The following is a 144,179-nucleotide window of genomic DNA, read 5'->3' as shown; positions in this document are numbered from 1 at the left end:
CAACAAGACAGATCTCACAGTTGTATGGCTGGATCTAGCAAATGCGTATGGCACGGTACCCCACCAGGTAATAGAGTTTGCTCTGAAACACCACCATGTACCAGAACATATTCAGAGCATTGTCAGAAGCTACTACAAAAACATCAACATGCGCTTCACAACAAAGAACTTTACAACATCCTGGATACAGCTTCAGAAGGGGATTGTAACCGGCTGCACAGTGCCAGTAGTACTGTTCATCGCCGCTATGAATCTCATCATCAAAGCCGGAGACAGGGAGTCAAGGGGACCGAAGACCCAGACAGATATCAGACTTCCACCACAGAGGGGATTTATGGATGATCTGACTATCACAACAGAGTCCCACATACAAGCTCGATGGATCCTATCAGCCCTTGAAGATGTTGTGTCATGGGCTAGAATGGCCTTCAAACCAAGGAAGTCAAGATTTCTTATCTTGAGAAGAGGTAAAGTCTGGCAGAAGACAACACTCAGGGTACAAGGCGAGGATATCCCATCACTTATTGACAACCCCGTCAAGTGCTTGGGTAAATGGTTTGACACCACACTGGGTGTTAGCAGAAATAACACAGAGCGCATCAGGCAGCAACTGAGGAATGGGCTTGCAAAGATAGAGGGAACAGGCCTACCAGGGAAGTTCAAGGCATGGCTTTTTCAGCATGGCCTCCTGCCCCGTCTTCTTTGGCCACTAATGTTGTATGAGATCCCAACATCGACAGTTGATAGCTTGGAAAGCATGATAAACAAGAGCCTGAGACGATGGTTCGGACTTCCATCATGTATGACAAGTATTGGACTCTACAAGAGAACCGATATGTTGCAGCTCCCTCTTTCATTAATTGTAGAGGAGTACAAAGTTAGTAAGGCAAGGCTCGTGTTGACCCTACGAGACTCTAGTGACATGAGCATTAGAAATGCAGGGATAGAGGTCAGAACTGGAAGAAGATGGTCAGCATCAAATGCAGTTGAGCAGGCAGAGAGTCGACTGAGACATCAAGACATAGTGGGAACAAGTTGTCAAGGTAGACAGGGACTCGGCTTGAACACTAGACAACCGTGGAGTTCAGCCACAACAGTCCAAAGAAGAGAACTTGTTCAGAGCGAAATCCGAAAGGAAGAAGAAGAGATAAGAAAGGTGAAAGCAGTCCAGATGGGGAGCCAGGGAAGCTGGACAAAGTGGCAGACAACAGGGAGGAAACTGTCATGGACAGATATCTGGAAGTACCAGTTTTTTCAACTGCAGTTCCTGATCCGGGCAGTTTATGATGTCTTGCCAACACCGGCGAATCTCCAGAGATGGGGGCTGATAGAGACAGCAGAATGCACCCTATGTGGAGGAAGAGCTACCCTGGACCACATCTTGTCCTCGTGTAAGGAAGCACTTGCCCAGGGGAGATACATCTGGAGACATGACCAGGTACTCCGAGAGGTAGCGGATACACTTGAGAGACACAAGAAGAAGGCACGAGTACATGCAGGGGCAAAGCACATCAACTTTGTACCAGCAGGGACAGTAATGAAGGGTACAAAGGGAGGACATCCGAGTATCCTAGACGGCACAAATGACTGGGAACTACGGGCAGATCTTAGGAAACAGCTGCAGTTTCCAGACATTGTCCACACTACCCTACGTCCAGACATTGTGATGGTCTCCGGAAAGACAAAGAAGATCATCCTGGTAGAGCTGACTGTCCCGTGGGAAGAAAGATGTTCTCAGGCACATGAGAGAAAGAAGGCCAAGTACGAAGATCTCGTCCAGGAATGTAGAGAGGCCGGGTGGAGAGCATGGAACTACCCGATTGAAGTGGGATGCAGAGGGTTTCCTGCACCATCGCTGGGAAAGATGTTCCAGGATATGGGAATAGTGGGACAGGCGAGAAAGCTGGCCATTAAGAAGGTATCACAGGCAACAGAAAGAAGCTCCAGCTGGCTGTGGCTAAGGAGGAACGCCAGTAGCTGGAAGCCATCCACTAATGGGTAGTGTCTGATCAACACTGCCGCCCGCCACTTAGAGCTTGTCCTAGGTTTAAAAGGGCGAAACAAGCAATGAGAAGTGGTACCTAGCTGATGACATTAGTGGAAAGCAGTTTATCTGTATTTTACAACACAATCGAGCTAAAAACGACTAAAACAAGCTTTAACTTCTTTTCTTTAAGTATATAAAAATACTCAAGACACTGCTTTATCAAATAATTGCAATAATTGTTTAATTTAACATGTGCAAGCAGATAAGAACCTAACTACGAATATGTGCCATGCTATCTGACTTATGCAAAACGTTTATCATTAGGTTTATGAATTAAATGATACTCCTTAATGTATTATTGCATTGTTCCACGTGAATGCTTGTTAATATACATTTTATTCGCACGAATGTCTCGTCTTTAACAACGTCCTTGAGGATATAACTCCAGATCTATCAGATTCACATCTTTTTTCTTGTGATACAAGTTGCAGACGACTTAACAGGCGTTGCTATGACATTATGCCTATCGGGAGCTTTAACGTGTTGTTGTTCTTGTGATCCAAAGATCATTGAATCACGCAGCAGTCTGTGATAATCGTTATAACACCTTCAATTGACCGACAGTTGACAGATTTCATGTTTGGAATGCCTACAATCAATGACTAAACGTTACTTTTAAGTATTTAGATTTGAAATGCAAATCAAACTCTACGATAGATAACAATATCTATAGTTGAACTTTTCGAACGTATCAAGCATTTCATAACAGGAAATATAATAAAGAAGTCAAGTCATCTCGTTCGGTAGACTCCCAGTTGAAGTGGCTTAATTAGACTTGAGATACATGATAATAATACATGATAATAACTCGTGCTATGATCTGGGCTTGGTTATCAGACCCGCATAATCAATGAATGTGCTTCAATAAAAGTCGCACCTTCTTGGCCCATGTTCATTCAGGAAAGCGTTAATAGTGAATCTGGTTTGGTAACAAAGAGATACACTGCTTGATTAGTTGTTAAGGTAGCACTATTTACCAATCAATGGACGCGATTGATCAAATTGAGTTACATGAGTGTCTGCGTTTTATCATGATGTCTGACATAATGAAAGCACGTAGGTGCTGAAATTAATGAAAGATAAGTTTTAAACTGACACGAACTATAATCTGCGGTTTGTTTTGTATTGTGTAAATATAGTAAGAATGAAACTGTGTAAACGTTACTGTTAAAGCGGGTATATACGATTTTGTCAAATATTTATGAATTTATATAAACTGTGTAAAAAACTTATTATATATATATTTCAATATAAATTAAAATAAAAGTTAAGAAGAACATGTGTCGTAAAATGCGAAATAAGCCAGATATTTAATTCTGAAATTGAAAACGGCTGTACAGCCGAATTCGCCAGCATGTATACCATACATGTACGATGTGCATCTAAACTTACGAGGGGTGTTCCAGAAGTTCGTGGATTTTCGCTATAACTTTCATTTGGTAACATAAATGGACAAACAAATAGCATGTTAAGAATATTTCGTCCTTTCCAAATCTTCTCTCCAAATATCATGGAAAAACATAAAACAATAAATATATATCAGAGATTTAAACATGTGCACAATGCGTACACCGACGCACGTGTAACGTTTCTGTTCAACGTCAATGACGTTATGAAGTTAACAACTGTCAAATCTTTTCCACATAATCACCTCCAACTGCGAATGCACTTTATGTGTTGGGAAATCCACTTGTCAAAAGGGTCTCTATACCAGTCAGCGTCAAAAGACGACACGAATCGCTTTGCTGCAACTGTAAGTTCCTGTTTACTTGCAAAGCGAATACCGCGCAACTGTGACTTAACTTCCGGGAAGACGCGGAAGTCCATAGGGGCCAAATCCGGGCTGTAAGGAGGACTTAGGCGCTGTTACGTGAAATTTGCCGTATATTCTGTTTATCAACGACATTTAAACCAAATTTAAATTCGCGTAACGCTCATACTTATAATAAAATACACGCGTGCGCCGCATGTCGTTACTGAGGTCTCTATGGCAACGCGTTTCAAACGCGCTTTATGGAATTCATGCATTTTTAGCTTATATAGAAAGTCCGTGATAATTGGTTTGTATAATATGTAAATTTCATTGACTTTTACCAGCAAACTAATAAGTTATAGCGAAAATCCACGAACTTCTGGAACACCCCTCGTAGTTTAACGGTTTATAATACAAAGACGAATGCTTCGGTTATTGTAGGAAAATATGTACGTCACTATCGGCTAGGGGCGCTAATTTGTCTTTGATGCATTTTATGAAATTCGGCTTTAATGTATAATTTTTCTTGTCTATTTTGTGTTATTGTAACATATTTTATCAATATATTACAATTAAACACATATAAAAAATCGTATATACCCGCTTTAACAAAGACTAATTAAATTATTTAAACGTGATAACCGCAATGAATGGTTAGTAGATACCTGTTAAAGATAATTCGAACATAAAAAAGTGCCTATAGATTATCATTTACCGGAGAAATTTCACAATTAACAACACATAGATTGCACTAAATATACGTATGATATATACATGTTAAACTGTGGCAGTCATCGCATTGGAACAAACAACGATCAATAAAAATACATTTGGGATAAGAGGGATCAAACCGGTTTGATAATTAGAATGACCCCACTCTTAACCCAGAATATATCATTCCACATAAACGTGTAGTCACTTATTATAAGCCGTAACTAATTGGCAATAATGTAACTATTCATTTATTGTTCGCGGCGTGTATTTTTTTCAAATTATGCGATTAAGCGTGACAGTTAATACAATCTCATTAACGTTCTGTAGGCAGAAGAAGAAAACGTGTACTGTGAATCAAGTACTTAATTTACTATTTAAGTATTTATGTGCAAAAGATTTCGACTCAACATTTGTGGAGAGGTTAAAGAAACGATACTTTACAAACCCATTCTTTTACATTTTTATGTGACGTAATAGCATAAACCTACTTAACATTTAAGATGGTCATTTATTTACAAAACTAACTATTTCATGGTGTGGCCGGTCTTATTACAAGTTACGTATTAATGTACCCAACCATCTTCCCCATGTTGTCAATAGACCGTTCCATAATCGATAAATTGACCGCCGCCATATTGTCAGTCACGTGACTGTCCGCCATTACACTGCTGCTAACTTGTGCGAGTCTGCGATTCCAAAAGCCAAAGACATAGAGAATACCCGCGTCACCGTTGTCGGATAAATGAATTACTTAATGAATTAATGTGAGGCGATTATCACATTTTTGTTGTTTAAATGATTGTTTGAAGTTGAGATTGATTGTTACAAATAAAATGTTTAAAATGCTTTCGTGTATTTGTTTTTTTTATCTGTGATCAAGTGGTAATCATCGGCGAAAATTTGCCGGTTCAGTCGCTCATACTATGTCTTTGATTAGACTTGTTACTTTTAACGTTTCACAAACAATTCACGCATGTATTGTTGTGTTGATTTTAATAGCCGCAACATCAAGCAGATTATATTTTAATTAATACTTATAAAAGATTCTCGCGCAATTAATTACCGCTAATTGTTTGTAATTGATCTCATTTGGTAAAAATCTACATTCCAAAATCATTACATATTATATTAAGTATGATATTTTTGATACGCCTTCCATTATTTTTCTTGTTCTAACTGATATCAGAGATAAAAAATTGTGGTTTGGATTTATATTTTTTTTTTTAGATGGAACTTTGTCACGTTAAAAAACGAGCTTTTTATCATGAGAGAGTGATATTGATCTTGACGTCCTTTTATGTGATTATTCGGAAGATGAAGAGAATGCGATCTATGTGATATATCTATATTTTCATCTTTGAATCATTTAACAGCTATAAAGCTAAAAATACTAAACATTGTATTTTATAGGTCTTTGAAGTAACGCAAAACATATGGATAACGACACCAAATGTTTAGTCAATTAATCCACACACAAAAACTCCGATAAAAAATCACCTAATTAATATTTCAAAAAATATATTATTAAGCGCCAAACGAATTCATTAATACATTTATTTGCAACTTTAAAAACGCGGCATAAGCATCAAATTAAAAATTATCTGAAGACTGAAAGGCCGACAATTTGACACAATAAAGAGCTCTATGCATAAGCCGCAATATTTTTTTGCAGAAAAGCTTCAATAAATTACAATAGTAATACATCTAATTATAAAAATATAATTATCAATGGCATGAGGACGCTAGTGTGATAAATAAATGAGTGTTAGAAAGTGTAAGGAGTGCTTTGAAAATAAACATACTACAAAGCCATATTAAAAGCAAAGGACATGACAGTATTTACATGTAATTTTAATTTGATGGGTTTTGAACAAAGAATTACGCTATTGAGGAATATTAACATACAACTGAAAAAACACAACTTCATATGATGCAAATTGAACTGTGTACTCATGTTTATTGAAAACTCGTTACTAGTGAGTACGAGTGACACATATCTAACATTTTAACACACATATATTTATATACATATATATTTTTTTTAAATATTTTTTACCTCTGTTTGGTGTCAAATGTAATTTATTGTTTTATGATATCGTTCGTGCATTGCCGTAACATCAAATCTTCATACGGAATGACGTAGTTTTAATTAAACGATACCCGCTAAATACGTTAAATGTTTTATTTTTATATATTTTTTAAATACTTTATTTTTTCATAAATTGAACGGTCTAGTATCTTTACGGTGTACAATTTCTGATATTCTATATTGGACATAACTTTTAATTTGTAAAATATGTAACATATCTTATTTACGCAACTGTTAAGTATGTCGGAGGTAAATTATCTTACCAAATGACTGCTTAAGACTACCAGGAAGATGAGACATGGTGGCATCATCAATTGTGTTTAATGACCAGATTGTCATCTGCCACCCAGTGTGGTTTATGACACCATGTGGTTAGTTAAGTCTGGACAATATCTGATCAAAACGAGATAATCGGATTATGCAGAACAAAGGGGCAATTAAACACTGGAATGCAAAGGCATACACGATTTAAAGATTGATGCAAATAATCAAATGAAAAATATTGCATTTAATTTAATTAAATGCTTTTTTTAATGTGTCAATGTGTAGTTTTCCAAGACAACCAAGACCATGTAATGACGGCCTTAGAATTTAGAAAGAAATTCATCCGTTGAATAATCGGTGCTCTCTTGTTACCGATTGTTAAGCAGCAGTGTAATGGCGGACGCGGAGAGAATTCAGGGGAGATAATTATGTAATGACTAAATTATGGAACGGTCTATTGCTAAGGCCAAAATGTCATGTATGAATCAAACTCTTTCCTTAATAGGCTGGACTTTTCCTAATATAACATACTAGCGTCTAGTGTTAAATGGGTATATAAACTGTTACTTTTTGCATTAATAAAGCAGTACACACTATACAAGCAGGGATGTAGTTTCATAATTTATAATTATGACGTGCGAAGCCCGTTAACGGTTTCGCTAGTATCTTGTTGACTCTAATATTACTGGACTTTGAAAAGTTTTTGTGTTACGATTCAAGCAGCAAAATAAATATCAATGAAAACTTTGTCTACGTGTTAGCTTTATTGTTCAGATCGAATAGCGCTACATTTATAAGTGTTCGCGGTATTTTTACAGACAAAGCACAAAACGCTAAGCATACAAAAGGTATTTAACAATGTTCTAAAATCACAAACAAAACACTTATGATCACAAAATGTTAATACTGAAACACGTCACCTTTGAAGATATGATCAGCATAAATTTAACTTAACTTCCATATTATTTTTTGCTGATAAACATGTTTCTGAAAAATGAACCCATCGCCTCAAATCGTTTAAAATCTATTTGATGGCAAAATTATTTTTCGTGTTGTTATTGCGGTACCAGGATGAATAAATTATACCTCGATCTCGTCATATCATAGTGCCTTTTGCAATTATAAAATGGTTTCTTTATTTGAAACAATTGGTTACACTTTAGAAAATGTGCAAAATACGAGATCGCTACTGGCCTGCAAATAAAACACTTTTTACTACTCGAACGGAGGAAAAAGGACAATCGGCAGAATTATCCTACTTTGCGGTCATATTGGTTAATACACTCAAACAAAGGAAGTAATCATATTACTTTGTGGTATCATGGGTAATAAACTCCGGTGATATGACGTTATCTTCAGTTTTGTAAGGTTACTTATGTTTTGTTTTTCCTGGCATATGTTATTTTAGCATCATATTATTATGCTAAAACGCAAACAATCTAGTAAATATATCATTAGCATGTATGTGTTTTTAACGTTACAACTATTTAAACACGGAAACAAAATAAACAAGAATAACAAATGATGTTTCCGTAACCTTTTAGCATCAGTGTAATATTAACATAATATATAAGGCATGTTTGGTCCATAAGCAACGCAATCACACACCATTTAGAAAATAAGAGGGTTTGAAGTGTTGTCAGGTTTGACGAAAAATTAGTTGAATATTTTTGTCGTTAGCAGTGATGGCACAAATAACTCATTAGTTGTGTCATGTATTTAGTTATTATACACATATTGGTGTCGAAGTAATACACCTAAAGGCAACAACAATACCAAATACTTGTCAGTCGACATATACAAGACAGCAGCATTAAACAGAAGTATTTACCAATCGACAAATAGTTCAGTGATGACACAAATAACCCATTATTTGTTTCTTGTATTGAGTTATTAAGCACATATTATTGTCGAAGTAAAATTACCTAAATGCAATAACAATACCAAATACAAATCGTCGACACATATATAAAAACTACTAACAATGTATTAACTAAATTCCCTAAATGATTTTGATGTTAAGGCAGTGGTTGAAAATAATTCTTTATGTTTCTGTTCCAGCTTCGATGAAATCAAGTATGTATTCTTTTTTTGTCTATTCTTGTGATGTATTACAATTATAACTAGTGAATATACTGTTCTGATACGTTTTGCTACTTATTTTCACTTCGAGGTCACTTTTTTAAAGCAATTAACGAATTGCTATTAATACAAAGAGGAAGCATACATGATAAATGTAAAAAGCCCTATACAATAATTGTTTCGCATGCGTTTACAAAAATAAAATATTTATTGGCTTTTTAAAGTCGTTAAAGTATAGAAGTTGTCCGGCTAACAAATAGTTGGGCGAACACACACGTATTTTAGATACAGCGCTTGAAAAGTAAAATTGATTTTTTAACCTATTTATTTTAGCTCGATTGCATCAAAAGCCTTAGACTGATTTTAAACGCTTTCGAGTCCGTTTCCTGGACTGGTTTCTATTGGAGAGATCTAAAGAATGTTGAAACAGTGGGTATCAAACAAATGACCTTCCGGTCGCTAGGCGGACGCCATATCAATTTCGCCACGGCGACATACGAAAAGATGTTATAATGGCATTATGTACTACACGATCGAACAATGCACTTTGTACTGTCGTTATCTGTTTAAGCGTCATGGTTTTCAAGAAATAATTAAAATATATCTTTTGAAGCTAGTATAAAAGATGTGTCACCATTCTATTTCCGCATTTATAAACTCATATATGGCAACAACGATGTATGTTTAATGATATAAAATACCAACCATTTACTGGAACCCTTAACCATTTCTTGATCGATCCAATTAAATGCTCTAGGAAAAGGTAACGCTAATATGACACTTTTCATGGGATTAATGGCATATACGCAACTGATCGACAAACTTGGCCATTTACAACCGTTTGATCGGATGTGGACTAGTTACCTTGTGAGTCAATATGCTTTTTATGCGAATCGAATGGCATTCAGTTACTCGGTTTAAAATGACAGAATTTCCGGTCTGTTGATTTGGTTATGGCTATACGACTGTCTCACTATCCATCAATCGGTTATCAATCTGGTGTTATAATCAATGCATAGCTTGATAAAAAAAAATGCATGATAGACGAGTTTAAAAAGCTGTTCGAGAACGTTTGATAACAAAAGTTTCATTCATTCGGTTAAAAATGATAAAGATGATTAGACACATTTGTAGCTGACCTGACTACATTCAGCTGTCAGGATACACGTGTTACTCACTTGAGCACAAAGTGCTGAAGGTGAACTATTAGTTTCAACCTATTTATTTTAGTTCCATTGCATAGGAAAGCTCAGGCTTTTTTGAAACGCTCTCAAATCCGTTTTACGGGACTAGAATCAGTACATGCTGTATATGGGGGAGATCTACAGAACCCCACACAGTGATGATCGAACTTTTGCACTCCCGATCACTTGACGGACAACATATCAAGTATACCACTGCGACCTCTAAGGTGAATAATTTGGATCATTAGGTTGTCCGGCGCCCGTTGTCTTTTGTTTTGCGTGATCAGCTTTATCTTTTCCATTTTTGTTGATAGATAGAGTTGTTTTTATACATTAGGCTTAAAACCCATGAGTGCACACATTACGACACAATATATACACAGATGGTCAATGATGTACAAACTTATTTACAGAGCCATGATCAAAATCTTACTACAACAAATGTGTACACACTTAATCGTATTTTGTATGTTATATTAAGTAGATAAATGAATAAAAGTATTTTGAGAGTAACTATTGATACTGTAAATTATTTATGAATTAAAAAAACTTTACAAACATATACGGATATATTTCGTACATTTGTTCATTGTCAATCTGTAAGAGGTCATTAAACTTGATTATGTCTGTGTTCATCCCAATAATAATCATAAACTACATACGTAAATAAATAAGCATTGATATAGTGTAATAATTTTTAATCTTGACAATGTCGAAGACAAGTTTGAGACTTATTTATGACTTTTATTTTTTTACTACGTAACTTCGGTAGTATGTGGCGTATACCAATACTTAGCCCAATTCAGATTCTGGGTCCCGTGCGACGAAATACCTAGGACATCTGGGTGCATAACAATTTGGAAACCACTGTATAACCAGATCTTGATGAAACTAAGTAAACATGTTTGTTTTTAATTATTAAGGCTAAATGGACATTGCAATGCTTAAAAGCTAATAAATGTTGTTGTTGTAAATTATTCATCATAGAACGACGATGAAATTGCAGATAAAGTATCAGAATATAACAATTTTTAAACATCCTTAGGCACGTTATTAAATTAAATTACCTTATTGTATTACACAGCCGCCAAGGGATTGGTCTTAACTGTCGGCCTCTGACCGGTCTGAACGATTACGTTCACATTTATACTTTTTGTAACCAAGAAATATTAAATTATGATGTGCACAAAAGATGCGCAATGTATTAATGTTAGCTGCAAAATATTTTACCAATAGTAAAGAGCTTGTAGGCCTATGCGCCTGTACGTTTTTTTATATAATTGTTTGTATATCGTCAATCTTTTGTTTTGATGCAAGAGTTAGTATTTCGGAAGTATTTTATTCTGATGCAACACTTCTTTAATAACGTTTGATGCATTGCGCTATTCCGTTTAAAATGCAATATTTTTTATTCAGAGCTTTGTTGCTTTCCAATGACCAATGAATCAAACAACAGTGTGTTGTTATCTTAACGTCGCGTGTTATTACCACCTGCATGGTAGATATAGAGAATACTAGGTTAGCGTTGAATACAGAGAAGTTTATGTTGCGAGGCTTAGAACGCCGGAAGCGCGAGCCTTGGCGAGCGCTTTCGGTGTTCGAGCCGAGCAACATAAACTTCTCTGTCTTCAACGCTAATCCTAGTATTCTATTTATCCCATTTGATTTTTTCAACGTGACATTTAACATAAATAGATCTAATAACCTTAACAATAATTTTAATTCAGTCATAAAAACGCTTAAAATCTAACAAATTTAACCATGCGTAGTGATATACATGTATTTGTTCTGGTACGCAAAATAGTCTTTAAAAAATTCACACAAACTGTAAAACAAGTAAAAAATATCACCATATGCCTACATTCAATTTTACGCAGTATGCGAATTTTAACACATTACGACCGCGAAAAGATTTTACTTTACTATAATTCATTTTATTTTGGAAAGAAAATGATCAAATCCAATATGGCGGCGATTGCTCCTGACAAAATGCTGTCGATGTCAACATACATGTACACCATCGACGACCTAGTTCTGGCTACCATAACTTTTAATGTAGCTTTTTATGATTTTTGACTGGCGCGACTTTGTACAGGTCTTTCAATACTTAATAAACTGTACGCTGAAGTTTCTTTAGCTATCGAAGACCTTGACAATTTTGACGAGTAAACAGACAATTGCAGCGACTTACACTTTATTTGACAAAATATACAGGGCAATACGTTTTCCGACTTCGGACGACGAATTTAAGGGCGCGCAGAACGTGTTTTTTATATAATGTTATGGGTATGCCGTGTGTGATCCGATGCATCAATGGCGCCCATGTTAAAATCATTTCCCCGAGAACAGGGAACGACAAAAGTACAAACAAAAATCAAAACACGTAAGAACTAGTATCTTACCTATAATTATCCTTTAAAATCCATCTAATAATCCATTTAACTCAATAATTGACGATTTTGCATCTAGGGTCTTTAATAATTATTTTAGCATAGTTAAATAAAGACCCTTATGCCATTCTATCACTTTATTCAAATGAGTTTATGAACGCGATAAACTTTCTTCTTCGTCACACGCTACGTCATGTACTCTACATTACTGCTGTTCAAATGAACCGGAGCAGTTCATCTAATAATAGCCGTTAGTAAACTCGGTTGCATTTGCAGATTTCTGCATACAAACATAATTATGTTTAAACTTGCACAATTTTTTATTTATCTGTGGTAAATGCCCTTATTGTACGAGAAAATAATTTAATATATAAATACACAAAGAATGGAAAACATTCCAGTACACAACAGATAAATAAGTAGAAAATACCCGTGTACATAATGGGACGTTCCCAATTCCAGTGTGGTGCTATTTTTACCATCTTATACTTTACACAGCTCTATGCCTAACGTGAATTAAATAGGAAAGCAAACATAGCAGATTATTCATGAACTGTGCGATATGTGTATGGCTTGTTGTACATTCTTAATATTTAAGTTAAATGTCAAAAGTATATGCTTTGGTTATAAACAATGCACAAAATGTGATCAATTGACAATTCAGATATGTCGACATACAGTACATGTAGAAAAAATGTGAAATAAGTCGCGTTTATAATAAATCGTCAAAAAAATGGGGAAAATGACGCAATAAGTATGTCATTTTATGACGCCATCAATCAGCTGATTCATTATACGGATGGCGAAAAATTATGTCATATGACTAGTTTTAAAGGTTGAAGGTCGTATAATTTTGAAGCTTAAGTTTTGTCGACTTTGTTATAAATAAAAAAATAACAAAACAAAAATCGTGTAATTTCATATTTTATTTCAACATTTCTTTTGGTGAATATGTCAGATATATGTTTTTCTGCAAAATATGCACATTTTCTTCTAATGGGTGACCTTAAAATTCGATCAATGAACCAAACAATATCGACCTAATTTTAGCGCATATCGCATGACGTCATTTAAAAAGTAGTCCGTGCACGCGACAGGTATATTCCACAGTGTTGAATACAAGCAAGTATATCCCACAACGTGTTATACCGTCAATGTCGCGGTGAAAATGGGATAAATCGGACGTTATCAATCATTCTTTCAATAAACACTTTACGGTGATTGAACGCATATCTTTGTAATTGTCCTCAAATCGATAGTATCGGTTGTAAGTGTTTTTGAATAATGGTCGTCACTTTATCGGCAATATAAAAGAAGAAGACTCTATGGAAATAAGAAACAGGTTTGATAAGTATAATTTGTATAATTGAAGGAATCATGAAAAGCTTCTCCAAGACCTGATCTGTTCATACGTTCAGTGTTGTGAATGACACTAATTTAGAATGTGTTTTTTTATGAATTATATGAAGACGAGATAAACACAGTAATTATCTTTAATTCTTCCCTTATTGTAACAACATTTCATAGACCTTACCTAAATTAGAGTTTATAAAAATACAATTGATGTATCGTCCTGCATTACGCAAGGAAGTAGTTATTAGTTGATTTTAAATCTCCTTGGTGTATATATTTAGTGGAAACCTAAATTGTCATTGATGATATCCTGTAAACGAAATATTTTGTTTCAAATCCCTTCTTTCGCAAACCTCTCAAGGATAATTATAACAGAAATTACATAAGACAATTGTCCTATTAAGTATTGCGTCAATTAACTCAAATCAATTATGACATTGCTCATTACTTTATGTTATTTGTTTAAGGTTTAACTCGTTAAGCTCATAATATCTGATTGACGTAAGGCTAAGGTTTACAATTTAATTGATAAAGTGCCATTATAATAAACCGTTATCGCTAGGTTCTACATGTTGTAACATACATGGTCGGATTCCAACATAATAAATAGTGTAACAATTATATTCTCAATGGCATTTACGATGTTGGTTCAAAGCTGAATATTTAAATAAGATTTCTTCACATATACATACATTCAAAAGTAAAGACCATATATTTACAGTCAAAACAGCATTGTATAACCGGCAAACGTTTACAATTTTGCAAAAATGTCGGGCGACGTGCATCTCAATGTTATATAATTCAATACACCTTACCATATTATTTAGCATCATACGTTCAAAGTGTGCGTAAATTTATAATTTAGAGGCAAATGCTAATTTGTGATTGTGTGGCGCATAAAAAGTCTGAACATGTTTAATAAGAGAGTACGGAATACCACAGTAGGCTGAGTAGAAACAATCGTTGAATCCTGATAGAAACTGTTTCAAAAAAATTTGCATAACACAACGTTACAACCACACACGTACTATTTGGGCGAAGTATTTATTGTAGTTAGAATGGCATTCTCTTTCATGTAGTTTGAACAAACTATATTTTAATATGAAAAGTCATTGGTAGTTGTGTTTTATTTAGGTACTTACTTGCACGATTTTGTGATTTAAAGTTGAAATAAATGTTTTAATATATTATTTGAATTATAATTAATCATTATTAACCAAAAAATTATTCGAGCAAAACCATGACAAAATAAGCAATACAAGCACATTGTGTTAAAGCCACACACATTGCCTCTGACTTTGAAACGAAATACATGTTAATCAATACATATAGATGCAATTTGAAAGTGTGCAAAATTGTCATTTAATCTTTAACCTAGTAGGCAAGTAATTTATTATTTTTCAAACGGTACCGCTTTTAAACCGAAAGTAGGATTTCTAGACGTATACGTCCATTCATTTCGACAAACGCGGTTATTTTAAGTTTTAAAGCGCAAACAAGACGGATTTCTACCTTGTTACCACCAGATATATTCTAACTGGCATAGATAGAATTAAATATATAGCCTAGTTAGCAAGTTTTTTTTTCTTTAAACGATAACGCTTTGAAAAAACCGATTTCTAGACGTATAAGTGCATTTCAAAAAACGCAATTATTTTTAAGTTTTAAGCGCAAAAAAGACGGATTTATACCTGGTAACCACCAGATGTATTCTTATTGGCATATATAAAATATGTTTTTTATTTATACTTTAATTTACTATGCCAAATAAGGTGTGTGGCTTTGAGTCGGTAATTATTTCACAAGAAAGAATTCGATAGTTCCTTACAACGAATATTTGCTCAGATCATAGTGTGAGAATTATATTGATTTTTTATGGACACCATTCAATTTTGATCAAGAAGGGTATGTATTTAACGTAAAAAAAACAATCCCTTACGACTGGCACTTCCTCTTCAGTCTCAAGTTACGAGCATTAGATTGTGTTACTTCGGAAATTAACAGTAATATCAGTACAATATCGTCAAAAAACTGTGACAATGCGCAAAATATAAGGTTAACAAAACAGTTTCGTATTTATCAGACTGCACCTAAAAGAACGCCTGTGTTAGAGTTACGTGTGTTGGTAAAGAATATGGTTATATATCATTATATCAATAAAATGAGTTAAGTTTGTAAACATGGGCGCGTTTTTTTTAAACATTATACACCTTACTTAAATATTTGGCAAATATAAATTATATGATTTTGTTTTTGGGCCATGTGTTAAGGTCAATACACACCATATTTGACAAGTCCTCTATCGTTCAAAATACTTCCGATAGACGACGCTAACATGCCACAGTTTTATTATTAAATCACATGTGTGCTCATATTCCGGTTACATTCATGTATACTGTAACTAACGGTGTTCATGGTAAATAATGCTTCCGTCAGAGGCATGATGTGCGCGGTTATCATTGAATTTGGCCATCCGTCGTGCGTGCATGTAATACCCCGTTATTTTGTGTCACTGCACTGCGCCGATAGCATACCTCTTTGACAAAGGACATATGAAACGGATCGACCAGCACGACGCACATGTTAACTCATAGCCACTAGGCACTTTGTATTGTTCACGCTGTTCTGTAACTTTCTGACCTTCTATCAAGCGGAAATGATATCATAAAAACAGGATTGCTGATGTAATTGCTTATTGTGCGAGCGTTATTCTAATGATAGGTCCTTATAAGATACGATTTTATCAGACGGACATTCAACTCGTTGATATATCTATAATACCTGCACGGTAGTTTCGTGAACATGGGATTGTTGTTTCATTAATTAAATATACTGTAGACAACTAACCCAATGATAACGATTTGCTGTCAAGCATTGTACGAAGCGTTTATAGTAAATATATTCAGAACTAATTGTGCTCCGTATATGTTGTATTTGGTATTTTTAATATGGAAAGAAAAATGTGTTCAAAATAAATACTTTACTGATATAACAAATCTCATACACAAGTATATAAATTAATAATAGAATAACAAATAAAATTAAGCATATTGTTTATGTTAATTTTCTGAGCTTAGGTAGATACTATATAAATCAAAATTCATCGATACACAGTTATTGTCTACAAAAAACAGTGCGTTCAAAGGCGAAAAATGAAACAAAACACACAATAGAAAGAAAAAAAAATATTTGTAAATTAAAAAACCCTTATGACCCCAAAGGATCGAATCTCAGAGTATTTACCTTATATCGTATATGCGTACTCGTATATCAGCAGCCTTGACCACTTCATTCGTTGTAACACAAGTTTATTCCAAAGCTGTTCTAATTGACGTAAAGAAAAACACGTACACGTCTTTGTATTTAGTAAGTTTTGTATAGTAGCAACGTGCAAATTGACGAAAAATCTTCTTTTCTGGAAAAAAAATCATATATATAAATATATATATATATATATAGCAAGGTATTCAACTCAAAATCACCCGAAAACGGAATGCATCGCTTTGAAAAACCATAACGTCATCACTTGTGCAGCGATTTTCCCGAACTCGGTCTTTTTCAACGCAGAAATGAATTTCCTTTCTGAACGCGATTTGTTTATTGTGTTATTTCATAAAATTTGACCCAGCATTTGTAAATATCTTGCAATATGTACATTTCCAGAGTTGAATACCTTCATGTATATTTATTTTATAGTGAATTTTGTTTTTCAGAAAAGTTGATTTTTCGTTATAATTGGCTTAATTTAATTATCATTCAAAATGAGGTTTACACTATCAAATATCATAGTTACATGCTAACCACCTATGTTTAATCCCAGACTTGAACGATAGCAGTCTTATAGACCTAGTATACAGCAGTTCAATAAAAGTTTAGATCGATATGAATCACAGAAACTTATACATTAATAAAGCAGTAAAATAACTCCAAGAACATTATCAATCATATGAACCTATGTCGATAAAATAAACAAAAAAACTCTTACATAAACGATAGAACGACTGCTAACAATCAAAGTTTGTATATAAGTGTCATGTGGCTCGAATTGCATATATTTCTTTCCCATGGGTGGTGTTGTATGTGAAACATAACCGCAGTAGCTTACACAAAGGCATGCAAGTAATCCGAGTCATACATAGTGACAGCTGGATAGTGTGAAATCACTTTAGATTTCACGTGGTCATGTAAATGTCTTAGGGATGATTTTATCATGTATATGTTTTAAAGATTAATGCATAATTAATTGAATGTCGACCAAGTTACGTTATTTAAAGTTTTTGCGATACATTGCGTGACTTCAATGTGGCTAAAGAGTATATTTCACAAATGTTGGTATATACTGTCGAGTGTTAGACTAATAACGTACACAATGTATGACGTTAATTAAAGTTAAGACAACAAAGCGTAGGAGATAAATACAATATTTTAATAGACATTTGTTTTCTCGTCAAACCAACGCTTAATCTGCTACGATATTCATAAAATATTGTTAACATACTTATATCATAAAATCTTACATTATGAGATTTCTGATAAGCAACACAGGGGTTTACCAAACACACTGCATACTTTAAAGGTAAATATGGTAAAACGTTTCAAGGATCGGTTTGTTTTACTTAAAAACACACATGAACCAGATTTGTATGAGTTATATTTCGAACCACTACAAACATTATGTGTGAAAAAAGCTAATAAAATCGTTATTTTAATTTTTAAAGTGTATTAGAAAGTATAATATCTATCTTATGGACAATTATTGTAAAACCATGCTGTAGGCGTAGGGATATTGAATATCATGCTATTGGCGTAGGTATATTGTATATCGTGCTATTGGCATAGGGATATTGTACAATCAAATCAATCGTCCTTTGTAATTTGCAATGAAAATGAATGGACTTAAACGTCCAATAAGAGTTTGCAATGCTATGATCGCCGGTGTTTCATTTAGGTAGGAATCTTTCACAAATATTATATTAATATCCAACCGTGAAATTTCATGGATCAATATCTTAACTTAACATATTTGTGGATACTATACTTTGATAATTTCTAACTTAGGATAATTTGCAATTTATTTAAGACCAGAAACGACGTTTATATCTTACAGCTTTTTAAATAGTGTACAGGTGTTGTTTTTTTAAATATGTGTTTGATTATCTTTGTTTATGTTAACTATCTTTTAACAGGAAGTATAGCCATCGATTGTATTAGGCAATCAAATTATTGTGATAATTATCCACAATTCACGTCGCTGAGTTGTTGACGAAAGACACGGGGGACTCAACTAGCACACTTAGCAGGCAACGATGCTTCTTGTCGTGGAAACAGGCACACTTATTGACGAAGTATCGCCTATGAAAGTCATGTATTGGTTCCAACCCTATCAGAAGCCTTTCATCTAGTTTTCTTACTTTTGTGTTTCTTGTTTCAAGCATGGTCAGTCTCAAACTAAATGACATGTTCTCCGAGACTGCCTGTTCTACGTTGATTGACCCTTCCGTTATTCTCAAAATTTGCTTCGTTCCTTTCGAGAGTTGAAAAAAAAGCATTTTCCCTAGTGACACATATGTGATTTGTGTCAATGATGCTGGAATAATAAAATGTTATCTTTCGGCAAGTATATTTATTACCTTCTACTGCATTATTCACAAGGCGACATGCGGTATGCATATATCACTTAGTACTTATTTTTTTATAGTTGTTGAAATTCATGATGACGCGAACGTTGTACACGGGTTTAATGAGACCGAATGAAAGTTTTCTCTTGAAAATGGATCTGACACTAGTTTTCGTTTATATGCTTTATTTCTATTATATATTGTTAAAAAGTTGTATAATTTATGTGTTAAAATATGGAAAAAATGATGATGGCTTAAACATCAAAATTTAACTTAGATATTATTTACGTATCATCGACACATGTTTAATTCTAATAAACCAAGCATGTAAAAACAAATGTTATCATTATTTAAGCATTGACTGCAAACACATGTTCATATAATGTGTATATGATATAGAAGAAGAAATACATACTATCAATATAAATGGGCCTTGCTCTGTACAAAGGGAGATTATTGCATGTGCGAAAAGTGTCGTCCAAGATTAGCCTCTTCAGTCCGCACTTAACTACACATAGCTCACATGCATTAAACCCCCTTTTCTAAAGCACAGCTCATATTAAATGCTACATAATGTTTACTCCATGTAGAGATACAAGTGTAACAGTAGCATAGTCATGCGCGTAAGTGAGTTGATTTTCATACGCAGTGGGTCCATCGGGAATTTAAACACCGGATAAGCGGATAATCCAACTAGTTTACATAAATTCAAATTTAAAATGATGGCAGTGGTTAGTACACTCACTGCTCATCTAGGCGCCATGTGCGTTTGGTTGGTCGTCGCCATACCTGACAGGTGGGTTTCCTCCGGGTACTCCGGCTTCTCCCCACCACTAAAGACCACACACATTGAAAAAGCTTTCAGGAACAAATATTTAGCTGGAAATTGCAGTTGTATTTCAAAATTCGTCACAACTTTCGCGGGACTTGGAGGTGGTTAGGAAGGAGTGCTGGGGCACTCTCCGGGGGAATTCATATTGTAGCTTCTGGCTCGAAACGCAATTGTGTCTGGACGTTGTGTTACGAGTTTTATATACCTTCTAATAGAAATGTACTAGTGTTGTTGTCATAAAAGGTTCTTCTTTGTGTTTTCTGCACACATTTTATATGAGAATTTTACTTCGAGGTCATACATTACAGTGGGTAATTAGCTAATACATAATATTCATTGCGAAGTGAAAAATTCCCCGAATAAATGAATATATTTTTTTTTCTGTAAAAAACAGGTCCATACGCTGCTATAAAATAGTCTTAACTTGTCATTTTGGATACAATTCAACTCTATTTCTATGTCAAACTGAGAAGGATAATTAAGTTATGTCCCATGTAAATGGAACATGTACATATTGTCGTAGATAATGTTCACTTTACTTTCATTACGAAGACATTATCTTTTTGTTTGAAATTTAATTGCATTTTCCAGTCTAAGAAAATGTCTCTTTAATGATATTCTACCGTTATAAAAAATCACATGCCATACAAAGTCCACCTCTATATAAAGAAAAATTGAAAGCGAGTATATATCATAACCAAGAAATAATATTCGATTTATCTTTGCTTATCTGTTATTAAAAACGATTTGGAGCGCAGATGCGTAGGAATCATGCCATACGGCCATTTATTAGAGTTATTATAAAGCCACATTCATGATCTAACATGTATGAAGTATTGTTTATCGCAAGATAAAGGTTGTCCGCAGCTGTTTATGGCTAATCTTAAGTCTGGATTAAAAGGGAAATTGAAGGATTCTTCGTCCATTAGAATATCAATTCTAATTAATTATTTTTATTTATGGATACCGGATAAATTACTTGATGTTCCTTTAACATAATTATTTTAAGCCGGTTTAAAAAAACAGGATTAAGCGTATCTTTAATTCAATGAAATTTAGATCAGTTTTTTTTATTTAATTTATTTTACCGGGAACGTGTCTGAAACATTTTTACTAACACAGATTGGAAATATTAAAATAAATATATGTGAGAGTGATATAGTTGTATGAGAGTGCTTCAATATGACTAAGGGCTACTCAGACCTGAACTGGTTCTGTACTGCCAGAAACAGAAAATGCGCTTAAATCCAACCTTGAACCGTGTGTTCATGACACCATAGATGATAGGATTACAGCAACTATTTGCATATCCTAAAATTATTGTAAACATATGGAATTCTCTTGGCACATGTCCCGAGTGAAATATTGAAAGTAGCATAATTATGCAATAGGGTAGCCAACATATTACAAATACCACAAAAACAATAATTAGCGAAAAAGCGAGTCGTATCTCTTCTCGTCGTTTTAAGGGCGGCGTCTCTTGCACCTTTGGCTTGCTCATTTGCTTATCATAAACCGGTCCCTGAGCGTTGAATTCTGTTTTTGAGTTGGAAGGTAGGACAAACGATACGTCCGATGATGGGTCTAGTGAAATTGCTGTTACAGGTGAACCTTTTCCTGGCGGTGTGTTTTCTGACGCAGGTTTCCAGTCTGGATGAAGGAATCGGCTACGTTGTTGACGCGTTAACGACGATTTCGTTGACTGAGAAGATGGTGTGTGTAAGGTGGTTGTGGATTGACCAACTTTCGTGGGAACGATTTTTGATGTCATTCGAACCTTTGTTGAGCTGACTGTTGATGGAGTTTTTAAAGGCTCTGTGCTTAAAGTAGAAGAGGGCAATGATTCTTCATCTATGACAGATATTGTGTTGGCGGAAATACTAAAGTCATTTTTTAGTTCACTTTTTGAATGTGTACTTTTATTATTGGAAACTTTGTTTATGTCAGTTACAAGTGGTTTGATTTTGATCTTCCTCTCTATTTTATACATATGTGAAGATACTGATTTAAACGTCACACGGGTGTGTTCAGTAGGTAACCGTTCACTTTTTATTCCAATCATTAATCGATTGATGGAAGTCTTAATTGATGCAGGTGATTGTTGAGGCTCTGACGAGGTTTTAACTCGAAGTCTGCTGGCCCTAACGGTTCTCAAAATGAACACATTGCAAACTGACATGACTGTGAAAGGAATCCCGAAGCAACACCCTATCATGAAGAACGCGTAGGACATGTGGTTCTGCCAATCAGCGAAACAGAACGAATGCGAGGGCGTGTATACATATTCAGACCAACCAATCAGAGGCGGCACGGAGAGTAGAATCGAAAATATAACAACACCTGAAAAAAAGAATCCCAAATTATATCGACTAGTTCGACTGTAAAGTTTAAAATGATTATATATGCTGTTTTCTTCTGAATTACATAACCGTTAAAATATTATATGTCATGTACGTCGAATAGATGTTCAATCTTTTCGAAAACGGATGTAATTATGCGGATACAGTTACAGACATATCCTTGATGACTTTCATCATTTCAACTTTCAGTGATATCATGCTTTACCCAGCGCTAACTGGTCGTTATGTCTATGTCCTCGTATTCCAATGTAATTTTCAACATTAACAATTTCATAAATAAAATATTATGTAAGTATAGTCTTTTACTTAAAGCATATTAAATCCATAACAATATTCTTATTTAGCACGTTTTCACGTTCGAATGCCATACATCACCCTTTGTGATTTAAACGAAAGCGCACAAGTGCGGAAAGAAAAAAAAGACACGAATGAATATACATGTATATGCTACAATACCCACCTATAACCATGGAAACAGCGTTTTTGACCGTGTAAATATTCTTGAACATCTGTGGATAACACACCATGACATATCTATTTATAGAAATGTTGCAAAGCGACAGGACGCTGGTAACCAAGGTGATCATGTTCAGGAAGCCAAAGACTACACATGCGCTGTGCGAAAACTCCCAGCGACCCATTATAATTGTGTAGACCGTGATGGGCATGTTGACCACGCCCACGAGGATATCTGAAATGTGCGACGGAATAATAGCTTTTAAGATTTAGCCATATTGTATGTTTACTTTTGTGTTGATAATATTGTTTGGTATTGGATAAGCAATTAGCCGCGTGTCTTAAATATCGAAAAAAAATATGAAGGTTAATATGAAGGTCCTCCTTAAATTTGTATGCAGTTTCATTGTACTTTTCATAATAAATGCGCTAACCTTTTGTTTACATCTTTATAGTATTTTCGTTCTGAATCTGAATTCATTGACATAAAATATTGTAATAAACACATATTGTGCCTTTCCAAGGGGTGTAATGTCGTAAATGTATGGATGATAAAGGGATACATAATACTTAAGCCAGGTAAATAATGCCTGTACTTTTATGGTATTTTGCACATAATGTACTATTATATAGTATGCATTATTCTCTTAAGTGCTTTGTTCTTTTATGAGGCATCCATTACACAGTTTGGGCACTCAATGTATACCCACAGTTAGTCATTCATTTAAAACCTTCGTTAATTAATAATTCATAAGCATTAATTAGTAAATGGGCATCTCACAAAGCAATTGGAAATAATTGTAGGGTTATAAGTGAAATCAGATAAAGTTGAGAATGTCTATTAACTATTTATAATTCTAATTTATATTCAATTACTAATCATAGAACCCAGTGAACTATGCTTCTGCAAAGTCGCACGTTCTATTGGCAATTCGAAATTGTTAAATATACAGCAAGACTTATAAATTAAAATAAAGTAAAATGTTTACAAGGTAATGAAACTTCGTCAATGAACGCACGGTGATGGACAACAACACATTACGTTATGTCTTAAAACGACAACACGCCAGAACTTAAAACACCCAATGTTTCGTTACTGCGAGCATAATGATCTTTCTGGTGGGGCAGTGTTTTGGTGGCATCTAAACAATTTAAGCCAAAGTTTATTGTTTTCATTGGCCAAACTCCAAATCATTGTATTTGTTACTTTCTGTTGACATATTACAATAAAACACAGCTAATATTATTACAAAGCCGCACGCAACACGCACTGAAATATTGCTTAGTCACTGAAGAGCACAAGCCTCAAAATATCTCTTTTCTTCAGTCTTGGCGTGCCTATGTCTTATTTGGCGTGTTCATGCCTCATTTGAGTAGTTACTACTTTCTGGTGGATTTAAAAGATGCACGAATGGCACACACAATAAAGCGAGTGTTTGCAGTTGGTGCTGTGATATGAAGTAACTTTGTCTTCTTGGATCAATTTCTAAAATCATATGTTAACGTTGAGGCAACGCGTTCATTTGTCGTATTGTTTTTAGAGCATATATGCCAGAAATCAGGCACTTAAAGGAAAACAGAAACAATCGTTCCGTTGTGAAAATGAAATCGATATGTGTATTTTAAATGTTTAAATTAACAAACGTTAAAACACAAAATCCTTTTAGATATTCATATGTGTGTGCATCGACAGGCATATATATCGGATGCATTTGATTATATGTGAATAAGTTAACTTTTCAATTGCGCTTTATACATATGGATTTTCCAAGCAATGTGAAACACCGTCATACGGATGCAGTATGAAGTTGATTGCACTTCTCCTGGTAATTGGAACAGCTTCAAATATAAATTATCAATGTCAAGTAACGGGCATTACATAATTGTAAGCGTTTCCATTTGCATTATATTGGAACGCTAGATACGAATAACGGCCCGCTCGCGACGTCATTTAGCTATTATTTAATAGAATGTATAGTAATGATATGTAATACATGATTATAAATAAAACTAGTTGAAAGGCACGCAAAAAACTTAACAAGGCCAAACTTGACAAACATAACACGTTCGTGTATGTATATACTTAATAAACGTCACGTTCAACGTTATGTTTTATCGTCTTGACGACAGCGGTACGTTGCTTCTTCAATGTGACATTTATAATATATATTGACCCAGCGTCAACGCAAAACAGCCATCGATAAAGTTAAACAGTCTAAAACGTCAATGAAGACGCATTTATTTCCTACTTCTTCCGTTTATCTAAATGTAATATGGGAGTTTGTATGTAGTTTTACTAAAGACTTTAGCTTACGTAATATGGACCAGAATGCATATTTCTCCTTACCTGCAGTGGATAATCCAAGGATGAACATGCTTGTCAAAGACCTCAGGGCCCTTGACCTCAGCACGACCACCCAGAGACACACGTTGCCAACAGTCGTTATGATCATGATCACGACCATCACAATGGTTTCTATCGCTTTCGATGCCGTCGTGACGTCATTGTACTCTGACGTCAGCGCGGGAACTGAGAGCGTTGTTGTTTCATTGAATGGCAATGTAGACATTTGCCCAATTTTTTTTCGTTCAGCCAAACTGATGAAATAAAAACCTAGTTATAATTATATTTAATGTTTAAGAGACGTATTCTAAATTAAGTATAACATATACATTAGTAAATTGTACAATCGTGATTACACTAGTATTCTATGATATTGATTTTTTAACTTTTGTTGTATTTGTCAATTTAATCAGCGTGATAAAGGTTCTAAAATACGATCGTTGCATTTGTAATCGTCATTTTAAATGCAATTACTTGAAACGAACTGATATAATACTTAATACAATATTAAATTGCATTATTCTTATAAAAAAATTCAAACGACCACCGGTAAAACATTACGAAACCGAAATTTCGCTACCTCTAGTACACTTTTTCTTGGAGTTATTCTTTGTGATAAAGCATGTGATCAAATTTCTTTTTTTTATTAATAATTAATTACTTGAGCTTACAAAATGCTTTTTTTACTATAAACTATATTTTGTACCATATAATTTATTAGAAAATGTGGTCTTCTCGTGAGCTTTTTGCTTTTTCCAATTTTCTTTTTCCCACGGGATTCTTTGTTTTTCCAAGGGATTTTTTCAGCTTTACGGAAAATAATAATTTGTTTGTTTGCATACTAAGTATCGATTTTAAGCATTGCACATGGATTTGTTCTCAGTTTCATTTAATTTTCTTTGATATAAAAAGATCTCATTTTTTGGGAGGATCTTATTTTAAGAGTTTCATTATAAAAAAAACTTCCAGAAAAACTACCGTTCATCAAATGATGAACCATTTACGCGAGTTTAATGCGTTTAATTGTGTTATTATTGTTTTTGTTTTTAATCCAAGACAATGGAAACATAACACTTAAGATTTTTTTATTTGAATTACAGTATTAGTGTATGCTTTTGGTTGTAACTGCGCTTAATATTTGCTTACACTGAATTAGCAAAATCTCACAAGTTTGATTCCCTTACCATTTCCAGTGAACCTGACATCCCGTTTCAGCATGGCACACGAATGTTAAACGTTTAGGCTAACGTTACTTATATGAAAACCTTACATTGAAGGCAGTATATAGACTTACATAGGAACATTCAGAACACACATTTATATGTTTAATAAAAAACTAGTTCATATATGTTCAACATTTTTAGAGAAACCGTTAGTTTACTTACACTTAAGATTTTCTCCCGCAAAGTATCACATTAAAACAGCAATAAAGATATTACCGAGCAAAACATCTTTTATTAAGGTCAGTGACCATTTGCCTCTTCGATCAAGTATCATACATACATACACCAGCGCACAACAGAATAAAACTTATTTAAAATAAATACTTTGCTATTCAACACAGTCCGACTAATGACTTGTTTGCGAATTAGCATCTACAAAAGCATCCATATTAAGAAATATTAAGACCTGAAAGATATAAAAAAGTACAAAGCAATGTCTCAAATTTTCGATAATTAAGGCTGTAAATGGAATATGTTACTTAATTCTTTCATCTCGAACAAAATAGAGAGAGTTTTTAGTATTAAAATTGCGATCCTTAAACATTTTCAATATTAACGAGTTATGTCCAAATCTAATAAAGATATCGACTGCAAAATTCCATATCGCAAGCAAACGTTATGTTTCTGTACATCAAAGTGTATTAAGCCCGTTAGGAGTGGTGCAATCATCATGAAGAATTGTCACCAAACACTAGTATATCAAACGTACCGCTAATAAATCCAATAATGTATTTCCACACTTTGTAAATAAGTAAAGAAATATACTTACACAGTTTTCAATGTTTATTCCTATTTCATAAATTGGCAATGGTCGTCATCCATTACCCGTCACCGGAACAAAACAACTCACTAAACTAAAACACACTTTTAATAATTAACATTGTATATCTGATAGACACAAACGTTTGTGAACTAAGCACAATTCATTATGTCCGTTGTTTTGTCATCACTAAGCATCTTACTAATGCATACGATCTACAGTGAATCAGGGTTTTTTGTATATTGTTTGTCTTTTAAATTCTCAATAAATGTAGTTATTATTGCAAAATATAGTAAACACTTATAAGCGCAGTTGTATTACTTTATCCAGAATAGTTTGACATGATTCCTTCATAAGTCGTCTTGTCAATAAGTAAACAATAACAAAATTAAACTGTAAGGTAAAGTCCAATATTAAGTATCTCCGTGTTTCATTGAGAAATTCAGCATCACCATGTAAACGAATCGAAGACCCTGCTGTGAACACGCCGAATACCTGTCGTTGAATAGATCACTTATATAAAGCGTTGATACAGTAGATGTAGGATAGCCACCGCGTGTGGCACTATGTTATATCTCGAAAGTTCCATGGTTACAACTCACAAAGCGGCATAAAAACAATCGCGCGTAAAATCATGCAAAGTTGTGATTGGAAGCTCTTATACAAAGATTAGTAACATATTAATCACCCAAACAAAAAAAAACTGAGAATAAATATGGTTAACTAATAGTCAATAAATAAGCTATTTATTGCATAGTTATTGTCAATGCAAATCACATGCAAATGAGCTAATAAATATTCAATAAATTTGCAAAAAATTGGATCAATAAATCGGCAATAAATTGTGAATAATTTATTCATACATGATAAATGAATGGTCAATAAATAGGGTATCTAATAAATATGCAATAAATTGGCAAAAAATTGGATCAATAAATCGGCAATAAATTGTAAATAATTTATTCATACATGATAAATGAATTGTCAATAAACTGGCAATAAAGTGGACTTAACGACAAAGCCTATACACAATAAATTGACAATAAATCGGGTTAACAAGTCTGCAATAAATAGTGTTGATAAATTCTGAAAACTGAAAAAAAATCTGATGGAAATTTAAATGTAACAAAGTATTAATTTGTTCCTGTATTTTTCTTTTTAAATGTATTGGTTTGTTACAGAGATTTTTTATGCATGGGCTGTATAATAAGAAAGCATCGTTTATGCTAATAAAAGTTCATGAACACATATTTTGAGGCCATTTATATTCAGGAAAAAAAGGCAATATGCCCATCATTCCACATATATGTACATTGTACATTACAAAGAAATATATAGCCAGTTAATGGTGGGGTTTTATACAATATATTAGATATCTGGTAAGCTATAGATACAACAACATGTAGTATTGATGATGAAATCATATGGAAGTAATTGAAGGAAAAGAATATAGTCTTTAATTGTCTGAGACCATACAGAATGGAGGGTATTTTTCGAAGAAATCAACATTCAAGCTTAATGATATGAAATTGTATATAAAATTAAATTTAAATATATATTTCAAATATGTTTCAAAAATGTTATAGTTATACTCTTCAAAGTAGGGGATCGAAATAAACGCAAAATGGTAGTGACCACGAAAATGTATGTAAAATTTATGAAACTATGTTTTTATCTTTAGAATATGAATTGTAACTCTATAATTCTTATAAAGTAATGAAAACTTGCGCAGAGTTTTGTTTTGCGTAAATGTACATATCAGGTGCCTTTATCAATATTAGTTATTTACAATTTACATATAGTAGCCTGGTCTCTTATGAATTCCACAAAGGCAGTGAATGGAGGGAAACTAACGATATGTTTCTTCTTGTAATCGTTGGCTTTGGCTGCCCAATGTTCTTGAACATTTGCTGAAAGCTTGGCTAGTATAGGGGCTAAGCCAATCGAGGTATTGTAGAACGATAGAGCCGTTGAGAACTCATTGTCTTCTTTCAAGGCACGTATTTCATTCAGCAAGTCACTAAGCTCATACCATTTTTTGAGTCTTTATAGGTCAGCTGAGGGAAAGATTACGCCTTGTAATAGATTGGTGGACAATCTCCGCTTTTCCAGAACGTTCATCCAGTTTCTCGCATGCTAAGACTGGATCTCTGCGGTACGATGATCTCAAGCTAACTCACTGTGTGCTGGCGAGAACTTGGCCACTTCACAGCCAAATCCATTTCCTCAGAAGCACTTGTATCCATCTCAAACATCACGTTCTTGAAATTCGTTTTCCGCCTTGTCACTAAATATAGTCAGTTGCGAAAGAGCCAAGTCTTTTTTAAGGAGGAATTTGCACAGATTTTCTCTAATATTAGTGTCAGATACTGTTGGATTTTTTTTGGATTTCTTGATGTAATTTTGAACTAGATTTTCAGGTTTTACAACAGGCAAAGTTTGCAATTTTAATTGAATGTCTGGTGCAACATGACTTTCCGACCCATCAGAGCCTCATGCTCATCATGCTCTTGTAGTACCTTTATTTCTGCAGCCCCGGCTTCAAAAGCTTTTTGCTGAGAAAGAACTTGAAAATTCGCTTCTGATTCTGCCTTTTGTTTCAAAAGAGCTGCTTCCTGTTGAGTATATTTCTGTTTTATCTTTGCAGATTCGGCTTCTGCTTGTTTCAATGCGATGAGTTCACTGAACTTCACTCCAACGGCTAGTATCTCGAACTGTGTGTCTTAATTCACACCACCATAAACAGAGTTTGGCTTCATGCTTAACATGACTTTTTCTTAATATTTATTGTTTAATTTGGTCAATCTTTTCCAGCGCGTGGAACTTTGCTTTTTCCTGTAGTTACAGGTCTGTATAGTGAGAGCCAATAGTTCTTTAAGACTTGCTTCACTTTACACATTTTTTAAGTACACTTCATATGCGTCTTTTACTTTTACGTAACTTTCATAGGTTTCTTGTAATTGCTGTTCAATCAGGTTAATATCACCAACATAACTCTCATATGTTAAACTTCTTACTTAATTTGTCCAAACTTTCAGCCACTTTGCGCCATGAAGCAGAACAGCGCTTCCTAAAGTCATCAATTCTCTCTTCATAAAGAGCCATTCCTTATACAGATAACAGACGTTCACGCTGTGTTGACATACAATAAACTTTCTTAAGCGGGTTTAAATACAGATGAGACTTGAGTGTGACCATTTTGAACGTGTATTTAGTTCGATGTCCAGTACCTGTCATCTCCATCTGCTACTAGCAAAGTGTAGGCCAATTTACTATTCTGTTCTGGAAACAGAAAGTGAACCGATCGTGTCGAAAAAGAATACTGTATGTGGTGGTATTCAGTTTTTATTCTTAGATTCAACTCGATGTATGTGGTAAATTGCTGCAAAACAAAATATAAGACGTTAAGTTTTGCAGTAAATTTAGTATCAATGATACGAAGAAAATGGTGTATTGTAATAAAAAGATTCTTAAAATGACTGAAAAAAGGTAAAACATATAGCCTTTACCTAATTAATAAACAATAACATAGTTACGAAAGAAAAGCTTTGGAAGTTACCCTAACATTTAGGACATATAGCCTCAACTGGGTCGAAATGGTAGGTACGACGTAATTTGGGTACGAATAGCATTTACTGAAAAACCCTGAATGAATCAATGAATGAATATACCTCAAAAATAATTACTGCCTTAACGAAATACATGTTATATAGCATTGATAACATGTGGAAACTTACACCATTCGGGGCTATAAACCGGTATAAACGTCTTAAGAAAATGCCGAAATAGCAATGGTGGCAAACGCTTCAAACATTCGTAGGTGAACAAACACTGATATATCCAAGGGAAGTAAGCAGCGAAATATTATACGGTTACATATGATCGATATAGCCAGCGCACAGGTTTTGTTAAAAATGTATACAAATTGCTAGAATAATGTGTTTGTTTCTCATTGACTGTGTTTTGTTGTTTGACAAAACATTTTTAAAAGGATAAAAAACAAACAAAGAAATGTTCATTTACATAGAAAAACAAATTTTGCTTTCGTGTTCGCTGGGTTGACGTCTGCACTGAGCAAGGTATAGCGTCCATGACCTTAATTTATGGAAGACATAACTTTGATCTTCATCAGTTTTTTTGCCAAAAATTATATATTTAAATTAGTATTGAATTCAGTATTTATGAAGATGGCTGGTCTTCTGATAAACAAGAATTGTAATCAGGCTTATTGTATAAATTAATCATGTTAAAATTGACACCATCTTTTTAGCGCTTTGTAATTTTAAATAAAATCTACCAATTTATCGCTACTTACCAATAATGTTTGACATGAGCAGGAAACGATTGTCATTGCGCAAATATAATGATCATGAATTAAATATGTACAAGACATATATATTTAAGTATAAAGAATAGGCAATAAATATTGCTCATTTTTTTCTATTTATAATGAATAGGCAATAAATAGTGCTTGATTTATTTCTATTTATAATGAATTGGCAATAAATAATGCTCTATTTCTTATTATCTATAATGAATTGGCAATAAATAGTGCTCGTCTTATTTCTATCTATAGTGAATTGGCAATAAATTAATACTAAACATTTTTCTGTTACAATGGATTGGCAATAAAGAGTACTCTATGTATTTTCTTTCTCAAATAAATTGTACAGAAATCGGGCCTTAATAATGAGTTGACAACAAATAGGGTTAGGGCTTTCACTGAAGAAACCAATTTATTGCTTATTCGTTAAATGAATTGTCAATAAAAGGGGCTAATAAATTGTATTTCTCAGATTTATTACCAATTTATTGACAATTTTGGTACAATTTGCTAAAGATTTTTTTTGTTTGGGCAGCTTTTGATATTAACGTTAAAGAACAATCGAATATTATATGTGGTTCTTCAAGACAGATAATCGTTCGGGTTCACTATAATGTTATTTATGTTAATATTACAGAATGTACACTATTGCGATAAATTTTGAAAATTTCAATAGGCAGTAGTATAGCTATATTAAGATTTTTATGGAAACAAACGCTTTTTCAAATCAATACATTGCAACGCAATCAAACAGTCAAACGTCACTTATTCTAACAAGACAGACACACTCACTTGAATACGACTTAGTAGTCGTAAATAGATGATTCCCAAAGAGCTCCAATAAAGACGCCGGTGTTGGTGTTGACTTCTGATAAATGTCGGTTACATGATATACAGTGGTTTTATAGTGCGAGAACAGATGACAAACGACCAATCAAGATATGAAATCGACTTTCTTACATATTCGATTCTAGTAACGATAGAATTGTCGGTTATCTCGTTTTTAGTAACAATGGATATGTCTGTCATTAATATTTGTGGTGACGACGGCAGTGTCAGTTATCAATAGTTCAATTACCATGACAGTGTCAGTGGTTCAGATTTTGATGGAAACGGACTTGTATGTGATTATGATGTCGGTGACTACTTGCATTTTATTTAGGTTCTGAATGACAACTTATCATTGAGTAAGATTATGATGATTATGCCTTTTTTATCAAATTTACAACTAATTTGAATTTTTCTGTAACAAACAATCTGATTACTCTGATAAAAAAAATAGGGACAACGTCATTTGCTGTTATTAAGATTCCATTAGCTATTTCTTTGTGGAGTAACTGTAACTCAATAGTGGTTTTCCGATATCAATCAAACCTTTCTAAAACATTCAATAATTTGAATTGACCGTTCAAATCATCCTACTCGCGAACACTTATTATCGATGTACGTTCGCTATTTCTGCGTCAAAATGATTCGCAATTTGAAATTTCCAATGAAAGAAGGACACAGAAATGCATTATCTCTCTGTAGACTGAAAGTATTTTTTATCTCTTATTGTAATGGTGAGTAACCGAATTTATGTCGATAGTACATTCTAACGAGTTCTTAAAGCTACATAATTTCTCAACTGGAATATACAAAAATATTCGTTTGAACAAAGCAGTAAATACTAATTAGCTAGTCATACGATTTGAAAACCCTGTTCTGATTTGAAGTATAAAATATTGAAGTTGCATCAAGTTAGGATTTTGATCCAATATGATCATCGTATTCGGAATGATTTTGTTTTGTGTAGGCCTTTAATTATCCTGTAAAATATAAACGCACGCATATTTATCTGCTTTAGAAAATCGGCTTAAAAAACTAGAAGATATGGAATGCATCCCGTAAAAATGAAAACCAACATTTATGAACGTATTTAAAGTAGGTATGCAAGAGGTAAACCGGTTAACTGGTTAATCTACCGATACGACCGATACGACCAGTTAACCGGTTACATTTTCGAGAACAGGTTAACCTTAAAAAAAATCATGGAAGGATTAGTACAAGATTGCGTTTTTCGTGCGACATGCTGCCAACTTTCCCTGTTGACAAAAATTATTAAAGAAATAAATCAGTACCTTAGGGGTTACAAACAGAAGGCACGTTTTGAGGCAAGTTTTATTTAAGAAAACAATGTTATTTTAGAAAATAAACAAGAAATATTTTAAGAAAAGATATACGGCGTTGATTGTGGTTTGGAGTTGGTGTAAGGTAAAGAGTTTAATGAATGAGATCAAAGGTATCAAAGGTGGCGAATGTCTTTTTCCATGCAGTTCTTAGCTGCATCACACGGAGAACGGGATGTTACGCGGAGATTTTGCGGCTTATTTTACATTATTACATATTGCTTTTCATATATCTATAGATAGAAAACAGAAGCACAAAAGAAGAATGGAAGTGAAATTAAAACATAGAAGTCAACCGGCCACACTCGAAGTATCCGTACATATTTTAAATATTTATACGCGCGTTTTTCGAACAAACCTGTTAGTGGTGTGTCAGGCATTGCTATTTGATTCGATTATTAACAGTATCGGGAATCATCGCGCTCATGCTTGACAAATTGGTCAAAATGGTGGAATAATGCTTGTTAAATTAATCAAAAAAATATTTATCATGGTACTGTTGTAAACACATTCAAAATCTATGATTGACCTACCATAGTTATATCGCCGAATATCTTCATTTAAAATATTTCTGGTCTAAATACAAAATTCCAGTTCACCTAGTTAAATATTAAAGACAATTAAAAAAAATGTTATTTGAAAAGAAAACACACCAGTTACCGGTGTGTTTACATCCATTGGAAACCTCACAAAGTCACGTGATCCTGCACCTTGAACATTCATTATTATAGTTTGTTCATACCAGCAAAATTGCTCTCCTGACAATTTAAAAGCAAATACCGTTTCTTTAATAAAAACTCACAAATTGGTGTGAACAAATTTATTAGACGTTTGTCACACTGTTCATCGATACTTTGGTTATACGTGTTTCATTAAAAGCGTTTAATTTCTTAAGCCTTATTATCACAGTAAAGGCAGTTTAGGTACTACTGCTTATATCGGTGAAGGCAAAACAAATAAAACTAGAAATGGCGCGGCAGAGGCCGACGCGTATCCCCACGCCGAATGTTTGACCTAGGTGTGCCCCAGGGTTGGTAATGGGGCCATGCATAGCTGAGATTGACCGTATTGTCATAAGAGAAGTTCATCATCAATTAGAAGTGAATTGGTGTAGAAATGAAGAAGTTATAGTAAAAGGCAATTTTGGGTGGAGTGACATGTGTGGGCAGGGCGCCCCAGGGTTGGTAATTGTGCCATGCATAGTTGAGATTGACCGTATTGTCATAAGAGAAGTTCAGTATCAATTTGAAGTGAATCGGTGTAGAAATGAAGAAATTATAGTAAAAGGCAATTTTGGGCGGGTGTGGTCTATGTGGGCGGGGCCCCAGGGTTGTTAATGGGGCCATGCATAGTTGAGATTGACTGTATTGTCATTAGAGAAGTTCAATATCAATTTGAAGTGAATCGGTGTAGAAATGAAGAAATTATAGTAAAGGCAATTTTGGGTGGGTGTGGTCTATGTGGGCGGGGCCCCAGGGTTGGTTATGGGGCCATGCATAGTTGAGATTGACCCTAATGTCATAAGAGAAGTTCAGTATCAATTTGAAGTGAATCCGTGTAGAAATGAAAAAATTATAGTAAATGGAATTTTTTGGTGGGTGTGGCCTATGTGGGCGGGCGCCCCAGGGTTGGGATTAGGGCCATGCATAGTTGAGATTGACCATAATGACATAACAAAAGTTCAGTATCAATTTGAAGTGAATCCGTGTAGAAATGAAAAAATAATAGTAAATGGAAATTTTTGGTGGGTGTGGCCTATGTGGGCGGGGCGCCCCAGGGTTGGGAATGGGGCCATGCATGGTTGAGATTGACCGTATTGTCATAAGAGAGGTCCAGTATCAATTTGAAGTGAATCGGTGTAGAAATAAAGAAGTAAATGTAAAATAACCTAAAAAAATGAGTGATAATTTCTGACGCGGCCCCACCCCAACCGCTATAACTTTTGACCCAGGGGTCAGATCAAAATTCCAAATAGTGCAGGGTCGCACATATGCTCATAGCTACCATGTGTGTAAGTTTCAAGGTTCTAGTGCTTTTAGTGTAGGAGGAGATAGTGGCCAGGACGGACGGACAGACAGACAGACAGACGGACGGACGGCGGAGATAACCACAATATCCCCACCTTTTTTTCAAAAAGCGTGGGGATAATTAGAACCTTTCAAGTGAAATTAGTCTAAAATAGTTCACACAGTATATTGTTAGAAAATTTGTGTCAATATATTATTAAAATTACGAAAATATGCCAATACGTTACTTTAAATTACATACATTTGGAAAAAAATATTTTGTTTAACAGTTTAGCATTTTATTTAACGAAAACTGGTAAGGAGACTTAATGTTTTCATTTGATAAAGTAATTTAACGTTAATATGGATGACTAGGTATAAAATATGCATTTAAATAATATATGCATCAAGTTAACACTACAGATAGTAAGGTTACTTAGAGAAAGTATCCGTTTGCTACTCATTCCCATTAATTTGTACAAAAATTATAACGTACTCTCAACATGGTGTTCATTTATCAATATGAGTTAATGTTTTTGATATGTTGCTTCGATGCTTTGTGATAAAATCACATATTTCCTTTCATACAGACGTTGATGTTATGAATAGGATATTTCTGAGGAGAAAGTATACATTATTTTGAACTTAATTTCCGTAACAGCTGTGTTAATAGGTTAAGGCTTCTTTTCCTGTACCCCGGTGTTATACTGCTAATTTCCGACAACGAGATTACTGTTAAAGATAAATATTCCAATAATAAATACATATCATAAGCAGATGAAGGATGCCCCATATGTTGCTTCCAGAGGTAATTGATGTTTACCTTTGAAACGAAAGTTAGGTATTGTAAAAAGTGTTATCATGTGAAGAACCAATTTCTTGGAAATGTGATTTTGTATACGAACGTTATTATGTCCTTTCATGCCTATTTAATGCAATGGATTGACATATTGGAATTGATAAACATCGGACACCTGTTGTTATGAAAACAAACAGCGCCTTCATTATTCCGATACCGTTGACTGATTTAAAATAATGTGACACTGTTAGAGCTTTCACCATCTCCCCACAATATTTATTATTAAATTGTTCGAGAAGTGTATCGAAGTTTGATTTTTTTTTATATGTCTGTCACTCAAACATTTAAGTAATAAGCAGCCTTGTTAATGTTTTTTTGTTTATATTTAGTTTTATTTTTCGTGCTATTGTTTTATATGTATTTTAAATGTTTGTTGTGAATATGTCTGGTAATCATTTTGATGGACTGTTTCAAACCGATGAAAGACACCTCTAAGAATACTCACCTTTATTGTTTAAGCAAAATATAAAATGGGTCAAATGTCTTAAGAAAATTATTGCAATTTTTTTAAGGGATCTCTGTTGTATATATTAATTGCTCACAAAGGTTGACCGTTCGTGCATTGAGCGTTTTCGGTTAACTGGTTATTTACCGGTTACGGCAAAAGTTTAACCGGTTAATGTTTTGGTAACCTCTTGCATCCCTAATTTAAAGCAATTAGACCTAATAATTGTGGAAGACTATAATTGACCCACACATAAAAGTGTTTTGCACATTGCAAGGCAACGTTTAATCACAAAACCTAAAATTTTAGTCAGCAATATTAAGAAGATTCCGTCGTGTCAAAACAAAAAACCCATAAATATTGTATGTGTGGATCAATAATTTAAAAAATACTTTCAAGTTTTTCAATTAAATACGAGGGAATATTCACCGGTCAATTCGTGGTCTTGAATTATAATTCGATATTGCTCAAAACATGTATGTGATAACAAATCTAATGCAAATTGTATATTGCTTAATGACATATCAACGTTTACATTACACCACAGCCACTTTTTTCTTGTGTCCATTTTAGGGATGGGATGCGGCGCTATATTATAGGCCTGGTAAATGTGCAGAGGGTTGAATAAGGGGGTGGGTTTTTTAAAAAGACCCTCCACCCCCCCCCCCCGATAATTTTGCCGGGCGTTTTATTTTTCTGACAATGAGGCATTCGATCGGTACATGGATGAATATAAAATTTACATTACAATGTTTTGCATAAATAGCAGATGAATGCGTAAGTGAGGCTAAGAACGTTAGTTCGCAAACATGTCGTTGTATCAGATAATTCTAACCGTTGAAAACAGGCTATCAAAACGGAGCATTAATCCGCATATAAGCGGCTATGGCCGTTACGGCGTGTCGAAGGAAGACCTGGCAAGCCAAGAGTTCGTCTACGACCCTTGTGTAATCTCCGACACTATTGAGTGCGTTGTCGATGCGTGTTTTGCCATGTGCACATTTCCTTTTGGAACATGAATAAAGAAGATGTGAGACTTAGGCATCGACAGCTGTGTCCCGTTTGCCCCTTTGTGTTCGATTGGAACATGAACAAAGAAGAAGAAGTGAGACTCAGTCAGCGACGGTTTCGCCGTGCTTGTCCTTTTGACAGTGAGTAATTCGGTAGGTACTTGCAAAACGAGTTCTAAAAGCAATATAGAGTTGTTCAAAGATTAAACTATGGAATTGTGCAAACAGAAACCGATAAAGATGTTTATTCAAGCGATTATAACCAATCAGGTTAAAAAAAAATCGGTTGATAGCCTTCAAACCAAAGATGACAAAAATGATGTCGAATACGATGATTATAGTGATCTCGATAATCTGCTAACGGTAAAAAATTGAAAAGAATTGAACTCGTACGCGCCCCAATTCTTATCGAAAACAAACTGAAAAGCAGCGTAAAAAGGCTGAACAAAGGCGTTCGCAAAGGCAACTTTTAAAACGAAAAACTAAAATACGCAATGCAAAACGAGATAAAAAAAAATTGCCAGGACAGAAACGACGATGATAATGACACAACTCCAAAAGGTTCCAATCAAGATGTAAAAAAACATGATCGAAAAATGTGTTGGATTTGCAGATGCAGTGATATCGATGATATGATAGAAGATCAGTTTTTGGAATCGTACGAACGCTTTTTGGAGGAAAAATATAAATAAGAAACCGACAATTGTTTTGCGGACGAAATCAGTGGCGTCGATGATGAAGAACAAAACAAATTGAACGTCTACCATATGCTCTGTCGTCTTATGAACATTTGATTGACGAAAAGCGGGATGGAGAGGCCGACCATATTTATTTTTGTGACTATGAGGCATACGATCAATACATGGATGGTTATGAAAATCAAGACATGCTCATCAACGAACCCGAAATCAGTGGCGTCGATGATAAAAAACAAAATCAGATTGAACGTCTACCCTATGCTCAGTCGTCACATGAACATTTGATTGATGAAAACGGGATGAAGAGGCCGACCATATTAATTATTTTGACTATAAGGCATTCGATGAGGCATACGATCGGTACATGGATGAATATGTATATCAACACATGCTAATGAACGCTCGCCATACGCACATTTGGCACATGGGCAAAGAAGATGTGAGACTCAATTATTAACATTTAATGCATGTTTGTTCATTTGTGTTCGATTGTATATGTTTATAAAAAACTTTAAACAATTTTGCGTTTTGTTTGTTATTTGAGAAGTTTCTGAACAAAACACGAAAACACAAGCTATGATACAATACATTTTTGTTAGCAATCACGATGTGATACAATATTCGTCATAGTGATTTTATTGGTATATCTAGTCATCGCATGTGCGCTAAACATTTCAAAAACGTGCTCTGTTTCAAGAATAGTTTTGGCAATATTTTGACTTTTCAACACCATGAAAATCAATTGCACCACATATCCAGTTTTCGGCGTGAATAAAACTATACAATAATCGAATCTACACAGGCTCGTTTTAGTAGCAAGAACGTTCAAAGTTTCTTTTGTCACATCTTTGATCAGAAACGACCAAACTGAAAAGGTTTTTCTTGATAATGTTTGTTTTGCTGCAAACAAATCCAACAATTTCATCAAATAGACGCATTGTCAACTTCGTTGGTTGTAGAGAAGCTTTGAGTCTGGCGTACGTTTCGAATTGATGTGCAAAATGTTCTCTTGTATTTATTTTTAAATGCTGGAAACCGGTTCACAGACACATAGGAATGCTATTTGTGGTGTAATCCATGTGAATGACTGGAAGACAAATAACTTCAAATTGTTGTTTGAAAATACTTATATAGGAACTTTCTCATATGACAATTCATCAAATACTCGTCATGTATGTGTTCGTGCATACAATAGCCCTGTTTGTTTCCTAAGTTTTACAAACAAATGCGTAAGGACGTCTTAAACCAAATTTCTATGAACCGTCTTGTTTCAAGCCTGTACAGGACATACCGATTGACGTTACGAATGGTTTATTTTATGTGTTGATAAACGTAACCTATGAGTATTTGTCATTATACGACGATGTCAAAGAAAATTTACAATTTGTCAACAAATGGATGAAAAACCCAGAGTTTTGTTTAGAAGCACATGAGCAACAATTCAAATCAATAGGTTTATCTAGATGTCCCAACAGGGGACAAGCGTTTTCGAAACCGGTATACAGTGTAGTTGTTTTGTAGCGGGATCAATGTTTATTACTTACGACTTACCCAGTCTATTAGTTAGATTGCAAATTGAGCCGAAAACGTACTCTATCAGTGAGTTTGTGGAATATGTGTATACTGAGAATTACACACACGCTTGGATACCTTTGTTTCCGTACAATTTTTTATTGACCTATGATGGAAGTGAAATTTGTGCAAATGGAATACACGGTCATGCCTTCATAAGATTTAATACTAAACTGTGTACAACGTTCGGAACATGGTGCGATGTGAATTTAGAAGGTGCTAGTCCCGAGAGACTGGATCATGCGTTAACACGAATTAAAGATGCGTAATTGAAGAGAAAACTGAATTATTTGGCAGTCGGCAAGTATATCAAAGAAAATGATCTAGGTTTGGAAATAATCCCTTCTTAGTCCAAAGAATTGCGAGACACAATTACACAAATAGAGCAAGAAATGAGTGAGATCCGCTTAAAAATCGATGATACGTTCGACTTTGACGATGATCAATCTGACGAGGATCACTCTTACCAGGATAACTTTGATGAGGATTACTCTGACGATAATTCGGATAAAAAGCAAAGCGCTGAAAATGTTTCAATTATCGAATTTTCTGACTTTTTTTCAAAAACACTAAAGTTCTGTCAGTAACAAACGAACCTATCGTTGAACCTATCGTTGAACCTATCGTAAGCCAAACAGTTCACGATATTCAAAATGCCGATACTATTGTTAGCCAAAAATTTCACGTTATTAAAACTTCTACCAACAAGCCAAAAAACAAGATAAGTCTGCCAGTTACAAAAAAATACTGTTGTTAACCAAACATTTCAGAAAATTCAAAATGCTCTTAACAAGCCAAAACTCAACGAAAGTCTGCCAGTTAAAAACGATAACATCGTTAACCAACAATTTCAAAATATGCAAGATACTATCAACAAGCATAAAATGGGGATTAAGCACAACAAGCAGACCGTTGCAGAAGTATCTACGTATGGATTGCAAAATTGTTACTGCCTAACATGTAATCGTTCTACTACAATCGGCAAAGTACAAAACAATCGTTGCTATTTCATCAACTTGGATTCATCTTTCGAGATTTCCTCTAATACGCATTTTTCTCCGTTTCGTGAATACACACTCTTGGTTATCAACGAAGGTCATCATGCTTTACGTGCAATACTTAGTCAAACTGTGAAACAAGTGAGTAACGAAGTTATTCTCGCGAAAAATATCAACTTACTTTCTTCAGCACCAAAGATGGCACAACTGTTGATAGCACATGTATGTCGTTATTCAGAAATACATATCAAATTGAGAATTGCACCTAGAGCACGAATGCTGTGCTTATAGCGAGAGAGGGTCATTTTATTCGCGTACCACTAATACAATTGGCTAATTTTACATACTGCGATATTGGTGCTGTGAAAGCGAAAAATGGCAAATGTTTTCGGATTGATGCGAAGTGTTCGCACTCAAGTATTGCGAGTGTTTACGATTTGGATACTACGGTTCTTTCATATTTGGTTAGCATTACTCAGAACACGGCACACACTATGAGTCAGGCAAAGTTTCAAAAAAAAAATAATATAGATGACACTTCTTTAACAAGCGATCACTTCATTGTGTACGCTAAAAAAGAGCAAACAGTGAACATGAATATGTACGTTTGTCGACATACGATCAAAGACAATTTCATTCGAAAAATGCGAAAAAAGACTCACAATTCGCGAGGTATTGTTTGGTAAAAGTGCATCGAATGACGAACCGGGGCTTAAAAAACTCACGTTGTGGGAAACTGTTGCTGTTAGTATTGGTGGATTCATTGTGCTTGTGATAACTGCTATTTGCTTCATTATTGTACTACACAGCATAGCTCGGCATAACGATACCATTGTAAAGAGTTAACATATATTAAAGCGTTTGTATCCATTATTGTCATAATTCACAATGACTTCGTATGACGACATGTATACCATAGAGAGCGAGAGCATTGGTAACACTCACGAATTTTTCATCCAAGTTCATAGATGAATCAGCGTTTTTATCAATGAACAAGAACGGCTCGAAAGCACTTTTGAAACCATACTAGACGATATTGGAGACGAAAACGTGTTCATATTCGACTTGACCATTGAGTTTTGTTTCACACAATTTAGCAAAACTCTACATATCAGTCAGCTAAATTCGCAAAACTGTTCGTGTTTTGACATTACTTGTGCTGTGCAAGAAAAAGGAATCAATTTCACCGTGCCAGCTGATCTTCATGTTTTTGTAACAAAAAACGAATAAACATATTTTCAGTCATAATTTCACTATTTCGAGTTGTTGATGGACTACAAAGTTAAACCATGTAACGGTGAGTGCTGCACTCTATGTTCTCAAATAAAGAGTGGAAATAGTGTTCAGTTCAAATGTGGTTTTGTATACATGGTGGAAGACGCTGAAAACCTATCTTGTAAGTCAAAAGACGTAATATATGTTTTAAGTGCAACACTTGCGGCGGTGAGTATATTGGCGAGACCGTTAATCTGAAAAAACGCATTCACACACACAACTCTCATATTCGAACAGAACAGCATTATTGTCGAGGTACTGATCATTTGTTAGAATGATCAACACTTGTGCGATGTAAAAGAACGTTACACTGTAACATGTGCGTAAAGCAAAAGAGGCGTACTACATTCGATCATTCCAACCAATGATGAACAAGTAAGACTTTCACGTGTATATATAGCTGCAGTTAACAAAATAAGAACACTCGCAATCATTTTCTACGATGGCACAAGCAATGTTTACCTCGAGCTATGCTATGAAAATGAACAACCGAGAACGAATACAGCAGTTTGCGAACACAGTACTGAATCACGGCGTGAAAAGGATTTTGGTTTCTGAAGTCGAGTCAGGTGTCTTCTTGTCGCCTAACGATTATTCGAAGATAGAAAAACTTTCACAGAAACTTGAACAAAATGATGCCAAACTAGCGCAGTACAAAAGCCTCAAATTAAGAACGCAGAATCTGATGAAGGGTATCAAGAAAACAAAAAACCTGCAGGACGATGTTGTGAAGACTGTGAGCTCTAACGTTTTAGATCGAGTTCCAATTGATGTGATTAACAAAATACTCGGTTCTGGGGAAGACGAAAACATGTTTGCGCTAATAGAGCGAATAAAATCTTCCAATGTTGAGGAAAAACGCCAATATGCCGATATCGACATCTCCGATACAGAAATGTCAGATACGATGAACGATAATGAAAAGGAAACTATGAACGCTCTGGCTGTTAAGAGAATGCGCAAATCTGGTGAAAAAAGCTGTAAAAAACTAAATAGGAAAAGACTATACTCAGTGATCTACAATTGAGCAATGATGACGAATGACTACGTTGTTGCAATATTGTATGATTATGTTGACTTGCGTATGTTTTATTTTTTGTATATGTTGTAAATAAATTGTATCAATGAACTGTAAACATTTGTTGCCTTATCAATGGATATCGATGAGGTTTTGATTGTTGACGAAGACGATATCAGTTCTACACACAGCGCATTTGTTCCTGTACATATGCATGTACCAGCAACAGTTTACGCAGAAAAGGTGCATGCATGGTGTTACGGCACAGGTTTTCTCGTCATTACAGCAAATAATACACGTATGCGAGTCTTTCACTGCTTTCTCTTTCTCCACCTAAAGTTTCGCAATAAGTTTGGTGCAGACTTTGCGACCACAGCAACAATCTGTTCGAAAGTCCTCACGAAGTTTTTTTATTACCTGTATGCATTCTTTTCGTATTTTTCTAACAGAAAACCACCATCGCAAGTCTTGAATACAGATCATCGCAAGCATTGTAACACCAATCATGGCTTCTTGTTGTTGTCAAGTTCAGTCTTTTTGCGATCCCAAAAATCGGGGTTTCGTTCTTCGATGATGAATCGAATAAGCAAAATGCCAAGAAATATAGTCGCAAACATCAACAAATGAAATGAAGCTTACTTTTTGTGCAGAGCTTTTATTTGAAAATTGTGTAACGATCTATATCACAAACCATTTCACTTTGTCTGCTAACGTTGCCACATTGGTCACATTTCAGAACATGGAGAACTTTCAAAGCATATGCAAAGTGTCATACTCGTTTATGTCATGAGTTTTGTCCTGTTTTATGTTATATATGATCATATATCGACTACTTGTTATTTGACGAGTAAAACTTTCACCTTAGAATTTGATTACCGGCATTGTAAACCATCACAGAAAGCAAGGAAAAATTGCACAAAAACAAAAACTATAACCAAAGCAACAGCCACAAATGTTAGTGGAATAAATAAGACCCAAAAGCTGTTTATTTTGGAATCATCGTCACTCGGTGAATCCAGTCCCATTCCATGAATTCGAATCTGACACAGAGTTCGTTTTGTTGTACAATTTTCATACGAAATAGATTTTTCATTCACGTCGATATACAAGCACGTATTGTTCCCATCAAATGACCCTCGCGAATAAACTATTACGTAATCTTTTAATTCGAGCGTTTCGTTCAGACTGTCAATTTAAAACATCAAATTTTGATATATCGCATTCACCGTCTGGTCGCATCGCAAGTCTTGAATACAAATCAACGCAAGGATTGTAACAACAATCATGGCTTTTTCTTGTTGTTGTAAAGTTTAGTCTTTTTGCGATCCCAAAAATCGGAGTTTTGTTCTTCGATGATGAATTGAATAAGCAAAATGCCAAGAAATAGAGTCGCAAACATCGACAAATGAAGTTAACTCTTTGCGTAGCGCTTATATATGCACATTTTGTGACGATATGTATCACAAACCATTTCACTTTGTCTGTTAACGTTGCCACATTGGTCACATTTCAGAACATGGTGAACTTTCAAAGCATATGCTTCAATGCTCGTTCGAAAACACCAGAGGAGAAACGTATACAGAAAAGAAAATGAAAAATCAAATCTCAATCTGCTGCGAATAAGTTGTGGGAGATTATATCAAAGCATATGAGCATAATATCCACAGAGGAGCCTAGGGTGAAATTGTTTCGCATGTCAAAATCTGAAACATTTGAACCATATGCATTGTTTTTTCCGGATTATGAACCTACTCCCTAATTCGATTATCAGATCAAAATCAAATGCTTTGGACTAACAGTTCATTTGACTGTGTATGTAAGATTGGGTGAAGATGACGACGAGGACGACTTGATGCTTGTTATGGACAGACCAAACTATACAAAACTATATTTCAACATTTTTACCGCGATGGCGTGGTTGAGAAGAAACACAGTTTTCTAAAAAACAATGGTTCTGCTATGTGCAAAGAAATCATCGATATGATTGGTCTCAAAGACATTCTTGATGAGTTTGAATTATTCGAAATTTGGCCTCAAACATATCGTTATCAACAGAATGTGAAGTTGAATGTGAATGCGATCCTGAATAAAACAACCAAACAAAAATGTGTCTGTTTTCGACTTTTTGTTCAACAAACTCGCTTACAATACTGTATAAAGGATGTCAATTTACCAGGTTGATTTGCAAGCCAGTCAGTAAGTCTATATTTACGGAACACGTTCTGTAGTTTATTCGATATTTCACGTACGACGGCCACAAACAAAACAAATACAGTCACAAACACATCCCAGCTCAAACCACTTTTCAGCTTTTGTTCGAGCAATTCGGCGAAATAGTTTTCATCAAAACAGGCTATGGTCAATTCATCCTTTGTAAGAACATGCATTGTAACAGTGCTATTTACAAGCAAAATCACACATTCGACAATGTCACAAAGAGTGTCATTTGAGTCCTCAAACTGCTTGCATTCCAAGTAATTTGCTACCATCGCAGCCACAAACTCACAGCTCAACATTTTTTACGTTATGACAACTACTGACTTTGCGTGAATGGTTTTATACGAGAATTATGCGCTTGTTACTGTGAACTGTAGTAGTAGTTTGTACACGTCTAGATCGAAATTCTTTCAACACATACGCAATAACTATAACTATAACCAAAGCAACAACCACAAATGTTAGTGCAATATATAAGACCCAAAAGCTGTTGTTTTTTTTTTAATCATCGTCACTCGGTGAATCAAGTCCCATGCCAGGAATTCGAATCTGACTCAGGGTTCGTTTTGTTGTACAATTTTCATACGAAATAGATTTTTCCTTCACGTCGATATACAAGCACGTATTGTTTCCAAGTTTTAGGTGATGTGATCGACGCTGCTGCGTTTTCGTCAAATGAAAATGTCTTGTACGCACGCGGATTGAAAGGTGGCACAGTCACAAACTCTTCTCGATCCGCTTTTAACAGCGCTACGTTAGCCGTTTCGCATGAAATACCCAAATATTTTCGTTTGAATAAATGAACGCATTGAGCAGGCCTATCTTTGTTGTAGAACAGCGCTATCTTGATAGAACGCTCGATAATGTTCAAAATAAATTCGTTGCTTACATGAGTGAAAACCTTTTTTAGATGAATGTTTTTATGTCCAAAAATGACCGCATCGTATGCATTATAATCGGTGCTGTTTACAGTTTTACTAAACGACTGCATGCTTGGCTTAAACCATCAAAAATGACAAGATCAGTTTGTATAAAGGTTTTTATTTATTTTAGTTCCTTTGTTTTTTTATTACGTTTCACACAAATCCTATTAGTCCAAGAACGATTGAAAACACGGCTAGAATGCAAAACACAACTTCGATTATAACAACGACAAATCCTTGTTCGTTATTTTCGTTAAGCTTTGTGGTTGTTGAGCCATTGTTTGTGATATTACCACTCGTTATGTTATGGATTTCACTGTACTTTTGTTGTGTGCTTGTTTCGTTTGCAACTCTCGATGTAGTTGTTGAACCATTGTTAAGGATATTGACAACTGATTCATTATGTTTTTTACTTAATGTTGTAGTGGTATTTTCGTGTGCAACTCTCAGTGTTGCTTGAGTGCTTTTTTTGTTAACCTTCGTGGTTGTTGAACCATTGTTGGGGATATAAGCAAGCGTTGTGTTTTGCATTTCGCTGTTTGTATGTGTGTCAATTTCGTTTGAAACTGTCGGTGTGACGAGATCATTATCGGTACTGCGTTTTTCAATGTCTGCAAAATGATTAGATGTATTATCTGGTAACAAGAATCGAAATAGAGAATCAGTAGCTAGCCTCCAACATATACTCTCGGTTAAAATCAAAAAGAGTTTGCCTTTGATTTGGAAACAAAACCTGTCCCTGTGATTATCAATGGTCAAATAATTGTCATTCACGGCCAAATTTTGATGTATGACTTTTCGTATGGCCTCGAGAATATCATTTTGCGTTGTGTACATTCTCTCAGGAATATATACAATTTTGCGTAACTTTTCTAGCGCATCATCATAGGAAACGATCGAGAATTCACCATTGTATATACCCAGATCGCGCTCTGGCGATTTCTTGCAGCAGTTATCGTTACAGCTACATAGAGACGCAAACAAGACGAATAGTATGAAGCGCAACATTACTGGTTTTTATTTCATTCATCTAACAAAACACATGTAATAACTATATAACAAAAAAATGATATGCGCACAACAGACTACAACACAACATCTGCAGGAATGTACAACACGAGGCCGTTTGATAGCAATTCCTTCGACATACAAAATGCGATAAAGTTCGATGGGATGTGAATGTTGGGAATGCATGTTCTAACCGCTTGAGAGAGCATGTCTTCTTGTTCATCGTTTTGAAACTGATTGATGAAGTAAACGTTACACGGGTCTTTTTCGGGCAACATGTCGCTTACGGGCATCGGGTACTCTTTTACCTCTTGTTCTGGGGTAAACGTTTCCACGATTTCTTCTTTCCAATTGACAAATCGACCGGCATACTGATTATCTCATTTTGCTCCGAACATGCCTTATCATCAGAACAACGCATTTTAATTGTTTTGCAAATTTTGAAAAGCATCTTTTAGGGAGACTCGACTGATCCTTTGGATCTTCAACAAATTTGCGATTTCGATTAGGAATAGCATTGACTAGTTTACCTTTTCCCCCATCGATCAGATCCGTTTCAATATGAAGACTGTTGATGTGCATGCGGTACAAAGGATGCATTACAAACAAAACCTCTAACGCCTGACATAAATTTGAATTTAGATATTCATATTTTGGTTGCAGTGCGTATCCGTTAGCATTTATCTCTCTCATTTCGATGCCAGTTTTAAACGCTTCGTATATTTCACCACAGCTTCTCGCAATTTTTAAACATATTGTGAGCTCTTGCTGTGTACTGATGAGCTGAAAGTTTTAACTTGGTAGAACTCCTTTTTTTACCAATATTTCCACGATATCATTTTCCGAACAATCGAGTAATGTCATGAATGCTCGAAAGTAGGTGTTCAGCTTCAATCGTATCTGAGTCCTTTCCAAAGATAGACAAGTCGATTTCACCGAATACACTTTGCTGAACTCCTCGATTCCAAAACTAGTATGATGCATATCGGCAGTCTGTAGTTTAAGGTTGGATTTGACTGCATGTATCTACCCTTCTTTATGCGCTCGTTAAGAGTTGCGAAATGTTCTGGTACCAATGTTTTCAATATTTTGAAGTAGCACACATCAATCTTTTCATCTGCAACAGAAAACATCAAGTCAACATATCGTTCAAACGCAACTAGTGGCGGTTTATCGAGAAACACATGGCCCAGCGTTGGCTTGTAGTTTAAGTAGTCGTGCGGACTGTTATATATCGACGTAAAACGCAGTCCCTCTATATCTTTGAAAGGACATGTGACGCTGAACATGTACTTCTTCTGGTGCCCATTAGCATTGAAATTTCATGTCTCACGAATAAATTTTTCGCACAATGTTTGGACGAACATGTTGTCGCTTCGGTTGATTGTAAATATGACGCATTCAGTTAGTCGTTTCGCTATTTATACCAACAGCCATATTACAAAGTTAGTGTAATTAACTTGAAGTGGTAGGTTTTGAAAACAGAGATGGCTCGTTGCAGCGAAAGGAAAGGCGAAAGCAAATTGCATGCACTCATCAAATCAAACCAACACGAGTTGTTAGCAGCACACATTAATCAAAACTTTGATTTCGATTCATCGTGTTACATTGTTATCAAAGAAAAGCATGTCTTGCCTGTTTATTTCACACAAACAGATCTAGAACAAGTTGTCATTCGAATATATCTTAACCTGAATTCATACAGATTGTCAAGCTCAGGTTATTAAGAAAGGCCTATGAAAATTCTAGTTAATGACCTTGTTATGATTTTAATATCAAAGGGTGGGGATTTTTTTTCGCTTTTTTCATTTTTTCTGTCATTCAACATGATTTTATATATTTATTTGAATATACTATCCAGGGTACGTTACTTCCACCTGTGACTGTACTGTAGTTATTTTTAATAGGCTTATCTCCCTTAGTTTAAATTACGACATAGCTATTAGATAGACTAGCTATTGGTAAGTCTATGTCATTTAGAGCAAATAATGCCTTTATTATACGGGCCGTTCATACATATGGAAATTTAGACATACAATTACATAAGAATACCACATATGGATGCGTCTCAAAAAAAATTTTCACGCGACATATATTTTCGCTATGCTATTTATGACCTTGAACAAATAATAAACACTTTGACGTATGCTAAATCACATGTTAATGCATACCTCAAGAAAAATTATATCAATGACATCATAATTGTGTAGTGAATCGCACTAAATATTCTCGCATTATTTGTTTTTCTTCGCAACCGTTCCAGAATTAAGACATTACCCTCTCCCCTGAATACTCGTCTTCAGTGGGTAAAATAAGCCAAAGACTGGTTCACTACAAATAGTGATAGTCTTTATCAAACACAATTAACGAGGTCATAACCCGTCTGAAATATATTGCCGAATCTCAGATTTCTGTCAAATTTAGTAGCTTTGATCTTTTCGATATCTTATTGTTTTTATTATCCTGACAAATCACAAATGCTTCTTAAAAAAATATTTGTTTTAAACATTTTGTTGGCATCTCTATTCTTCCGGTATTATCGTGTTATTTCAATAACAACACCCTTCTGTTTATTTGTCAGAATTCGTAACGCATTTTCCATTCGCTCTCAGAAAGAAGTTGTAGGTGTGATCATGAGCAATATTCTGGTAAGTTGTGGTTGTTATCCATTAGAAACACATTTATTCACAAAATTTAAAGATATTCCGATCTAACTTTTTAGTCGTTTAGCTTTAATTTTTAACGTATTTACACCTTGTCTGCTCGCACTTTACCGATATCCGGAAAGGTTACATATCACTATAAGTTTAGGCCTAAAACCACAAAATCCGATACCTTTGGATCTTCTTACCACAATTTTATGTAAAAGAAGTCAACAAAAAACAAGACATTTATAAATCGACTGCATTATTGGTCAGATTTTAAGATATTTGTTGGTTTTCCGTCTTTAGAAGCTGTTCTGCCAAGGCAAGAGCTGGGCATCACACAAGCCATTCTATCCAGCAAAACTGATAGTTTTGGTTTACAGAAATCAACAAAGGAGGGATTCCTGAACTATCAAAGTTTCCAAGCTATACACACAGTTATTATCTGTGGTGATCTTTATTGGTTCTGTTGGTTTACTTGGATGGAACATATGTGTGAACTTTTATAGAACTTTGAAAAGTCTATATCTGTTGATCTATAACAAAAATCAGCTATGGTATAATAAGATCAGATGTGCAAAAAATGTCAAAGGGTTGTTAAATTAACAATTTAAAGGCAATTATGCTAAATAAATGAGAAAGTTCACATGCAAATTTAGTCTGTATATCAACAAGTGGCTGCCAATAAATGTCAAACTAGTAATACAAAACTTACCACAAGTATGTAAAAGCACTAAGTACCTGTTGTGATCATTTTTAGTAAGAAAGTGTAATTTTAAACAGTAGCAAATAGCTTGTTTAGTAAATGGATAATGCAATTAATATGATTTCCTTTATATTGTGTAATTAATAAATTGTTTGTTACTTGTTAATCAATGATAAATGTTTTTAACCAGGTTTTCCGAAGGAAAAAACTGGTTATAAGATTGGCGAATGCGGGTAGGCTGGCTGGCGGGCGGGCTGGCGGGCGGGCGGAACAAGCTTGTCCGGGCCATAACTTTGTCGTTCATTGTGAGATTTTAAAATCATTTGGCACATTTGTTAACCATCATTAGACGGTGTGTCGCGCGAAAAAATTACGTCAATATCTCCAAGGTCAAGGTCACACTTTGAGTTCAAAGGTAAAAAATAGCCATAAATGAGCTTGTCTGGGCTATAACTATGTCATTCATTATGAGATTTTAAAATCATTTGGCACATTTGTTCACCATCATGGGACGGTGTGTCGCACAAAAGAATCACGTCAATATCTCCAATGTCAAGGTCGCCACGACTAAAAATAGATTTATTTTAAAACAAACTTACAAAGGGGGTTAATTTTGTTTGTTCATTTCAAAAGTTCAGTTTGAGTTGTCTCCCTTTTTCAGAGTTTTTTTCACAATGAAAACCTGGTTTTGTGACAATTTTGTCCCTTGTTTAGCTAGTACAAAACCAGCAATGTTAATTTTGTAAAAGGTAATAAAATAACACCACTTTGTAATTTCATATACGTAAATATTCGTGTACTGTAGGTTGATGACAGTGTTTTAGTATTACTTATTTTGTAACTTTTATTTTATGTGCAAATAAATGATGTGAAGTGTTTTATATCTCCACACAATACCACATACCTTTTTATATATGTACTGTGTTATGTGTTATTTGAATGTTTAAATAAAAAAATATGGATGATCTAACATGATGCATTCTAATATTTGCATTCAAATTGTATCTATAGAGCTAAGTGTATGCAGTTTAGACTGTGATTTAAGAATTGCTACAAAATGGCTAGTTTTTTAGTGGCGACAAAATTTAAACTATTCAACAATAGTTTGCGAAAGAAAATTAGAATCCTGCCAGATACCTGTCCATGTCCATATATTTATTAAAAATACATGGTTATCAAAAAAACTTGCAACATGGATAGATGGCAATATGGACATTATGCACGTCATTTCATTTTGTTCCTATGTCAAAAATTGTGGTTGCTATGGCACCCCCCCCCAAAAAAAAAATTCTGAAAATGGTGGAATTTCTGACAATGGTGGAGCCATTAGGGGACCATATTGCTTGACAATGGCCTTGTTAAATAATATTTTACATTATTTTGTTCAAAATAGTATTATTATTTCAGAAATAAAGTAATGCATCCAAAAAATTCAATCTTCAAACGAGTAACATGTTCCTAGCTGTAAGATCTAGCATCTTATAATTGTTTGTGTTTTCTAGCCGCAGGAATTTAAAGCTGGTTCGGTGGCTGCGGTATAGTGGATATTGTGTCTGCTTAGTAACTGGGAGGTCTCTGTATTGATCCCTTAAGTGGGAGCGTTCTTAAGATCACCCTTTAGACACTAAGTACTGCTCATTGTTGGTTCGGGTACTATTTAAATGTACCTGGGGTACTCTTAAGTATACTTAAATGTACACCTGGTACGGAAAATTTACTGAAATGTACCCGGGAATTCTTACGCTAAAGAAGTCATTGTCGTTCTTCGGTAAGCCGCTAGCAGAAGCATGTAAATGACGTTAGTATATCATATTCAGTACATATATAAAAAGGTGTGCGGTATTGTGTGGAAATACAAAACGCTTCACATCATTTATTTGCACATAAAATCATAGGTACACAATCAGTAATACTAAAACACTGTCATCAACTTACAAGAATATTTATGTATATGAAATTTCAAAGTGTTGTTATCTTTTGCAAAACTGTGGAATCAATGAAGTAACATTTAATGACCTTTTACAAAATTAACAAGAAATGGCGCTGCAGAGGCCAACGCGTATCCCCACGCAGGGATTTTTTTTTGCTCAAAATTACTGCCGATTTTCGGCTTCTTCCCAATCGCAAAATTCCCCTTTTTTTCCCAAATATCTGACCAAAATTTCCCCAAAAAGCCCAATTCCCCCCACACACACTTTTTTTTTTTTTAAGAAAGAAGTCTCTTATGACTTAATTATGATTTCTTAACTCTAGATCTCAACTTTATTTTTTAAACATCCTACAAAATAAATATCTTTAATCTAGTCCTTTTTGACTATAAATAATTCCCAAATTTGCCACTTTTATTCATTGAAAAAATTCAAATGGCACAGGCTGTAACAAATAAAAGCAAAAAAAAATCACTGCCATGCTGCATGTTTGACCCAGGGATGCCCCAGGGTTGGTAATGGGGCCATGCATAATTGAGATTGACCAGATTGTCATAAGAGATTTAGTTTAGTATTAATTTGAAGTGAATCAGTGTAGAAATAGAGAAATTATAGTAAAAAGGCAATTTTGGGTGGGTGTGGTCTATGTGGGCGGGGCGCCCCAGGGTAACGGTAATGTGGCCATGCATAGTTGAGATTGACCGTATTGTCATCAGAGAGGTTCAGTATCAATTTGAAGTGAATCGGTGTAGAAATGAAGACATTATAGTAAAAGCCAATTTTGGGTGGGTGTGGTCTATGTGGGCAGTGCGCCCCAGGGTTGATATTGGGGCCATGCATAGTTGAGAATGACCGTATTGTCATAAGAGAAGTTCAGTATCAATTAGAAGTGAATCGGTGTAGAAATGAAGAAATTATAGTAAAAGGCAATTTTGGGTGGGCGTGGTCTATGTGGGCAGGGCGCCCCAGGGTTGGTAATGGGGCCATGCATAGTTGAGATTGACTGTATTGTCATAAGAGATGTTCAATATCAATTTGAAGTAAATCGGTGTAGAAATGAAGAAGTTAATGTAAAATAACATAAAAAATGAGTGAAAATCTCTGACCCGGCCCCACCCAAACCCCCATAACTTTGACCCAGGGGTCAGATCAAAATTCCAAATAGTGCAGGGTCGCAAATATGCCCATAGCTACCATGTGTGTTACAAGTTTCAAGGTTCTAGTGCTTATAGTGTAGGAGGAGATAGTGGCCAAGACAGATGGACGGAAGACAGAGACAACCACAATATCCCCACTTTTTCTCCGAAAAGCGTGGGGATAACCATGCTGATTTTGTACTAGTGCATAAAACATTTTTCATGGAACAACAAGTAACAACAAATTTATTAATTACACAATAGAAAGGAAATCATATTATTGGCATTATGCACTATCTAAACAAGCTATTTGCTACTGTATAAAATTACACTATCTTACTAAAAATGATCACAACAGGTACCCGGTACTTGGTTCTTTTACATACTTGTGGTAAGTTTTGTATTACTAGTTTGACATTTACTGGCAGACACTTGTCGATATACAGACTGAATTTGCAAGGGAACCTTCATATTTTTTCAGCATCATTGCCTTCAAATTGTTAATTTAACAACCTTTTGACAATGTTTGCACATCTGATCTTATAATGCCATTGCTGATTTTTGTTTATAGATATACAGATATTGACTTTTCAAAGTTCTATAAAAGTTTACACATGTTCCATCCAAGTAAACTAATAGAACCAATAAATAATAAGATCACCACAGCAAACAACTGTGTGTATAGCTTGGAAACATCGATAGTTCAGGAATCCCTGCTTTGTTTATTTCTGGAAACCAAAACTGTCAGTTTTGCTCAATAGAATGGCTGGAGTTGTGTGATGCGGCAGTTCAGCTCTTGCCTTGGCAAACAACTTCTAAAAACGGAAAACCAACTTAAATCTTAAAATTTGATAAATAATGCAGATAATTTCTAAATGTCCTGTTGTTGCTTTTTTCATTTTGAATCTGGAAGATTCCAACAGTATTAGATTTTGTGGTTTTAGGCCTAAACTTTATATAGTGACATGTAACCTTTCGGGATATCGGCCAAGTGCGAGCAGACGAGGGGTAAATACGTTGAAAATAAGCTAAAAGACTAAAAAGTTTAAATCGGAATAGGGAATGGAAAATGCGTCACGAATTCTGACAAGTTAACAGTAGGGTGTCGTTATTGAAATACCCCGAGAATACTGCGAGAATATAGATGCCAACTATAATGTGTAATACAAAATAAAAATTTTGTGATTTGTCAGGATAATAATAACAAAATAAAGATATCGAAAAGATCAAGCAAAGCAAATAAATTCGAAAGAAATCGAAGATTCAGACAAAATATTTTAGACGGATTATATTTACTGAAATTGTGTTTGGTAAAGACTGTCACTATATGTAGTGAACCAGTCTATGAGACAGAACAGGAAGAAAATGAGTATTCAGGGGAGATAATTGTGTAATATTAATTCTGAAACGGTCTAATATAGCAAAGAAAAACATATAATGGGAGAATATTAAGTGCGATTCGCTACACAATTATGATGTAATTTATATACTTTTTCCTGAGGTTTTCCATATGTATGAAAGGTCAACGCCCGCTACACGGGCTTTTGCCTGTATTAGCATGTCTATCCGTTGTATCGGCCCTCTTAATGAAAACATTGGATGTTTGGAAGTGAACGAATACAAAAACACGCATGCAGGCTGTCAAGGGGTCATACTTTTTCCTACTTTTTCCTACTATTTCCTACTTTTTCATTAGGATCCTACTTTTTCCTATTTTTTTACCAAATCTTCCTTCTATTCCTACTTTTTCATTTTCAATGGAGAATTTTTTTTTTTAAAGAGTTTATTTAGTAAACTTGCAGGATGAATGAATCTATGGCATGACTGTATCCCTGTTAATGTGCATTCATCTAGATGAGACCTGACAACCCATGCTGACTGTCTGCTAGCACCTCTTCAGGAGCATAAATATTTATTTCTTATGTAACTTTTAAAATTATTGACAAGTTTTTTTTTGAAGTAACAATAGTGCCTTGTTTACTTCCTTAGCATTTGTACACTGCAGACTTCACTACCTTACACAGTTCCCAGTGATGCAAGAGCTGAGGGAACCCTTTGTTTATTCCAGTTTTATTTTGTTTCCTTTGACAACAATTTGACCAAACCTTATGCATGTTTACATGATATTGCTGTTTGGAATGTAGAGATATAGAGATACATGTATTGTATGAGTGGTTATGTAATATGGAATTTATTACACAAGTTATTGGAAAAAAGATAAAACTGATGCTTTGCCGAGTTTTCATCATTTACAAATATAATGTAATAAATTCTGTATTACATGACAACGGATATGATGTTCTATTGATATCATAGGTACATCATGTTTAGTAATTAAAGATAAATGCACAGAGCCTAAATGCCCTGATACATTTTTATGCTCCCGGTAGGGTGGCATATTGCAGTTGTACTGTCAGTCCGTTTGTCTGTCTGTCTGTGTGTGTGTGTCCGTCCGAAAACTTTAATATGGGCCATAACTTTTGCAATATTGAAGATAGCAACTTGATATTTGGCATGCATGTGTATCTCATTAAGCTGCACATTTTGAGTGGTGAAAGGTGAAGGTCATCCTTTAAGGTCAAAAGTTAAAAAATACAATCCAAGGGAAGTAATAAGCTTTAAAAGGGAGATAATTTCTAAACCTGCCAAATGATATATTGAAATTTTATTTCAAAGCTGCGCAATAGTGGGCATTGTGTTTCGGACAAACACAATTCTTGTCTAATGATGCCATACCTAGTGAGGTAACTTCAAGGTGTTAAAGCGAAGTATTAAAATTATTAAAAGGCATTATTACACTCCCGCAAAGTCATCAATAATGTAAAAGCCATTATTTGAAACTGGAATAAACAATGTAGTGCAACTGTTTCATTGCCCAATAAATGCTGTCATAAAAGATGTCAGGTGATAAGGTCCTTTCTCGAGTTGCATAATCTGCTCTGCAATGACCAGTCATTTTTAATGTAACTTAAGTCATTATAACTGCACCCTATTGTCAATTTAAAGGTTTCACAATGTAGCTGTAGCAGAGCATTTACACTGCTTTATATACTAGTATTAATCTTGTACAACAAGTTGGTGTATCACTAAATAAATTTGGTCTTCTGCTGAAGGATATAACATGCACAATATATTACCATTTTTATATCCATACACAGAAGACCTCTAACCACTTATTTGATGATACACCAAAATGAACAGCATCTAATTACATGTATACTTCTTTATCAGGGTAGCTTTGCTTGAAACTTAATTATCATAGATACACTATAAGTGCTAAAATTCCTAGTGGGAAAACAAAGTTTAACCCTTCATAAATGGAGAAGTTGGACAACAGTGGAAAAACACTGGGATCATGGAGCAAGAGAGATACCGGCAATGAGTTTGCAAGATATTGTACTGTCTGAATGAAGTCCATCTTGTAGTAATTCTGGTGCTAATCAACTTATAAGTCATGCAGATGGATAAAAACACAAGGAAAACATGAAATACATGCATGCTAATTCACAAAAGCGTTTGTTTGGAAGTGCCCAAAAGCCAAGCAGCTCTCAGGGTTGTGGGGATAAATCTATCTGTATGCAAGTACATCCATCACACAAGGAACAGGTACAAAAGGCTGAAATCTTCTGGGCCCTTAAGATAGCTTCAAGTGGGTATCCATACAGAACATGTGATGGCACTCCTGCTCTGTTTCAAGCTATGTTTCCTGGATCTGTGTCTAAAAAATAAGTATTATGTATTCCTACTTTTGAGGGAAAAGTTCCTACTTTTTATGTCCCCCACTATAGTAGTGGGGGACATATTGTTTTTGCCCTGTCTGTCTGTTGGTCTGTTGGTCTGTCTGTTTGCGCCAACTTTAACATTTTGCAATAACTTTTGCTATATTGAAGATAGCAACTTCATATTTGGCATGCATGTGTATCTCATGAAGCTGCACATTTTGAGTGGTGAAAGGTCAAGGTCATCCTTCAAGGTCAGAGGTCAAATATATGTGGCCAAAATCGCTCATTTTATGAATACTTTTGCACTATTGAAGATAGCAACTTGATATTTGGCATGCATGTGTATCTCATGGAGATGCACATTTTGAGTGGTGAAAGGTCAAGGTCATCCTTCAAGGTCAGAGGTCAATTATATGTGACCAAAATCGCTCATTTTATGAATACTTTTGCAATATTGAAGATAGCAACTTGATATTTGGCATGCATGTGCATCTCATGGAGCTGCTCATTTTGAGTGGTGAAAGGTCAAGGTCAAGGTCATCCTTCAAGGTCAGAGGTCAAATATATGTGGCTCAAATCGCTTATTTTATGAATACTTTTGCAATATTGAAGATAGCAACTTGATATTTGGCATGCATGTGTATCTCATGGAGCTGCACATTTTGAGTGGTGAAAGGTCAAGGTCAAGGTCATCCTTCACAAGGTCAAGGTCATCCTACAATGTCAAACATCATATAGAGGGACATTGTGTTTCACAAACACATCTTGTTGCTACTTTTTTCCTACTTTTCTTGCAAAAGTTGTTCCTATTTTTTCCTACTTTTTGAAAAAAGGTCACTTGACAGCCTGCGCATGTGTTATATATCATTATAAATGTGTTTTCTTGGACATAACAACAAATACTGCATTTCAATCGGTAAAGTTTTTGACAAAATTCTTGCTACCAGTGTTTTTTTTCACCTATAGGGGAATGGTTGCCGTGCCCGTCCAAAGGGGAAAAACGCGTCGTTTTTAGGAAAAGGGAAAAATTAAGAAGTCATTCTTTTATATGAAATGATATTTATTATATGAATACACATGTAAGTATGAATGTAATATTCACAGCTAAATGTCTCTGTTTTTTGTCTTAAATATATATCAATGATTTGTTCAACATAAGTTTCAGTCAGTTCAGCCGTCATGCACAGTATCAGTTTTCCAAACCAATTAGTCTCAGTCTAGTTGGGATTTGTTTAATCAATAAAATGGCAAATTTGAGCATTTATCAATAAAATGGGCCAAATTGGAATGTTTTTATCAACAAATATTGACACAATATAGATACATGAGGCCTTTTCTTGGTCATTTTGGAAAAAAAATTAATTCGTGAAGTCCACTGATTTGGGAAAACCTAATTTAATATAACTCTTTATAATAATAACAAATCATATTTATTTTAGTTATATACCTTGTAAAATGTTTATAAAATGAATTTGAGATATATCTATCATGAGGCAGTTGTTTCTACTTTTGGAGGGGATTTTTTCAAAAAAATTGGGGGAAAATATATACTATTTTTGGAGGGGAATGGGGCCGAATATCGGCCCCGAAATTGCCATAAAAAAAACACTGGCTACACTTAGCTCCCTTTAGTATAAATCTGTTTCATGTACTGACCCTCTCATAGTATCGGCCCTTCTGATAAGTTGTTAAATTCAAGATGACAGTTTAACACTATCAACATACTTGATTATTTATTATTCCAGAGGATAAATATTTATTAAAAAAGCAACAAAATTAAAGACCAAAATTTAATAATGGTCATAATAATTCATTGACATACATTGATAAAATATTTTTGATGTAACATCTTAACCCACGACTCAACAATCATATAGCATACCACTTTTTGTGTGACTTTTGTGTAATACAATTTGAAATTGAATATCAATTTTATTATTATCAGAATTTGTATGCCTCCAAATCAAAAGATCAGGGGTATATTGTTTTTGGCCTGTCTGTCTGTCTGTCATTCATTGTGTGTGTCTCAAAACTTTAACCTTGGTTAAAGTTTTGCAATAACTTTTGCATTATTGAAGATAGCAACTTGATATTTTGCATGCATGTGTATCTCATAGATCTGCACATTTTGAGTGGTAAAGGTCAAAGGTAAAATATATGGCTTCAAAGCGGCGCAATAGAGGGCATTGTGTTTCTGACAAACACATCTTTTTTTTTTATTGTTATGCGGTCATGCATGAATAAATAAGTATAATCAAATATGTTTTGTATTTCAGGGTATTTGTCTTTTGAACGTTGATGGTATGAGGGTCCATATACAACGACAGATGATCACTGTTTTCCAAATTTTATCTGCTAGTAAATCAAGCGCCGGATGCTTCGGGACCACATATACACTTGCCCTATCTGTCAAGCCAAGTGTACAAATAGCAGTACAGAAAACAAATAGGTTCTCCACTTTGCTGTCCACTTTCAAGTCCAAAACAGGTGAACTTTATATTTGTATATATGATCAATCAACACATGTAGAGAAATTTATGTATGTTGTTAAAACTAATGTCTTACCAAATAATTTGATATATACCACGGATTTAAGTTAAGTTGAACACTAACAAATACAGGGCTAGTAGTGTGATAAACATAACATGATGTATATGATATAAAAAAACATCTGAAACGTGAGCCTTATTATAAATGTGTAGTATTCAAATGCACTTTATAATTTGATAACGACATCTTGGCCCTGTACATTGAGTCACTTACATGTACTTGTTAAATATGACATACATTTTACCATTGGCTTTCAACGGTAAGTCCTTTTGCAAAAGATCAAGGTGTAATTGACACTGGGATGAATTCAAAATGTACCAGTAAATCACTTTTGGACAAGTTCAAATGCATTTTATTTTCAGTTATGCAGTCTGATAAAAATCGTCATTGCGCCATGTTTCATGATCAGTGTCTTTTACACATTAGTAGGCAAGTGTGCATATTAACATAGATCTTAGTTATTACACAGTTATAGTTAAAATGTAAACTAGCTGGAATGTTTCCTGTGTACTTTCAAAAGGACATGGTCACAGCTTGTTAAATTAATATGTATATATAAACAATCAAAATAACACTAAATCACTAAAATATGTCAGAAATATAATTAAGAATATCTTATCTCAAGCTTTTTGGCGTAAATTTCTTCCCATTTTCCAGTTTTGTCAATATTGTTTCCCCAATATGTAATTAGGCCAGGCCCTTTAACAAACGCAAGAAAAAGATGCCTTGGTCACTTGAGGTGAAAAACAATGTGAGAAGATCTTATTAAAGAACAAGAGATTTGTTCTTCAGAAACACAATGCCCCCTATTGCGCCTCTTTAAAATAATAAAAAAAAATTTCGACCTTTGACCTTCAAGGATGACCTTGACCTTGAACTTCCACCACACAAAATGTGCATCTTCATGAGGCCTAAATTAAAATTGAGTTTGTTTGCCCTTTATCGACCGACCCACTTTTTACCCCCCGACCCAAAAAATTTTATTGCGATTTCTGAAAACTTATTTTTTTTATTTTCGTTTTTTTCGACGATGACAAAAGAGCCGAAAGCAATATTTATTCATGCGCGTATTTATATCCCTGTCTATTATTATCGCCCATGACCGATCTAGGTCGCTCCGATGGTTGGAATTTCATTCGCCCCAGAATAGACAGTAATGCAAGCGTCTATAACCAGCATCGCGATCGGCGGTGTTCCGTGAAAATGGCCGAACGACATCATACTTAACCATTGGTTCGCGAAAGGAGTCGGACATATACGAGTTTACGTTCGTTGTACACATGTTGTTAACGTGATCCAAGATGGCCGACAATTAAAAGAAATAACGATGCTCAGCGAGAACAAATAACTATCGAATTTACGACGGACATCATATAATTAGTATCGATTAATGAAAAGAGCGTGTCATTCTACGATTGAGCATAGGTTTTAGATACAAATAAAACTCTCTTTTTTTTGCAAATGTATGAACTGAATGTCACAGAACAAGTGATGAAGTGTTTGAAAATTGGAATGCAGTCTACTCGCAAAGAAAAATACATCTAACAGTTACAGGATTTTTTTTGTCGAAAATGCAAAATAAAAGACAAACATGATTTGATTTATATGCAAGTGGATCTGTGTTTAATCAGATTCATGTGCATATTCTGCTTTATTATGTTTGCCACACTGAACAGTTTACTGTAATGGCATGTTAGTGAAATGGATATGTAAAGGTAAGCTTATTTAATTTATTAATGTCTCTTAGCTAAATACATCGACAACACTCAAGTATATATGTTTAAAGCGTTAGTATATCCACAAACTGAAACTAACACCCACTGTCCTACAGTGGGACTAACCACCCTCTCCCCCGTTGCGCCTACACCGAAAGGTCCTGCAACGTACCTATCCAGATCCAGAATTTATTTCCCCAAATCAAGTTTTCATGCTTATGTTAGTTGCAATAATACAACTCCCAGCTATTGACCCTCTGAGCTGTACGTATGTACTCATAAAAGCTCAGAGCATTCAAGAAGAAATAATGCTTTATAATAATGTTCAGTTTGCACTTTTATGAATTTACTTTTCCATGCTGAGACTATGCACTAACCGGTCAAACACTTAAAGTTAAGGCCTGTAAAAACTTCAACAGGCCTGTGAATTGTTTCTCCTGGTAGGCAAGTCTGGCCTGTAAAATGTGATGGTCTTTCGCCACGTCTGAATTTTTCCATTAAAGGCTTTGGGCTGTCTTTCTACACTCCTTCAATGCTTGTTGCATGCTAATTAAGCCCAATTTAAGGGAAAGGTTTAAGTTAAAAATAAAAGCTGTCTGGCTGTTAAATAATTACAAATGCATTTGAGCAATTAAAATCATATAATGAACAAATATTTGATGTAATAAATAACACACAAGCATGCATTTGATATTAATATATGCAAGAAACAGCAAACAAGATCATGTTAAGCTACATAGGGCTTCGTACACTGCAACAGTGCTTTAATAAGTGTTTTAAATATTCATAGACTATTAGTGTATTAAAAATATAATTTCTCAAATAAAATAAAATAATTTTCCTACCTACCTACCCACCTGTAAAATTTAGGGTCGGTAAAGGGCAAACCAACAATATTTTAATTGTGGCCTGAGAACGCCGCTTTGAAAAAAAAATTTTTTTTTTTTTTGACCTTTGACTTTGAAGGATGACCTTGAACTTCCACCACTCAATATGTGAAGCTTCATGAGATACACATGCATGCCAAATATCCAGTTTCTATCTTCAATATTGAAAAAGTTATGGCCAATGTTAAAATTTTCGGACGGACAGACGCCATATATTTGACATTTGACCTTGAAGGATGACCTTCATCTTTCACCACTCAAAATGTTCAGCTCCATGAGATACACATGCCTGCCAAATATCAAGTTGCTATTTTCAATAGTGAAAAAGTTATGGCCAATGTTAAATTTTTTGGACGGACGGACAGACGCCATATATTAGACATTTGACCTTGAAGGATGACCTTGAACTTCCACCACTCAAAATGTGCAGCTTCATGAGATACACATGTATGCCAAATATAAAGTTTCTATCATCAATAATGCAAAAGTTATGTCCAACGTTATTTTATTTTTTTCGGAAGGACAGACATTTTGAGTGGTGGTAGTTCAAGGTCAAGGTCATAGTTTAAGGTCAAAGGTAAAAAATAAATAAACAAAAAATTCAAAGCGGCTTTCTCATGAAGCTGCACATTTTGAGTGGTGGAAGTTCAAGGTCAAGGTCATCCTTCAAGGTCAAAGGTCGCAATTTTTTTTATTAATATTTCAAAGCGGCGCAATAGGGGGCATTGTGTTTCTGATGAACACATCTCTTGTTTTTTAATGTTATCATGCATTTGCACAACTGTTTGAAAAACATGGTGCAAAGGGGTGAAGCAGTTTTCCTTAAATGGTTATGGTGAACACTTGAAAGCATTCTGGAAGTCACATTTGTATTCCAATCCTCATGAAATTTGGTCAGATAATGTGTTCTTATTTATATCAGCTAAGTCCAAAATAGTCCAACTTAAACAAATTGCTACCATGTCGCTTGACATTTCTATGCCCCCAGTAGGGTGGCATATAGCAGTCGAACTTTCCGTCAGTCCGTCTGTCAGTCTGTGCGTCCGTCCGAAAACTTAAACATTGGCCATAACATTTGCAATATTGAAGATAGCAACTTTATATTTGGCATACATGTGTATCTCATGAAGCTGCACATTTTTAGTGGTGAAAGGTCAAGGTCATCCTTCAAGGTCAAAAGTCATAAATACAATCCAAGGGAAGTAATAAGCTTTAAAAGGGAGATAATTTCTAAACCTGCCAAATGATATATTGAAATTTTATTTCAAAGTGGCGCAAAAGGGGGCATTGTGTTTCTGACAAACACATCTCTTGTTTTTAAATAAATCAAAGCGGATCAGTAGGGGGCATTGTGTTTCTGAAAAACACATTGTGGTAAAAGGTGAAGGTCATTCTTCAAGGTCTAAGGTCTTGAAAATACAAATCCAAGGGAAGTAATAAGCTTTAAAGGGAGATAATTATTATGTATAATAATATGAAACCATACAACTGAAGCATAATCAAAATGACATTTTATGGTTAAGCCAAGCACACAATGATACTTTTGGGCATACAAGTATCTTAGGTACTTTAAGGTTACCTTTGAATCTACAATCAAGTAAGGTTACCTTTAAATCTACAGTCAGGGTAGTGGCTTATAATTATTTGCTACTAAAAAATAGAGATTTGTTTGAGACAATTATTTTCAAGGGAAGTAATTTATATAAATATAAATCTGAGATTATATATTTCCTTACTAAGAATTTAAGTTTTTTTCACAGTTACTGTAAGATTTTGTATTTTCTTTATTGTGAATGGTAGGTTTCATTACTAGCCTGTGGACTTATGTGAACCCCCGTCCGATTACTTTAACATTGGCCATAACTTTTGCAATATTGAAGATAGCAACTTGATATTTGGCATGCATGTGTATTTTGAGTGGTGAAAGGTCAAGGTCATCCTTCAATTGCAAAGGTAAAAAAACAAAATCCAAGGGAAGTAATAATCTTTAAAGAGAGATGATTTCTATAACTGCCAAATGATAAATAGAAATTTTATTTCAAAGCGGCGCAGTACAGGGCATTGTGCTTCTGACGAACACATCTCTTGTTCCTACTACCAGTAAGGCACTGGTGAAATCTTGTAGACAGTCTAAAAGTTATATTTCTAGTCCAATTATCATGAAACTGGCTAGAAAGATGTTTCTATAAATGATATCTAGGCCCATAAAATGCTTCTGGTCTGTTAAAACGCTTTGCCAGCACCAGGCTAGGTTTTATGCCCCGAAGGAGGGCATATAGTGATCGGACCGTCCATCTGTCTTTCCGTCACACTTTGCGTTTCTAAGGTTTCTGCGTTTAGGTTTCCAAAAACGCTCATAACTTTAATGTCCCTTCAGATAGCAACTTGATATTTGGCATGCATGTGTATCTCATGGAGCTGCACATTTTGAGTGGTGAAAGTTCAAGGTCATCCTTCAAGGTCAAAGGTAAAAAAACAAATCCAAGGGAAGTTATAAGCTTCAAAAGGAGATAATTATCTGTACCTGCCAAATGATAAAAAAAACAATTAATATATCAACGTGGCGCAGTAGGGGGCATTGTGTTTCTGACCAACACATCTCTTGTTATGCCTTATATGGGTGTATTAAAACATGGTTTAAAAGTTAGAAATCACTTTTTCCTCATCACACAATTACAGCTCCTGCTTAGAGAATTTGTAGAGATTAAAGTTGAGATATAGAGGGAATTTTAATACCAAATAAATGCCAAACACTTACTTACTAATAATTGGCTGGAAAATGAGGAGCATTTAAAAATTAACCAAGATTAATAATGGCTATAAAACGGCCAAAAATACCTGTCTAGGAAAGGATGTCACAATCACATGATAACCCACTCTGTATGTACATATACATAATTTAGTTTTGGAAATATTTTCAAATATGAAAAGTTTTTAATGATAATGTGCCTGGAAATGCAATATTTTTGTGTCATAAAGTTGTATGAATATTTTTATGTCCCCCACCACTATAGTGGGGGGCATATTGTTTTTGCCCTTTTTGTTGGTTTGTTGCTTTGTTTGTTTGCGCCAACTTTAACATTTGCCATAATTTTTGTACATTTTGTGTGGTGAAAGGTCAAGGTCATCCTTCAAGGTCAAAGGTCAAATATGGGGACGTTCACTAAAAAATTGTTTGTTTGCAGTAACGCTACTTACCCATCAAAATTGTCCCTACTCAGATGTTTTTTTCAGCATGATTTCTTATATGACTAGCTCTTGTGCGGTAAAAAAACAAGATCTATACATCAACTTGAAATTCCTTGATTTTAAGCCCAATTATCTTGAAACATGCAAAATATGTTTTGTTTTATTGATATCCATTTCAAGGTTGACTAATGTTCCAGTCAGTTTAAATCATTACTGACAGGGGGAGGGGCAGATATATGTGTTTAAACATTGTGAACAAAAAAGATATCACATTTATACTCAATCATCAATGCAAGTTGTGGTTTTACATCTAGTATAGGTCAGTTTTACTATATGTGTCTATGTCTCATGTACCAATGCTTATGTCCCTTGTCTTGTATGGGTCCAGTTGCATCTCTTGTGAAATTCAGTCCCTTGTCCTGCGGCGTGCAGCCATGTGCTGTGATGTCAGACTTGTTTTGCTCAGTTAAGAAGGAGAAATATTTAATATACTGTAATACAAAGATTTTATTTGTCAGTACAAAACATCCAGTAAAATTTATTGCAAATTGCTGACCATGCTTTCCTTTGCTCCCTGAAGCTTTCAAAAGACAAACTTCATTCAACTTTTTATCTTTTTTCTTCTTGAGTTTTAGATAAATTGTACCTGTATTTGAATTTATTAAATTGTCTGAATTGCAAATGAATTTTAATTATTAGTGTGTTACAGACCATTTTTTGCAAATCAGTATGCCTTAGCTACGGTATGGAAAGACAACCACTGCCTGTTGCAGCAGACAACAAATGCTATATAGAGCGTCTGCTAGGAAAGATAACCACCACATTTGCCTGTTTATAGTTCACCACTGGTACACTGCAGAGGGTTTATATGACTAATAGTGTTTAACAGCTTGTAAGACGAGATTGGCCAGTCTAGTGTTTATCATTGAAATCTGTACATATTGGCTGCTTTCAGGGAAAATGGAGCTTAATGCATGTCAAATAAGATTAGCCTGTGCATACTGATTAGCCTGTGCAATGCGCACAAGCTAATCAAGGACGACATTTTACAACAGCGAACACCTACAGTGCCTTCATTGTTTTGATTTTGAAATATTGTATTTGTGTTTGTAAGGTTGTTGCGTGTTGTTATTCTGTTATTTTGTGTTTAGGTTGCAGAGTTCTATTATATATATTTATAATATATATGTAAATAACCCGATAGACTTTACATGGTATAAAAACATTGAACCTTGGGTGGCTGTGAGTTATTTCCAACCCCTACCCAACTATATTATATTTTATAAGTCTTTAAATTTATTACACAAACATCAACAAAAGCAGAGCAAATCAATAAATTTTCTTTAAGTCACTGGTTAGCGCATCAGGGCATTTGGCCATCTTGTTCATAAAAAAGAATACTATAAAGTAAACATGAAAGGTTCTATAATTTATCTTCATAAGACAATTTTTAATGTTTGATAAAAATAAACAAAAGACTTATTGCCCAGAATATTCTTGTGGTATTATGCATACAAACAACATTATGCTGCAGGGCAATTACATGTACAGGCACGGCATATACTGCGTTAAGATAAGGACTACTTGTGCATCATTTGTTTTTACGACACCTTTAATCATCCCTCTAATTACCAAACATCACTTCTCTGGTTGTAAATTGCTAGGCTGTAATAACTTGGTTGGCTAGTTCAATAACTATTCAGTGGTATATATAAATGGTTAGAGGTGATAAATAACTGAGAAAATGGGGACTTCTTTGACTAAGAATTGCAGAAATGGTGAGTGAATGTAATGTTTGTTGCTGACTTGTGTGAAAATATATTGTATTTTTTGCATTGAATCAGAAAATAATGGATTTTACCCAGTTCATATATCTAAATTGTGTCAGATATGTCTTATACACATACCTGCTTTGGACACTTATTTCTTTAAAAAATCAGGTCCGTTGGAATCAGGTCTGTGTGCTTTGGAATCAGGTCCATTTTATGACCTTTTTAATACAGCAGAAAAAAACCTGGGTATAGTTTTGTTTTTTTCAGACAGTTTGTGTTTCATAAATTTTCTAGATCTCAAAAACTATATAAGATTTCTAAACAAAACTTCATGGGTAGTTAGATATCAATCTGTAGATTCAGTGTCATGCACAAAAACCATAACCTTACACTGTCTTAAATAAGAGTTAATGGTATTGCCCATTTTTGTTTTGGTATCATAATTATGTAACTGAACGACAATATTTTATAATTCATTTGTCACAATGTTTTTAATGTTAATTAATTCATGAAACAGATGCTGCTTCCTTCATTTTCTATGTTAATTGATTCATAAAAAGATATTATATGCATTTTATTGTCTGCTGCAAATGCATCATGGCTAAATGTAGGTACAAGTATTAAAACTGAAAAATAGTACAACAGGGGTTGAAGAGTTTTTCCAGAGCCACTCGCCCTGCAGGGCGAGTAGGCCTGACAATTAATCCACTCGCCCTTCACTTTAATCTACTCGCCCTGCATTAAAAAAATAGATATCTATATTTATAGTTATGATCAACCAGAACCTTCTAAACCTACTTAACATAGTGACACTAAACTGCAAACAAATTATCTATATTATCTGATTGATTATATTTGCTTTCCTCACGTTTTCTGCACCTCTTTCCTTTTCTCAATTCTTTCCGCATCTCGTTTTGACGACCTTTCTAATTCTTTCTGTTCCCTGTTGCCACCACCTTGCAGATATTTTAAAATAGAACCCTTTTCCATTTTTATAGTTCAGACGAACTTTTACTGAAAGACACGCTTGATTGACAAACGGTTACAATATGGTAAATTTTGCCTAAGGCTTCTGATCACTAAATTCGGAATTATTCTGTTTATTAATAATAATTGTTTTCTGTTTATTTTTAATTAAATATAAGAAGTATTATAATCAACCAGTGATGTATTATTGTTGTATTGATATTTACATTAAAAATCACGGAATTACCAATATATTTAACAGTTTTGTTCACTTTTAATCGATTAGCTAAGAGCACTGACAACGACGAAAAGAGCGCAGCCGATTTTGAGAATTATTTTTACTGTGCCCGTGACTTCATTTTTCATTGTCAAAACGAAAGTGCAGTTTCTTTGTGTACTTAACATATGTTTTGTTCGTTCGAAAAATTGTTCGCAATTTGTATCGATGTGGAAGGAGTTCTGGAACTGAATTTATATTTCTCAACTTGAAAAACAGCACTCGCTCGGTCGGTAGTATTTAACAAATTTTACTCGCCCGACCGTCAACTTCACTCGCATATGCGAGCAGTCGAGTGGATTCTTCAACCTCTGGTACAACCCTTGAAATAGCCTTTTGTTAATGTTCTGCCATCATCAATAAACAAACTTTATTTGGCAGGGGATACCAATTAAATTGATTTAAGTGTTTAAGATGTGGGAAAGAGTGTACAAATATTCGATATGTTAGTATCAAATATACATAACAAAATCTCTGCAATATGAGCAGCATCAAAACAAGAGACGAAAATTTACATAAAAATATATACAAAGTTTATGTTGATTTAAACGGTACATTGGTGGTCTTTTAAAATGGATCAAATTATAATAGAAAGCTAAATAATAGCTATATTCAGTTCAAAATGTCGATAAAGGCACACTTAACAACAGAAAAGGAAACATGACTGTAAGCTCCTTTTAAGCGATAGGTTAACATTTACAGAAATGCTGAGTGCAATATGTTTTTGCTGTTGAATGTGATCTTAAAACAGTTCATTAAGTGCTCATGGTGAGCTTTTGTGATTGCCTTTTGTCCGTCGTGCGTTGTCCGTTGTGCGACGTCAACATTTGCCTTGTTCACTCTCTAGAGGCCACATTTATTGTCCAATCTTCATGAAATTTGGTCAGAAGATTGGTTTCAATGATATCTTGGATGAGTTCGAAAATGGTAGCCTTTGCTTGAAAAACATGGCTGCCAAGGGGCGGGGCATTTTTCCTGATATGGCTATATATGGCTATAGTAAAATCTTATTTATCACTATAGAGGCCACATTTATTGTCCAATCTTAATGAAACTTGCTCAGAAGATTTATCCCAATAATATCTTGAATGAGTTCGAAAATGATGCCGGTTGGTAAAAAAACATGGCCGCCAGGGGGCGGGGCATTTTTCCTTATATGGCTATAGTAAAACCTTGTTAACACTCTAAGATGCCACATTTATTGTCCAATCTTGATGAAATTTGGTCAGAAGATTTGTCTTAATGATATCTTGGATGAGTTCGAAAATGGTTACGTTTGCTTGAATAACATGGCCGCCAAGGGGCGGGCATTTTTCCTTATATGGCTATATAAGGCTATTGTAAAATCTTGTTAACAATCTAGAGGCCACATTTACTGTCCGATCTTCATGAAACTTGGTCAGAAGATTCATCCCGATATATCTTGGATGAGTTCAAAAATGATGCCTGTTGGTTGAAAAACATGGCTGCCAGGGGGCGGGGCATTTTTCCTTATATGGCTATAGTAAAACCTTTTTAACACTCTAGAGGCCACATTTATTTTCCGATCTTCGTGAAACTTGGCCAAAAGATTTGTCCCAATAATATCTTGTTATCTCAGGTGAGTGACTTTGGGCTTTTCAGGCCTTGTTGTAATACATTTGCATTAAGCATGACTTATATGCTAAATATATGTTTAATACCATTGCCAACAAAAAATAAGAAAGAAAAAAGATAAGTTTCTGTTACTACCTTACTTGTAAATGACTAAACATGTACATGTTTTAAAACAATCATAAGGAACAGAAAGCCTCACAATTAGTTGAAAGCTATTTTTTACCATATTTATTTTGCTTTCTTTTAAGTGAATGTATTGGTGAATGAATAATTATTATTAATCAATTACCATAATTGTCAGGCCCGTACGCAGGGAGGGGTCCATGGGGCCCGGGCCCCCCCAGCTGGCCGTCAAGCTAGGATTTTTTAAAATAATGAACCTACTGCGATTTTCTCTCATGAAAGGGCCTACAATACACTTCCTCTTAATACAAAAGAGATGTGTTTTATTGTCCCTGATAAACAAGGGGATTAATTTTTAGCACTATTTTATTCGCCATTGGAGATACCGGTAAGCCCCAGCTAGGTTATGTTTCCTTATCAATCAATTCTCCCTTGTGATCCTGAATGCTTCATCTATCGATGGTGGTTGTAACACTGTTTTGATTGGCCAAGGAAAGAGAAGCAGGGAATGAAAGAAATTAATACAGAAGGTCGTAAGCCTGAATATTGCTGACGTTAATAATTTGTGGAAAACAAATAGTGTTGGAAGCAATTAGAGAGGTGATATGGATAATTATTCATTACTTTGAACCAGCAAGTTTCTTTGTCAAAGTCAAAGGCCCATAACTTCGCCAAAAATCAATGGACCGGAACGAAAGTCATACTTCATCCTAAAGTCTTGTAGGTAGACTCACACACCAAATATCAGGTCAATATCTTTAAGCGTTTGAAAAAAGTCTGGATAATGAAATGCCGGAAAGACGGACGGACAGTCCAACTGCCATATGCCACCCTTCTGGGGGCATAATAATCAGCTTAATATCTGGAAGAGTTGCGAAAAAAAACCTCAGGAAAACGGTTATTAAGTGAAAATTTAAGTCCAATGCCAATAACTTTGCCAAATATCAATGGGCCGAAACGAATTTTACACTTTATCTTTTGGTAATATAGGTAGACTCGCATACTAAAAATCAGGTCAATATCTGGTATAGTTTCATAAAAAAACTACTGAAAACGGTTATTATAGAAAAAGTTTCAAGGTCCAATCTAATGTCACAGTTGTTGACAATTTTGATGGTTTATCTGTGTTTATGGTGGTGAAAGTAAAACTGTGTAATAGATGATAAACATGTTATTATGAATTTACTTTGAAACTTTAGAGGAGGCTTGGATTCAAAGAGAAAATAGTATTATGGTTATATGTCAGTCATACTTTATGATACATTTCTTTATAATGGTTTTTGATTTCCTTCGTCATCAACTATCCTACATTTCTTAAAAAATGCTGTTCCCACCAATATTTAAAGCTTTAGACTTCAGAAAGGTGTTGATTTACTTTTATTCCATAAATTTATATTACAAAATAAGATTTGTTAAGCATTAAAATTCACCTTGAAAAGTGCAAAATTAAAAAAACATAGGGAGGGAAGACCCCTCCCACACCATCCCTGGTTGTCCCCCCCCCCCTCCCCCCATAAAAAATTCCTGGGTTGATTGATGATGAAATCAATTAAATTACTTGTTTTTATTTATAAAAATGTTGTTTGTTTTTTTCAAAAGCAAACCTATATAATTTAATGATTGTTGTCCTATTATAAGGAACCACAATGTAGCTAAGAGGCAGTAATGTATGATCCTCACAATTTATTTACTGAAAAATTCAAGTAAATTATACTGTTTATTAAAATGTTGTATGTTATTTAATATATATGTCATTTACTACCAATTTCTTTTTATGTTTTTACTAAATTATTCATCGAATAGTGCAAGTGATACAAAAGTAAAGGCGTGGGTTTTCTATTGTAGTAATTCAATTTACCGAACACATGTTTTTGGGGGCGTGTTTTTTGAGAGGTTCATTGGATAATACAAACATTTTCCTCAAAGCATCTGATATCATTCACCAAGGCTCCAAACTGAGCTTCAATTAGTCCCAAGTATGTCAGTTATTATAATATTTGTATTTAGGAAATTCAGCTTGCTTGCAACAATTATCTCTTAGCTGACATTCAGACCTAGCGTTGGGTTGCATTTGGTCAAAGTCATGCACTGTTGCTAAATTTGTACTGAAATTTTGTGTTTCATTAGATTAAAGGCTGATCCAACGAAGATTTGCATATCGTCGCTGTCGTTCTGAAACCTCATAGCTCCAAAATTTTCAAATATTTTGTTTCGTCTTTTCCGAATATATGAAGTCTGGCGCGTGTTTTGGGCTATATCTCGTAGCTCTACACCAATCAGAGCCCTTGAAAAAACCACGTGGCGAAATGTTGTAGCTTGATTGTTGGCTTTTTTTGTCGGGCGAAAAGTCGTAGCGATTGTAGAAAAACATGAAATTGTGTACCCGGTAGTCGCGAATAAACATTAAAAAAGTGTGTTTCATGGAAGTTAGAGAATATTCTGTTAATCGTAAGTAGTTAAACAATGTTCATTCTTATCCTACATTATGGAAATTACAATAATGTTGCAATTAAAAAATAATACTTATTGAAAAATAAAAAACACTTTTTTGGTAAACAGTACTCTCTATTTGTTAATCTATTACTGTTATTTGAAGGAATTTCTGATTTATTATTATACATTTTGCGTTGACTATTCAATCATTTACTTAGAAAGCTATGTTTTTCTTTAAAATGATTTAATAACAATAAAATCATGCATTTTTCAAAGCTACGTCCTTTCATCCTGACAAATTGCTTTTATTGCTACGTCATTTCACCTATAGGTACGTCATTTAGTATGGACAAATTTGACCAAAACATTTTTAGCTCTACTATTTTATATGAAATATATATAGTGGAGCTATCCTACTCACCCCGGCGTCGGCGTTTCCGTTAGCGTTCCCGTTAGCGTGCAACTGTTAAAGTTTGCATACTACCCCAAATATTTCATATGTCCTTTGACATATTGCTTTTATATTTTGCAAACTTCTTTACCAACATGACCCCAATCTATAAACAAGAGCAGACAACTGTATCAAGCATTTTGACAGAATTATTGCCCCTTTTATACTTAGAATATGCATATTATTGATAAATCTATGTTAAAGTTTGCGTACCACCTCAAATATTTCCTATGTCTTTTGACATATTGCTTTTATATTTTGCATACTTCTTTACCAACATGACCCCAATCAATAAACAAGAGCAGACAACTGTATAAAGCATTTTGACATAATAATGGCCCTTTTTATACTTAGATAATTGAAGATTTTGCTTAAATTACCATTACTTCTTTATTTATGATCACATTTGATTCATTCTTTAACAAAACAATACTTACCTGACATACCACAATGCACTCCACCCAAACCATCCCCCATGCCCCCCCCCCCCTAGATTCCCCCTCCCCCCCCCCCAAAAAAAAATTAAAAAAAATAATTGTTTTTCCTTATTATTGAAATATCATCTATTAAATGACCACACACCCACATTATACCCACCCCCCTGTCCATGATGGCGTATACATTATAATGTCAAGCACTCGAACAGTCCAGCGCGCTGTCCTCTGACAGCACTTGTTATATTTGCAGCTACGAGGTTTCCTATCAGGACGAATTGTCGTACATCATAAAAATGACAAAACTGTGGTGACAAAATATTGTAGCTACCATTTCTGAATGTCAGTATGACTTATCAGTATGACTTACGCGTCTACGGCTTATGTCGTATTTTGCAGCTTCATTTGTTTGGTATTTTTACAGAATTTCAATTTCTAAAACAGCGTTATAAAAAATGTGACATTTTTTTCTCTCTCCTGAAAAGTTGGCATTTTGTAGCTACGAGATTTGAGAAGGACAGCGGCAATATGAAGCTAGTTGGGTCTAGGTCACCTGTTGCTGAAAGTAGAAATAATGACTCTGTTGGATGAATTTAGTTTTGAATTATGCTGTGGTATTAAAAGGTAGCTTACATGCAGAGATAGGTTTGGATTGTATTTAGGGCCAGTTTGGTGACAGGGAAATTGATGTTAACTTATAAAAGAAGAATGGTTTCTGCCCAATTACTCAAGTTTGGAAAGAGGTATTGTGATGTAAGTGAGTGTGAAGATAGCTTACATGCATATCTTGCTTCAAACTTATTTAAAAAAAACTTAATTATTTGGAAATTTATAGTTGAAAATATACATTCTATACATGGTCACATTTCTTGTAAAAGTTCTTAATCTTTTTGCTTAACTGAATGGGTTATAACTTTTTATGTCCCCCACTATAGTAGTGGGGGACATATTGTTTTTGCCCTGTCTGTCTGTTGGTCTGTCTGTCTGTTTGCGCCAACTTTAACATTTTGCAATAACTTTTGCTATATTGAAGATAGCAACTTCATATTTGGCATGCATGTGTATCTCATGAAGCTGCACATTTTTAGTGGTGAAAGGTCAAGGTCAAGGTCATCCTTCAAGGTCAGAGCTCATTTTATGAATACTTTTGCAATATTGAAGATAGCAACTTGATATTTGGCATGCATGTGTATCTCATGGAGCTGCACATTTTGAGTGGTGAAAGGTCAAGGTCAAGGTCATCCTTCAAGGTCAGAGGTCAATTAATTGTGGCCAAAATCGCTCATTTTATGAATACTTTTGCAATATTGAAGATAGCAACTTGATATTTGGCATGCATGTGCATCTCATGGAGCTGCTCATTTTGAGTGGTGCAAGGTCAAGGTCAAGGTCATCCTTCAAGGTCAGAGGTCAAATATATGTGGCCCAAATCGCTTATTTTATGAATACTTTTGCAATATTGAAGATAGCAACTAGATATTTGGCATGCATGTGTATCTCATGGAGCTGCACATTTTGAGTGGTGAAAGGTCAAGGTCATCCTTCACAAGGTCAAGGTCATCCTACAATGTCAAACATCATATAGGGGGACATTGTGTTTCACAAACACATCTTGTTTCCATGTTTTTTTTTAGCTCACAAGTCAGCCTTTTGACATAAACATTTGCCATTTTAATACTTGTTTTATTTTTCTGATCTTCGTGTAACTTGCTCAGAAGATTTGTCCCAATTACCTTTGAAAGGTGGGAAAATGGTTTAGGTTGGTTCAAAAATATGGTCAACAGGGGGTGGGGGATTTTTCCTTATATGGTGTAAGTAAAACCTAGTTGACACTCTAGAGCCCACATGTATTTTCCGATCTTCATTATACTTTGTCCTGAGATTTAAACCAATGTTATTTTGGACAAGTTCCAAAATGGTTCTGGTTTTAGTCAGTATAACTCAAGAACGCTTACGCTTAGGCCTAGGATCATGAAACCTCATAGGTAGATTGATAATGACTGGCAGATGACCCCTATTGATTTTCAGGTCACTAGGTCAAAGGTCAAGGTCACAGTGACTCAAAACAGTAAAATGGTTTCCTGATGATAACTCAAGAATAATTAGGCCTAGGATCATAAAACTTCATAGGTACATTGATCATGACTGGTAGATGACCCTATTGATTTTCAGGTCACTAGGTCAGAGGTCAAGGTCACAGTGACAAAAACCGTATTCACTCAATGGCTGCCACTACAACTGACAGCCCATATGGGGGGCATGCATGTTTTACAAACAGCCCTTGTTTTTGTGGCCGTTCCATTGGCCTAATAATTAACAAGTGGGACTAAATATTTTGTGACTGTATTAAAGTAGTATTAAATACATTCAAAAAGCGAACAACTGTAGTGCTTTCAGCGCTTTGATTATTTCTGTATGTGTTACAAACTGAAATGAGGTCTGAATGCTGCATCATAAGTAAATGGAATAGCTAAGGTACATTTAAATATGAGAACCATGGGGATATCTCAATCTGTAAATATCAAGCACTTAATTGTTTCTAGTAACAAAAGTATGTAAGATAAAAACATCCTGATACACACACACATAAGTATTTTGAATGTTAAATATTTTGGCCTCAACTAGATACCATTTATCTAACAGTATAACTATACTACTCAAACTTGGCTAAGGATCACTTTTTATTTTCACATTATCTTCAATTTTATTTAATTTAATTTAAATTAGTATTTTGCAGGTTTTGATATTAGAATGTGTGTTTTTGTTTTTATTTTTATGCCCCCCTTCGAAGAAGAGGGGGTATATTGTTTTGCACATGTCGGTCCGTCGGTCTGTCGGTCCATCCGTCAACCAGATGGTTTCTGGATGATTTCTCAAAAACATTTAGGCCTAGGATCATGAAACTTCATAGGTATATTGATCATGACTGTCAAATGACCCCTATTGATTTTCAGGTCACTAGGTCAAAGGTCAAGGTCACAGTGACTTGAAATAGTAAAATGGTTTCCGGATGATAACTCAAGAATGCTTAGGCCTAGAATCATGAAACTTCATAGGTACATTGATCTTGACTGGCAGATGACCCCTATTGATTTTTAGGTCACTAGATCAAAGGTCAAGGTCACAGTGACTTGAAACAGTAAAATGGTTTCTAGATGATAACTCAAGAATGCTTACGCCTAGGATCATAAAACTTCATAGGAACATTGATCATGACTGGCAGATGAACCCTAATTATTTTCAGGTCACTAGGTCATAGGTCAAGGTCACAGTGACTCGAAACAGTAAAATGGTTTCTAGACTCAAGAATGCTTACGCCTAGGATCATGAAACTTCATAGGAACATTGATCATGACTGGCAGATGAACCCTAATTATTTTCAGGTCACTAGGTCAAAGGTCAAGGTCACAGTGACTCAAAACAGTAAAATTGTTTCCTGATGATAACTCAAGAATGCTTACGCCTAGGGTCATGAAACTTCATAGGTACATTGATCATGGCTGGCAGATGACCCCTATTAATTTTCAAGTCAAAGGTCGAGGTCAAAGTGACAAAACACATATTCACACAATGGCTGCCACTACAACTGACAGCCCATATGGGGGGCATGCATGTTTTACAAACAGCCCTTGTTATGTATTGATTTATCATTGATGCATGACGCTGGCTGAATCTAGCTAGGGGTGAACTTCAAATTACACATACTATAAAAAGTGATATTGAGTTACATACACATGTCTTACTTTTACAAAAATACTTTAAAATGAACATAAGAAAATGTCTCAGATTCTGACTAAAATATTTCATCCCCTTTTTGGGAAACCTAGCTGTATGCATGTGTGAAAGGTATGGTTTTATATTAGCCTGTGTCATACCCACAGGCTAATCAGGACAATGCTCTCTTCCTAAACTAGATTTTTGTTTAGAAGAAATCGTTTGAACAGGTAAGTTGAAAATATTGTCCCTGATAAGCGTATGAAGACAGCAGTGTAACCTGGGACAATGCTATACACAAATGCATTTATTCACGTTTTCAGTTCATTTGTATTTGTGGTGAATATTTTATTGAGTGCTTTGGAGTTCATTGTTTTATGGCCATTATTATAAAGACTCCACCTTGTGTGTTTTTGCAACTGGTGTGAAGTTATCTTGGGTCTCCTATGCAAACAAGAAGATAGCAGAAAACTGTACATCAAAGACTTAAACTTGCGATTTGCAAACCATCAAGTACAAAATGTGTGTGTTACTGTGTTACCACGAAGCTACACACACAATCAATTAAATCTTAACTTGGTTCAGATACAAAAAGATCTCAGGTTTTTTATGGCGATGAAAGGTTTTTTAATTTCGTACTCAGTCCTAAAAAAAATATTATTTTACCCCCATTACCATTGGTAATGGGGACTATATAGGAATCATTTTGTCGGTCTGTCTGTCTGTCACGAAATTTTATCCGATGTTCACCAAACATGATCAGAAGTTGTATCTAGATAATATCTCTGTCACATTTGAATATGGGTCATGCCGGATCAAAAACTAGGTCACGGGGTCACTTAGTGCGTTTATAACCGAAAGTTTGTCCGGACCATAACTATGTCATTTATCATTAGCTTTTAAAATGACTTGGTAAATTGGTTCACCATCATTAGACAGTGTGTCGCGTGAAAGAATGACTTCTATATCTCCAAGGTCAAGGTCACACTTTGAGTTCAAATGTCAAATGCTTGTCCGGCCCATAACTTTGTTGATTATTGTGAGACTTAAAAATCATTTGGCACATTTGTTCACCATCATTGGACAGTGTGTTGCACGAAAGAATTACGTCGATATCTCCAAGGTCAAGGTCATCCTTTGAATTCAAAGGTCAAGAATGGCCATAAATGAGCTTGCCCAGGCCATAACTATGTGTTTTTTTGTCAGATTTTAAAATCATTTGGCACATTTGTTCACCATAATTGGACGGTGTGTTGCCCGAAAGAATTACGTTGATATGGTCAAGGTCATACTCTGTGTTCAAAGGTCAAAAATGGCCATTAATGATCTTGTCCGGGCCATAAATATGTCGTTCATTGTGACATTTTAAAATCATTTGGCACATTTGTTTGCCATTGTTTGAAGGTGTGTCGCGCAAAAGAATTATGGCGATATCTCAAGGTCAAGGTCATCCGTAGAATTCTAAGGTCAAAAATGGCCATAAATGAGCTTGTCTGAGCCACAACTATGTTGTTTATTAAGAGATTTTAAATCATTTGGCACATTTGTTCACCATCATTGAACGGTGTGTCGCGCAAAAAAATTACGTCAATATCTCCAAGGTCAAGGTCACACTTTATGTTCATAGGTAAAAAATGGCCATAAATGAGCTTGTCCAGGCCATAACTATGTTGTTAATTGTGAGATTTTAAAATCATCTGGCATATTTGTTCATCATCATTTGATGGTGTGTCGCCCAAAAGAATTACATCGATATCTCCAAGGTCAAGGTCACACTTTGAGTTCAAAGGTAAAAAATGTCCAGAAATGAGCTTGTCCGGGCCATAACTGTGTTGTTCATGGTGAGATTTTAAAATCATTTGGCACATTTGTTCACCATCATTGGAAAGTGTGTGGCACAAAAAAATTACGTCAATATGTCCAAGGTCAAGGTAACACTTTAATGTCAAAGGCCAAAATTGACCATAAATGAGCTTGTCTGGGCCATAAATATGTTGTTCATTGTGAGATTTTAAAATCATTTGGCACATTTGTTTACCATTATTGGATGGTGTTTCATGTGAAAGAATAACGTAGATATCTGCAATAATTATAAGGTCACACTGTGAGTTCAAAGGTCAAAAATGGCCATAAATGATCTTGTCCAGGCCATAACTAAGTCATTCATTGTGAGATTTTAAAATAACTCAGTACATTTGTTCACAATCATTGGATGATGTGTCATGCAAAAGAATTGCGTTGATATCTCCAAGGTCAGGGTCACACTGTTCAAAAGTCAAAAAAGGGCATAAATGAGCTTGTCAGGGCCATAACTATGTCATTCATTGTGAGATTTTAAAATGACTCTGTACATTAATTTTGTTCACTGTCATTGGAGGGCGTGTCATGCGAAAGAATTCAAGAGTTCAAAGGTCAAAATGGCCATAAATGATAATGGCATAATAATTCTTAAAAATCGCCATAAATTAGATTCTCTTGTATTGTTCTGCCAGCATGCAAAATAGTCTGTGTCAATGTGGCATGTAGAGGTATATGTCACGTCTGTGATAAAGCTGTAGTTGATTTTTTAACTGCAAATGAATGATTTGATGGGAATCGATTTTTTAAATGAAATTAAAAATATATCTGGGCACCATCGGAGATGAAGAAAATAGGCAAAAATTAATTAGTTTCAGCATTTAAATGTGATATGAAACTTTTACCCATGTGTACATTCTTTCTGGCTGGATCACCAGGTTTTAGAAATCAGAACACCCACATTCTCTTGGTAATTGACATTATATGTGTCTTGTTCTGAGAAAACTGGGCTTTTTTCATGTGCTCAAAGTGCCGTCCCAGATTAGCCTGTGCAGTCAGCACAGGCTAATCAGGGACGACACTTTCCGCTTTTATGGTATTTTTAGTTTCAAGGAAGTCCCTCTTTACCGAAAATCAAGTTTAGGCGGAAAGTGTAGTCCCTGATTAGCCTGTGTGGACTGCACAGGCTAATCTAAGACGGCACTTTACGCACATGCATTATGCCCAGTTTTGTCAGAACAAGACACATATTATATATGGGAATACAAATTCAGTGCACCATGTTTGTAGAACAAAGGATTTTCACAAACATAATCAATTCTTATACAATAATATGTTAAAACTTTCTAGAATGTGTATACGTCACTGAAAAAATAAATTAAGAAAGTAATTTTTACACAGAACAAGTTCCACTCTGTGTAAATTTATATTTATCCCTACTGGATACAAAACTGAGTAAAGTAATTTTTGATAACAAATTGTATGTATTGCATGTAATTTGAAACATTATACAAGGAAAAATATATTATTTTTATCAACAAAATGTTTGACATGGATACATGTTCATCATTAAAGAAAGAAATTAAATTAGAAAGTGAGTCAACTACATGTTTTGAGCTGGCAAAAATAATTATGCTTATGCATAAATAATTGTCTCTCTACATGAATATATAACAAATGACCTGACATGTTACATGTTTATCCATGTGAATGAAATGAAGATGAATGGAGGCAACCTAAAACAGATTTAATATTTTATAAACCTTGCTGTTGATTTTTTTACAGGCAGTGGAACTACATGTTTAATTGTATTTATAATTATAGTTATGTGCCCTTGCTGGTACTATGACTATTTTTTTTGCATCTTCTCTTTTAGAATGAATAATTTTAATGGATATTAAGATTGATGAAAGTTCTAGAAAAGTGTTGAGATTCTTTACAAAGTCCTTGGTTATAAGAACTTGAATTTTGTTTAGGATGTTCTTATGAACCATGGATTGTATAGTAACATACTTAAAATCTTCAAAGCAATCACAATCTTTTTGTGATCATTTAAACGGCTTTTTGCAAAGAAATATAAGCTACTCAATTTGAAAAAGTTTTTTTTCAATATCATGAAAAAATTATGTGTTGTTATTTATTGTGTGTATGTAAATGGATATAGCAGTACCTTTAATTACACTATATATCACAAATGGTATGTGGCAGTTTGAGAAATGCAATCAAAATATTGTTATCAGAATGCAATATAAATCTTATGATAAATTTTGGGACAGAAATTAGAACACATCTGACTCAAGGGGCCAGATAAACCACCATGAAGTGATTTACTAGTAGTATTGAACACTCTAAACAGATTTATAGCATTTTAACTGGGATTTGTGTAGGGAAGGTGATGAATGTTTATTTCACTTTTAATGGTTTATTTGTTATGGGAATGAAATGATATGTTACTGTCCTGTTATGTTTTTTGCTTTCTGTAATGCATATAGTTTACTTCAAATTGTCATGTTGTTTATCACTATCAATTAATAGTTTTGTCTTAAGCAAAGATTTGATACACATAATTAATATTGTAATTGTAAGTAGTTTTATATTAAACATGATAATAGTTAAGTTTTGCACTGTTTTGATGACATTGATCATATGACTTCTTATTGGCTTTGAAAGCATGTAGCATTAAACTAGCCTATTCATTACAGATGCTTTTGAACAGGGTTAAATTATTTTATTTAGGTTCAACCAGTTCAGTTATTTTTAGAAATTTGCTTGACTGGTTTGTTTATGTTAACATGCAATAAAAAGAAAATTTGAACATTTATGCAGGGTTAGGTTTAGCATGTTTTGTTTGATGTCATTGTAAAGAGTACGAAAATGTTACCAAACATAAACATAATAATTTATGGTTATATATATATATATAATCCTGTTAGCTTACACGTTGAGCACAAGTTTAATTTTGGAACTTAAAATTTATGATTGAAGTAAATATTAGACCTGTTTTATTTATAGGCCCAATTTGTAGGAGGGTATCACAGAACTGAGTGGCGATTGCATTGAGAAGTTTAATTTATTTTATGTGATAAATCTGTGTTGATTAGATATTTTGCTAAAATAAAGTTATAACATTTTACAACTATGTATAGAAAAGCATATGGGACATCAGAAAAAGGTAAATGTTTCTTTTTGTAATTATGCAATTGCATTATAACTGTTGTTGCATACTTTAATAATGACCATGTTACATTTATTAAATCTCTCAAGTTTGAGCAGACAACTTGTGCACTTTACACAATTACTGCTGTCATTTTTAGCAATTATAAGAATTATTTGCAATACAAATTATTTACAATTCTATGATAAAAAAAACATGTTGAATTTTGTATTGACTTATACATTTCTTTCAAGATAATTTTTGGTGATTGCTATTATTTCTTTACTTATTGTCCCCTACCGGTTTCACCGGAGGGGACTTATGGTTTGCGCTCTGTGTGTCTGTCAGTCCGTCAGTCTGTCACACTTTTCTGGATCCTGCGATAACTTTAAAAGTTCTTCATATTTTTTCATGAAACTTGAAACATGGTTAGATGGCAATATGGAGATTATGCACATAATTTCATTTTGTTCCTACATCAAAAATTCTGGTTACTATGGCAACAAATAAAACAATAATCTAACAATGGTGGACCCGGTAGGGGATTGTTGCTTGGCAATAGTCTTGTTAACATTTGGAAAAGGAATATTGCAATAACTCTAAATTTTCAGACACTTTAAAATGATTTTTTTGTCAGAAAGTTTAAATACAAAAATACAAATAAAAGTTTCAAAAAATTTACTTATACAAAAAATACAGGTGTTCAAACAGCTAGATGAGACACTATATTAAGATATTTCATTGTAAATCTGATACAGTTAGGACATGTGTATGGCATCAATTGTTTAATGGAATAAAAGCATGTGCCTGTAAGATACCTCACAGTATAGTATAAATCAATTTTTAGATTATGGTTCACTTTAAGCTGTTGGGTGAAACTATGATAGAATGTCATGGAAGGTCAGACCATATGACATTGTAAGATAAGAATAAATTATTGATCAAAACTCATCATGAGATTATAAACACATAAGAAGAATACAATAATCTTATCAAATTTCAACCTGTAATTGGAGCAAATTGTCCTTTAAATTTCATCAATAGATCAGAACTTATTGTTGATCAAATCTAATTGTAAGATTAGAACTTATTGTTTATCAAATGTTATGGTCAGATCAGAATACATTGTTGATAGAATTTCATTTTTAAGATCAGAACAATTTGTCAATCATATTTGATCACAAGTTGTCAGTCACATTTCATCCTACATTCACAACACACAGGTGATCAAATTTTATTGTAAGATCAGAACACATAATCAATTTTATTTAAATTCATCGACTTCAACACAATGTCAGAGCAAAATTGTTACAATTTCGTCATAAGATTAGAACACGGTCAATCAAATTGCAATGTTAGATCAGTTTTGCTAATATAAGCTCTTTCAGTTCTGGAACCGAATTGTGAAGGCCTTTGCAAACAGTTTGGATCCAGATGAGACACCACAGAACATGGTGTCTCAGCAGGTTCCAAACTGTTTGCTATTCTTATAGTACTCTTTATAAAAAAATCAAAGAAACTGCTTATTTTAGAAATTCAGCAGACAACATTTTAGCAGACGACAAATTTCCCAGCATGCAAAGGGTCAAGGATGTGTTTTGTTTTCAGGAGCTGCAGGTGCTAAACAATCACAGACCAGTGAGCAACCAATTGCTACCATGGCAACAGAAAAAGTGGAGGCAGTTGTCTGTAATGTCAATGACCTCAAGTCTGGGGAGTAAGTAGAGGTTGTGCGATAAGATGGTACTTATAATTGAGTTTCATTGGGTTTGCTGGTTCACTGTTGGTAGTATGGTAAAGCACTTAAGTACACATTTGAGGATTGCTGGTTTGATATGCCTGGCTAGATAAATCAAAGGACAGCAAATCACACCCACCTCTGATTCATGTAGGGTAGCTGTAAGTTACTGGCATAAGTAAGAGGTCTTGTACTGTAGAGCAAGGTATAAACAAACTGATATGACTGAAATACTGTTGAAATGTTGAAAATCAAGCAACACTTGCTGCTCAGATTTAAAGTTGCTTATTTGTTATGAATATTGTGCCAACTTCACCTTGCACTGTATGGCTTAAAGATGAACCCCTGAATGGGAAGCATGGTCCAACCCAAAAACAGGAAAAGTTATGCAAGTACCTTGCTCTTTTTTTAATAACTGAGTTTAAATGAATGAGATTTGTCATGGGAACACCGTTACTATACACTTGACACACTTGTCTGCAGCCCAGTTTTCCCACTGCATTCTAATCATGGATGAAATTGATTGTTTCCCCCGCCAGGATGAAGGAGGTGGATGTGGGTGGGGTGGGGACAGCCCTGCTGGTACGGGAAGGGGACATCTTCTACGCCATAGGACCTAAGTGCTCACACTATGGGGCACCACTCTCCAAAGGTTTGACTTGGCATTTATTTTAATGTGCAAATTTACCTGACCTTGTGGCCAAGATAATAATTAACTTCAGGTTCAACATTACTTAAGTATTGTTGGTTCAACATTACTTAAGTATTGTTTTCTTGTATACGACATGTAAGAACCCTAGATACCCAGGTATATCTATTTTTGCTGAATTCTTTAGTTAAATCAAATTTATGTAGTTAACTTTCTAATACAAGTACAACCATGTTAATTAAGTTAGCATCATGAGCGTGAAAAAAAGGTTATTTTGAGAAGAATGAACGAATTTACATGATTTCTAAATGAAAACCCCTATTTATTGTTCCAGTCTCACTGTATCACATTTTCTTCATGATTGTTAATGGCAGGGTCATTTTCATAACATTGAAATTTTGCATTTACCCAAATTTTTACCAAACATATTGAATTTTAATGCCTTTTATCAAATGTATGAACTTATAATACTATGTGTAAAACATAGATTTCTATAGTTGAAGTCCCTACTAGTTTAAATTATGAAAAATATGTTTGTTTTATTTTAAACAGTGGCGTATCCATATTTCAAAATGAGATAAACAGACATGGGGTTGAATAATAATTCATGTAGATGTTGACTCTGTAATTGAAAAATGGCTTAACCCTTTCAGCGCTAACTCTGTAATTGAAAAATGGCTTAACCCTTTCAGCGCTGGAACCAAATTTTAAAGGCGTTTGCAAACAGTTTGGATACAGATGAGACGCCACAGAACGTGGTGTCTCATCAGGATCCAAACTGTTTGCTATTCTGATAGTATTCTTTGAAAAAATTGGAAGAAAATGCTAATTTTATAACTTAAGCAGACAACCTTTTAGCAGACTACAAATTCCCCGCATGCAAATGGTTAAAATACTTGTAGAGAGCTGTGTTGTCAATAGCCCAGTAGTTACTTTAACTACTGGTTTGTTTGCTTAGTTAGCCAGGGACCTGGGAGATTGTTTTTTACAATGTTGGTATTGACAGACAGCAGAATTAGACTTTTATCAACTGTATTGAGCTTTTTTGCATTCTTTAAAGTTTGAAAATGTATGTTTTCTAATTTACTGTGCCTTTTTTATTTCTTTGATTTATTACTGGTTAATATGTACTTAAAATATGTCAAGGCTGTATTCATGAAGTGGTAACTTCAGGCATTAAGTTGATTAATATTTCTTGTTATAGCGTTATTTGAATATATGAACAAACTCAGGTTACTAGTTTGTTTGAGTTAGCCAGCGTACTTCTTCCCAATCAAATATTATAGTTACATCATGTGCTGTCAGGAATCTTATCAGATATCAAAGAACTAAAAGTTTTCATAATATTTGATACAGGTGGAGGCCTCACCAATTTGCAATTTTATAATTCCCTCCACCCCCCCACCCCCCTTTAGTTCAGTTCAGTATAGCCAGAGCTGTTGTACATGTCAATTACTGTTACTTTTGACCTAGGTCATTTTTATAAGGATTGTGCAACATGCACATGGCTTTTATTTATTGTGACTTTTTGTGGAGTTTTTTTTCTGCTGAATATTTTGTTTTAATAATATTGTGGTTATGTCTGCTTTTTAGCTCACCTGAGCGATAGCTGGGGGTGAGCTATTGTGATCACTCACCGTCCGGCGTCCGGCCGTCCGTCCGTCTGTCTGTCTGTCTGTAAACAATTTGTAAACATCTTCTTCTACTAAACCATTGAGCCAATTTCAACTAAATTTCATGTGGAGCATCCCTAGGTCATGGGACAAAAGAATTGTTAAAAAAAAATTGATCACATAACCAATATATGGTAAAAACCTTAAATAATCTTCTTGTCAGAAACCGCTCATCAGATTTTAAAAAAATTTCACAGGGATGACCTTTGAAGGCTACCCTGAAAAAGTTGTTCAAAAGAATTTGATTCGTCAAAAAACATGGCCGCAGGAGCTCGTTGAACTTTGCATGTTTATTCGTTTTTGCCTATTTTGTGAAAACTTTCAAAAATCTTCCACATTTTTCATGAAATCTGTATGAAATTTGGTCAGAATGTTTATCTTGAAGAAATCTGGGTTGGGATTGTATTTGGGTCATCTGGGGTCAAAAACTAGATCACTAGGTCAAATAATAGAAAAACCTTGTGTAGACAATAGAGGTTACATTTTACATCCAATCTTAATGAAATTTGGTCAGAATGTTTGTCTTGATGAAATCTGGGTTGGAATTGTATATGGGTCATCTGGGGTCAAAAACTAGGTCACAAGGTCAAATAATAGAAAAACCTTTAACAGCATAATTAATTGTTTTTCACTAAGTGTATTATAATAATTTAAAAATCAGATTAAAGAGAATAAAATTTTCTTTATTATGGTTTTTATTTCATGAAAATCCATGAAGGATAAGTGTTATTAATCGTTGCTTAATTATTGAACAATGCGAAATATCGGTATTGATTTTTTTCCTGACATGCAGTCCCAGATATTAACCGCTTTCAGCTGTAGACTGTGCTTCTATACATCGCCGTGTTATTGAGCTGAAAAATTGATACGCAGTCGGTATACACACCGGTCATCGAGAAAAATTACTGATGTGAAAACAAATTGTACATCGTAGCGGCTAAAATAAACAATTACATCTGATTAAAGATTAAAGATTGCTGCCGATTTAAATCAACTTGAGTACTTTTTGCATATATTTAATGCCGAATGGGAAGCTGTGTTTAGACTCAAGTTGACAAAAATGGCAACGAGATACTTGCCTGTTGGATATAAGGTGAAAGATCTTGAAGGTGCATAAAATAAGTGGCGCTGGGAATGGTTACACGAGAAAGACTACGCTGTAGTCTACGGGCGGGGAGTGAACTGGTTGAGAAAAGTGGAAGCTTGTGGAAAAGCGATTTGAGAAGTTTGTAAGAAAACCCTAAATTATCAGTCTTGTGGGAAGAAGGCATTTCATCTCCACGCAGAGGATCCTAATCACAAAGAATATAAGAACCTTCTAGACCAACCAGGTAGGGTTTTTATTAACCAGGTTTTCCGAAGGAAAAAAACTGGTTATTAGATTGGCGAATGCGGGCGGGCTGGCTGGCTGGCTGGCGGGCTGGAGGGCGGGCGGAACAAGCTTGTCCGGGCCATAACTTTGTCGTTCATTGTGAGATTTTAAAATCATTTGGCACATTTGTTAACCATCATGAGACGGTGTGTCGCGCGAAAAAATTACGTCAATATCTCCAAGGTCAAGGTCACACTTTGAGTTCAAAGGTAAAAAATAGCCATAAATGAGCTTGTCTGGGCTATATCTATGTCATTCATTATGAGATTTTAAAATCATTTGGCACATTTGTTCACCATCATGGGACGGTGTGTGGCACGAAAGAATCACGTCAATATCTCCAATGTCAAGGTCGCCACGACTAAAAAAAGATTTATTTTAAAACAAACTTACAAAGGGGGTTAATTTTGTTTGTTCATTTCAAAAGTTCAGTTTGAGTAGTCTCCCTTTATCATATTTTTTTCACAATGAAAACCTGGTTTTGTGACAATTTTGTCCCTTGTTTTTTTTAAACTAACACCCCGAATTTGGTCGTATTTTCTGTTGCTAAAGTTTATTGTTTAGTTTTTTTTGCATCAAAAATCGGCAAGATAGATCTAGCAAATTTGCCAATTTTTTTATTAATAACCTTTGATTCATTGATTGTGAGCTTTTAAAATATTTTGACCTTTGAATAAAGCATATAACAGGAAAAGAATTTTAACAGTAATTGAAAATACGATCAAATACGCCATTTTTGCTGAATGGGACAGGTCTTTTTTAGTTAAATAAAATGTTTTATTGTCCTTAACATATGAGCCCAGCAGCAAGAAATGTTTTTTTTTACTTTTTGTAAAACAAATATGGGCAACCTACCGTAACCCAAATTTGACGATGTTCTATTTTTATCGATTAAATGGATGATTATTGTCTTGGAATCATTTCAAAGTAATACAGCCGAGTTTAAAATTATTATTTTGTGCTATTTAACATTTCATTATTTCTTTAATTATTTGCTAAATATTGCTTCATGTAACCATTACATCGTCGAATTTGGGTCACACCGGGATACAATTATTTAGCATTCAAACAAAACGATTGGGATAAAAACTAGGGGAACCCATGCTGAAATTTTCAATTTTAACTGTTGAGCAGAAGCCACCATACCCAATTTTCTTAGGTGAATGTGGAGGCTTCTGGAAGCATGATTCTGTGAATATAAATGGTGACAAACATTTGATTCTGCATTTATGAAACATGTATTATTGACTTTTTAAAGTATGTGTGAAAAATATAATAATGTGTAACGACTGTTACAGGTTTGACCGGGTTCTTCAAAAGCAACACCTGCAGTCGAGTCCATGCCAGACAGTGGGTGCATGTGAATGAATTGCCTTTTGACTAACTTTTGTGTGTTCCTTATCAAATACATGAAGATTTTCAAATATATGTGTATGTTTTTTTTTTTAAGAAAATAGAATCACCAGAACAGGTACAGGCACCCTTTTAATGTGTCGAATCCAGGAGCTTCCGGGGGCCTCCGACTGGACCCACTGAGGGCCCTGCGGCCCCCTGGCCCGCAGCTTTAAGTTCAGGATTTTCAAAATATCCAACATTGACCCCTGCAGATGCTTTGCTAAAACTTTGGCTACAGTTTCTAAAATTTGGCTACACAAAATTCCATTTGGCTAAAACGTTGGCTACAGAAATTTTTGGGCCAGGGGAGCCCTGTTTGGATTGTATTTGGGTCATCTGGGGTCAGCAACTAGGCACTAGGTCAAATAATAGAAAAACCTTGTGTAGACTATAGAGGTCACAGTTTTCATCAGACCTTAATGAAATAGAGTCAGAATGTTTGTCTTGTTAAAATCTGGGTTGGGATTGAATTTGGGTCATCTAGGGTCAAAAACTAGGTCAGATTTAAAAAAAACTTTTGTAGACAGTAGAGGTCACAGTCATTTAATCTTTATGAAATTTGACCAGAATATTAATCTTGATGAAATCTGGGTTGGGATTGTATTAGGGTCATCTGGGGTCAAAAACTAGGTCACCAGGTCAAATCATAGAAAAACTTTGTGAAGACAATAGAGGTCATAGTTTTCATATGATCTTAATGAAATATGGTCAGAATGTTTATCTTGATAATATCTGATTTTGGATCGTATATGGGTCATCTGGGGTCAAAAATTAAGTCAACGGGCCAATTCTAGTAAAACCTTGTGTAGATGAAAGAGGTCACAGTTTTCATCACGTCTTGATGAAATTTTGTCAGAATGTATTAATTAATGAAATTTGGCTTGGGATTGTATATGGGTCTAATAAAATTTAAGTTTATGAAGCAAGGTTAGTCAGGTGAGCCATTCAGGGCCATCATGGCCCTCTTGTTATGTTTTTTGTACAGTTATTTTTGTTGGGCTATTTTGCCATTAATAGAAAGAAACAACAACAAAAACATCAACAAAAACAAATGACAACACCAAAACAACAACAAACAAAAGGCCACTTTCTAGAAAACCCATCTCATGGGTGTGTAAAATATTTTGACCTATTAATCGTTTTGCTTATATTATTGTTTGTTTCCTGTATTGCTTAATGAAAAATTTATATTTGTTTGTGTATGCACTTGTGTGTTTAAAAATATTTACACTAGCAATGTGATATTGTATGTGCAGGTGTCCTCTGTAATGGAAGGGTTCGTTGTCCATGGCATGGTGCATGTTTTAACGTGAAAAATGGCGATATTGAAGAGTTCCCTGGCCTTGACAGTGTCCCTTCATATAAGGTAACACACATTGTGAAACACGTCTGTTAATTCATATGACTTATTGATGCTCCAGTGCTCATGCTGAGCTTTTGTGATCGCCTTTTGTCCGTTGTCCGTTGCTCATCATGATTTGTCAACATTTTCCTTGTTAAATATAACACTCTAGAGGCAACACATATTGTCCGATCTTTATGAAACTTTGTCAAAGGATTTGTCCAGATTATATCTTGGACAGTTCCAGAATGGTTTGGGTTAGTTGAAAAACATGGCGCCAGGGGACTGGGAATTCATCCTTATATGGTTATATATGGCAATATTAAAACCTTGTTAACACTCTAGAGGCAACATTTATTGTCTGATCTTCATGAAACTTGGTCAATAGATTAGTTTAGATGATATCTTGAAAGAGTTTCAAAATGGCTCAGGTCAGTTATAAAACATTGCGCCAGGGGCCAGGGCATTTTTCCCTATATGGGTATAGTAAAAACTTAAAAACTCACATTTATTGTCCAATCATCATGAAAAATGTTCAGAACATTGGTTTTAATAATAATTGATGAGTTTGAAAATAGTTCTGGTCTGTTGAAAAACATGGCTGTCAGGGATAAGGCTGTAGTAAAACCTTATTACCACTCGAAAAGTTACATTTATAGTTCACTCTTCATGAAACTGGGTCAGAGCATTTGTTCTAATGATATCTTGGGCTGCATAAAACAGGTCAGTTCCTTTGTATCTCAGGTTAATGACTTTGGGCCTTTCAGGCCCTCTTGTTACTTCTTGTATCATTCAATTTCAAAAAAATATACTTAAAACATTCACTACATGGAGACCACATTACACGTTAGACCCATGTCCCTTGTTTTTTAGGTCACGGTCAGACTTGTGGGTAAAATATTGGCATTGTACAGCTTGTTTGACTGTTCCTTAATCTTTAATCGTGCAATTTTTAATAAACTTAACATTACACTGTAACTCCAATATAAAGCGCTCCGTTATAACGCTGAATCCAATATAACGCGGAGGGTGCTTGGATCCCATTTTTTCTCCAACCTTCCATTTGATTTCTGATTCAAATCCGTATTATGCAACTTCATGTATTTTCAGACAATTCAAAGATGGCGGCAATCACAGTCATGTTGATTGCTTTATCCAACCGTCCGTTGAACCGATATAATCGCCTCGGGGTTAAACAACACCGACAGCTAATTGGTGTTAATCTGTTGTGTAATGTCAATAAAGGTGTGAAAAACTCGCGTGTCAGTGTTTGTTACATGTATTCCTCATCTGAGCGATAATTTCCATAAGTTAAGTGCAAGCGGGATAGTTATACAATTCAAGTAATTCAAAACGATTGAAACATTCTTACTTTGATATGGTTGCAGTTTGACTATATTAAAAGAGCGGTTGTGAAATATTCTGCCTACTGTATAAAACAACTTTTTCTGTCATTTCATTATCAATTTAGTATTATGTCATTTAATCTTTCAGTTCGTGTATAAGAAATTAAATAATGCAGACGATTTATTTACATGCGAACGCAGTGTACCGGCAATTGTTAACAGAGTTTCACTTTCATTTTCGCGCGGTATCAAAAAGTCCCTGGGAAACACGTTTTTTGCATGCATATAACCCAATAAAACAATTTTTTGTACATGAGTCGTATTGCATTCAATCTAAATTTAAAGTCGCTCGTCCAATGAAAGCTCTGCCCCATAATGCACTGTACTCTTAACACTACTGAAAATTCCATATATGCGTACGGTTGTGTTTAGGAATTTCTTAAACATATATCGTCACTAATGTTCAAGATTATTATTTTTTTTTTAAGTAATGTTGCAATTTAATTGGATTATCGGATAAATGTTCACATAAGAAAAGCGGTATGTATACTGTTATTGTTATCGATACGATTCGGTTTATATGCATGTATTTGCGTCAACACAGCATGGCAATATACATGACCTATATTATAGGCTATTCTATACCTGTTTTTTTTTTATAGCGCCCTGCAGTAAATGAGCTCAAAACCTATAACGCGGATCCGTTATAACGCTGTTTCGCGGCTTGGACCCCATTGACCGCGCTATATTGGAGTTACAGTGTATGTAAAAGTGTGGAGAGAGCTTTCATGCAGAATAATATTGTTTATAGCTATAAGGTCAATGTCAAGTTAAAATCTGAGCATATGAATGAAAATAATAATTCTAAGACCCATAAACTCTTATCTGATTGCAGGTTGAGGTGACAGAGGGCAAGGTCAAAGTGCGAGCCGACAAGTTATCTCTAACCAATGTAAAGCGTCAGAGGGCCATGTGTAAGGCATCGCCTGGCAACAAGAGTGTGCTAATCATCGGTGGTGGCCCGGCGTCAGTCATGTGTGCAGAGACACTGCGCCAGGAAGGATTCCAGGGGGAGATAACCATTGTTACTCGAGAGAAGTACCTGCCATATGATCGCATTAAACTTAGCAAGGTGGTTTTTTCATTGTTGAGTGTAATTATAGTTTACATTTTTCTATCCAAAGTATATTGATTCGAGAGTTTGAACAAGGAAGACGCACTGCATATGTTCTTTACTATTTACAGCTGGTAAAGTGAGACTTTGCTTTCAATCTATGTGTTTAGTGTAATGTAACTTAGGCAGAAAGAAATTGTTATATAGCAGCAACAGCTTGTATTAATTGATCTTTAAGAGCACCACATGCATTTTGTTTTTATGCAAGTATGACCAAAAGTGTTGAGAAGTGACTTACCCTATTCAAAGCTTTTTATACATTTTCAAAGCTATTTATACATTTTCAAAGCTATTTATACATTTTAATTAAGTATTGAAAAATAGTGTTTAGCGGACAGTGTTTTATATAAAACTTTTCCAATGAAAATTTAGCAATCATGAGATATTTGAATATACATTCAGTATCTTAAGTAATTTAAAGATTCCATTTGATCAAAGCATAAATGTTGCATCAGAAGCAGTTTATAAAATTTAATGGGATATTTTCATATCAGGTAGAAAACTTTTGTATGTCCCCCACCTCTTTAGTGGGGGACATATTGTTTTTACCCTGTCTGTTGGTTTGTTTGCGTGTTTGTTTGTTTGCCCAAACTTTAACATTTGCAATAACTTTTGCAATATTGAAGATAACAACTTGATATTTGGCATGCATGTGTATCTCATGGAGCTGCACATTTTGACTGGTGAAGGTCAAGGTCATCCTTCAAGGTCAAACGTCAAATATATAGCTTCAAAGTGGCTCAAAAGGGGACATAGTGTTTCTGACAAACACATATCTTGTTAAATTGTTCAATTGAAGAGAAGTTTTTTGTTTTTTTAGGCCATGGACATTAAACCCGATGCCATTGCTCTACGAACTGCTGACTATTACAAAAACCACGACATTTCAGTCAAACTTGGGACAGAGGTAAAAAAACAATTGCCTATGCATAACATATTTTGTTTATGATATGGAATAAAATATTATGTTTTACTTTGTAACACTTTTCCATATGATTACATTACATAATCAGTGTTTAAAAAAAGATTGCTGTGTTTCACAATCAGAAGTTCATGTCCTCATAGATAGTAAAAAAGTTTAGTGGTATAAAATCTTGGATATAAGAATAAAATCCTTTACTGGGTTTCAATCTTATTTATATGTTCTCTATTCTCATCGTTCTTCACTGTAGTGTTTGACTGGCCAATCAAACATGTTGTACAAGATGATATCTTTTTCTCTCTGCAGGTTACACATGTTAGTACATCTGAGAAGTTGGTGAAATGTGCAGATGGATCGTCAGCTAAATATGACAAGCTTGTGATTGCAACAGGTGGACAGTAAGTGGGAGACTTGTATGGGTACCATTTCTGTCAAAAGAAATTATAACCATGGTTACAGTTTTATGGCTACTGTCACATCAATTTTTAGCTGTTGTGTGTATATGCAGTTTTAATCAAAAAGTTGACATAGACATAAATACTTTTTTTTATTCAGTAAGCTTTGTCTTCAGACAAATATTTTGTTTAATCAGCATATAGGGTGGCGTAAAGTAGTGTCACCGTCCGTCCGAATGTCCGGCATTCTGTTTCCATTGTTTTTCAGCTCACCAGATTGCTCAGGTGAGCTATTGTGACCGGTTTTTTTCCGTCGTATGTCCGTCCGTCCGTCCGTTAACATTTGCTTGTAAACACTCTAGTGGCCACATTTCTTGTCCAATCTTCATGAAACTTGGTCAGAAGCTTTGTCCCAATGAAATCTCGGCCGAGTTCGAAACTGGGTTGTGCCGGGTCAAAAACTAGGTCACTAGGTCAAAAAAAAGAAAAACATTGTAAACACTGTAGAAGTCACATTTCATGAACAATCTTCATGTTACTTTGTCAAAATGTTTTTTTCAATGATATCTTGGTTGAGTTCAAAAGTGGTTCCGATCCGTTGAAAAACATGGCCGCCAGTGGGCGGGGCAGTTTTCCTTATTTGGCTATAGAGAAACCTTGTAAACACTCTAGAAGTCACAATTTTTGCCCAATCATCATGAAAGTTGGTCAAAACATTGGTTCAATTGATGTCTCAGGCGAGTTCGAAAATGGTCGAGATCGTTGAAAAAACACGGCCACCAGTGGGCAGGGCATTTTTCTCTATATGTATATAGTGGCAGTTTTCCCTATTTGGCTATAGAGAAACCTTGTAAACACTCTAGAAGTCACTTTTTTGCCAAATCATCATGAAAGTTCTTCAAAACATTGGTTTAATTGATATCTCGGACCAGTTTGAAAATGGTCGGGATCTTGGAAAAAACATGGCCGCCAGTGGGAGGGGCATTTTTCTCTATATGTATGTAGTGAAAACAAGTGAACACAGTAGAAGTCACATTTTTGGCCCACTTTTCATGAAATTTGCTCAGAACATTTGTTTCCTTGATACGAGAGTTGAGTTCAAAAATGGTTCTGGCCAGTTGAATAACTGCTGCTGGGAGGGGGGCAGTTTTCTCATTATGCCCCCCCCCCCTTTCGAAGAAGAGGGGGTATATTGATTTGCTCATGTCGGTCCGTCCATCCACCAGATGGTTTCGGGATGATAACTCAAGAGCACTTATGCCTAGGATCATGAAGCTTCATATGTACATTGATCTTGACTCGCAGATGACCCCTATTGATTTTCAGGTCACTAGGTCAAAGGTCAAGGTCACAATAACCCGAAATAGTAAAATGGTTTCCGGATGATAACTCAAGAGCGCTTATGCCTAGGATAATAAAACTTCATAGATACATTGATCATGACTCGCAGATAACCCATATTGATTTTCAGATCACTAGGTCAAAGGTCATGGTCACGATGACCCAAAATAGTAAAATGGAGTCCGGATGATAACTCAAGAACACTTAGGCCTAGGATCATGAAACTGCATAGGTACATTGATCATAACTCGTAGATGACCCCTATTGATTTTCAGGTCAAAGGTCAAGGTCAGGATGACCCGAAATAGTAAAATGGTGTCCGGATGATAACTCAAGAACACTTAGGCCTAGGATCATGAAACTTCATAGGTACATTGATCATGACTCGTAGATGACCCCTATTGATTTTCAGGTCACTAGGTCAAAGTTGCCCCTATCACAATGACCCAAAATAGTAAAATGGATTCCGGATGATAACTCAAGAACGCTTATGCCTAGGATCATGAAACTTCATAGGTACATTAATCATAACTCGTAGATGACCCCTATTGATTTTCAGGTCAAAGGTCAAGGTCAGGATGACCCGAAATAGTAAAATGGTTTCCGGATGATAACTCAAGAACGCTTAGGCCTTGGATCATGAAACTTCATAGGTACATTGATCATGACTCGTAGATGACCCCTACAGATTTTCAGGTCACTAGGTCAAAGGTCAAGGTAATGGTGACCCGAAATAGTAAAATGGTTTCCAAATGATAACTCAAGAATGCTTATGCCTAGGATCATGAAACGTCATAGGTACATTGATCATGACTCAAAGATGACCTCTATTGATTTTCATATGTCAAAGGTCAAGGTCATGGTGACCTGAAAGAGTAAAATGGTTTCTGGGTGATAACTCAAGAACGCTTATGCCTAGGATCATGAAACTTCATTAGTACAACAATCATGACTTGCAGATGACCCCTACAGTTTTTCAGGTCATTAGGTAAAAGGTCAAGGTCACAGTGACCTGAAATAGTAAAATGGTTTCTGGATGATAACTCAAGAACGCTTATGCCTAGGTTCATGAAACTTCATAGGTATATTGATCCTGACTCGCAGATGACCTCTATTGATTATCAGGCCACTAGGTCAAAGGTCAAGGTCACAGTGCCAAAAAACGTATTCACACAATGGCTGTCAAGGTCATGGTGGCTCAACTTAGAAAAATGGTTTCTGGATGATAACTCAAGAATGGGATCATGAAACTTCATAGGTACATTGATCATGACTCGCAGATGAAATAATGATGAAACTTGACAAGGATGTTTGTCTGGACAATATCTAGGTCAAGTTTGACATTTGGTAAAGATTGAATGAACCGACTCCGATCAGGTGAGCAAACTAGGGCCATCTTGGCCCTCTTGTTTCCTAAATGCTTGCAGACATTTACCTGAATTTCAGTGTGTGAGTCTACCAGATTGACTTACAGATCAAGTGCAAGTTTCATTCAGCTCCATTGATTTTTGGCAAAATTTCGGGCCATAGGTTGTTTCTCTAGGATACAGTTTTCTGGAATTTTGTGATATACTATTGCAGATACATTGACCTGATTTTTGAATCTACCTATATGTTTTACAGATAAAGTACAAGTTTGGTTTTGGTGCATTGATATTAACAAAGTAACATGCCTTGGACTTCTTTAAAATGATATTTGTCCATAATTTTTCCAAAACTCTTTTAGATACTGACCTTAATTTTGGTATGTGAGTCTACCTACATGTCCAATTTTGGTAATTTTATCAAATGTCATTGGAGTGCAAGGTTGTAATGTAAATGCCTATTGTACAACAACTTAACCCTTTGCATGCTGGGTAATTTGTCATCTGCTAAAATGTCGTCTGCTGAATTTCTAAAATTAGCATTTTCTTCGATTTTTTTCAAAGAATACTATCAGAATAGCAAACAGTTTGGATCCTGATGAGACGCCACGTTCTGTGGCGTCTCATCTGGATCCAAACTGTTTGCAAAGGCCTTTAAAATTCAGCTCCAGCGCTTTAAGGGTTAATTGTAAATGGCTGAAATTTCTTGTAAAGTGCCTATTCTGTATTAACTTGCTACTAAAGGCTTACAATTTTGATGGAGTACCTATTGTGTTATAACCTGGCTAGTAAAGGCTTACATTTATTGTAAAGAGTCTGTATTGATAAAACTAATCTGACTTTTTAAGGCTGACATTTCTTGTGAATCCTTTATGTGACTGTTTCAGGCCGCGAGTGCTGCCTACCCCAGGTGTAGACCTGGAGAACGTTTATTCTCTACGTACACCTGATGACGCCAACAGCATTGCTGCAGCAGCTAAAGGGAAACATGTGGTCATCATAGGGTCTTCTTTCATTGGTAGGTGTGCCCCTACTGTAAATATTCTTTGGGAAAATACTTACAAATGTGAATTTTTCTTGATAGTTTGTGTTCGGAATCAGACATAAAACTAAAGAAAAAATCACACAGCAACAACTTTTTGTGTGCCTATATGTTTGCATTAACACAAGGGAAATTTTGTGTATATTTAAATATATTTGTGATAATAATGTAAATATTGCAATGAATACGAACTTTCACTATTTGAGAATGAATGTTTGATTCAGTATTTCACCTTAATATGAAGTTGCAGTGCTGTGATTTCATCATTCTAATATGTCAAACTGCCTTGTGAAAGCAGACATATCACTACATACTGTTGTAGGTAGGCCTCAACATGTTTATTGCTATTGTATGATGTGGTTATTGACATTCATGATCAATAACATCAAAACTTTGCTGGTATTATGTGAATCATTTTTTTTACATGATCTCTATAGCACAGCCAAAATGGACATTTTGAAAAATGAGTACACTTTGCAGTCCTGTGATATGTGTGATGAAATCAGTGTCCTTTGGAATTTGATTGTAAATTGATTTCAGAACAAACTCATTAACTGGTAAAATTGTATATTTAAAAAAAGTATTTGGAAGCTGTTAACCCTTTCCCACTCAGAAGCAAAGTGAAGATGGCTATGTGCTAACAGTTTCTTGCAGTCTGTTCAAAGTGAAGATGGCTATGTGCTTACAGTTTCTTGCAGTCTGTTCAGGTTTTATGCTGTTTGCTGACCAACAGTATCTAAGGGTTGGAAATGAAACCATTAATACTTGAATTTAGTAATAAAGGTCTTTTATTAAATTTACCTTTCTTTGGGTCTACAAATGCGTCAAAATATATATCTAAGTGGTAAAGGGTTAACTCCCCATTTTCATAAAATGTCATTGGCTTCACATATATACTGTTAGTGGCTTTCTAATGTGGGTATTTACAACAAGAGTCTGTAAAATATGTGCTTTTTATGACATGTATTAATATTTTTGTTCATATAGGTCATTCTTTATTATTTATATGCCTGGAATATGAAGTTTATTCAAGATATTTTGCTGTGGGGCATTCAGATTGTTTAAATAATTGTTTTGGTGCAACATGTCTAAACTATTACTGTCCATCACTTGGCGCTTTTATGCATACTGAAGCTTTTGTTTTAGCAAAATGACACTTGTTAACAACAAACCAAAGTCTGTTTCAGTCAATTATACAAATATTATAATAAATAAAATGCAACAATTATATTTATTCATGTACTAGTAATGCAATTTACATTAGGCTGTCCACTCTTATAATTAATATAAAAATAATAATGTTTTAAAATTGGTACTTAAACACAAACTACTGTGAAACCATTTATTTTCGACAGCACAAAATTTCGTCATTTTTATAAAAATGACGATTTCGTCAGCACTTAAATTCGCCGATTTCTGATTTTGAATTTAAAAAAATTGCGTCAGTCAATATCCGATTTGTGTGTAATACAAATTCGCGATCAATCGCAGTTGCAAAAAATCGTGGTACGAATGCGGGAACACAGTTGAGAATCACTGCAGGAGGTGGGGCCTGTTTGTCACATGCCAATTAACTAGTCTTTTGTTATCAAGGGACAGTAATGGACCCTCTTAATGTATGCAATTCACACGTTCATTGTTATGATTAGCGGACAAGTGGGATCGAATAACCGTTAACGAGTGTTTGTAACAACGAAGCCAATTGCCAATTAGTCTTATTCTATTATTATAATTGCCATACTGATAACAATCGTATCGTAATCTGGAGGTTCCAGATTGTTAAGTGGTTTTTTTCAAATAAAATTCTTTTTTATTCTGATATCGACATTAAAATTATAAACTCTATGTGTGTGTTTGTTGTTAAAAAGTAAACTACCGGTAAATAAATCAATAATGTCAATAATTTAAAAATAAATAAATTGATACATATAAAATAGTAATAAGTGTGGTTAAAACGCAAACAATCAAACAACAAACAGCAATTAAAATATTCTTTATTAATATGTGATAAATACGCATGTTGATCACACATCGTCATCTTTTCATTTGGTTTATTGTCTTTCATCGGCATTCGCTGCGTGATGGCTTATATGCAACACCCCTGAAAAACACAATGCACCTAATGGGTAATAAAGTTATAAACAATTAGCGCTTATTCATTACCATTCTACATAAACGAAGTCAACGCATTCGATACAGCTGTACTGCACACGCGTTTTAAAGAAGTGTAACGTGTCAGTTAAGTACCTTGTGTAATCTACATCCCTTTGTGTCAAAACCGGATTAATCTTGATTACGAAACAGCAGTGAATGTGTGCATGGATTGTGTTGGAATTTAATGCCTCATGTCTATGGTAAAGTTTTAAAATATTGTTCAACTTAGTGTTTGTTTTTGTTCAAACATAGAGCATGATTGTTCGTTAGGATCTTAAATTCGCCGATCGGTTGACTGACGAAATTTATGAAAATTAATGCCTGACGATTAATAATGGTTTCACAGTATATAATTTCCCTTTTGTTTTAAATATATTTTTATATCATTCTAATAATTAAACTATTTTTGTGTTTTAAACATGAATTTACTAGGACCTCTGTGAACATTAATGACTTCTACAAGGAATATGGTTACTCTCATAGCTTCAATAAAAAAAAGAGAAGTTATTAACGAAGACCTCCACCCTCAGGTTATTGTGTCAGATCTTTATCTACGCAACTGGCCCTGTTTGCAGGCATGGAAGTGGCAGCATACCTTGCTGATAAGGCTGCTAGCCTGTCTGTTGTGGACATTGTCAAAGTGCCTTTCCAACTCACACTAGGGGACAAAGTGGGCTCTGTTCTGCAGAAGGTAGCCTCAGAATAATGATCCTTACTTTAAAGTCATGGCCCTTGTCCAAGAGTTATGACCCTTGCTATAGAGTTATAGCCAAAGCTCCAGAGTTGTGGACCTGGCTCTCTAGTTACAACCCTTGCTATAGAAATAAGTCCAAAGCATAGAGTTATTGCTAAAGCTCAAGAGCAGTGGACCTTACTCCCCAGTTGCAACCCTTGCTATAGAGTGAAGACCAAGGCTTTAGAGTTTTGGCTTAAGCTCCAGAGTTGTGGACCTTGCTCTCAAGTTACAACCCTTGCTAAAGAGTTAAGGCCAAAGCTTTAGAGTTATTGCTAAGGCTCCAGATGTTGTGGACTTTGCTCTGGAGTTGCAACCCTTAATACAGAGCTATGACCAAAGCTTTAGAGTTATGGCTATTGCTTTTAAGTTTTAACCCTTCCTTTAGAATTATGGCCAAAGCTGTAGAGTTATGGACCTTGCTCTGGAGATTTAACCTTTACTTTAGAGTTATTGCCACAATTCTGGAGATGCCATCCTTGCTAAAGATTTATAACCAAAGCTCTTGGGTTGCAACCCTAACTTGCTATTGACTTATTACCCAAGCTCTTGGGTTGCAACCATTTTTTAGCTCACCTGTCACGAAGTGACATGGTTAGCTTATGTGACCGTGAGATGTCCGGCGTCCGTTGTGTGTTCGTGTGTGCGTGCATGCGTCCGTCAACAATTTGTTTGTGTAGACAGTAGAGGTCACAGTTTTCATCCAATCTTTATGAAATTTGGTCAGAATGTTTATCTTGATGAAATCTGGGTTGGGATTATTTGGGTCATCTGGGGTCAAAAACTAGGTCACTAGGTCAAAAACTAGGTCACATAATAGGTCAAATAATATAAAAAAACAACTTGTGTAGACAATAGAGGTCGCAGTTTTCATCCAATCTTTATGAAATTTGGTCAGAATGTTTATCTTGAAGAAATCTGGGTTGGGATTGTATTTGGGTCATCTGGGGTCAAAAACTAGGTCACTAGGTCAAATAATTGAAAAATCATCAACAATTTGTTTAGACAGTAGAGGTCACAGTTTTCATCCAATGTTTATGAAATTTGGTCAGAATGTTTATCTTGATAAAATCTGGGTTGGGATTGTATTTGGGTCATCTTGGGTCAAAAGCTATGTCACTAGGTCAAAAACTAGGTGAAATAATAGAAAAAACCTTGTGTAGACAATAGAGGTCGCAGTTTTCATCCAATCTTAATGAAATTTGGTCAGAATGTTAATCTTGATGAACTCTGGCTTGGGAATGTATTTAGGTCATCTAGGGTCAAAAACTAGTTCACTAGGTCAAAAACTAGGTCAAATAATAGGAAAACCTTGTATAGACAATAGAGGTCGAAGTTTTCATCCAATCTTAATGAAATTTGGCCAGAATGTTTATCTTGATGAAATCTGGGTTGGGATGGTGTTTGGGTCATCTGGGGAAAAAAAATAGGTCAAATAATAGAAAAACTGTCAACAATTTGTTTGTGTAGACAGTAGAGGTCACAGTTTTCATCCAATGTTTATGAAATTTGGTCAGAATGTTTATCTTGATGAAATCTGGGTTGGGAATGTATTTGGGTCATCTGGGGTCAAAAACTTGGTCACTAGGTCAAAAACTAGGTCACTAGGTGAATTTATAGGAAAACCTTGCATAGACAATAGAGGTCGCAGTTTTCATCGAATCTTTATGAAATTTGGTCTAAATGTTTATCTTGATGAAATCTGGGTTGGGATTGTATTTGGGTCATCTGGGGTCAAAAACTAGGTCACAAGGTCAAATAATAGAAAACCTTGTGTAGAAAATAGAGGTCACAGTTTTCATCCAATCTTCATGAAATTTGGTCAGAATGTTTGTCTTGATGAAATCTTGGTTGGGATTGTATTTGGGTCACATGGGGTCAAAAACTAGGTCAATAGGTCAACTATTAGAAAAAACCTTGTGTAGACAAGAGAGGTCACAGTTTTCATCCAATCTTTATGAAATTTGGTCAGAATGTTTATCTTGATAAAAAATGGGTTGGGATTGTATTTGGTTAGTCAGGTGAGCGATTCAGGGCGCTCCTGGTCCTCTTGTTTATAATTATGGCCAAAACTCTTGAGTTGTGGACTTTGCACTGGAGTAACAATTCTTGTTATTGAGTTGTGGTCAAAACTCTAGCAGACGAGTTATGGACACATTTGTGGGCCTCTTTCTAGGGTTGTTTTGGTGCTGGTATAGCTTTCATGTGACACTAAATGCACTGGTTGGGCTTGATTCAATGTCATTACATAATAAGACGTCTGCATTAGTACTTTAGCCATTTATGGCATAATGCTGTTTTTAAACTTACAGAATGTATTGACAGTTTTTTGTCACGGTTTCTGGGTAAATTCTGGAACATTACCTGTTTGGCTAAGCATGAGATCATGCAATTATCTTGATTCTCATCTCACATTTATAAACAATATTTTAGGAAAATAGAGACAAAAAGTGTTATTTTTCCATGAAATTGTGTATGTATTAAATTGAATTTTGAAATAATGAATCAAGTCAAAATCATTGTTGCATCTGTATGCTAGCTTTAACCCTTTCCTAGCTATAATTGTTCACTGATCACTGCCAAGTCCATGTTCCATACCTAATCCATGTAGTTCATTTGTCCATGCATGTATTAGCAATAAATGAAAAATTCGTTCTTGTAGATTACCTGAATTAAGTACTGGTTATACTAAGCTCTTCTGAGTAGACGGTGCACATGGTGAGCTTTTGAGATCCCTGTTGTGTGTTTTGCTTCATTGGTCATGCGTTGACCTTTACCATGTGAGCACTCTATTGAGTCCACATTTTTTGTTCAACTTTGTCAGAGCATGAGTCTCTATGAAATTTCAGCTAAGTTCAAAATTGGGTCATTTGTGCTCAAAAACGAAATCATTAGGTCAAATTGAAAACAGCTTTGAACTGACAAAAAGTCATGTGATCCAATCATATCCCTGCCGAATTTGAAGTCATTTTCAAATTAACCCTTTGCATGCTGGGAAATTTGTAGTCTGCTAAAATGTGTCTGCTTTATTTCTAAAATTAGCATTTTCTTATAATTTTTTCAAAGAATACTATCAGAATAGCAAACAGTTTGGATCCTGATGAGACGCCACATTCTGTGGCGTCTCATCTGGATCCAAACTGTTTGCAAAGGCCTTTAAAATTCGGTTCCAGCGCATTAAAGTATTAAGCATGGGCTGGGGAAGGCCATTGCTAGAGTGAACACTCAAGATGTCAATTGTTTTGTGTCCAATCTGCATGAAACTTGCTAAGATAGTTTTGTCTAATGATAGTCTGGCCAAGGCAGAAAATAGTTTTGATCTGTTCAATATCATTACCACCAGGATACGTGGTAGTTTTTTTATATTTAACCAGGTTTTTCGAAGGAAAAAACTGTTTATTAGATTGGCGAATGTCGGCGGGCGGGCTGGTGGGCGGGCGGGCGGTACAACCTTGTCCGGGCCATAACTTTGTCGTTCATTATGTGATTTTAAAATCATTTGGCACATTTGTTCACCATCATTAGATGGTGTGTTGCTCGTAAGAATTACGTCGATAACTCCAAGGTCAAGGTCACACTTTGAGTTCAAAGGTCAAACAATGCCATAAATAGCTTTTCCTGGCCATAACTACACTTCAACACCGTTATTTCGAACACCCATAATCCGAAGTCACCGTTATTTCGAAGTATTTTTGCGGTCCCGATTTTGGTTCTTCTTTGTTTAATGCAAAGTTTCATTGTTAATCCGAACTTCGTTAAACTGAAAAAAAATCGTTAATTCGAAGTGATTCTGTCGGTCCCAACACTATAATTTGCACCTAATTGTCAATATTTAATCGAAGTCAAAGTTGCAAAACGCTGAGCATAATTTCACACCTTTGTTATCTGGGCGTGGCGCATCAAAAGTTGATAATTACACCTTGTCGTCTAGTGCGCGTAGCGTGTTAATTTTATAATGTTGTCAAAAGCCGATAATTACTATTTTTGTAGTTTTGCATTCTTAAGTAACAAATAAACGTGTCACGTTATATAGGTCTGAGTAAATGTTGTCCAATAAAATTCATCTTATATAAACTCTACCTTCTGCGAGCAAAACACGGGCAGAAGTGAAGTCTTCAATATCCTTGACCAATAGGAGAAATATGTTACACGCGTCCAGTTAAGTGCTGTTCAGAGAGACATCGCCTCTTGTTTACAAAAAATGTTTATTTATTTCTGAAAATGTATTCATCTGTATTTACATGTATGACAATTTGTGCTACTCGTTATGTTTTATATGGTCTGATAATTTGTGCTATTTGCATATTCATTATATTTAATATGTTCTGCACTTAGAAAAAACATAAAAAGAAGAACAAGAATCGTTTTATTCCTTCGTTTGTTACAAGTAGAAATCTATTGCAATCTGACTAGTTTACTTTTTTAAAGTAAACAATTATTAATAGTAGCTTGTAACCAAGCCATGCAAATTCCACAACGTTTTATTATAACAGAATCAAAGAAGTGGCCTGTAAAATGTTTATTTCGAATAATCATTAATCCGAAGTTTTTTTAAGGCCCTGACGACTTCAAAATAACGGTGTTGAAGTGTATGTCATTCATTGTGAGAATTTTAAAATCATTTGGCACATTTGTTCACCACCATTGGACGGTGTGTCGCGCGAAAGAATTACGCCAATATTTCCAAGGTCAAGGTCGCCACAACTAAAAATATATTGATTTTGAAACAAGGGGGGTAACTATCAGAAGCAATGCACATTTTGAGTTGTCTCCCTTTATCAGACTTTTTTTTTAAATTGAAAACCTGGTTTTGTGACAATTTTGTCCCTTGTTCTGAATTATAGCCTTGTGAATACTATAAATCTCCATGTTTATTCCAATCTTGATGAAACTTTCTTGGAATATTTGTTCTAATGTCTGAGTTGAAAAATGATTTTGGTCCATTGAAAAATAGGATGGCCAATGAGTGGGGCAGTTTTCCTTAAATGGCTTAAGTGAAACCTTGCTTACATTCTAGAAGTCACTTTTTTCCCAATCATCATGAAACTTTCTAAGACCATATGTTTAAATGATATGTCAATAAAGTTTTAAGTAATTCTGGTCATGCAGTGGAAAATCATAGCTGACAGCTAGAGTATTTGGAAGTTTATATTGTTATTTTGGCTTAAAAGCAATCTTTAAACACAAGTTGATATTGCTTTTTATCTGATAAGGAATCCATTTATTAATGTGCAAGCTATGTTTTTTTATTTATTTTTAATGATGCTGGTGATGATGATGATGATGATGATGATGATGATGATGATGATGAGGCTTGTAAAATTGTCTTGTGTGTGCAGTGACATGTCAGTCAGTCATTATTATTTTACGTTGTGAACACTCTAAAGACAATATTAGTCGTGTTCTGAGATTACTGGGCTTAATGTATGTGTATAAAGTGTCATCTCAGATTAGCCTGTGCATTAAGCCCAGTTTTCTCAGAACACGACTCATATTATGGGCAAGTCTTGAAACTTGATCAGTCAAGCAATTGATATTAAATTTTGTTGATTTGAAATTTCAACTGTCATCTGTACTTGGTCATGTGGGGTCAAAAACTAGAATAGTGTCTAGTTAAAATATATTGAAAGATTGTGAACAAGTTAGAAATTACTTTTTAACCAATTATCATGAAGCTTGCTCATAATGTTTGTTCTTCCAATAATTTTTTTGAGAAAGTTAGTAAAACCTGGCTGCAAAGAGTTGATGCTTTTATTGTATGGTATCATATTTTACAGTTTTAGATAAGTCACAATTCAATCTAATCATTTGCAAAAAAGTAAGTGAAAACCTTTTTTTTATTTTGGTACCTAAATGGCATGATCAACAAGTGGAAGTTCTCCTGAAGCATTTTTTCTCAAAGAGTATTATTGGCGTCGCTCTGGAGAGCGGCGACTAGTATGTAATGCATTTTTTTTGGCTTATGGGTGGAGAAGTTATTTTACAGATCAATGTATATATTTTTGTTTTAAGAATATCTTGCATAGTGGTGATTTTTTGTGTAAATTAGTGTAAATAAGTACTGCATTTGTGTCTATTAATTTTACTACAACATTTAGAGCCAATAATGCAAAGCTAATTGTTTTAATTAATAACTGATCCACAACTGATCACAGGGGAAAGATCACAGGGACTGGGCAAATACGCGAAACTTTCTGGTTTTGTATAAAAACAAAACATAATCGAATTATATTTACTTTGTGGTTTTACTAATTTGCTTATTTAGTGGAGAATCAATGTAGTACGATATTTGACGACCTATCACGCAAGCAAGTTTATTGGAAGGCGTAGTGGTACAAAAACGTACAATGTATTAGTTTATTAATAGACATGTAATAACGATCGCTATACACAACTTCACCAAATAGCAGTACATAAATGATGTCAGCCGGAATAGCTCAGTTTGGAGAGCGTTAGACTGAAGTTGTTTACGCAACAATCATCTAAAGGCCCCCGGTTCAATCCCGGGTTCTGGCAAGAACGGAACAGTTCTGCGGCTGACAATTTTTTTCAGTCAGGTTAATAAATATAATAAAAATTTATTTTATGTTGACATTTTAAAATCCATTTTGCTACAATTGGACATTTTTATTAAAATTAATGGATGCCGCGTGGTGACAATGTTAATTAAAATTTCTTACATCACTTAAATATCTTATAAACAAGTACACATGTTTTTATATTAACAAATAAATGCAAACAGCACATCTATTATCCATGTATTTTTATGGTTGTCTATCATAGGCCCTAAGTACTATCCCTACCACATATAGAGCGCGAAGAACAACACGTATTATTGATTGTAAAAATGAGTTGCGATAAAGGAAGCAGCCGCTTATCAAGGAGGAGCTGTGTCCCAGCAACCCGTTTCCCTAGAGTCAAGCACTCCTTGGAGTTTTTTTTTAAGAACCACATATTGAGCGCGAAGCGCGACAGGTATTACTATCCAGGTGGTATGGGCCCTTTAGCATTTTCTTACTATTAGGTCCATAGTTATCTTCCTTAGAATATGAGAAATTTTGAAATCGTTGTTCGAAGTCCAAAATTTTCATCCGATTGTTCCCAAACTTGCACAGGTTTTTTTTTATCAATGAGGACCCAATCCAAACTCTATATGAGCAATATCGGACCATAAGTCCAAAATTATGTCTCTTTGAATTTAAAAATAAAAGTGAAAAACTGCTTGGTTATGTCAACATTTTTCATCAGATTCTTTCCAAACTTACAGTGTCTTCATATCAATGAGCATTTTTACCTCATTTAAAATGAGAAACATCGGGACAATAAGTCCAGAATTTTTTTCTATTCAATTTGACAAAGTAAACAATTACCACTTGTTTAAAAGATTTCACAACTTTCGTCTGAAACTTTCCAAACTTGTTAAGTGTTTTTATATCAGTATTACTCAAACCCTATTGAAAATGATGAATATTGGAGCAATAAATCTATTATGATCTTTTACTAAATTTCAAAGTATTGTGAAATGCAGCTTCTTTATGCAATTTACAGTTTTCATTCAATTTTTTATGCCCCCCTTCGAAGAAGAGGGGGTATATTGCTTTGCTAATGTCGGTCTGTCTGTCGGTCCGTCCACCAGGTGGTTGTCATACGATAACTCAAGAATGCTTGGGCCTAGGATCATGAAACTTCATAGGTACATTAATCATGACTGGCAGATGACCCCTATTGATTTTGAGGTCACTAGGTCCAAGGTCACGGTGACTCGAAATAGTAAAGTGGTTTTTTGAATGATAATTCAAGAATGCATACGCGGCCAACAGGGCACACTCTGAACAATATTACTGAAGCAACTGGTCTGTAATCCTAAATCTATAATTATCAGTCCAATGAAACATCATCCTTTTAGTAAAATACAGTGGATCAGTAAAAATATTATCAGAATATGAGATTTTTTGTATATTTTGTATATTAAATATTGTGTTAATGTTTAATTTTGTTGATTAATATTAATATAAGCAGGACAGGGGAGGTAATACACTACAGGGGAAACAAATGCAATAAGTTTAAATTTATTGTTACAGATTTGCCTCCCTTGTAAAATATTTAAATTTTACCAAATGTAAGGCTAACTGCATTTTTGTAATGCATACTACTACTACTACTACTACTACTACTACTACTACTGGTACTACTGCTGCTGCTGCTGCTGCTGCTACTACTACTACTACTACTACTTCTTCTACTACTACTACTACTACTACTACTACTACTACTACTACTACTACTACTACTACTACTACTACTTCTACTACTACAACTACTACTACTTCTACTTCTGCTCTACTACTACTACTACTACTACTACTACTACTACTACTACTAACTACTACTACTACTACTACTACTACTACAACTACTACTACTACTACTACTACTACTACTACTTCTACTACTACTACTACTACTACTACTACTACTACTACTACTACTACTACTACTACAACTATTTCTTCTGCTACCACCACCACCACCTACTACTACTACTACTCTATTACTACTACTACTACTACTACTACTACTACTACTACTACTACTACTACTACTACTACAACTACTACTACTACTTCTACTACTACTACTACCACCACCACCACCACCACCACCACCACCATTCACAGTGACAAAAAACGTATTCACACAATGGCTGCTACTACAATTTATAGCCCATATAGGGGGGCATGCATGTTTTACAAACAGCCCTTGTTTTCAAACTTTTACAGTGTTTTCATATCAATGAGTACTCAACCCCTATCGTAAATGAGCAACATAAGAATAAGTTCAGAATCATCTCCCCTTGAAGTTGAGAAAAATATGAAAGTATGCTTACAAGATGAAGCAGATTTTTAAAACCAACGCAGTTCTGTTCCATTAATGAAAACTGCACACGGATGCCAGTAAAAAAAGAGGAAACCAATGTTAATTAAATGCACTATGAAATATTTGGGGGTTACATTACAAAATCAGAGATAATGGTTATTTGGGGGTTATTATATATATATAACGCAACATCATAAATAATGGTTATTTGGGGGTTATAACACAAAATTATAGATAATGGTTATACCAGTGTCTTGTTTTATTTTGTTTAAAATAATCGGCCAATATATTAATATTTACCGTAGAAAAAAAAAATCATTCCATGTAACTTCATTGAGTGCCTTTTACACTGAAATTCCCGACGCCCTTTGATGCTTTGCATCAATCATACATGCCAGAAATTTTCGGGTCCAAATCGGGACAGTCCATTAAAAATGTCGGACATTTGACCAAAAAGCAGGACACCTTAAATGATCATTCATGCCACCTTTACTGAAGTCAGTAATCAGCTAATTATTTACAAAACCTCATAATTTCTGGCAAATATTGATGATAAATGTGTTTAGAATTGCATGAACACAGACGTTCTCCATTTTCCGGAAGTAAACAAACATGTGCACTATGAACTATGCAGATGAACCCATTTGTGACTAAGGCAACGTTCAACGGGATGTGCGCACATCAAGCACTGTTTTTATTCAACCAATTATCCATTAACTCTAACTTTAGATTGATGTAATATGTACAAATTATTTTCTGAAAATCAGCCAAAAACGAAAGTAAATTTATGTCTCTGGTATCGGTCAGCGCTCATTTTGTTTGAAATATAATACACTGAATACTGCGTAATAATAGTATCTTTGGACTTGATTTGGGCCATGAAATACAAAAGCAATCTGCTTAATGCACTACGATGCATCTATCCCTAGCAACGACTCTTATCATTAAAATACGCTGGTGTGAATGCCCGATAAAATCAATAATGTGCCGACGTATCGCTGATAATGTGTCAAAAACAACACTGGATCACTCGACTAGTAGATATGGTTTATTAATAGGGGGCAATAAAGGGATTAGCGATGGTAATTAAAGCCAGACGGAGCTTGAATAGGGAATTTTATTGTGAACTTAAAGAGCGTATATCGTTTTGTTCGAATGTCGGGACAAATAGTGTTACATCGGGACACCGGGACAAACACCCCAAAAGCAGGACTGTCCCGCCAAGATCGGGACGTCTGGCATGTATGGCATCAATACTTATCTTGTTTACTTAACTGACAACAAAAAATATCTGTTATGTTACATATTTTTTAAAGTTAAGAATCGGTATGCTTATATTTAATAATATTTAAGCAGTTTATGCTATTTTATCAAGATAACATTTTGTTTAAATAGTCTCTGAATTTTGTCTGATATTAATCTTTGATACAAAAATATAAACAACATTTTTAAATTTCAATGATGATTTCAAAATAATCGCCCATCAAAAAGATTTCTTTTTGCCTTAATTATTATCAATCTTGGTCAAAACATTTGCTCCAATTATTAATAACCGGAATGCCACTGCCCACATAAAATATGTGTTATTTATAACACATCATGATCTAACATCACACAAACAGATTAGATCAATTAAGTTTCTTTGGATCTTAGGAGAGCGCACTTAAGCCTTTAGGCCCCTTGTTACAATTCTGTGTTTGTATATGCAATTGAATTTATTGGATTTATGCAAGATATCAATGAATGATATTTTGTGGAGACTTGTTAAACCCTCACATTTAAATAAACATGTGAACACGTTTTGGTGACTGGTAAATCCATTCCTTCTTCTTCAAAAAAGAAACAACAAAGCGATGTATAATTCCATGCCATGGCTTTGATCTAAGTCTACATACAATTGTATATTTTTCAACTTTTTCTGAACTGATCACAATCATATACCCAGGAAATGTAGGATGTTGTATACAGGAGAGCCTCTTTGTAATGAAAAACTCAAGTTCTATGCACTGAAATTATTTAGATAGAATTGGATTCTTGAAAAAGTGTTGCTTGTTATTGTCTGAAATAAAGAGTTCAATTAAGTGATAATCATACAGGCATAGTGGGTATTGTTTGACAATAATTCGGAGGATGTGATATGCTTGAAATGCAATGTGCTTGTTGACAATGATGACACTATTGTTCAGATATGTAAGTAGTTTATTCTTTCAAAAATTTTCAAAAGTTGTTGATTTTTATTTTAATGTCATAAATACTGACCTGTTATCGTATGCTTATACTTTCCAAGGGGAAATAACTCATCCGGAATTTTAACTGGAAATCCGCCACCTCAATACCGTAATACAGGCCAGGTTAAACATAGTGCAATGCAACCTAGCCAAAAATCGGTAACCAATCCTCAATATTCTTTCCGGATCAACCAGGTGTATGCGTGTCTTTTACGGCTCTGAATTAAAATATTGTTTTTCACTTGGTTGATTGGGGTTTTGAATAAATAAATTGTGTTATTTATCTTTTAATTTCTCATTCGGATTAATTTGTGTGGATTTAATGGATTTTGTTTCATTTGTAAAAGGTAAGCCATGCTTGTTTTTATCGAACAATGGTTTATTTCTACCATGCTGGGTGTTTTCAGGCGCGAACGACCACGTGCAAAACGTGCTCTTCTAATACATTGCTAGAACGTGCAAAGCATGTTCTTCTAATGTGTTACGAGATCGTGCAAAGCGTGTTCTTCTATTGACAGATTGTTTATCATTTGCCATTGTGTGCAATAATGATTTTAACGTTTCGTATGACAATCTAATTGATCATCATTTTATTTTTCATCTGTTTTGAATTAAACTTTTGTTTAATTTATGATCTACGGCAGTTTAATTATAATTTTCATTATGGTCAAATAATGATTTTATGTGCCGTATGATAATCTGGTCTGTGACCAGTTTATGGTTGAATATGCTTTGCTCTTGTTTTTCATATATTCGACTACATGATGGTCGCAGAAACAAGAGTGGATAAATACCCTGTGACTTCGCAGATCATGGATGATAGTTGCAGTATCAGTCACCGGGTATCGGGCACGATCGCGACCGTACTATGCTAAGTCTCTTAGACAGTCGGTCAACATCAGACCATATGGCGACACCCGTCAGCCGGTCTTTGCCCGATGGCATTGGTCAAGGACATCGACCAATGCCGGACCATTTGGCATCCGCCATACGGTCATTATCCGGTGACAACACTGGTCATGATATGACCGGTACGTCACCGGGGACGTTGATCACGGACCATTGATCGACGTCTGACCGGCCGGTCACCGGTCATGTCACCGGTCCGGTCCGGTCATTGATCACCGGTCCGGTCACCGGTCTTGTCACCGGTCCGGTCCGGTCACCGGTCATGTCACCGGTCCGGTCAACGGTCATGTCACCGGTCCGGTCCGGTCATGTCACCGGTCCGGTCCGGTCACCGGTCATGTCACCGGTCCGGTCATCGGTCATGTCACCGGTCCGGTCATTGAGCACCGGTCCGGTCCGGTCACCGGTCCGGTCATGTCACCGGTCCGGTCATGTCACCGGTCCGGTCCGGTCACCGGTCCGGTCATTGATCACCGCTCCGGTCACCGGTCAACAGTCATCAGTTAGGCCTGCCACCGATAACACCAGTCACCGGTCAAGAAGAAGAACTCGGTCTTCTTCATTGAATTATTCTCCTTTTCTTCGTTGAATACATCGTCTTCATCAAGGATTAGACATCGGACACGCGCTTCTTCGTCGAGCGGTTCTCATCGTCGCGGCTCTCGTAAGCGATCACGTCGTCACTCACGGAGACGTTATTCTAGAAGATCTCGGTCTCATCGCAGCCGATCCACATCTCGGCCGATCCAGATCTCGACATCGCAGGAAACGAGGACGTCGTCAACCTTCACGTAGACATCAGCGGACTGCATTGAGCACCACTGGATAGTTATCGAACATACCTCTCCTTCATTGAGCAGTTCTCGGCGTTGATACGCTCGTAAGCGATCATGTCAATGCTCACGGAGACAATATTGTAGAAGACAATATTTCCAGCGTAGCCGAACAATATTTCGGCATCGAAGTTATATGGATGTCGCCACTTCTCACGTAGGCGTTAATGATCCTACTGGTCATATCGACGTTCTCCATTTTATTCCTTTAGGAATATCATGTCTCCATTCCACGTGTGATGGTTCTTCTTATGGCATCCACACATGTTGCAGTCACCGAGCCGTAGTTGTATACGAACACTAGTTCGTTTAACATTCAGGCTTCGGGATAAGCTGTTCTTTTCTCCACTACGACTACAAGGACACTTATGCCTATTGATACTGATAATCTACCGTTGTTTTCTGGTTAACATTATCAGATGACTTCGTGGATGGTCATTCTTCTGCACCAGATATTTCCATTCTGACGCAGTTATATTATACCGGTCCCGATCACCGGACATCGGTCACCATTCATCGGTCAAATCACCGATCACTGATCACCGGTCAGAATAAGTGATGTCTCATCGCCATCGGATTGGATTTTTTTGGCATGATCTTCTTTTCCGAGCAGTGCTTGACATTGATAACAGACCATATGGATTCCACCATTTTTCGGTCTTTAACTGGTAACGTCACCGGTCATATTATGACTGGTCCGTTCACCGGGCTACAGTTACCGGTCATTGACCGGTCCGGTTCGGTCACCACTTACCAATTACCGGTATTCCACTGTGTTTTCATCGGTCAATTTTTAGTATCACGGGTATCGTCTACATTACATAGTTGTATACCCCTGGCAATGTTTGTATTGAATACTATATTTTATGGATTCAACAATCTACATGACTTTTTGTGTTTTTCAATACTGATGTTCTACTAGCGACGGTTACCAAATCATGCTATATCTGTTATTTTTACTTCTATCTCAACCGGCTACATGCAGACTACTGGTCTTGCAGATAGATCGGCTGAAGTGGGCTCGGAAACTAGCATTGAGGTCGAACATTACTATTTGACATCTATTAATTTATGTTCGAGACCCGAAGGATGAATTGTTTTAACCGCCTTTACCTGTCGGCTACAGACTTTGCAGTCAGTGTCACGGAACAGTTGGGACACATTAATGACGCTAGCAGGATTAGCAAGACGACATTTGTATCGACTTCTGCTTTTCTATTGCTCCTACGGCAGTGCATATTTTCAAGCTACTGGAATCAGTAAGAGTTCTGATACATAGGATTGCCTATCAGATTGACCGCATAGCGGCTACAGTCTTGTAGATGGCTTAGGACCTATTGAACTCAGATCTTAGATCCTAGGATCTGGAGGGACCTCATCTTAAAGTTATTCTTCTATTACACTTCTGGCCATAACAGGCCGTCTTCCTATAACGGGTCGTATTCCTTTCGGAATTCGTCCCGGTTAGAAGTCTTGAAGTATTTGGATTAATCAAGTCAGAATTTAAGACTTCCATGCATTCTACCAGCAAGCGTGGACCCGCTTAAGGTTACCCCTAGGGTTTTCACCTTTTTCTGCCATCACACCTCCGATTCCGGAGGTACCACTATCAATCATATTTCCGTACTTCGCAAATCGATGACTTCGCGACCTGTATTATCCAGGATTTTAAAGGCGCCTGTTATTGGTTCAAGAAGAGGCTATATTCTGTAGATAGGTCATAAACTTATAAGTGTTTAACACTGTCCTATTGTACCAATTTTCAAGTGTGTTTGGAGTGGGAAAGTTCGGCTTGCCGTGTTTTCTTTGCCCACCCATCCTTGACAAATGGTTCCGGTCACCGGTCGGTATTTACCGGTCCGGTCACCGGTCCTTCTGCTGAGACGTCTTTTCTTACGTCCGTTTCAGCTTTATTTTTAAGGCCTAAATTAAAATTGAGTTTGTTTGCCCTTTACCGACCGACCCACTTTTTACCCCCCGACCCAAAAATTTTTATTGCGATTTCTGAAAACGTATTTTTTTTATTTTCGTTTTTTTTCGACGATCATAAAAGAGCCGACAGCAATATTTATTCGTGCGCGTATTTATATCCCTGTCTATTATTATCGCCCCTGACCGATCTAGGTCACTCCGATGGTTGGAATTTCATACGCCACAATATAGGCAGTAATGCAAGCGTCTATAACCAGCATCGCGATCGGCGGTGTTCCGTGAAAATGACCGAACGACATCATACTTAACTATTGGTTCGCGAAAGTAGTCGGACATATACGAGTTTACGTTCGTTGTACACATGCTGTTAACATGATCTAAGACGGAGGACAATGAAAAGAAATAACGATGCTCAGCGAGGACAAATGACTATCGAATTTACGACGGACATCATATAAATAGTATGGATTAATGAAAAGAGCGTGTCATTCTACGATGGAGCATACGTTTTAGATACAAATAAAACTCTCTTTTTTTGGAAATGTATGAACTGAATGTCACAGAACAAGTGTTTGAAAATTGGAATGCAGTCTACTCGCAAGGAAAAATACATCTAACAGTTACAGGATTATTGTTCGAAAATGCAAAATAAAAGACAAACATGATTTGATTTATATGCAAGTGGATCTGTGTTTAATCAGATTCATGTGCATATTCTGCTTTATTATGTTTGCCACACTAAACAGTTTACTGTAATGGCATGTTAGTGAAATGGATATGTAAAGGTAAACTTATTTAAAATATTAATGTCTCTTAGCTAAATACATCGACAACACTCAAGTATATATGTTTAAAGCGTTAATATATCCACAAACTGAATCTAACACCCTTAATTTATTTCCCAAAATCAAGTTTTCATGCTTAAGTATATATGTTTAAAGCGTTAATATATCCACAAACTGAATCTAACACCCTTAATTTATTTCCCAAAATCAAGTTTTCATGCTTATGTTAGTTGCAATAATACAACTTTCAGCTATTGACCCTCTGAGCTGTACGTTTGTTCTCATAAAAGCTCAGAGCATTCAAGAAGAAATAATGCTTTATAATAATGTTCAGTTTGCCCTTTTATGAATTTACTTTGCCATGAGGAGACTATGCACTAACCGGTCAAACACTTAAAATTGAGGCCTGTAAAAATTTCAACTGGCCTGTGAATTGTTTCTCCTGGTAGGCAAGTCTGGCCTGTAAAATGTGACGGTCTTTCGCCATGTCTGAATTTTTCCTTTAAAGGCTTTGGGCTGTCTTTCTACACTCCTTCAACGCTTGTTGCATGCTAATTAAGCGCAATTTAAGGGAAAGGTTTAAGTTAAAAATAAAAGCTGTCTGGCTGTTAAATAATTACAAATGCATTTGATCAATTAACATCATATAATGAACAAATATTTAATGTAATAACACACAAACATGCATTTGATATTAATATATGCAAGAAACAGCAAACAAGATAATGTTAAGCTACATAGGGCTTCGTACACTGCAACAGTGCTTTAATAACAGTGTTTTAAATATTTATAGACTATTAGTGTATAAAAAATATAATTTCTCAAATAAAATAAAATAATTTTCCTACCTACCTACCCACCTGTAAAATTTAGGGTCGGTAAAGGGCAAACCAACAATATTTTAATTGTGGCCTAAGATAATTGTATTAATCTCGGGATTATTTAATGACACAGATTTCCATCTTTTTGTCATTATTTACCACTATTCAGTGGTGTCTAGACTAGAAGATTATCTTGGCAAGAATATAGTTTATTCTACCACAACCTTCCTTACATCTTATACAGATGTGAGCAGAGAAGGTTATGGACGATCACATACAACATAGTATCTTGATTTTCTTAATTATGTGGTATCCTAACGAATATCACCTGCACATCTACATCTTGAAAAGCGAAAATTCTTTTTAGCTGTTTTTCATTTACGACACATTTTCACGATTCCTTTGTGATGGTTTCAACTATCACACATCGGTCGTGGTTTACTTACAGACACGGAGGTGATCATATTATCACTCCTTGTAACTGGAAATCAGGAACTTATTCGTTCTTTGCAAGAACAACTAATTTTCTCTATCGTCTTTCTCATACCAGTTCGTCTCAACGCCCTGTTGGACGTTTTGTCCTGAAGTTCTTTCTTTCGAATTATTTTTCCGTTGGGTTCAATAATGTAATTGCGCATGCGCGGCAGTGAAGTTGCAGACGAGTTGCATGGTGTACATAGTATATCAAAGAATGTTGTTTATCATCAAACGCTAGGCCTAGTTATTAGCGTTATGCGATTGTATATCGCAGTGTATACCGGTATGCTGAACAACGTCAATAATGCAGTTCACAGAAATCGATCCAGCAGGGTGTGCGATTGTTATACATTCGTCCATTGACATTAACTGGAATATCTTGCCTTCTTGGTGAGTTTTTGCAATAACTGAGTTTTTGCCATAATTTCATGAAATATACTTAATGAACCATGGGATTATGGTTCTACGACCTTTTAAGTCTCCTGTACAATTATTTTCAGGAAACTTCTTCACAGGTCAAATATCATGTCTCACTGAGACATATTTTTACTGATCCAAACATGTGTCACTACATGTCTGGCCATTAATAACTTTTAGTTATCTCTACAGAAGAACGTTTTTCTGTTAGAGTTTCAATCCTTGTTACTTGTGCAAGGATAATTCCATCAGAACTGTATAAAGGTTCTATGGAAATTCATTTTTTACTGGGTATTTGAGAGCATAGTTATTACCTTAATCACTCTGCTAGATACATAGAGGTTTTTCTCATCTTTTTCTTGATGATAAGAAATTTGTTCTTTTCTTCATCAAAGGATAGAGATTATGCTTTCGTATACCTTGTTTTGTGTAAGTCATCGCAACTCTGTGCTGTCTAACCTATTTTGGAACTGATCCAAACTATGGAACGTCAACACTATGTTTTTCGTTTCCTTTACCTTCTTAAGCGGTTTGGACTTGTGTAACATGTTGGGATGCTTAATGAGCTCCCTATGAACCTTTTTCATCAGGCTTATTAACAGTTCCAATATAATTTTAAGACGGTTTTCCTTCTTATTATGGCTTTTACCATACGGAGAAGTGAAATTCATGCTTTTTCTGTTGAATACGACCAATTCCAGTTGGATCTATTGTCGTTTTCACTTTGTTGTGTCAGCCAGGATTCCTTGCTTAATATCAAGTCCTCTATATGGCTTCTACCTTCAAGTTTCCAAGTTTTCTTAAACTGGTAGTCATGAAGATGAGGATAAACTTCTTTGGGCAATCAGGGCTTTGAAGTTCTATCTCAGCAGTGTTAGTCAGAAGTCCATTCGAGGTTCTCAAAGACACTCTTCATTTCCCCCAAAAAGGGGGGGGGGGAGATGTGTCTGCGGCTTCTATTTCTCGGGGTTAGACCTCGACTAAGGAAAGTTAATCTTATCCTATCTAAGGATTCATTCCTTTTTAAGATATGACCGCATGAATTAAGAGCTCTGTCTGTTTTGTGGGCATATATTAATCACACCCCACTTTTTGACGTGCTCTAAGCTGTTTACTGGAGGAATCCGACCACCTTGTCATCTTTTTATCTTCGTTTTCTGAAGTGCCAACAATACAATTTGTATACGTTTGGGCTTGTTGTGGTTTCACTAACGGTAGTGTCTTCTTTACGACATACACATATTACTCTGTCCGAGAAGTCATAATTAATACCGTTTTAACGAATATTACTTGATATCATTAGCTGATAACCCTGTTTATGGGTTCTACTGTGTTGGGAAAATATATACGAACCTTCCCACCGCAGCTGCAAAATCAGCATACGATAACAGGTCAGTATTTATGACATTAAAACAAATTTTTTAAATAAAATTCATTTTAATTATTAAATACTTACCTGTTATCGGTAAGTTCCACCTCCCACCCCGCTATTCGATTAATATTTTTGTAAATATATTGAAAAAATATTGAGGGTTGGTTACCGATTTTTGGCTAGGTTGCATTGCACTATGTTTAACCTGGCCCATATTACGGTATTGAGGTGGCGGATTCCCAGTTAAAATTCCGGATGAGTTATTTCCCCTTGGAAAGTATAAGCATACGATAACAGGTAAGTATTTAATAATTAAAATGAATTTTATTTAAAAAATTTGTTTTAACATAATTAGATGCTTTATGTCACATTCCTCAACACCTAAATGAAACATTTACTTGAAATCAAAAGTACTTGATGATGTTAGTGAACCAATTATGCAGGCAAAAAGTAGATCATTAAAATAAATATCTTAATACTTGCCCATTTAGTTACATAGAATTTTTCAGTTCTTTAGGAGGTATAATCTTGGAATTTAACACAGAGCATGAGAGCATTTCTAAAAAATGCCCAAGTTATATCAAGTAATTGAAAGAAAGTCCAGCATCCAGCCCTCAAAGGTGGTGGTCTAAAATGCTTGATATCTAGATTTGCCCTGCATTATGTCCCGCAATTCTTCATGACAAAAGGGAAAATAAAACATAGATCAGCTGCTTTGCATAATTTATCGCATATTTAGACCTATCTCGATCTTTAATTAATAAGGAATGTTTATGTTTTAATCATAGGCCTGGAAGTTGCGTCCTATATGTCAGGAAAGGCAGCAAGTATTCAAGTTGTATGTCGGGGTCAAGTTCCTCTGGAACATGTATTTGGCGACCGGGTTGGTCGTATTTTCACTAAGGTAATCATGGTTACAAATGTTTTCACTGAATTGAGGCTGTAAGAACATAAACAATCCTACATTTCCTGGACCTTGAGTTGTGTTGTTTTTTATTTCGCAAATTTCATTTTATTGTTATTTTCACAGTTTCCTTTTGAGCAAAGCTGTTAGAGCACAATTCTGATTCATTCCTCTAAATAACTTGACATTTAACAATGGCTGTTTTATTGATTACATAAATCAAATATACTTGTCATAGGTTTCAATGTAACTTAGAAGTAGTTAAATTTGTAAAATTAGGTCCTTGCATATTCAGGCACAATCTTTGACTATTATGCATGTTAAGCTAATTAATCCTTTTGCATGTTCACGCTTCCTTAACCCTTTACCACTTAGATACGTATTTTGATGTATTGTTAAAATTTGTAGTCCCTTAGAAACTTTAATTTATTTAAAGACCATTCTTACTAGATTCAATTTATAAAGGCTTTGTTTCTAACCCTAAGATACTGATGAGCAGCAAATAGCATAAAACCTGAACAAACTGTGAGTTACTCGCAGGCTATTCTGGTTTTATAGTGTTTGCACATAGCCATTTACACTTTGCCTCTGAGTGGGAAAAGGGTTAACCCTGTTTCAGTTGATAAATCTTTCTTGATGTTTTGTTTACTTTCTTCAAACGGCAGAATTCTATTCAGTATAGTCTTTTATTATTACAGTCTGATATTATGTATTGTGTTTGAATTTTCAAGTTATTGTTTGATAAATGAACAATTGGTATTGTTAGATAACAATTTAATGATATACATGTATATTCTAACTGAAACATGAATGTATTTACATGTATGCAGAATAAAAAAATACTATTTTAAGATAGATCTTCTTCATATCTAAAAATGAAATATGTATTGTATACATAAATATACATCAAAATGTACTATATCAATTAACTTTTCTCAGAAGCAAACTTTGGACATATTTTATAATGTAATTTTTCCCATCATATATTATGATCATGATATATTATAACTTGAGACTGGCTCTGGGAAAACTGGTCTTGATGCATGTGTGTAAAGTGTCATTCCATATCAGCCTGTGCAGTCCTCACAACTATATCTGCTTTAAAATCCATTCTAGCAAATGCATTAAGCCCCGCTTTCTAAGAGCCCAACTAATATACATTATTGTACATTGCTTATAATGAAATTCCCTTGCTGGTTTGACAGATGCATGAAGAGAATGGTGTGAAGTTTCATTTTGAGGCAGGAATCAAGGAGTTTATTGGAGAGGCAGGCAAGCTAAAGGAAGCTGTGCTCACAACAGGGGTGAGACTGCCAGCTGACCTGGCCATCCTGGGAGTAGGTGAGCAGCCAATTTGTTTTGCCCTATTGGGAAAAGTAACTAGTACCAGCCCAATTGGGAAAAGTAACTAGTACCAGCCTTATCGAGAAAAGTAAACCGTTCCAGCCCAATTTGGAAAAGTAAACCATACCAGCCTGATTGGGTAAAATAACTGTTACCAGCCTGATTGCAAAAAGTAACTGGTACCAGCCCAATTGGGAAAAGTATTTGTTACCATCCCTATTAAAGTAACCAGTACCAGCCTGATTGGAAAAAGTAACTGGTACCAGCTCAATTGAGAAAAGTAACTGGTACCAGCCCTATTGGAAAAAGTAATGGTTCCAGGCTCCAGCCCAATTGGAAAAAGTAATTGGTACCAGCCCAATTGGGAAAAGTAACTGGTTAGAGCCCAATTGGAAAAAGTCATTGGTACCAGCTCTATTGATGTAACCAGTACCAGCCCGATTTGGAAAAGAAACTGGTACCTGCTCATTTGGAAAAAGTAATTGGTACCAGCCCTATTTGGAAAAGTAACTGGTACCAGCCCAATTGGGAAAGGTAAATGGTACCTGCCCAATCAGGAAATGTACCAGTATCATCCCAATTAGGGAAAGTAACCAGTTAAAGCCCTATCCAAAAAAATAACTGGTACAAGCCCAATTAGGAAAAATACCAGTATCAGCCCAAGTAGAAAAAGTAACCGGTACTATCCCTATTGGGAAAGTAACAAGTATCAGCTCTCTTGGGAAAAGTAGCTGGTACCAGCCCAATTGGAAAAAGTACTTATATTGGCCCAATATGGAAAAGTACTGTAATTACTCTAAGTTTTAGGACACTCTAATTTTTAGGAAGCCCCCTGATTTTAGCCAAAATACTTATTTTTTTTTACTATATTTTCAGAAATACCTTATACATTTTCAGACATTCTGGTTTTCATTTATGATTAATGACTCCAATTTTTCTAACAGTTTATTTTACAGTGCCATTTTTCTAGATTTCTGCCGTGCTTTTGCTTATCTGCGAATCTTCGATCATGGAGTTTTAAATCCGGATTTATGTCATAGAACCTGGCAATAATGCCTTGAGGGCCATGGATCATTAGAATTGTGTTATTGGGTAGATTTCCATGAAAACCAGTAATAAACAATGGTTTCGCCCACAGCATTTGAAATGATATTGTATTAAGGAAGCAGTATTGTTTAACTGGGGGACAGTTTTTGCCCTGTATGTTGCTTTGTTGGTTTGTTTGCATCAAACTTTAACATTGGCCATAACTTTTGCAATACATGTATTGAAGATAGCAACATGATATTAGGCATGCATGTGTATCTTATGGAGATGCACATTTAGAGTGGTAAAAGGTCAAGGTCAAAGGTCAAATATATGTGGGGAAATAGTGTTTCATAAACACATCTTGTTAAATTACATTTTTATGCCCCCTTTCGAAGAAGAGGGGGTATATTGTTTTGCACATGTCAGTCGGTCTGTCCGTCAGTCCGTTGATCTGTCTGTTGATCCGTCCGTCAGTCCATCCGTCCGTTGATTCGTCCGTCCGTTGATTCGTCCGTCCGTTGATCCGTTCGTCGGTCCGTCCACCGAATGGTTTCCGGATTATTACTCAAGAACGCTTACGCCTAGGATCATGAAATTTCATAGGTACATTGATCATGACTCGCAGATGACCCCTATCGATTTTCAGGTCACTAGGTCAAAGGTCAAGGTCACGGTGACTAGAACCAGTAAAATGGTTTCCAGATGATAACTCAAGAACGCTTATGCCTAGGATCATGAAACTTCATGGGTACATTGATCATGAATGGCAGATGACCCCTATTGATTTTTAGGTCACTAGGTCAAAGGTCAAGGTCACAATGACTCGACACAGAAAAATGATTTCCGGATGATAACTCAGGAACGCTTACGCCTAGGATCATGAAACTTCATATTTACATGGATCATGACTCGCAGATGACACCCTATCGATTTTCAGGTCACTAGGTTAAAGATCAAGGTCACGGTGACTCGAACCAGTAAAATGGTTTCCGGATGATAACTCAGGAATGCTTACCCCAAGGATCATGAAACTTCATGGGTACATTGATCATAAATTGCAGATGACCCCCATTGATTTTCAGGTCACTAGGTCAAAGGTCAAGGTCACGGTGACTCGACACAGAAAAATGGTTACCGGATGATAACTCAGGAACGCTTACGCCTAGGATCATGAAACTTCATAGGTACATGGATCATGACTCGCAGATGACCCCTATTGATTTTCAGGTCACTTGGTTAAATGTCAAGGTCACAGTGACTCGAACCAGTAAAATGGCTTCCGGATGATAACTAAAGAACGCTTACGCCTAGGATCATGAAACTTCAAAGGTACATTGATAATGACTCGCAGATGACCCCTATAGATTTTCAGGTCACTAGTTCAAAGGTAAAGGTGACTTGACACACTAAATGGTTTCTGGATGATAACTCAAGAACGCTTACGCCTAGGCAGATAACCCCTTCAGATTTTCAGGTCACTAGGTCAAAGGTCAAGGTGACTTGACACAGTAAAATGGTTTTCAGATGATAACTCAAGAAAGCTTACACCTAGGATCATGAAACTTCATAGGTACATTGATCATGACTGGCAGATGACCCCTATCGATTTTTAGGTCACAAGGTCAAAAGTCAAGGTCACAGTGACAAAAAACGTATTCACACAATGGCTGTCACTACAACTGACAGCCCATATGGGAATCATGCATGTTTTACAAACAGTCCTTGTTATATTCCGTTTCAGATAAGAGATTGCAAATACATGAAGTTTTATTTTATTCAAAATGGAGAAAGGAGAGTTCAACACAATAAAAGTATTGCACATTCATTAATTGGATTTTTTAAATATAATAATTGACAAACAAACATATCATGCGTGCCACTAAATTTTAAGACACTCATACATTTAAGCCACGAAAATGTTTTATTATTTGTAAGCGTCGGAAAACTAAGAGTTATTATGGTAAGCAGAACCAGCCCTATTGGGACATGTAGATTGAACCATCCCAATGGGGAAAATTACCGGTATCAGGTGAAAGGAAATGGTACCAGCCCTATTGGGAAAACTAACTGGTACCAGGCCTATTGGAAAAAGTGAAATTGGTACCAGCCCAATGAAGTAAAATACAGGAACCAGCCCAATGGGGAAAAGTAAAAGGTACCAGCCCAATTGGGAAAAGTTACTAGTACCAGCCCAATAGGGAAAAGTGACCAGTGCCAGTCTTCCTTAAAAAAGAGTTGGGAAAGGTAACCTACCAGCCAAAATTGGTAATAGTACCGGTATCAACCTTTATGGGAAAAGTAACAGGTAAGAGCCCTATTGGGAAAAGTAATGATTCCAGCCCAATTGGAAAAAGTTCCAGTACCAGGCCAATGGGGAAAAGTCAACGTACCTGTTCTATTGGAAAAGTGACCGGTACATGCAGCCCTATTTCAAAAAGTAACTGGTGCCAGCCCAATTGGGAAAAGTACCAGTATAAGCCCAATAGGGAACAGAAACCGGTACTAGCCCTATTGGAGAAAGTAACAGATATGAGCCCTATTGGGAAAGGAATTGGTACCAGCTTGATTGGGAAAAGTACCAGTATTAGCTCAATTGGGAAATGAAACCGGTACAAGCCCTATTACGTGCTTTTGTCTGTTGAAGCCAAACAAATGATAGCTTCCTTCACAAAATACAATACACATAGTTTTATGCACTATTCGTTATTAAGATAAAGTTCTTTAAGAGCATTGTATCTAATTCTGCAGGAGTGGTACCAGCTACTAGTTTTCTAAAGGATTCAGGAATCAAAATGACTGACCGAGGCTTTGTGCCAGTAGACGAGGTAAGTGCGGGACATGTTAGCCATAGCCAGTGGCATCTTTTATTTGAATGAAAAATGAAGAGGTATAAAAATAGAAACTATTCACTTGTAATACTTAAAACAATAGTTTATTATACATGTGTATGGCATCCAGGTAGCAGGTTATACCTATAGAATTGATAAAGTCCTTAACAGAGATTCCTGTCTCTGAATTTAGGAATACTACTCAAGTTAATACAAGCTGAAAAAGCAAAAAAAATCCATACTATTACTATAATCTCTTGTCGTTGGACTGTAGGAATTGCAATCATATCAAGAACTTTTTTATTGAGTTTTTTTTATGTTCAATAAGAACGCCATGTATATATCGTGGTTTCTGTTCAGACTATGGCTACCAGCGTTGCAGACGTCTATGCAGCAGGAGATATTGTGGAGTTTCCACTCTTCAGTGCTGGAGATAGAAACGTCAATGTGCAGCATTGGCAGATGGCACACGCTCATGGTACAGCCTTTATCATTGTTCTGGTATCTCTTCTTTTTAAACGATTTATTTACTTCGTGGTTTGCACGTTATTTCAGTTGTTTTTCGTCCGACTCAAATTGAAGTTGCCATGGTTTAAGAAAAAATAAAAAATGAAAGCTGCATCCTGCCATGAGTTAAAGCTCCTTAAGCTATGTAAATAAAGCATATATAAATCCTGTCCTTACTATGATGTTGTCATGTCTGTGACAAAATAAAGGTGGTATGGGACTGTTGTCTTGTCTGTGCCAACATAAAGGAGGTATGGGTCTGTTGTCATGTCTGTGCCAACATAAAGGAGGTATGAAACTGTTGTCTTGTCTGTGCCAACATAAAGGAGGTATGGGTCTGTTGTCATGTCTGTGCCAACATAAAGGAGGTATGGGTCTGTTGTCTTGTCTGTGCCAACATAAAGGAGGTATGGGTCTGTTGTCATGTCTGTGCCAACATAAAGGAGATATGGGTCTGTTGTCTTGTCTGTGCCAACATAAAGGAGGTATGGGTCTGTTGTCTTGTCTGTGCCAACATAAAGGAGATATGGGTCTGTTGTCATGTCTGTGCCAACATAAAGGAGGTATGAAACTGTTGTCTTGTCTGTGCCAACATAAAGGAGGTATGGGTCTGTTGTCATGTCTGTGCCAACATAAAGGAGGTATGGGTCTGTTGTCTTGTCTGTGACAACATAAATGTGGTATGGGACTGTTGTCTTGTCTGTAACAATATAAACATGGTATGGGACTGTTGTCTTGTCTGTGACAACATAAACATGGTATGGGACTGTGGTCTTGTCTGTGACAAAATAAAGGTGGTATGTGACTGTTGTCTTGTCTGTGACAACATAAACGTGGTATGGGACTGTTTTCTTTTCTGTGACAACATAAATGCGGTATGGGACTGTTGTCTTGTCTGTGACAACATATATGCGGTATGAGACTGTTGTCTTGTCTGCGACAACATAAACTCAGTATGGGACTGTTGTCTTGTCTGGGACAACATAAATGTGGTATTGGACTGTTGTGTTGTCTGGGACAACATAAATGTGGTATTGGACTGTTGTGTTGTCTGTGACAACATAAATGTGGTATTGGACTGTTGTGTTGTCTGGGACAACATAAATGTGGTATTGGACTGTTGTGTTGTCTGGGACAACATAAATGTGGTATTGGACTGTTGTGTTGTCTGGGACAACATAAATGTGGTATTGGACTGTTGTGTTGTCTGGGACAACATAAATGTGGTATTGGACTGTTGTGTTGTCTGGGACAACATAAATGTGGTATTGGACTGTTGTGTTGTCTGGGACAACATAAATGTGGTATTGGACTGTTGTGTTGTCTGTGTCAACATAAAGACTGCACCATGGGATCAATGTCTTGTCTGTGACAACATAAACCCAGTATGAGACTGTTCTCTTGTCTGTGACAACATAAACCCAGTATGAGACTGTTCTCTTGTCTGTGACAACATAAACCCAGTATGAGACTGTTCTCTTGTCTGTGACAACATAAACCCAGTATGAGACTGTTCTCTTGTCTGTGACAACATAAACCCAGTATGAGACTGTTCTCTTGTCTGTGACAACATAAACCCAGTATGAGACTGTTCTCTTGTCTGTGACAACATAAACATGGTATGGGACTGTTGTCTTGTTTATAACAACATAAAAGTGGTATGGAACTTTTGTCTTGTCCAGTGACAACATACAAGTGGTATGGGGCTATTGTCTTGTCTGTGACAACATAAACACAGTATGGGACTGTTGTCTTGTCTGTGACAACATAAATGTGGTATGGGACTGTTTTCTTGTCTGTGACAAAGCTCTTGTTTTACTGCAATATGTTATTTGTTTATGATCAGATGGTGTGCAAAAGAACACAAACTTGTTCAAAGCGCACCAAGTTCTTAGTTTATTAATTCTTTTGAATCTGTCATTATTTCAGGACGTACTGCTGCTCTAAGTATTTTAGGCAGACCCACCCCTATCCGTAGTGTTCCATTCTTCTGGACCGTTATGTATGGCAAGTCTGTACGATACACAGGTAATCAATTTATGTTATACAATGTGTCCATCTTTCTTTATTTAACGAACAAACTATTATTTTTAATTGTGCTGTTATCTGAACTTTTGTAAAAATCAGTGTTGATGTGCATTCTGCCATTGTATAATAAATATTAATTACTAAAAATGATATTATTGTTCTTCCGAATCAGTCTGTTTAGGTTGGGTTTTTTTAATCCTGGTATTTTTTCACATAGTTTTTGCGAGGTGTTTTATAGAAAAGAATAGATGGGATAATACGAGATTTTATTTCCAAATATTTCTCCATTAGGTTATGGACCTGGCTATGATGATGTTATTGTGCATGGTGATCTGGAGGACTACAAGTTTGCTGCATTCTATACAAAGTATGTTGAACAAACAAGTAATAAGTTTATATTTAACCCTTTACCACTTAGATACGCATTTTGATGCATGTGTAGTCCTTTAGAAAGTTACATTTAATTAAATACCTTTCTTAATACTAAATTCAAATTTTAAAGGCTTCATTCCCAACCCTTAGTTACTGATGAGCAGCAAACAGCATAAAACCTGAACAGACTGCAAGTTACTTGCAGACTGTTCTGGTTTTATTCAGTTTGCAAAAGCCATTTTCACTTCGCTTCTTATGAGGGAAAGTGTTTAATCATTTATTGACCAAAAAATAAGAAGTTTGAGTTCTGATGGTTTAATTATGATGGCGCTCCATTGTCTTATAGTTCTGATGGTTTAATTATGATGGCGCTCCATTGTCTTATTGTATATGAGAACTCTCTGGGATAACTGGGCTTATCATATGCGTGTTAAGTGTCAACCTAGTTTAGCCTGTGAACCAGCACAGGCTAGTCAGGGACGACTCTTTCCTTTGTTATGGTATTTTTCCTTTGAAGTGTGTCTCATCTTAAGGAAAAACCTTTATAGGCATATAGTGTAGTCCCTGATTAGCCTTGAGTGAAGCTGACATATACTTGACATTACAGCCACAAATAGTACTTACATATACTTGACATTACAGCCACAAATAGTACTGACATATACTTGACATTACAGCCACAAATAGTACTGACATATACTTGACATTACAGCCACAAATAGTACAAATAAATGCACTGCTAAAGTAAAATAATTCAAGACAAAGTTTATTGGGATGATTTCAAACTGAAAACTTAATGATTGATCCTCTGATTTGAGATTATTGTGCTTTTACATAGCATAACACCAATGTGAATATATTTACAGGGGCAATGATGTTGTGGCAGCGGCTAGTTTGAACTTTGACCCTTTAGTTTCCCAAGTAGCAGAAATGTTCCAGGCTGGCAAAACCATTTCAAAAGATGAAATTAAGTAAGCCAATTTATGACGTATTGTAAAAGTCATGTCTATTTACAATCTGCATATATTCATATTGAAAGTTTCATGGGTGTTAGTAAAAGTTAGGGTTTATTTTATAAGGCTTTGAAACTGATGATATTATGCTCAATCATTTTGTTAAGATATATTGATCCTATTATAATTTGCTCATAATCATGCAATTTTTAGCTTGGAGTTTTCGGTATTGTCATAGCCAGCTCGTCGTGCCGTCTGACGTCCGCGTCGTGCTAAACCTTAACATTTTGTTAAGGTTTTGAACATTGGCTCTAAAATCAAATTGCTTCCACTTACAACTTTGAAACTAAATATGTAGATGCACCTTGATGAGTTCTACACACCACACCCATTTTTGGGTCACTGGGTCAAAGATCAAGGTCACTGTGACCTTTAAAAAAAAATTCTGACAAGCTTTCATTTATTCAAAACTGCACCTGTAGCCAAGCGTGGCACCCATTATGCGGTGTTTATAAATTATAATGCGTGAAATACATGTACCGTACACAAAATAATTGATGTTCCCTCTCTGTATTTTTGTTTATTGCAAGCATCATCATTTGGTATAATGGCACATAAAAAGGCATCTCATTTCTACACTAACTGTACATTTTCAGAAGGACCCAAAATCCTGGCTTGCAAGGCTTTGAAGTGTTTGACCAAAACACATGGGAGGAAAAAAGTGTATTGTGACTTGTTGTTGACCTGGATGATGTTGGTATATTTTAGTCAGTTGAATATAAATTTATGTAGAAATTACAAGACATAATTATTGGTTACTTTTATATTTAATGTTTATTGGTTACTTTTATGTTAAATGTTTAAGTCCCTGTAAGAAAACAATAGGGGATATTATAGGAACACCCTTCAGCAGTTTTTCACTTGATCAGTCTGCCAGTCCATCAGTTGGTCTGTAACACATGATTGCCTTCTCCGTATACTTCACTTCATCAGTCTGCCAGTCCATCAGTTGGTCTGTAACACATGATTGCCTTCTTCATATACTTCACTTCATCAGTCTGCCAGTCCATCAGTTGGTCTGTAACACATGATTGCCTTCTCCGTATACTTCACTACCCTATGAGGGATTTTTATTTTAATTTGCTTAAAATATTAAACGCATTTTGACGATTGACAACAGCCATGCATCAGTCATGCCTGCTCAAGCACTAAGATTTGAGCCGTCTGTTTTAATTTCTGCCTCATACATCCCTTACCCTTTTATGATGAGCAGACGTCAGTTTTGCTGTCTCAAAATCAAGGTAACTCCTTCAAGGTCAACCAACATCAATTTCATAAATTACTTCATACTTCAAGGAATAAGTTGACAGAACAAATACACTCTTTAATAGATAATGTATGAAACTGCATAGAGAAAAATGGTAACATCCTTGATAATTGTACCTTTCACAGGCCATTCAGAGACGACACTTTCCACATCAATTATAGTGTTGTTCACATGTAGAAACTCTAGCCAGAGATAAGCTTATGCTGACATGAATAATTCCTATGCAATCTCTGTATATGCAAAAGTGTTGTGAGCTGATAATGTTATAAAACATGATCATAGTTAATACAATTAAAAAAAATAAGTTTGCAAAAAGAAGCCTCATCGTGTCAAATTGCCTGTATTTAGTTTCCTATTTATTTGATAGAGTTGGTCAAGAACATTTGTGTGAATTGCTTTTTTTCTAAACAGATATTTATCAATGCTGTAAAGTAGTTTAAAATGTATAGATTTAATATTTGTAAAAGCAATATATTTCATTTAACAGAACATAATTGAAAATTATTTGTTATTGTTTTGAGTATATATGCTATAAAAATATAATACATTAATCTTACTATATTTGCTGCGTTTTGTTTTGTTTGTTTCGATGTTTGATATTTATTAACTTTTAAAAAGTACTTATACCAGTTATTAAATATATCTGTATGGTTGATTAAAGTTAAAGTAAAAGTATTATCACTTATGTTAAGGTCGATGCACGGAACTATTATTGACTCATCTAGAGTTCGTGGTCAATTTTATAAAAGCCTTTTTGAGAAGTATGATATTTTGTTTGTTATAAGAAGTATAAAATGCCTCACTTCAGAGTTGCAGGGTTGAGGGCATCTCGTGGAATCCTGACTTAGTATGTTGAAATAATGTCTATCCGGTCACATTCCGCTATAATGAATTATGAACATTAAAGCTCTTGTACATTCTAAATATTTACTGAATTGTTTGCTTGCTTTACTTAATTTCTTAATACAATCTAATTTTACCATAACAATGCTCAACGTGACACATATGTAGTCATACGTAAACTTAAAGATTCCTAATAATGTTCGCTACATTCCCTCAACGTATTAATTTTTTTCTTAAATGTTCACTATACAGTTAAGATCTAAAATAAACTATTAAAACACGAACGCACTGATGATTTTCTTCGGTAATTACGGATTGTCAATTTAATTAATTGTAAAAGGAACACCATCTGCGATTGAGGAACGAAAGCATTCAGTGGGAGACGATGTCCCAATGGTGGATAAAAAGTGTTAATTGGTATGTCTGTGACACCATATGTCTGCACATGTGTAGATGCTGTTATTAAGATAAGATACCATGTGTCACCTTCTAATAACATGTCAAATGACAATAAAGGGCTAATTCATGCTGAGTTTTATCAAGGTCGTAGATCTTCGTCTCTGGTTTTTTTACTCTTAAGCAATGCAGATGGACCAGATAAAAATATTTATTTAAAAAATACGAACTGCTATATTATAATTGTATCTATAACTGAAACCATCTAATTCTTCAAATATATTTAATAAATTCGAGTCACTTCGTTATATTGTTCATGGACCTATACAAACCAGAGACCAAGATGGGGGCGGTTATCCGGGAGTAATCGATTTCTGGGATTGTCTATAGGTAAAAAATAATCCGCACTTAGCATGGGCATGGATTGTCGAGTGGTCTAGGCGAGAGACTTTTGACTCCAGGGATCAGTGGTTCAAGCCCTGTTGAGGTTTACTTTTTTAAATTGTATTCTTGTTTTTTTACTGGATATTTTTAGGTTATATGTTTAAATGAACCAATTAAAGCATTTAATGACATGCTTTAATTCATGCTAAAATCTGTTGGGCGGCCCCTCTAAGTTTTGCCATGTTTTTCAACCAAGCGAAACCATTTTCGAACTCGGCTGAAATAAAACATGAATACATATGTTATAACCAAGTTTCATGAAGATTTCACAAAACATTTGACTTCTAGAGTGTAAACAAGCGTTTTCTTTAATTTGACGTAGTGACCTAGTTTTTGACCAGGTGATTCAGTTTCGAACTCAACCAAGATATCATTGGGACAAATCTTTGGACCAAGTTTCATGAAGATCAGACAAAAATGTGGCCCCTATAGTGTTAACAAGGTAAAATGTCGACGACGGACAAAAAGTGATCCCAAAAGCTCACCATGAGCACGTTGTGCTCAGGTGAGCTAAAAATAATTTCAATATATTTTAATAGTAACAGTTCAATGCCATAATATTTAAAGACGTAAAAATATCATTTAAATCCTAAAATGAAAAAACAAAACTTGCGCAATATAGCAGATGATTAAAACTCAACACGGTCAATGAACTTTATCACTGGACACTGAAAATGGACATCACAATAAATCAGAACAATGACTACTCACAACATTCTCACAATGAACTTAATCACTGGACACTGAAAATGGACATCACAATAAAACAGAACAATGACAACTCACAACATTCTCACACAGTTTTGTTAAGAAAGGTGACGTATAATAAATTAATAATTAACTTGCCTTCATTACTTTCCAGTGTATGGGAAAGTTAACCAGCTGAAAACACCAAATTATTCAGCGGAACTTTGGTCTCTGTCGTCACAAACCCTAACAAACAAAGGTTTGTCGTGAAATTTTGAAAATTGTCATTATTATAGCAATTTACGTGCCCTAGCGTTTTTGCGTAATGGGTTCGAGCCCATCGTCGGACACCCCCGGTCTATTCATTACGTTACTCTCCATTCCTGATGTATGAGCGGAGCGTAATCAGCAGCCGTGGGTATCCGACGATGGTTCGAGCCTTGCACCTGGAACACTTCCTCTGCGATATATTTACACATGCAATAGCTTAGCATTGTGATAAAAATCAGAATAAACTTTTCCATCAACTTCTTAAGTTAATAATAATCAGTCCACTGCTACATCCCATGAAATGATAATCGAACAGTAGACCTTAGCCATTTAATTTAGTTATCAACTGTACTCGCCATATTTTAAATCTAACGCAAAATCAGAGCACAAGAGTCTAAAACAAATAAAAGTAGTGAAATAAAATAAATTAACACGAGTGATTATGAAGTAAAATCTGTTCTTTTGTTAGACTTATATCATGCACCAATACAAGACATAATAGGTCCAAATTTTGATAATGAAATTATGACGAAAAACACCTAAAAGTGTGGCTCGATTTGTCATTGTCGATTCAGGTACTACATAAAAATACCCTGGAGTATGCCCGGGGGCCATTTAGTGTATAGTCCGTATACGGGGTACACCGTAGTGTACTTAAGAGTACCCTGGGTACTTTTAAATACTACCTGAGTCGACAGCGAGCTATTGAGCAACACTGTAGGCACTTAAAGACAAATTTGTAAACACGGGAAATATTTTTTAATCTGAACAGTAGGTTTCAAAAAAATAAGTTAAAAAATGTTAAATAATATATGCAATCATAGTTATAAACACCACACCAACGGAAATACAAATGGGCAATATAAAGCTATTAACAATATATGAAAAATAATATATGCCTATGAACACCGGTTAAATAGTCTTAAATCTCAACAATTATTTATAAATTGAGATAAGATGATTCTTGAAGCCCCGGATTTGTTTACGGATCACATTATTCTCAAACCCTTTGTATAAATTTTATATGAAAACAATCAAAGGGTTGTTATAAATATTATTGATGGATAAGTCGTAACAGAATATCACGCTTTCTACATCAGTTTTTGTAAGAACTAATACACTGTGAAACCTGTAAAGACTAGTTTTAATTACCTTGTACAGTGTAGAGTCAAGACATTGTTCATATGTTTAGATAAAGAACTCATTGCTAAATTGCCGAGAAATAACAGACCCATTCGTTAAAAAAAAAGCTTGATACCGGTTTTTGGTGATACTGATGTTGAATATGCACCCTTGATGTTCGTTTTTTGGTGATATTGATGTTGAATATGCACCCTAGATGTTCGGTTTTTGGTGATACTGATTTTGAATATGCACCCCAGATGTTTGGTTTTTGTGTGATACTGACGTTAAATATGCACCCTAGATGTTCCGACGCATTGTGCTTGATGTTAACGCAAGACAATCTTTAACTTTTAACCCTATCAGATGCCTTCAATAGATGTTTTAATCGTACTATAATAACGTCCATAGGTTTTTATACATTTCATGAAGTATCCGTCACGAACAATCTGCACATACAATAGTTGTTTCTGCAAACTAAAATGTCAATCATCATGAAAATGGATTGATAATTATTATGCTGCTTTTTTCCACATAAAAATAAATAAAAATATGATTGGTTAAATCTACTAAAAATAATTTCTTTTTCCGTTTCTAGACGTATTGGGTCTGAACTGTTGGACGGTGAAAATTACCTTTTAGTTGACGTTTTTGTTGATGAGCACGAGTATATGATATTTACTTAATGTCTTAGTTGTCTCTTGAAAACCTAAAGGAGAAAAGGACAGAATTGGGGAACTAGAAGAGCACAAGTCATATGAGACAATATTTTCTGAAATGGTCCAATGAAGTACAGCGTATTAGCTAGAAACGCACACAGTTTTTCCGTACGTATGTGTTTTTTGTTTCGCGCCGTGATATTTCCGCGTTAAGTTATACTTTGTATCATCATACGCAAATGGCTACATGACTACACTGCTATGTACTCCACAATGAAGGGGCGTGTTCATTATTTTACGATTTTGTATTTCAGACGTTAACTTAAGTTGAGTTTATTATTTGAGATAACTGCCCTTCATTATTTGTCGCAATTAGCTATATTAATGTACATAACTATAGAAGTTTTCTACATCAGAGACAACCTACAATAATGTCACAGGAATGAAACGGCGCCCAAGTAAAAGCATGTTGAAGGTTGTCATTGAAAATAAAAATCGGCTAGAACAGGTTCATTTGGGGAACGAACATTTCATCGGGTGCGGTCACTTTCAGATCCATTCCATTTTAGATCACAAGAGAAGTCCCGATATAACATATCTATGTATTAAAATAATGTCAACTCCATGCAATCATTCCTACTTTTTTAAAGCGAAAAGGGGTTTCTACTTATGGTTCATTGCCACCTACCAGCAACTATGTAGATAGACAATGTTTTCATTATCAGTTAGCTTGTATCTATGTATGAGCTTTCATTGAAATATTTCTATCCTGAATGAGTTGTTTATTTGGTAAATGCCTTTGGAAGATTTTGAGAACAGTTCAGACCAAGCTATGATATTTTCACAATCAACGATTACCTCACAATTATAAAGAATGAAATCCACTTAAGGTCGGAAGTTTATGTCATTCAAATATGAACATTCACCAAATGTTAATTACCTGTGAATACGGAAGTAAACAGTTACGGTTATTTTGTTACCTCACTTCTACGAATTATTAGATCCATTCAATTATGACGCTTGAAATAAATGCTTTATGCAGGTATATGTCATTGAAAAATGATAAATAAAACTAAGACTCAAACACAAATGAAACTATTTTCTGAATTATGATGTAGACAGTAACGTTTTTTTCTGCATTGCAACACGCAACATGAGTTAAAAGCACGAAATACCTTTGAAGGATACAGTACTGTTGTAAGCTGAAATAGTGATGTTCGTGTTTCTTACATCAAGTACAGATATTGTGTTCAACTGTGTAGCGTAACAAACATTTAGGGCATTATTGAATAAATATAATAATCGAAATCAACTCAATAAACCAAATCACACAATCTTCAAAGGCAGTCATGCCTAGATTAACATTTCATTGTCTCGTGTTGCAAACTTCAATAAGTACCGGACATGAGTCCTTGATTACCTTGTTTGTCAAAATCGGTCAATTCCGTATGTACATGTATTCGTTGTGTGTTCGTTGCATACGCCATATTTACGTTGCAATTGGTAGACACGTGACTTTGCACACGGCCCGTCAGAATTTGCACGCGTTATTATACAAAGTTTCATCGTTTATTATTTTGTCTTTTTAAATAAGTAAATGGACAGTATCACGCAAACAGCTGGATAGAAGGCCGACAATTTGTTTTGCAGCGGGACGGCGCTCGGCCGTTATGGCCGTCGCATGTTTCTTGTAGTTCAGAATATTGCATGGACATTGGAAAGCGTTTGTGTCAAAAATTAAATCAACATAAATAAATGACTATGAACACGTACAGAAATTGACGTTTATGTTATCGTGGTCTCTACGAACCACGTGACAATATAAACATTTTAATTAAAATAACACATTCTCTAAATACAAGTAACGTAGAAGTAAACTTTTGCGAAGATGAGACTTGGTTAAACGTTTATTATTTATGTTCATCAACAACATGATTATAGTTGGCAAGAAATATTGGAAAAAGAATCGGCTACATTGGTCGCCGACCAATGGCAATGAATAGACAAACATGCTAAAATTCAATATCAAAATCTTATAATCATCTTATTTTCTTAACCTGTTGAGCATGCATCTTGACAATATTTATATTTATTCACCAATTTTACTTTGTGTACCGTAAATATGATTGACAGACTAAGTTTCTGGATGTTTTATAAATTCTCTTTTTTATTTTTCTACTGAAATAAATGCAACAATAGTATAATTTCTGTTTACAAAAACAAGTCTAAAGTATTTCTTTAAAACCTAGCCGCAATTGTGAGTTTACATGATGCCACGCATCTTATTTACTCGTAAATTGACAGGCACGGAAGTGTGACCCGTATACTGCGTTGCAATTTAACATATTCAATCACTATTTGATTGGCTTATACAAGCAATATGCATGCATGTGGCAATTTAACATATTCAATCACTATTTGATTGGCTTATACAAGCAATATGCATGCATGTGGTCTAATTAAAAGGAAATGCAACAAAATAATCTCATGGCGAGTACATTCATTTTATATTTCATCATCGAGCTAAGGAAATATTGATATTAAAATTGTCCATGGTGCGATATACATGTTTAATGCAAATTTTTTAACACATTTATTTTTATAAGAAATTAAGAACATGTGTTTTTATATTATATTAAAGAACATATAATAATAATATTCATGTGTATAATTGAATAATATATATTCTATATCTTTATTGTGTAATAATAGCTGTATATGTTCTGTGAGAATATTTTCTTATACTAAAGTAATATATTAATTTTCACTTCATAAATATTAATTTACCAAAATATTTATCAAATCACATTATGATAAAAGATGTATTTATATATTCCAAAATTACTTATCTATACATAATCATGTACAATGGACTTCTGTTAATTTACGAAATGCAATGGTTATAATTAACTTACATAACAATGCAAATAGACTTCTCTTTTTTACTCATATTTTATTCCATAACCTATTATTTAATTACATTATTATTATTTAAACAATTACAATATTAAATCAATTACAACATTAAAACATCTATTACTAATTGTTACGTTACACAACCTTCCCACTTAATTTGATTTTTTATATATTTTATGATGTATAAAAATCTACATGAAATATGGTTAGTATAAAATAAGTGTATAAAATATTCTTCTGCATAAATACAATATGACGACATAAAATACAAATGCTATCGACAAAGTAAACTCCTGAATGAATACGAGAAGACGACATAAAATACAAATGATTTTGACAAGATATTCTTCTGCATGAATACAATACGAAGGCATAAAATACAAATGCTTTCGACAAAGTAAACTCTTGAATGAATACGAGACGACGACATAAAATACAAATGATTTTGACAAGATATTCTTCTGCATGAATACAATACGACGACATTAAATACAAATGCTTTCGACAAAGTAAACTCCTGAATGAATACGAGACGACGACATCAAATACAAATGTTTTCTTAACAATAGAACACACGATTTTTCACCAATTTTACTATGTGTACCGTAAATATGATTTACAAATAAAGTCTATGAATGGTTTTATAAATTCTATTTATTTTTCTACTTAATTAAATGAAACAATAATATAATTTCTGTAAAATATTTAATTTTTAAAAGAAATTATGAAAATATGAATTTTATATTATATTACAGAAAATTTCATAATAATATTCATGTGTATAATTTAATAATATATATTCTATATCTTAATTGTATAATAAAAGCTGTATATGTTCTGTGATAATATTTTCTTATACTAAAGTATTATATTAATTTTCACTTTATGAATAGTAATTTACCAAAATATTTATCACATTACATTATGATAAAAGATTTATTTATAATTTCCAAAATAACCTTTTTATACATAATCATGTGCATGGACTTCTTTTATTTTATGAAATATGATTATTATAATTAACTTATTTATATATAACACTGGAAATGGACTTCTCTTATTTATTCTTATTTTATTACATTAACTCTTATTTGATTACATTCGAATTATTTTATTACAACTTTAAAACAATTACAACATTAAAACAAGTACAACATTAAAACATCTATTAATAATCGTTACGTTACATATATATATATTGAAAATATACAAAAACATAACATACAATTACAAGAGGTCTTAAGTTAAGACTGTTAATACAACTTTTTAAGATTCTAACATTCATTCCTCAAAAAAGGGATTTCATTTACAATGCAGCAAAATGCAATTTCAAATAATTGCAAACTCACCAGTTTGGCAGAACGCAATATTAACAGTAAAACAAAGCCTACAATAAAATGACGTTTGTCTTGCGACAGTCTAAACGAATTCGACAGTACGGTCAGTAATTCACCATTTCAAACACATGTTTTAAGTGCTGACCAATATAAATTTTAGTGATTTCATATCTGACTGGACACTACATGTATGCCATCACAGTACATGGCTGGATGCACACAGGACAAGGGACTGAATCTTACAAAACAACGTTACTACGGTGTTAACTAAACAGACTAAAATGTCCGGGAATTGTCGCACAAGTCCTTTGCTTATAACAAAGGTACATTTTTCTCTCCAAAAGATATTGTCGTTCTTTTTATTTCACATATTTTTAGATGCTGAAGATCAAATCTACGCGTATTCTACAAGATTAATGAAAGTTCCTTCATTCAATCATGAATCTTTTTCCAAAATTCCAAAAAGTGTTTGTAGGTTTCAAAGTTTCTGTTACTTATATAGTTCATGACAAAATGCAAAATACCTAATGACGTAGACCACCTGAACTTTACTTCATTCTTAAGGCACTAGTGAGTGTAGCAGGATTGTTAACGTGGTGAAGAAATTGTTTATTGTACTAAGAAGATATTTGCCTGAGGAAACATAAAGTTACGAGTTTTTCAGGTTCATGAGGTGCCGAAAGGCAGTAGGAATTATAACTTTGTAGAGGTTGTTTGTTAAACAAAGTAAATGTTTATGAGACAAAAAATTGAATTATAATTCATCAGGATGTTGCGATCATGGCAACACTACCTACTTGCATATGGCGTGAGGTTTAAAGAGATATCATGCCAAAAAATTAGCTTGACCAAACTTTCCTTTACTATTCCATCTGACATTGGTTACCTGTCATGTTTGTTTTTGAAAAATACTAGGATTGCCATATATTGAAATAAGGTATCTGATCTATTCTCTGATAGGTTGCTAGTAATAGACTTAGCGGCAGTCATGTTATAAACAAGGGGATTATTCATGGCATTGGTAAAATATACTTTTAATAGATACATCTTTTTTAAGTTGGATTCTCCTTACTTTTTGCTACTATCTATCTATATATACTTTCTAACTTCCCTTTCCGGTATGATCGACAGGTAAATACTGAATATTAAAATCATTTAATTTCAATGTAACTATTTGTTAAGTTTATCTTGAACAAATATTTTTTGCAATCTGTTTATAAATCATAAAATGATGTAATTCATTTTTTTTATGATAAATAGGGCTTATAATAAAACAAGAATTTTGAGATTGTTAACATAAAAGAATAATACCAACCATTTTGTGAAAACAAACAAAACAATACAATTTTTTTATAAAATGTTATATACAAACAAGGTTAATGGACTAAATATAAACAAACACACTTGAGTGTTTTTTTGTGTTAATGATGTATTAAACTGAGTTAAATTAATATATATAATTTGTTTACCTTTCAATATCTTGCATTTCACATCTTTAGTTCAATGCTATTTCAATTAACTGAACAGCGTGACAAACATAATAAAGCAGAAAATGCATATGAATCTGATTATACACAGATCCACTATCATATAAATCAAATCATGTTTGTCTATTTCCATGTTCGAAAGATCCGCCTCTTAATTGTCTTACTTCGCGAGTAGACTGAAGTCCCATTTTGCAAACAGAAACCCTGGTTTCCGTGACATAAATTCACTGTGCACATTTCTAAACAAAATATGTGTTTCGTGTATATAAAACGTAGTCTTTTTCGTTGACAAACACATTTCATTATTCCTTTCAAACTATATGATGTCAGTCGTTAATTCGATTGATATTTGTCATTTCAATCTTAATTTTCGCTTCACAACGGCGCCTTTTGCATACGAAATACCAAACACATTTTATGAAACCGATTTTAATTGGAAGATTGGGAAACGACATCCAATTATATCGCTCGTTTTAAAAATGCATAGGCAGAATCTACCAGTGTAAAATGCGGAGAGATTTCGCGGGCCGCGGATATATTAAGCATATGTTCATTTTTGTGACCCCCGGGGCAGGGTCATATTTGACCCCAGGGGCATTATTTGAACAAACTAAGTAGAGAACTATTAGATTTCACTACATACCGAAATTGGTAGCCCTACGCCCTACGGATATCGACAAGAAGATTTTTAAAGTTTGCACAAAATAGGCTTTATATAAGCATTTGTTCAATTGTGTGACCCATGGGGCAGGGTCAAATTTGACCCCAGGGGCATAATTTGAAGAAATTTGGTAGAGGACTATTAGATGTCTCTACATACCCAATTTGATAACCCTAGGCCCAATGGTTATGGACGAAAAGATTTTGAAAGTTTTCACAAAATAGGCCTTATATAAGCAAATTTTCAATTTTGTGACCCCCGGGACGGGATCAAATTTGACCCCAGGAGCATAATTTGAAAAAAATTGAAAGAGGTTCACCCAAGGAACATTCCTGAGAAATGTCATCAGAATTGGACTAGTACTTAAGGAGAAAAAGATGTTTAACAAAAAAGTTAACGCACCCACGCACGCATGCACGCGCGCACGACGGACACAGGACCATGACATAAGCCCCGCTGGCCTCTGGCCAGTGGAGCTAAAAATAAAATATTGTCTAACATCAAATTTGTTGGGTTTTCAAGTATTTAAAACAATTTTTATATATGCACTAAACATATATGTAGGATTTTAAAACTGAAATATGTGTTACGTAAAATTTTTGGTTTTCAAGTATTTACACTATAATACATTTATTACACTGCAAATTGTTATTGTACAATACCAGTTTTCTTTTGTTCAGTATGTTGAAACATGTATACTATAAAAAGCTTTGTCTAAATTAGATAGTAAAAATCCTATTTTATCAGCAACCGGTAAGGTTACAAAATGTGCATCTAATTCTTCTGCCTTTTGTAACAAATCAAACCTAATAGTTTCATATAGAGAACAATGTAACAGCACATACGTCTCATCTTCAATAGTATCTGGACAATGAAAACAGACTCTTTGCTCAACTGGCCAACCATTGTATCTTCCTAACTCAATACCAATTGGCGCAGTTCCACTGCGGAATTTTGTAATAGCTCCCCTGTATAACATATTAAAAATAGTGCGACAATAGCCTTAAGTTTCAAGTTTGTTTGAACGTTCTATATAATCTTAGTTTGTTACGACCATTTCCATTTCTAGCAGATTCACGATTAACATCATTCAACCACTCCTGCTTAGAACTGTCTAATATTTTTGGTAGTACGGAAGCATAAATATCATGTTTTTGTATAGGTATATTAATATTACAAAACCTTTCCAAGTTATAATCTTTAAGCATTTTACAAACTTAAAAATTCCAATTTTTACATGTACTTCTTGCAACATTATTGGCCCATACAAATATCTTCCTATTCAATCTACTATGACTCATACAGCAAAATTTATACCAACGGGCTAATACACTTTTCCAACAATGGTAAGTTTATAGGCTTCCAGCCAACATCTTCTAAAACAGCGGCATTTTCCCCTAACATTCAAGAAGTAGCGAGCAGCTCTATTCTGCACTGCACTTATACAGGAGAAATTTTGACAACCCGTTATGGAAGAAGCATATGTAATTACTGGAACAACTGTTGACTCGTACAATTTAAAAAAGCTTTATACGGAATACCCCCAAATGTCTTTGTTTTAGCGATCAACATTCCTAAAGCTCTATTAG

At 35.0% G+C, this 144,179-nt stretch overlaps 3 protein-coding genes and 1 long non-coding RNA gene across 10 annotated transcripts in view; 2 read left to right on the top strand and 2 right to left on the bottom strand.

Annotated features, from left to right (window-relative positions):
- The window catches only part of LOC127878376 (uncharacterized), a 3,814-nt gene extending 1,812 nt beyond the window's left edge, over window positions 1-2,002 (top strand). The window contains exon 2 of the mRNA XM_052424935.1: window positions 1-2,002. This exon is cut by the window's left edge and continues 1,476 nt beyond it. Within this exon, the coding sequence (XP_052280895.1) occupies window positions 1-2,002 (2,002 nt within the window).
- Window positions 2,003-20,978: 18,976 nt separating this feature from the next.
- Window positions 20,979-25,744, bottom strand: LOC127864925 (probable G-protein coupled receptor No18). Its single transcript, XM_052404817.1, has 3 exons — window positions 25,490-25,744; window positions 23,147-23,377; window positions 20,979-22,666 (listed from the first exon to the last, which is right to left on the bottom strand). Exons 1-3 carry the CDS (start codon window positions 25,710-25,712, stop codon window positions 21,513-21,515), a joined length of 1,608 nt encoding a protein of 535 aa, XP_052260777.1. The 5' UTR covers window positions 25,713-25,744; the 3' UTR covers window positions 20,979-21,512.
- A 22,241-nt stretch (window positions 25,745-47,985) lies between these two features.
- Window positions 47,986-50,303, bottom strand: LOC127832572 (uncharacterized). The gene is made up of 2 exons (XR_008026961.1): window positions 50,162-50,303; window positions 47,986-49,107 (listed from the first exon to the last, which is right to left on the bottom strand). It is a non-coding gene; the product is annotated as an uncharacterized LOC127832572 (long non-coding RNA).
- Window positions 49,884-132,329, top strand: LOC127832535 (apoptosis-inducing factor 3-like). Of its 7 annotated transcripts, none has more exons than XM_052358061.1 (17): window positions 49,884-49,951; window positions 60,404-60,614; window positions 84,794-84,902; window positions 85,463-85,575; window positions 91,269-91,378; window positions 93,596-93,832; window positions 94,695-94,781; window positions 95,103-95,194; window positions 98,784-98,914; window positions 101,668-101,783; window positions 122,586-122,721; window positions 126,502-126,578; window positions 126,942-127,059; window positions 129,018-129,116; window positions 129,408-129,483; window positions 130,355-130,460; window positions 131,098-132,329. In XM_052358061.1, the coding sequence occupies exons 2-17, from the start codon at window positions 60,431-60,433 to the stop codon at window positions 131,128-131,130; spliced, it is 1,824 nt and encodes a 607-aa protein (XP_052214021.1). In that variant the 5' UTR covers window positions 49,884-49,951; window positions 60,404-60,430; the 3' UTR covers window positions 131,131-132,329. The 7 variants fall into 7 exon arrangements, with proteins under 7 accessions (XP_052214021.1, XP_052214014.1, XP_052214009.1 ...); XM_052358054.1 differs by lacking the exons at window positions 49,884-49,951; window positions 101,668-101,783 and adding exons at window positions 59,180-59,206; window positions 121,265-121,380; XM_052358049.1 differs by lacking the exon at window positions 49,884-49,951 and adding an exon at window positions 59,180-59,206.
- Window positions 132,330-144,179: the final 11,850 nt, after the last annotated feature.

The sequence above is a fragment of the Dreissena polymorpha genome, chromosome 1 (assembly GCF_020536995.1).
Source record: "Dreissena polymorpha isolate Duluth1 chromosome 1, UMN_Dpol_1.0, whole genome shotgun sequence".
Taxonomy (NCBI): domain Eukaryota; kingdom Metazoa; phylum Mollusca; class Bivalvia; order Myida; family Dreissenidae; genus Dreissena; species Dreissena polymorpha.
The sequence above is the reverse complement of the archived record's forward strand: the minus strand, read 5'-3'. Positions and strand labels throughout refer to the sequence as shown.

Excerpts from the sequence above, each read along its gene's own strand:
- LOC127832535 (XM_052358054.1), top strand. Across the intron at positions 84,903-85,462 it reads AATGACCTCAAGTCTGGGGA|GATGAAGGAGGTGGATGTGG; the intron begins GTAAGTAGAGGT and ends TTCCCCCGCCAG. Across the intron at positions 93,833-94,694 it reads ATCGCATTAAACTTAGCAAG|GCCATGGACATTAAACCCGA; the intron begins GTGGTTTTTTCA and ends TTGTTTTTTTAG.
- LOC127864925 (XM_052404817.1), bottom strand. The coding sequence starts at position 25,712 with ATGTCTACATTGCCATTCAATGAAACAACAACGCTCTCAGTTCCCGCG. Across the intron at positions 23,378-25,489 it reads CCTTGGATTATCCACTGCAG|ATATCCTCGTGGGCGTGGTC; the intron begins GTAAGGAGAAAT and ends CGCACATTTCAG. Across the intron at positions 22,667-23,146 it reads CGCTGTTTCCATGGTTATAG|GTGTTGTTATATTTTCGATT; the intron begins GTGGGTATTGTA and ends TCTTTTTTTCAG.